Here is a 137,373-nt window from a genome sequence, read left to right on the forward strand (position 1 = left end):
TGTTTGGGAATTTCCTCAGATACCTAGCTGTCTAACTAAAAGGAAAAACTGTTTATCTAGATGTATATACAGTATTTTCCTCTGTGTACCCTTCAGTTTAGGATCACATACTACACTTAATTATCAGCTTGCTTTGTGCTTCTTTTGTCTGGGAAAGTTCCTCTGCTTTTGCTTTTCATAGCATTGACGTTTTTGGAGAATAGGGATCAGTTTTTATTTTATAATGTCTTTTAATTGGAGTTTCTCTGGTGTCCTCATGATCACAGTTGGGGTTGTTTTTGGTTGGGTTTGTTTGTTTTGTTTTGTTTGTTTTTTGGCTGTTACTGTGTAAGTGATTTATCCTCCTCAGGGTGTCTCTTGGAGGCCCAAACACCTGTTTACCCCTTATTGGTGATGTTAACCTTGATCATTTGGATGAAGTGTACTGTGGTCTCTCCACTGTATGTTCTTTTTTTCTTTTCCAACTAATGGAATTTTGTAGGGGGGACTCTTTAAGTATAAATACCTTGTGAGTATTTGATTTTTCATCACCACCTCCACCAACCCCCATTTAGCATTCAGTGAAGCTTCTTGCTTGAATCTCTAGTGGTTGCATAAAGAATGGTTTTTGTTTTTAACTCCATCATTCTTTCTGTATTTACTAGGTCTACTGTATGGAAGAGCCTTTCATTATCCTCCATTTATTCATTTATTATCAGTATATGATCAACTATAATTATTTTAATTGAATTATCCCAAATTTGTCCAGAAGCTGGCTCCTTTTGTGTACTTTTGGTGTGTGCTGACCATTTTGAGAGAGCACATATTTAACCTTTCAGAACAAAGTATATGTTCCAGGTTCATCTTTTACCTTCCCTAACCCAGCTCTGGAAGTCTTAGTTTAACTTTTCTCCAAAAGGGGACCTGTCTCCATAGGCTGTGTGCTTAATAATACCAGAAGCTTCCATTCATTGCTTGCTTATTCTGTGCCAGATGCTATGCTAGTGTTTCTATGTACAATAGTTCTTTCACAGGACTTCTGAGAAGCTTCCAGATGCCCAGGGTAACCAAGCATGGAAGAAGCAGATCCAAACCTGTATCTCTGAGTCCCAGATCGCTGATCTTAACCACAGTCTCTGAAGATGAGGTATAGATAGAGTAAACCTGCTAGATCCTGTCACCTGTAGTAGTGTCAGATTTTAGGCAGGAAGATGAGTAGAAGGGATCAGAGCAAGAGAGGGAGGTTTTGCTATTAATAGTAGGGGCGGGAGAGTGGGGGACGGGACCAGACACTTAAGTGCTTGCTATGTGTCCCACAACAGGGATATTGTGATTGTTGACCCTGAGGCACCCCAGCATTGCTTTCCTCTTGGCCCTGAATGTGTGGGGAAATTCCCACAATTTTGACTGTACTAAGATCTCTCTTCCAAGATGTCATTTCAGTTGGGCACCTGGTTTATGTTACCTGTGTTTCATTGTGGTTCTTTGGGAAAGTTGAGTAAAGTGGGTGTTTCTGCCTGACTTTCACCGAAACCAAGTTTACTCAAGTTGTTGCCTTTGGTTTGTGATGCCAACATAGCTTGGGCTTATTAACAAGCTGTATGGGGGTGGGGGGACTGTGGGGCTTTATAACAGTGCAGCCATTTCTCAGAGGGTGCTGCAGAGAGTGCATGAGAGCAGTAGCCAACCTAGTCATTATTAGGGTTGTGATAGGAGTCAGTTGATGCTAGATGCTTTCCTGCTTCCGCCAGAACATATCCAGTTATGAAAACAGTTTGTCTTGTTGGTCTTATAGAACACCCTCTGTCAGGGATTTTCAAAGTGGGTTGGGGAGGTTTTGACAAAGGAATGGGTGAGATGTACTAGGATGTGCTGGAGAAGTAGCTTAGCAGTAGCACAGCCTCCAAAATAGATGTCTTAACTGTCATTTAGCTTCATTATTTACTGAGCTTCTAATATATGTGAGGTAATAGGAACATTATTTAGACATATTTATCTCATTTAATTTGCTCCTTAATTATTCAAGGAAATAAGTGGTGATCTGATGTATGGTTGAAGAGTGAGTTTAGAGTTAGGTAGACCTGAATCAAGTCCTGTCCAGGCCGCACGGGCAGTGTGACCTTAGGCAGGAGAATAGTGTGGGTAGAGGTGTGGCCTCTGGGGACAGACCTTGCCTCTGGTGGCTGTGCTGCTTCATTTCTCTAATGGGGATGGCGATGGTATCTGTCTTGTAGAATTGTGTGATTTATGAGTTATGATGTGAAATTGCTTGGCATGCTAATAAGGGCTCAGTAAAACTTGGCTTTGTTGTGTTGTATTTCCCTCCCTTTGTGGATGAGGGAACTGAGCCTAGAGACTTACCCAGAGTAACAGTTCTAACAAACGGCAGGGCCAGACCTCAAATACAGGTTCTCAGTCCTATTCTGTCTGCTCCAGAGTCATGGGCGTGTCTGGTATTTGTGAGCCTGGGTCAGACCCAGGTTTCTCAAGTAGTTTAACCATCCCTGGTGTTCATTTGTGACATTAGAGGTTATGGTATTCTTCGAGGCAAGAACATGATGGCAAGGATTTAGAAATTTCTGCAGTGTGGAAATTTGTTAAGAAACTGGGGATTTTGAGCCTGGAACAGAAGATTTATGGGAAGCTTGAGACTGGTTACCCCTGAGGATGGAACAGGGACAGTGGGTTGAGGCTCTGTAAACCGTTCCACTGCACAGATTTAGCAGGATGGCCCTAGAGTGTTAGTCTTTTTGCACACAGGATGTTCATGCAGAGGTGAGGTGGCCGGTTAGCACTTGAAGAAAAGGAGTGTAAAGGTGGCAGCAAACCAGTCAAATCTGGGGAGACAGCACCTCTCTTTATGCTGTGGGCTTTGATCTATTCTAAATAAATTATAATGCTCTTCTATCCAAAAGATCCAAAATAAGCCTACTTTTTGTGGGAAACATGGTACCTGTTTGGCACTAGCAGGTTTGTGGCACCCTTTTAAGCCAAGCCAGCCTGCTGTGTGGTCTCCCCTCTAGGCTCCCTGTCTCTCCATCTCACAACTTATCCATGTTGGCATATTGATCTTTCCAAAGTGCTACCCTGACCCTGTCTACTCTCCCTCTTTCCACAAGCTTGAGTGACCCCCCCCCCCCATAGCCTCCATGGTGATGACTCTGTCCCCTGTCGCATTGTTCTGCTCCAGTCCTTGTATCCTGTAGGTTCATGCCCAAGTGTCATGTCTCTCAGTGCAGGCTCTTGCCTCACACCTCTCCCATTATTCAGGGCCCTTGGTACAGGCATCACCACCTATACTTCTCCATTCCTGGTCACTGAAGCTAGAGAGGCTCTGTTTTGCCTTCTCGACTATGCAATCTGGGGAGATAGGAGCTGCTTCTGGTGCACACTTGTGGCCTTCATGGTCCCTTTGCAGTCTGTGTGCCGGGCAGATGCAAGTGAGGACACAGTTTGGACAAGCAGTTCAGAGCTGTTTAAGTTAGAGTTTTTCACCATTGAGAGCCCTTCGCATGCTGGCAGGGGAGGCAGTATAGCAGTTAGGGCTCTGGAGTCAGGCCAGCTGGGTTTGAGTCTGGATCCTTTCATTCTGGCTGTTGGACTTTAGACAAATGCTTTAGTTTTGTTTTTGGGGTTTTTTGGTTGGTTGGTTGTTTTTTTTTATCTGTAAAAATGGGAATGCTCATACTTATCCTGGAGGTGCTGTGAGGATCATATATGTGAAGTACTATACTTTGCACAGTCCCTCGCACACATCATAGGTCCTCCTATTCCCTTAGCTTTGCCTGGCTCCTTCATTACATGATGTTAATTTGTGCAATTCTGGACTTTCCCCACCACCATCCAAGACTCCCCCTCTTTGTGTGCCCTTGTTCTCTGCTCATGCTGTTGGCTCTTACTGATGAGCTGGTGATTCCTTTCCAGATGTCCAACATCACAGTCACATACAGAGACGGCCGAGTGGCACAGCTGGAGCAGGTGTACATCCGTGGCAGCAAGATCCGCTTTCTCATTTTGCCTGACATGCTGAAAAATGCGCCCATGTTAAAGAGCATGAAAAATAAAAACCAAGGCTCAGGGGCTGGCCGGGGAAAAGCTGCTATTCTGAAGGCCCAAGGTATGTGCTCCTCATGCACTGGTTTTAACATGTGTGTTTGTCATGTATCTTTTAGGAAAGGGCCCTGTTAATTGCCTGGGCATGGGGATGGACTTTGACTTCAGTCATCTCTACATCCACTGTCACCCTGAAGGCTTGGGGACCCCACCTGTGAAGGTCTGGGGGCCTTGTCTCGCCTTCTCTCTCTTGCTTCACCTGATTAGATTCTTAGGGCTTATTCAAAATCCAAAGTGCCTCCTTAGAGAAAAGGAGACTCCTGTCTTCAGGAATAGATAAGTCTACAATGAATTCTGGGAGGCCCTTTGTTTCCAGAAATTCTGTCCGGAGGCTTACTCTTATCTGGTTTGCTGAGCAGGGTCCCTGTAGTTTGGATTAGCTGACTCCTGAAGCAGTGGGGCAACAGTTCCCAGAGAGGCTGGGGCCCTTTGTTGACCCCCAGTGTACGTGGGGGGAAAGGCTGATGATAGGGATCCATTTTCATGCAAGAAATCAGTTTTAAGCCATCTTTACTGAACTTCTGTTTTCAAATATTCTTGTATTTGAAAATAAATCCTTCCTTCTAGCATATTCCCAGTGACCTTCTTTAGTCTAGCCTTTCTTTTGGGTTAGCCTAGTCCAGAGGTTTTATATTTGGGTCCATGAAAAGCTCTGCCATGATGATTATTTAGAAAGCAACTGTATTCATTACAAACTGTATGTTGGTAGAAAATTTTATAGTGCAGGAAGTCACTGGATTCTCCATCAGTATCTTTTGTTGCTGTGCATATTTTATATATATGAGGTGGCTTTTGAGTTTAAAGATGCAAGAGTAATCCTTTAAAATGTGCTTCAGAAAAGCCAATCAGAGAATCTCCTTTCCCTTCCTAGACAAGTGGCATTTGTGGGCAGGTAGAAACTGGAAGCTCTGGACCTTTGGGTGAAGGAATGGTTTTCAGGAATACTAGCTTTCTTACTAGAACTGCTGTTCTCTCTGCTTTCTCAGGGAAGGGCTGCCCTCATTGTCACTGTGTAACTGCACCATCTTCTCTAACAAAAGGTGTAATCCAGTAGTTGTACACTAGAAGGCACATGGCAGTGAGTTTGCCCAGGCCCATTGGCTTCTGCCTGGGTCATCTGTGCTTCTGAGAATCTCTTGCTATGGTCCTATCAGCATGTCATTGGGTTCTTGGGTGACTTCCCTCCCTCTTAACAGGCACTATAAGTGGGAAAAGGGGTGAGGCTCCAATTAGTAGCCATCAGAATATTTTCACTTGTCTTTCAAAGCTCCTGGTTCTCTCCTAGAACTCTTGGGGTCATAGACAACAGCAGCTTGTTATGCCCTTTGTATGGGGTGTGGTTTTGTTTTGCTATTATGAAACATTTCATATTGTAGGATAGCTCAAAAAAATAATAAACCTGTCACCCAGATTTAACAGGTGTTTAGCATTTGTTTCAGAATTTTAAGTGTGAATTAAATTCATCTGTCATGGTTTATTACCTCACCATAGTCCAGCTCTGGGAATTCATCTTTTCTTTGGTTCTCACACTTGCTCCCCTAACCACCTTAGCTTTCAACACCCTGACTCCTGGCCTCTTGTTGAGAGCAGGGCTGGATTGGAAGGCAGGAGTTTGGTGCCCACTCCAGCTCTGATGCTGGGCGTCAGTCCCCATGCGATGGGGAAATGGCATGGGGTGGGCATGGTGTTGGGCCAGATGGCCTTCCAGACCCTTTCCTGTGCCAGTGTCCAAGAGCTCTGGCTGTTGCGTGGCATGAGCACTCACTGACTTCACTGACCTGACCTTTTCCTTTCTTTCCTTTCAGTGGCTGCAAGAGGAAGAGGACGTGGAATGGGGCGTGGAAACATCTTCCAGAAGCGAAGATAAATTTATCTGTTGAACAGAACTTTGCCATTATTTTTTCCTTTAGATTGTCTGGATTCAAGGGGCTATATGCTTATGTATATGTTCTAGGTTTTCTTTTGACCTCTTTAGATCAGGGGAAATGTTAAACTAAATAAATATGGCGGTGATTGTTTTTGTTTTTGTTTTTATCTTTTTGAAAAAAATGAGGACTGTGTGTTCATTTTGGAGTTTGTGTTCTGTTTGCTTTGGCAGCAAATTAAACTTTGACACCCTGGAAGGTGTCCTGGGAGAATGCCAGTACTTTGAAATCACATAGTTATTGATAAGAGTTTAAGCTGCTGTTCAGGCCAGTTGCTGGTTAAACCCTTGGAAAAACTCTAAGAGCGCACTGCCAGTCTTGGTCTCTAGACACAGTCACTTGCACCTGCTTTGTTCAGGTAACCTTTGTGGAGATGTCATCAGCTCAGCTTGAGCAGCAGTGCGTGGGTGGTCCTGGCCAACGGAAAGGCCCACCATTCTGATCTTTGCAGCCTAGAAGCCCTAGTGGCTCAGCATTTGGCAAATGTAAGCTAACATTAAAAGATAATTCAGGGAGTCCTAGTGGCCAACATCTGTGACTCCTGCACTGGCGTCATAACCAGTTTTGTGGTGGTTTGCAGGGACAGATTCTTATGCATTTATCAAAGCATCTCAGCATACATTAGCACAGCCATAGTTTTTAATGTAGCAAAGGTAGAAAGGACAAGGTATGCAAAGCAGATAGCTGACACAAACAAATTGGAAAAGCAGCCTTGAAATCATATGCTGAAAAGAGGTCTTGTCAGGGGTTCAGTATAGGATGAGCTTCAGCAGAAGCTTGTTAAGAGAAAAGGGATTGATTGCCCTTAGAACATTGCTCATGGGACACACTGTTCGAGTAATAGAAGAAGAAAATCCAGCATAACTGTTGACCAGGCATTGAGTAGGGATTTTCTTATTTTTTTCTTAAGTTTATTTTGTGAGAGAGAGAGAGGTGGGGAGAATCTCAAGCAGGCTTCACACTGTCAGCACAGAGCCCGATGCAGGGCTCAATCCCATGAATCATGAGATCACAGCCGGAGTTGAGAGTTGTCACTTAACCGAGTCAGCCAGGCACCCCTCAAGTAGGGATTTTCTAACCAGCTTTGTCTTATAATCATGGCACCACCATAATGTAACAGACCTTGCATTATTCCTATAATAAAAGAACTCCTCAGGAACAAGATTCAGAGTGCTGATCAGCTACTGCAGGCACATAAAATTTCAGAGACCCATCCCCCAGAGCAGCCCCTGTGCCTCTTGCTCTAGCACCCCTAGCTCCTCTGACACATGTGGATGAAGTATGCTGGTGGTCCTGTAGGCTGTGCTGCCTCAGCGGAGGGGCTCCTGGACTAGGGCCCATCTCAAATGAACTTCATGTGAATGGAGTTTAGAGTTCATTTGTTTTAGATTTGGCCAAAAGTTAATGTATTGTTTCTGGTAAGGAAAGAAACTATGCTGAGTTGCATATGGATGGAGCAGAATTTCTTGAAGTGTTTAGAAGTGGAATTCTAGACCTTGTGATATCCAGTACCCTGCATAAATTCCCTCTTCCCTGCTCATGACCTTGATTTACAGACATTGATTTATTGGCTTATTATTAATGAACCCTACTGAATTATTAATATAGTTAGAACTAGTTTTTTTTAACATTTCAAATTTTATTATTTTAGTTGGCATAACAACTGATTTTTATGGAGGTTTTTTATTGGTCAAATCAATCTTAATTGTAAAATAATTTCTACTGAATATTAACAGTATGCATGCTAAATGTAAAGATTACTTATTTTTATTTTTTAAATTATTTTTTGTTATAGTTTATTGTCAAGTTGGCTTCCATAGAACACCCAGTGAGAGCTGTAGTTCTCAATATCAGCTTAGTGGTCTTGTTAGGAAGATTCTAAGACCCCACCCTTGGAGATGGCTATTCAGTAGTCTGGAGTAGGACCTAGGAATCTGCATATTAAGCAATGCTTTTGCCAGATAAATCTGATTTGGTATATCAGACCACATTTTGATATCCTGGACTAGAATTGTCATTTTAGTACGGTCACTACTTAAATTATACGTTTATAGTCAACAAGACTTTAGTAACACATTATACTTAATTATCACTAATGGATTGCATCCTGGATCTGAAAAGCTGAGTAGATGTGGGTCACCTTGGGGACCGTGCAGAAATACCAATGTTGCATGGTTCCACACAGTAAAAACTACTTGAAACCCTGCCTAGATCCTGAAAAATGAAGGGAGTTCTCAATTACAGGGTTTTTTTGTTTTTGAGACTGAGAATCCCAAGCAGGCTCTGCACTGACAGTGTGGGGTTTAAACCCATGTACTGCAAGATCATGACCTGAGCCAAAATCTAGTCAGACACTTAACCAACTGAGCTACCCAGGTGCCCCTATGGTTTTGTTTTCACAATGAATTTGAAAAACTACATTAACAAAGTAAGTTTGTACAACAGCTTTATATCCTGCATTTTAGGAAGAATATCAGTTATTTTGCATTGAAAGAGCAAATAGTTGTGTGAGGTTTATTATGAAAAACAGCAGCCCTCCCATCCTATCTGCTCTTCCCCATTTTCTCTGCTTCACAGTATCCCCTTTCAAATGTTGGCTGCTAAGTTTGTATTTACCTACATGTCTCAAATATAAATGTGTGCTTGGCTATTTACTGATGTTTCTATTTTAGGCATTTTGACTTCAATCTCCCTCTTGCCCACCATGCATGTACTCCCCATCATCCATCTCCCTGACATAATTCTAGTTAGATGATATTAAGTGTTTACCTTATGATGGAGTATTTAAATCATAGCTGAGCTACGTAGTGAACTAGGTTACCTTCCTGCAGAACTTTCTTTTCCCTAGAATTAATAATTCTCTTGCATTTTTATTAATTATTAGCTTTTATTTTCTGTCCACTTGTTACTAGTTCAACCCCAGAGTTCTCTAAGGGCATTAACATCTTCTATTTTGTCAATTTCTTGACCTGGTCCAATCTGAACTGGTTCCCCCTTGTGCCTAACATAATTGCTCTCATTGTGGGCTCTCCTGTGAATCTCTCGTTTTCTGTGTAACTTCATCCCCTTGGTTTAGTACCTCATTCTGATGAGTGCTTGAAGTAAAAGGGGTGCATGGGAAGTAGTTTGAGAGACTTGCATATCTGAAAGTGTCTTGTTCTCTCATACTTGATCAAGTATGAAATTTTAGTTTGGAATATATTTTCCTTTAGAATTTTGAAGGCATTGTTACTTTTCACCTAACATCTAGTATTGCTGTTAGAGGAACCCGAAGCCATTCTGAGTTCTGATTCTTTGTATATGACTCTTTTTCTCCCTTCTGTCACCAGTGTTTTGAAATTTCACAGTGACAGGCCTTGGTGGAGGTCTGTTTTCATGCACTTGGTAGGCTGTTGTCAAACCCTTTCAGAATGGACTCTTGTCCTTCACTCCTGGTGCTCCTGGGAAACTTTCTTAAATTATTTGTTAATGATTTCTTATTTTTCTGGTTTTCCTTTCTGGAATTCATGTTCTTCAGATATTAGATCTGGACCTATCTCTGTTTTTCTTTTTCTTTCTGTCCTTACCACCTCCTATTTTCTTGTCTTTTGATCTTTATGGAAGATTTCCAAGTTGATTCTCTGTGTTCCTTTTTTTTTTTTTTAAATTAGGACCTCATTCCATGGTTGCAGTATCTTATATCTGAGGACTTTAATATGCTTTGTTGAAGCTTTCATCTCCCTGCATGATGTTTTCTTTCTCCCTTTTCTTTATTTTAAAATGTTTTATCTTTTGAGAAAGTGCAAGCAGGGGAGTGGCATAGAGGGGGGACAGGATTCGGAGCAGGCTCCACACTGATAGGCTGACAGCAGCAAGTCAGATGTGGGGCTCAAACCCACAAACCGCAAGATTGTGACCTCAGCCAGTCAGACGCTCAACCGACTGAGCCATCCAGGTGCCCCTTGCTTTTTAAATTTTTGGTGTCCTTTTTGTTTTGCTTTTAGTCTTTCGTGTTAATGGACTTTCCTTAGCTACCTGGCAATATTGGTAGTCTGCTTATATTTACAGGTGGGATAGTAAGAAGATGTGTTGTGAGGTGAACTGATTGAACTTTTGGTAAATCCCCAGCCACTGTCCATATCTGTAGGGCTTTCCTCTTGGGCTCTGGTCAGGTTCCCTGGAGGAAACTTCCAGGCTCTTGTCAGGAGGCTTTACCTTGAACTGCTGACCTTGTGGGGGTGCAGTGAAGGAAGAGGGCTGGGGAGCTTCAGCACTCTAATATGCCCAGATTCACTTGTCTTCCAGGTGTCTGGAAAGGTTCCTAGTCCAGAAACTTACACCCTCTAGAGGAAAAACTTCCAACTTTTTGCCAAGCTTGGGGAGGGGCAGTCTCAAGATCACATGACACCTGGATATTTAATTAAGCACATTCTCTCTTTAAAAACATGTATTTTCTTTGAAAATACATTACTCTAAAATGGGGTGGGAGGAAGCTTGGCAAGATGAAGAATATACACAACAAAAAATGATGTCAGATAACTAGACCAAGATTTAAGGGATGGATTCTGGTTCTACCTACCTCCACTACTACTCTCCAAGGCCCTGGTTATCAATGCAAGGGAGGGTTTAGATTCAGTTGATCCCCTGATACTATCTCAGCTTCTGTGTTCACCTGGTGGGTATCCCATAAACTTAATAAATAAGCCTGCACTAAATTTTTTCTGCCTCTGGCCAAATGGATATTAGTGCCTGGATTTAGTCTTGTGCCTAAAAATTAAAACTCAAATATCGAAGGAAAGCAATCCCTGAGAGATGGGAAACAAGATGGGTTTACTGCCTTGTGGGAGTTTCTGAGCACTGGAACAGGGAGGGGGAACTGAAGGGACCCTGGCAAACTACCTGGGTTGGGGAGTCTGAGCTAAGAGTTCAGAGACGTCAAGGCAACTCATGTTCATGGGACAGAATACCAGAGAGAAGAAAGCTGTACAGAGAACCCGGGAGATCTGTAGAAGGGCCCTTTAGAGTACTCAGAATACTGATCATGAGAATATAAGGAAAGTAACCAAGACCAGGGAAAGAACCATCAAAAAGGATTATAACAGTGCCAGGCATTACACAAGGCTGAGATTTGTTCCTGTTCCTACCAACCAGATAAAAAATTCACAGAATATTGGGTAGATCATTGTTTGAAAACATACCAAGGATTTTGTACAGGTACAGTAAAGTGACAGACATAGAGATAACTGCCTTTAAAGAAGTTGATTACAGTTCCCAAGAGGAGGGAGAGTGCCATGCCATTCAGGATCACATGAAGAAACCTCAGGGTGGGTCAGGGAGCAGTAGGAGTGAGGGGAGAGCATGACCCAAACCATTTATTGTGGTTTCCATGGGGAAAGAATGGGCAAGGCAAGATAGACAAGTTTGAGTAAGCTTAGAATTGGTTAATTCAAATAAAAGCAGAGGGTTATTGGCTATAGGAACGGTCTCTAGTTGTCCGTAAACTGGCCCTGGTGTGATTTCGGACAGGAAATGCTGGTTTGGTGTGTGATAATTAGGCAAAGGTGGTTGGAGTTAGAGTTGATTAGTAAGTTTGTATATGAAAGGCATGCTCTGCAGGTAAAGTGTTTACTCTCTAGGCAATTTCCAGGATTAGTAAGGCCCCAAGAGTCAAAGCATCATATAAATAAATTTAAAGGCATTAAAAAATGTTTAAACAAAATTAGAGGCACCTGGGTGGCTCAGTTGGTTACGCATCTAACTCTTGGTTTTGGCTCAGGTCGTAATCTCACGGCTTGTGAGTTTCAGGCTCACATCTGGCTGTGTTGACAGCTCAGAGCCTGGAGCCTACTTCAGATACTGTCTCTCTCTTTGCCCCTCCCCTGCTCCCACTCTGTCTCTCTCAAAAAGAAATAATTTTTTAAAAAAGATGTTTTCAGACCTACAAAGGCTGGGAAAAAATTCATCACCAGGAGACCTACTATACAAAATATGTCAAAGGACATCCTTTGGGCATTAGGAAAATTATACCAGATGGAAATCTGTTTCTACACAAAGGAGTGAAGATTGTGTTATGGGGTATATAACATATGTAAAAGTAAAATTCATGACAATATTGGCAAAAAGGCCAAGAGGAGAAGGGAAAGCATACTATTGTAAGATTTTGTATATTAGAAGTGGTATGTTATTTGAAGGTGCACTGCGATAATTTAAAGATATATAGTATAAACTCCAAGCAATTCTGTTTGAAAACAAAACAAACTCAAATGTCCATCAGTTGATGAGTGGATAATAAACAAAATGGTACATCCATACAATGAAATATTATTTAACCATAAAAAGAAATTAATTACTCATACATGCTACAAGATGGATGCATTTTGCAAACATGCTGAGTGAAAGAAGCCAGGCAAAAAAGGCCATGTATGTTTTCATTTATATGAAATATAGTCCATAATAGGCAAATTCATAGAGACAAAGCAGATTAAGGTTTGCCAAAGACTGGGGAAGGGAGAGTAGGGACTGCCTGCTTAATGGTGATGGGGTTTCCTTTTTGAGGTAGTGAAAACATTCTGTAATTAGTGATGATGGTTTCACAGCGTGGAGAATGTACTAAAAGCCGCTGAATTGTATACTTTAAGATGGTGGGGCACCTGACTGGCTCAGTTGGTAGAGCATGTGACTCTTGATGTTGGGGTTGTGAGTTTGAGCCCCAAGTTGGGTGTAAAGATTACTTAAAAATCAAATTTTAAAAAGGTTAAAATGGTGAATTTTATCCCAATTAAAAAAAAGAGGTGGCTGGGTGGCTCAGTCGATTAAGCATCTGACTCTTGTTTTTGGCTCACGTCATGATCTCATGGTTTGTGAGCCTGAGCCCCACTCTCAGCTCAGAGCTTGCTTGAGATTCTCTCTCCCTCTCTCTGTCCCTCTCTCATTCATGTGCATGTGCGCTCGATCTCAAGTAAATAAACTTAAAAAAAGAGTTAAGCCAATAAAGGAGATTTATGATGGATTCATAAATATTCTAAAAGGAGACAGTAAAAGAGAAAGTGGGGAAAAAAGAACAGATGGGGCAAATAGAAAATAAATAGCAAGATGATAGGTCATCAATAATGGCCTATTGAGGGGTCTGAGCCCATGGTCTCTGCTGTGATGTAGAGGAGGCTGGTGGCAGCCACCATGGTGGTTTTGTCTCTGTCCCCCCAAAGAGGCAGCCATGGCGCAGGTGGAGCAAGGTGTGGTTGAGGCCAGGCCAGGTGAACTTGGCCCCCAAGGCTGGTGGCCAGGTATGGTAGGGAAGGAAGAATTAGCAAGGGGAAAAACAAGGATGGAGGACATGCTGATGTGGTGAAGTACCATCAGATGCACCTGCAGGAGCTGTGTGCATTTGGTTGGTGGACTCCTTACGGAAGGAAGAAGATAATAGAACTTAAACCTTGTCTCACAAGGCTTTGGTAGAGCTAAAGAAGAAGACAACCAAGCAAGGGTCATCTGAAATTGAAATTAGCTCACTAATAATCTCAGGACAAAGTTGAAGATCATTACTGAAGCATAAGACCTTTACAAAGATGGTTGGGGTGCCTGGGTGGCTCAGTAGGTTAACCATCTGACTTTTGGTTTCAACTCAGGTCATGATCTCAAGATTTGTGGGTTGAGAATCTAAGCATGGAGGCTGCTTGGGTTCTCTCTCTCACTCTCTCTATGCCCCTTCCCTGCTTGTGTGCGTTTTTTTTCTCTCTCTCTTTCTCTTTCACTCTCTCTCTCCCTCTCTCTCTCAACATAAAGAAATAATCTTAAAAAAAAAAAAAAAAGACATGAAGATGGTTGATATAAAGGCCTGGGCTGAGTATGTTGTGGAATGGGCTGCAAAGGACCTGTATGACTTCCTTACAACAGTTATTTTGGTTGTTATGCCATTGTTTCTAGTAAATGCCATAGTGTCCCAGAAATTGGCCAAGATGATTGAGGCCAGGGAAAAGGACCAAAAGAAGAAACAAAAATGTCAAGAAAATATTGCAAAAGCTAAACAACTAAAAAAGCATTGAAGGAATGAACAGGCTCTACAGCCAGAGGAAAATTGTACAGCTTTGGAAGGACCTACTAAGGTTTCTTTTCTGTTTTTTATGACAGTAATTTGTAGTAAAGTCTGAGCATATGGAGGAATCATGTTAGTTATGACTTTTACTGCAGCAACTTTTAGGCTTTGATGTAAGAGTCTGTTGACAGTTATTGTAAATTGGCATTTATTATGCTATAAATTCTTTATAACTGGCTTAGTCATTTGCTATTTTGCAGCTTATGTACTGTAATGAAAGCATCCTTTGGAGAATAATGACCCTACATTATGAACTCTATTCAAATAATAGCTTATTCAAATAATGGGTCCTGTTCTAGACGAAGGGAATAGGAATGTAAAAATCTTAATTATCCTGATGTGGAAAGCGTGTTTTGACTTTGAAGACTTTTAAGGCATATAGTATATTAATTACATCTTTTATCATTATTGCTTATTTCTTTGAGTTGAATGTGGCTTTCTCAAAGCCAAATATTAACCAATGACTATTTCTGTGTTCTATATTTTTCTCATTTTAGCCTTTGAGATAATTATCAAACATTCTACATTTTTAAAAATCTTATTTTATAAAGAATTTTCATATTGACTACGTAGATTACCACCTACCAGATATAACCATGTTTGTGCTTATGAACACTGCCATTTTCTTTCTTTTTTTTTTTTTTTAGCATTTTTCTTTATTTCTAGGAGAGAGAGAGAGAGAGACAGCGTGAGCAGGGGAGGGTCAGAGAGAGAGGGAGACACAGACTCTGAAATAGGCTCCAGGCTCTGAGCTGGCAGTCAGCACAGAGCCCGACGCGGGGCTCGAACCCATGAACTGCGAGATCATGACCCAAGCGAAAGTCAAAAGTCGGACGCTTAACCGACTAAGCCACCCAGGTGCCCCTAACACTGCCATTTTCTTAAAGGTGTCTTGTTGAGTAGAATAACACTCCCGCTTAAAAACTTGCAGTAAAAATGCCAAACTCTTGTGGTAGCTTAGAATCAGTTTATTCTTTCTTGTGCTAAGTAGAAATGTGAAGTAGTGAAAATGTCTTATCAGGTAACTTGCAGATTATATACATGTCACTTCTGTGTTTTTTATTCTATTCTTTGTCTTAACTTATTTAGTAGTGATGTTCTGTACATACTTTTTGACCCAGTAGGTTCATGGTAAAAATTAAAATTTCAAATTTCTTGTATGGAAGTCTTAAAAAGTAATAGTTAAGTCATATTTCATAAGTGGTAAAAAAGGCTTAACATTTGGAAAAACTTTGTTCATCATACTAGTAATTGGGTGAAAAAAGGTAAATTATGTCAAAATGAGAACGTGTTAAAATTAGCAATAAAGAGCTAAAGGATATTTCCTTCATAAGTTAAGTAGTATAACTGGAACTTTTACTATTATACATGGCTTTTATAAATGCGTAGTCAAAGAATATTTGCTGTCAATATATAACAGCTTTTTAACATTTTCCTCACCTCTGATAATGAATTTTAAATTACAAAAACTGTCCAACAGCTTTAATTTTAAAATAAAACTAGATATTGAAATAAATTTGATACTTTTTTATAAAGAGAAAAAATAATGACCTATCAATAACCAAACTAACCATATCAATAATCACATTAAATATAATTAATAATCACATTTAGTAATCACATTAAATGTAAATGGTATAAACACTCCCATTTATTTATTTTATTTTATTTTTTTTACAAATAGTTTATTGTCAAATTAGTTTCCACATAACACTCAGTGCTCATCCCCACAAGTGTCCTCCTCCATGCCCATCCCCCCCTCCCCCCCACATCCATCAGTCCTCAGTTTTTGTCAGCATTCAAGAGTCTCTCATGGTTTGCCTCTCTCCCTTTCCCCCACCATTTCCGCCCTTCTTCTCCCCCTTGTTCCTCCATCAAGTTCCTCCTAATCCTCCTATACGTGCAAACATATGATATTTGTCCTTCTCTGCCTGACTTATTTCGCTCAGCATAACCCCCTCAAGGTCCATCCATGTTGCTACACATGGCCAGATTTCATTGTTTCTCATTGCCATGTAGTATTCCATGGTATAGATAAACCACATCTTCTTGATCCATTCATCTGCTGATGGACACTTAGGCTCTTTCCATGTTTTAGCTATTGTGGAGAGTGCTGCTATGAACATTGGGGTCCATGTGCTCCTATGCCTCAGCATTTCTGTATCCCTTGGGTAAATTCCTAGCAGTGCTATTGCTGGGTCATAAGGGAGTTCTATTGTTAGTTTCCTGAGGAACCTCCACACTGTTTTCCAGAGGGGCTGTACCATAAACACTCCCATTTAAAAGCAGAGATTGTCAGATTGGATTTAAAATAGCAGGACCCATGGGGTGCCTGGGTGGCTTAGTCGGTTGAGCGTCCGACTTCTGCTTAGGTCATGATCTCGCAGTTCGTGGGTTCAAGCCCCACGTCGGGCTCTGTGCTGACTGCCAGCTCAGAGCCTGGAGCCTGTTTCAGAGTCTGTGTCTCCCTCTCTCTCTGACCCTCCCCTGCTCACGCTGTCTCTCTCTCTCTCTCTCCTAGAAAAAAATAAAGCATTAAAAAATAATAATAATAAAAATAAAATAAAATAAAATAGCAGGACCCAGGACACCTGTGTGGTTCAGGTGAGCATCTGACTCTTGATTTCAGCTCAGGTCATGATCCCAAGGTCATGGGATCGAGCCCTGGGTCAGGCTCTGCACTGAGCATGGAGCCTGCTTAAGATTCTCTCCCTCTCTCTCTCTCTGTCTCTTTCTCTCCCCAGCTCATGCTCTTTCTTTCTCTCAAAAATAAAAGGATATGTATATTAAAAAAACAAAATATTAGACAAGTCAGTTTCAAAGCAAAAAATATTGCCAAGGACAATGGTTATTTCCTAATGATAATAAAGTCAATTAGTCAAGGAGCCATAATAATCTTAAACATTTATGCACCTAATAAAGCTTCAAAATACATGATGCAAAATATTCAACAAGAAACAAACACATACAATTACAGTGAGGGGTTTCAATTCCCCTCTCAATAATTGATAGCTCAAGTAGACAGAAAACCAGCAAGGATATAGTAGTCAACTTGATTTTGATTCACATTTATTTTTTTAATTTTTTTAATGTTTATTTTATTTATTTTGAAAAAGAGAGTATGAGAAGAAGGGGCAAGAGAGAGAAAGGGAGAGAGAATCCCACACTCAGCTCAGAACCTGACTTGAGGCTCAGTCCCATGATGGCAAGACCATGACCCCAGCCAATATCAAGAGTTGGCCACTTAACCCACTGAGTCAGCCAGGCACCCCTGATTAACACTTAATAGAACCACCCAGCAAAAGCAGAATTCTTCTCAAGGGCACATTCTTCTCAAGTGCACACAGAACATTTACCAGAATTCAAAAGGCTTCAAAACCATACTAACTATGTTGTCTGACCACAACAAAATTAAATCAGAAATCATTAACAGAAAGATCCTTGGAAAAATCTCTAACTATTTGGAAACAAAATAACACACAACTGTGGATCAAAGAAGAAACCAAAAAGAGAAATTAGTATTTTGAACTGACTTTTAAATGGAAACACTGAACATACCAGAAATTGTGGGATACCACTAAAACAGAACTTAGTGGCAGCGGGAGGGGTGTGATTGATAGCATTAAACATCTATATTAGAAAAAAAGAGGGCACCTGGTGGCTCAGTTGATTGAATGTTCGACTTCAGCTCAGGTCATGATCTCGTGGTTCGAGAGTTTGAGTCCCACATTGGACTTAATGCTGTCAGTGCAGAGCCTGCTTTGAATCTTCTGTCCCTTCTCTATGCCCCTCCCTGCACTCCCTCTCTCTCTCAAAAAATAATATTAAATATTAAATATTAAATATATTTAAATATATTTAAAAATATATTAAAAAAAGAAAAGAAAATGCCTGCGCTTAAAAAAAAAAAAAGAATCTAAAAAAAGAAGCACCAATAAAATCTAAGGTAAGCAGAAGAAAGGAAATAAAGATCAAAGTGATATCAGTGAAATAGAAAACAGAAAAAAACAGAGAAAAATCGTAACCAAAATGTGATTTTTTAAAAAATTTTTAATGTTTTATTTATTTATTTCTAGAGAGAGAGAGAGAGACACAGCATGAGTAGGGGAGGGTCAGAGAGAGAGGGAGTCACAGACTGAAACAGGCTCCAGGCTCTGAGCTGGCAGTCAGCACAGAGCCGGATGCGGGGCTCGAATCCACGAACCACGAGATCATGACCTAAGCGAAAGTCGGACGCTAAACCGACTAAGCCACCCAGGCACCCCCAAAATGTGAATTTTTAACAAGATCAACAAAATTAATAAACCTCTAGCCAGACTGATCAGGAAAAAAAAAAAAAAAAGACACCAGTTACTAATATCAGGAATGGGAGAGGTGATTCCACAGATATTGAAAGGAAATATTATGAAAAGTTTTATGCCAACAAATTTAACAACTTAGATGAAATGGAAAAGTTCCTTAAAAGATGAAAATACTAATGCTTACTCAAGATGTAACTAACTTGAATAGTCCTATCTCTGTTAAGGAAACTGATAGATATATATATATATATATTTTTTTTTTTACAAATAGTTTATTGTCAAATTAGTTTCTACATAACACTCAGTGCTCATCCCCAAAGTGCCCTCCTTCATGCCCATCCCCCCTCCCCCCCACATCCATCAGTCCTCAGTTTTTGTCAGCATTCAAGAGTCTCTCATGGTTTGCCTCTCTCCCTTTCCCCCACCATTTCCGCCCTTCTTCTCCCCCTTGGTCCTCCGTCAAGTTCCTCCTAATCCTCCTATACGTGCAAACATATGGTATTTGTCCTTCTCTGCCTGACTTATTTCGCTCAGCATAACACCCTCAAGGTCCATCCATGTTGCTACACATGGCCAGATTTCATTGTTTCTCATTGCCATGTAGTATTCCATGGTATAGATAAACCACATCTTCTTGATCCATTCATCTGTTGATGGACACTTAGGCTCTTTCCATGTTTTAGCTATTGTGGAGAGTGCTGCTATGAACATTGGGGTACATGTGCTCCTATGCCTCAGCATTTCTGTATCCCTTGGGTAAATTCCTAGCAGTGCTATTGCTGGGTCATAAGGGAGTTCTATTGTTAGTTTCCTGAGGAACCTCCACACTGTTTTCCAGAGGGGCTGTACCAGTTTACATTCCCACCAACAGTGCAGGAGGGTGCCCGTTTCTCCACATCCTCGCCAGCATCTAGAGTTCTCTGATTTGCTCATTTTAGCCACTCTGACTGGCGTGAGGTGGTATCTCAGTGTGGTTTTGATTTGTATTTCCCTGATGAGGAGGGATGCTGAGCATCGTTTCATGTGTCTGTTGGCCATCTGGATGTCCTCTTTGGAGAAGTGTCTGTTCATGTCTTCTGCCCATTTCTTCACTGGGTTGTTTGTTTTTCGGGCGTGGAGTTTGGTGAGTTCCTTATAGATTCTGGATATTAACCCTTTATCTGATATGTCATTTGCAACTATCTTTTCCCATTCCGTTGGTTGCCTATTAATTTTCTGGGTTGTTTCCTTGGCTGTGCAGAAGCTTTTAATCTTGATGAGGTCCCAACAGTTTATTTTTGCTCTCGATTCCCTTGCTTTTGGGGATGTGTCAAGTAAGAAGTTGCTGCGGTGGAGGTCAAGGAGGTTGTTTCCTGCTTTCTCCTCTAGGGTGTTGATAGTTTCCTGTCTCACGTTCAGGTCCTTTATCCATTTTGAGTTGATTTTTGTGCATGGTGTGAGAAAATGATCTAGTTTCATTCTTCTGCATGTTGCTGTCCAGTTCTCCCAACACCATCTGTTAAAAAGGCTGTCTTTTTTCCATTGGATATTCTTTCCTGCTTTGTCAAAGATCAGTTGGCTGTATACTTTTGGGTCCACTTCTGAGTTCTCAATTCTGTTCCATTGGTCTATGTGTCTGTTTTTGTGCCAATACCATACTGTCTTGAGGATGACAGCTTTGTAGTAGAGGCTGAAGTCTGGGATGGTGATACCTCCCGTTTTGGTTTTATTTTTCAGTATTACTTTGGCTATTCGGGGTCTTTTGTGGTTCCATACAAATTTTTGGATAGTTTGTTCTAGTTTTGAGAAGTATGCTGGTGCAATTTTGATTGGAATTGCATTGAATGTGTAGAGTGCTTTAGGTAGTAATGACATCTTAACTATATTTATTCTTCCTATCCATGAGCATGGAATGTTTTTCCATTTCTTTGTGTCTTCTTCAATTTCCTTCATAAGTTTTCTATAGTTTTCATCATACAGATCTCTTGTATCCTTGGTTAGGTTTATTCCGAGGTATTTTATGGTTTTTTGTGCAATTGTGAATGGGATCAGTTTCTTGATTTCTCTTTCTGTTGCTTCATTATTGGTGTATAAAAATGCAACCGATTTCTGTACGTTGATTTTGTACCCTGCAACTTGGCTGAATTCTTGGATCAGTTCTAGTAGGCTTCTGGTGGAGTCTGTCGGGTTTTCTATGTAGAGTATCATGTCATCTGCGAAGAGTGAAAGTTTGACTTCCTCTTTGCCAATTCTGATGCCTTTGATTTCCTTTTGTTGTCTGATGGCTGATGCTAGGACTTCCAGCACTATGTTAAACAACAGTGGTGAGAGTGGACATCCCTGTCGTGTTCCTGATCTCAGGGGGAAAGCTCTCAGTTTTTCCCCGTTGAGGATGATGTTAGCTGAAGGCTTCTCATAGATGGCTTTGATGATGTTTAAGTAGGTTCCTTCTATCCCAACTTTCTCGAGAGTCTTTATTAAGAAGGGATGCTGTATTTTGTCAAATGCTTTTTCTGCATCTATTGACAGGATCATATGGTTTTTATCTTTTCTTTTATTGATATGATGGATCACATTGATTGATTTGCGAATGTTGAACCAGCCCTGTAACCCAGGAATGAATCCCACTTGATCTTGGTGGATGATTCTTTTGATATGCTGCTGGATTCGATTTGCAAGGATCTTGTTGAGAATTTTTGCATCCGTATTCATCAAGGATATTGGCCTATAGTTCTCTTTTTTTGTTGGATCTCTGTCTGGCTTGGGAATCAGAGTGATGCTGGCTTCATAAAATGAGTCCGGGAGTTTTCCTTCGACTTCTATTTTTTGGAATAGCTTGAGAAGAATTGGGATTAATTCTGTTTTAAATGTCTGGTAGAATTCCCCAGGGAAACCATCAGGTCCAGGGCTCTTATTTGTTGGGAGATTTTTGATCACTGATTCGATTTCTTCACTCGTTATGGGTCTGTTCAGGTTTTCTATTTCTTCCCGTGTGAATTTTGGTAGTGAGTGTGTGTTTAGGAATTTGTCCATTTCTTCTAAGTTGTCCAATTTGTTGGCATATAATTTTTCATAGTATTCCCTGATAATTGCTTGTATTTCTGAGGGGTTGGTTGTAATAAGTCCATTTTCATTCATAATTTTGTCTATTTGGGTGCTCTCTCTTTTCTTTTTGATAAGCCTGGCTAGAGGTTTGTCAATTTTGTTTACTTTTTCAAAAAACCAACTCTTGGTTTCATTGATCTGTTCAATTGTTTCTTTGGTCTCTATGTTGTTTATTTCTGCTCTAATTTTTACTATTTCTCTTCTTCTACTGGGTTTAGGGCGTTCTTGTTGCTCTGCCTCTAGCTCCTTTAGGTGAGCTGTTAGATTTTGGACTTGTGCTTTTTCTAATCTCTTGAAATAGGCCTGGAGAGCAATGTACTTTCCTCTTAGGACTGCCTTGGCCGCATCCCATAGATTTTGAATTGTTGTGTTTTCATAGGAAACTGATATTATAGCTGAAAACCTTCTACAAAAAAACAAACAAACAAACAAACAAACAAACAAAAAAAACCCTTTAGGCCCATGTCCCTTCACTGAAGAATTCTACCAAATATTTAAGGAAGAAATAATATCAATTCTTAAACTCTTCCTAAAAAAGAGGAGAAGGGAATAGCTTCTCAACTCATTCTATGAGTAGTGTACCAGCATTACCCTGATAAGCAAAACCAGGCAGACAATCTATATTATAAGAAAAGAAAACCACACTGAGATAGCATTACCCAAGAGAAAAGGAAATATATGTTCATGCAAAACCTTGCACATGAATATTCATAGCAGCTTTATTTGTTAGAGCTAAAAGCTGGAAACAACCCACATGTCCATTGACAGGTGAATGAATGGTGGTACATGCTCTAATAAAATACTACTCAACAACTTAGAGGAACATGGAAGTCTCTAAATAATTATGCTGAGTGAAAGAAGTCATATAAAAAAGAGTATACCCCATATTCTTCCATATATCTAAAACTGTAGGGGTGCCTGGTTCATTTGGAAGAACATCTGACTCTTGATCTCAGGGTCATGAGTTTGAGCCCCACGTTGTAAAGATTACAAAAGAATAAATAACCTTAAGAAAGAAAACCTCTAGAAAAGACAAACTAATGTAAAGGGAAAGCAAGGAGGTCAGGGTGCCCCCTGCTTAAGGAAGGGGGTGGGCAAGGAGGGGCAGGAGGGATACATTACCAAAGGGCATGAGGAAACTTTTGGAAATGACAGAAATCTTTACTGTCTAGATTGGGGTGGTGGTTTCATGGAAGTCAAAATAAACTATATTGTATACTTTAAGTTGTAACATTTGTTATGTCTACTTTATTATATTTCAATGGTACTACAATGAAGAATTATTTTTTTAAAATGATACAATTTGTTTTTTATTTTTGGAGAGTTTATTTATTTATCTTGAGAGAAGGAGAGTGGAGGAGGGTCAGAGAGAGAGGGAAAGAGAGAATCCCAAACAGGCTCTTCACTCTTAGTACCTTGCCTGACGCAGGGCTTGAACTCACAAACCATGAGATCATGATCCGAGCTGAAATCAAGAGCTGGACAGTTAACCAACTGAAGCACCCCTTCATTTTTTTTTTAATGTTTATTTTAGTTTTGAGAAAGAGAGAGAGAGAGAGAACAGGGAAGGGCAGAGAGAGACGCACACAGAATTCGAAGTAGGCTCCAAGCTCAGAGCTGTCACCACAGAGCCCAGAGAGAGAGAGAGAGAGAGAGAGAGAGAGAAAGGGAAGGGCAGAGAGAGACGCACACAGAATTCGAAGTAGGCTCCAAGCTCAGAGCTGTCACTACAGAGCCCAATATGTGGCTCGAGCCCACAAACCATGAGATTATGACCTGAGCTGAAATTGAACGCCCAACCGACTGAGCCACCCAGGTGCCCCTTAATTTTTAAAAATTGTATCATTTTTGGTGCACCTGGGTGGCTCAGTCAGTTAAATGTCTAACTTTTGATGTTGGCTCAGGCCATGATCTCATGGTTTGTGAGTTCAAGCCCTGTGCAGGTATCTTTTCTACATGCTTCCCTTTGATGCTCTTAATGTCCTGGCAAGGCAGGTTTAGGCTTGAGGAGGCTGATGCCCAGAGAGGTGAAGGCACCTAGAGTTGTCCCAGACTGTCTGATGTGGGTGTGGATCCCACACCCCTGAGTATGGGGCTGGGCTTCATTCGGTCAGATAAGTACTTCCGAACCCACTCCCCATTTGTCCCTTTCAATACTGGAAGAGGGCAAAGCCTGGATCCTCACTGCTACCTTCCCTCCTCCCCAGTTTCACATATGAGGAAACAGGCCCAGGGAGGTCCTGATTGGTCCTGCTTTGGGGGCAATGTGGCTGAGGGTCCCTCCTGCAGCAGGACGTCTGCCATCAGAGCCAGTCAGATACAGTCTTCTGTACCGAATGGTGTCTTTGACAGAGGCTTGCTCAAGAGTTCCCGTGAATCCTCAGCCCCCAGGCTGGCTGTGGGACAGGCAGCATCAGGCAGGGGGTACCATCACAGACAAGGTGGGCCTCCTTGCTCACAACCCAGCTCCTCCAATCTCTAGCTCTTTGACTTTGGACAGATTGCTGAACCTGTCCCTGTTTCAGTTTACTCACTTATAAGTATTAAGAGCATTAAAGGTACGTAAAGCCATTGGAACAATACTTGGCCAACAGAAAGGCTACGGAAGTGCCCTCCAAATAAATGCATGGCTTCAGCTCTAGTCCCAAAGGTATGGGCTCCTGCCATTTCTATCCAGAGAGCCCTGTGGGGAGGCCCCACTGACACTGAAGAGTGCCTGCCCTGTTCCCTCCATGCAGCAGGCACTTTCCAAGCCTTATATCATGCTCTCTCCAGCAGGACAAGGGGAGACTTGGTGTATCTAGTTCCCAAGATGAAGGAACGGACCCTGAGAGGGCACCGTCAGTGGGTGACAGAGCCAGGACCAGGCTGAGCCTATCTGCCTCCACGACTGGGCCTGGGTAAGACCTACCTGCTGTCTCTTAGGTCTGGAACGTGGGCTGGAGTCTGCCTGGAGGGTCCTCTCTGCCCACCAAGCTTTGAGAGGCACAAGCCACCTCCTCTTGGAGTGTGCCTGCCTGTAGAGTGGCCTCACTGGTGGCCATGAGGCCCTGACATGAGGGCTTGTGAAGAGGTTATGGACACCTGCCTGGCAACAAGGCCAACCCTCTTCCCTTGAGCTATTTTATACTCTAGCTCAGCTATTGCATTGCGTGCCTCCGTCTGAGAGGCGGGGAGATTGAGACCAGCTGCCGCCGCCTGAATTCCCCCAGAACTCGCATAGTGACACCCGGCTCAGGTCCTCACATCATCCTGGTAGGAGTCTCTCCCAGCGGCGAATTTCAAGGTTTGTGGGCTGGATTGGGGCCAGTGGTGGGCAGGGAGTGAGGGGGACAGGAGGGCAGGAGAGCCAGAGACCTTGGCACTTCTCCAGCAAGGAGAACACTGCGGCCTGTCTGTGACGGACTTACTAGCCTGCCCAGTGCAAGGCTGGCTTCCCTATCTTTCTCCTCTCTGCCGGCCCCTTTCATCTCCCGCTTTGTCTTGCTCTGGGGAGCCAGAGCCCCGTGTTCCAGAGTAAGAGCACAATGGGCAAGCCATTTAAAACAAGGAAGAATGAGAGGGCCAGGACCCCAGACTGGAGAGTTGAGAGCTGGAAGGAACTATGGACAGGCAGCCCTATTTAACCAAGGCAGGGAGAGAGGAGGCCCTGGCCAGGTCCCAACAGTAAGTCAGGAGCAGAGCTGGGCTGAACCTGGTGTTCTTGACATCCTTCCCACCACCTCCAGATAAGGATTCCTCCAAAAGCAGCCAGACTGGCAGGGGTTCGCCCTTGGGGTGAGCAGGCAGCGGTAGAGAGGGAGCTCCTTTTCCTCCCCACCTCCTGCCTGGTCCTGGAACCCAGCACCACCCCATCCTTGCCCTTCTTGGTCATCCCCTTTCTGGCCCAAGGGGCTGTTGTGTATCTGGCTAGCCTGGAATCCATGCTGACTCATGGTCCCCTGTGTGCCCAACTGTGGAGGAGGGTGAGCTGGTGGGTCTGGGTATGTGGGCCCAGGGAGACTCCCACCTTCTTTTTGGCCGATGAGGCTTTTCTCTGCCTCCAGGTCTCTCCCCATCCTGAGGATCCTCACTGCCCCAGACCTGACCTGGCTCTGCACGGGAGACTTAGGCTGCTGGCTTTCCCACTCAGGGCTTCAGTTTCCCACCCCTCCCAACATGTTTATTTTTTTTTAATGTTTTATTTATTTCTGAGAGAGAGAGAGAGAGACAGCATGAACTAGGGAGGGTAAGAGAGAGAGGGAGATACAGAATCTGAAACAGGCTCCAGGCTCTGAGCTAGACGTCAGCACAGAGCCTGATGCAGGGCTCGAACCCACGAACCGTGAGATCATGACTTGAGCCAAAGTTGGAGGCCCAACTGACTGAGCCACCCAGGTGCCTCTCCCACACCCCCATACATGTTTAAATTCCTTCCTTGTCTTTGCCCTGCCCAATTCCTAGTTGGGCTGTACTCCAGCTCTCCACACAAGGCTGTGAGGGTGACCATGGCTTTAGGTTTCTGATCCGGAGCCTGCCCTGATGGTGCTTGTGGGGAGGGAAGATAGCCCCTTGCTGGAAGCAGACTACCCCTGGGGCAGCCTTAGGAATGCTCCACCCCAAGTCCCCTGCTGCTGGATGCACCCACCTCCAGCTCCTGCATGCTTTCTTGGGGTCCCCCAGAGGGGAGGACTGTGCACGTGGGCCTCCAGGGCCTGGAGGGAACAAGTTATAAGCCCTTTGTCTCTGGTCTAAGGTATCTCCTAACTCCATGGAGTACTGACTAAGTAAGGGAGCCTGGGGGGTGGGTACTAGGGGTGATGAGCAGCACTTATCCTGTGGGAGATGAACCTTGCCTCCTGTCAGCAGTCTTGTCCTCAGCCCAAGGGGCCCTGGTGGGAGGTCAGCATCCTGGGCTCAGGCACAAGATTGCTGTGGGGCTCCATTCTGAGCTTTGCCCCTCTGTGCCCTCCCAGCCTGTTCTTCTCCTAGCCCCACCCAGATGTGAAGGCCAGGTCCCTGGAGGCCTCCCCTAACTCCCCAGCCCACAGATGGCCCTGACCCCCACACCTTGGTGTCTGCCCAGGGAGCAGTACCTGGGGGAAGTCTGTGAAAGCTTGGTCCCTCCCTTCCAGGGGCTCAGTGTCCCTGAGTCTTAGGCCACCCCTTCTCTTCATCCCAGAAGCAGGCTGGCACTCAGTGGCCCAGGTCCATGGTGCAGAAAGGCTGAGGCAGAGGGGGGCATCACTGTTTACTGTGGGAGGTGCTGGGCCCTCCTGCTGAAGGAAGTCTGAGACTCCATCCTGGGCTGACCATCTAACCTCTAGTGAATCCATTTTCCTTCCATCCCCTTAAGCCCAGGCTGAGCATTTACACTGGATTTCTGGGGACCTAGAAGGCCTCCATCACCCCCATCCCATGTGCCACTGGCAGTCAGGTAGCAGCAGCCAGGGTGGTGGCCCGTCACCTTGTGCAGCAGGCCTGGGGCTCTGACCCTGGCCCAGCAGTTGCAGAGCCCCAGGTGCAGGCAGCAGAGGTGGCCCCAGCTGCACTGCCCTCAGGCTCGAGGTCCAGGCCCTCGTAGATGGTGGGGAGTAAGGTGCGCTGGCTCAGCCGCCGGCGCAGGCCGACCAGCAGGGGCTGGGGCAAGGAGGCCACGTCCACGTTGTTGCCCAGGTCTACCCAGGCTAGCGAGGGGAACTTGGTGGCGTCCTTGACAGCCTCAGTGAGCTCGCGGGCACTGGCCCTTGTCAGCCTGTTGCCGTTGAGCAGGAGCTGGGTGAGGCGGGGCAGCGTCCAGAGGCTGGGCAGCAGCAGGCGCAACAGCTCATCACCCAGCCCCGTGAAGCTGAGGTCCAGCACCATGAGCCCAGCTCCCTGGCTTCCCAGGTAGCGCACAATGTGCTGCACATCCCGCGCCGACAGCGGAATCCCCGAAAGGTTTACAGTCTCCCCCGCCAGCTGAGTCGTCTCGAGGCTGCTCTTGAGGCTGTGGAAAAGTAGCAGGCAAAGATGGACTGAGCAAGAGTCCATGGCCAAGGCAGATCCCTAGTGGCTGCAGACAATTACCCGTCGGGGCAGGCCTCAGTGGGGGTGGGGCCCGGGCCCTACGGTCAGGCCAAACTGGGATCAAACTGCTACTTTCTACGTGGGTGGCCATGGGCAATTCTTGGAACCTCTCTGAGCCTCAGTTTCTCCTTTGATGAAAAGAGGGCCTGACTGTTGTAAGGAATAAATATACATATGTTCCATGAGACTTAGGAGGGTCCCCCCCCACCCCTCTCTCCTAGAGAGACCTTGAACATGGCCCACCAGGCAAATGGGCAGTGGGATCACCTTCAGGGTCCTCACCCACCATGGCAGGGAACAATCTCACGGGCTCTGGGCTCATCATGAACCACCAGGCTCAAGGAGGGGGAGTGGGATGGGGGTGCAACAGGGAGCAAACAGGGGAGAGCACCGGCGCTGTGGTTCTGGGTCCCTAGACCTGGATGTCTGCAGCAGGTCCCTAGGCTGAGTCTGGCCACAAAATGGTGATGGAGTGACTGGGAAGGGGACCCCACGGCAGAGTAGTCTATCAGGCTTGGCTTCAGGCTGCCTGGCAAAGGCTTTTCAAAGAGCTGTAGGAAAATGAGGGCAGAATGTGGCCTTGGGCAAGCCATTTTGGCTCTCCCAACCTCAGTTTCCTTCCCTGTAAAATGGGAATCATGCCCCAGAATCTGTCTCCCTCACAGTCTGTTGTGAGGAACCACAGATGCCTGCTGGGGTTATCTTGATCAGAGTGGAGACCAGGCCCTCTGATAGGCCAGGGATCGAGGGGTGAGCAAATGGTAGGAGGCAGGTCACACAGAGGTGCAGTGTGGCTTGGGGAGCATTCCAGAGCTGTGATGCAGACAAGGGCAAGGGGCTCACATGGCAGGGTTTCAGGTACCAGCCTCTTGCTGAGCTGCTTCTCTGGGTCAGCCTAGGAAGGGACCCTAAGGGGCCACAGGGCAGGTCTGTGGCTGGGTTCCCCTTACCGGCTCTGGGTCTTCATCTGGAGCAGGCTGGATCCTCGCTGCCACTTGGAGTGAGGGGTGAGGTGGTAGATGAGCTGTCGGCAGATCTTGTCCGAGGACTTCCACAGCTCATAGTCCTGTAAGGAGGCAGTGGCAGTGTTGTCAGGATGAGGCCGAGCCCTTCCCATGCCCCTCTGGGCCTTCGGGATCCAAGTGTGTGCTCCAGCACATGATTCATCATGGATCACTGAGCTGCCCACTAGCCTCCTCCTCCCACCCCCCACCCTGGCTGTGACCCGGCACAGAGCCAGGGGAGGCTGCCCATTGGGAGCTGGACAGGCTGGTCTGAGGCCCGCGGTGCCCGGCGGGAGGATGCCTAGACAATGGGGCCTTGTTCCCTGTCCTCAGGCCCAAGGCCAGTGTCTCGGGCTATCAGCCGGCTCCCTGCCCACCCTCAGCGCTCCGGGGGGACTCGCCACAGGGGGAGGCAGGACCAGACCCCTGCAGGGAGCGCTGCTCCACTGACGCCACCCCCAGGGAATAGGAACAAGCCAGGTCAGCATGCTCTTCTTCCTCTTGCTCTCCTAAGCTAGACCATGCCCATGGGGCCTGGGTCTGGGCTGCCAGGGCTGGGAGGGTTAATGTGTTACATCACCACCTCCTGGCTCTCTTCTAGTCCTCAGTGGGCCCTCGTAGAGACCTAGCTTGGGGCGGAAAAACAGGGATGCTATGCTTTCCACAAAGCTGGCACTGAACACGCTCCACCACCCAGCACATTCTTTATCCTGTTCCTCTGTTAACAGTGTGTACACACAGTGACAGCAAGCCCTGACAGTCACTATGATAGCTCTAGGCTAGCCTCAGAATCCTTGGTGATGCCTGCATGTAGATGTGGGAGTTCAGAGCTGGCAGGGCCCACAGTGGGCAGTCTTGTTTTGCACAAGGATTCATTAGGCCTAAGGGCTGGGGGCTGGGGGCTGTGTCCGGAGCTCAGGACCTTTAATGCTCGTGGTAGGATGTAGAGTGGGGTTGGGAGCAGATATGGTAGCATGGGAAGAGGGGGGATGGAGGCTGCAGGTGGCAGACACCAATTCAACATGAGGAAGGATTTGCTTGTGGTTCACACTGCTGTGGAAAGCAGTGAGCATTCATCCCCATGTGTATCCATACAGAATGGGGACATGTGGACAGGGGTTCCAGCCTAGGGTGGCTCTCTTCCAGCCCCAGGAATTCAGAGGCTTGGAGTTTGATCCCATCAGTGGATTTGAAAGAACATTCTATGTCCCACCTGGGTCTCTGGTCCTGGCACACAGTGCTGCCACTCAGGAAGCTGGTGTCCCCAACACGCGGCTTTTCAGGTGTAAGAAGGCACAGCTCACCTATGTTCCGGCTGTTTGCCAGCCTAATACACTGAAACTGCCATCAGGTGCCAGAGAGGGACACTGACCTGGTTAAGGCCTCAAAGCAAGCCCAATGAGGACTGAGGCTCCTAGCCCCCAGCCCTGGGCATTCCTGGCCCCTGTCAGCCACACGGCCCAGCCTGAGGTCCATGACTACTGGCCTCACCGTCTTGGGACACTGCAGGTCACGGGCCAGGTTCACGAGCAGGTCATGGGAGATAGGGTCCACCAGATTGAGGAAGGTCACATTCCTATAGAGGATGTCGGTGAGGAGGGTCCCCTCGAGGCCCAGGTCCTGTGAGTGGTGAGGAGAATTGAGTGAGCCAGGAGTTGGGCTCTCGCTTTTCCAGGCCCCCATCCAAGCTAGACCCTCATGTCATTCCCCTCTGTCTCTCTCCCTGAGGCTTGCAGGAGTCTCTTCCCAGGTAGCGATGACCCAACTGTCCAGGGTCATGTGGACCCTTCAGATGAGGAGTGTCAGTGCATCCAGGGCTTCAGGGAGGTGATAAGTAGGTTCCAAAACCCTTAGACTGGTTCCCAGGAGGCGAAACATGGTACTGATACCTGCCTCCTCTGGGGTTGGGCTTGTCTGGAGGGTTCTTTGGGGGATCCTCTGATGACCCCCAAATGCTGCTATCCTCCAGCACTCCCTTTGGGCCCTTTGCCTCTTCTACCTATTTCCAAGCTCTCCTGAGCTGTGGCCACAACTGTTTGCTGACAGGTCCAGATTCCTTTTATGGGGATGGACCTCTCTTTCAGCCAGCTATCCCAGAGGCAGCTTAGATTGGGTGTGTTCTCCTCCTGCCCTGAAGCTGGCTTCACCTCCTATGACCCAGCTCAGTAAAGGACGTCACCATCCCCATCTCCCCAGTGCTTGGGCAGGAGCCCAGAGCCACCCCACCCTCTTCCCTTCCTCCTCTCTGCCTAGCCCTCCCTCCCCACTGCTCAAGGAGGTGCAGGCCTCTCTCCCTAACAGCCTCCTCCTGTGCCTCTTGGCCCATCTAGTCTCACCCTTGGGCTGCCAGAGCCAGATCCAAGGATAGACCCTTAACCCCTTTGGTGGAGACGAAATTCTCTCGAAGTTGTATGACATTAGAGACTCATGCGCAGCCTGGCATTCCCACCCTCCCCAGCCCAGCAGCCTCCTTGTCCAGCCTCCATTCTCCCACCCCTCACAGAGACCTCACCATTGGGCCCCCAGTCTGCCCGTGCCTTCCTGCCTTCAGTCCTGGGGTTTCTCCTCCTGTTACTCCCATAGGCCTGGTGTGGCCCTGAACATCCTATCAGAGCATCCATACTGACAAGCTGATGGGGCAGACAGAGCCAGGAGCGGGCTCCAGACCCCTGGGCCCTCCTCAAGCCAGAGTGACAGGTTCTGTGCATAAGCCCCCTGTGCACAGGATTCTGGGCCACATGGGAATGCCATAACTGCAGAGTCCCTGTGGATTATGGGGCAGGACAGGGCCCTCACTGGGCTAGGAATCCTGATCTCTGAGACAAAAGGGGGCAACTTAGCTAGTTTCCCAGCTTAAAAAAAAATGTCATTGTTGCTTTAGGATCCAGATGCCATTCCAGACAAATATCTGCGCCTCTGGGTGGTCTAGCTGATTCGGTGCTGTTTTGCTGTTTGCATTTTAAACACCATTCAAGTCACAAATGCCAGCTAGGGAGGATCTAGAAGAGAGAGCTAGCTGGTGAGCCTGGGCTGACCCAGACAGGGCCCCAGACTGCAGCCACAGCCAGCCTTCTGCTGGTCTGGACAGCTCCTCTTAAAGGGCCAGCAGCACCTTTCCAGCCCACTGGGCCCAGAGAAAGGAAACCCAGTGCAGCAGGAGTGAGGCTGGGAGAATAGAGGTTCCTGCCTTGACTGTCCCCTAATTTGCTCTGTTGCCCTAGGCTCACCACTGTTCTCCAAGCCTCAGTTTCCCATCTCTAATCATCCACCTGCATGGCTAATTTCAGATTACAGTACAGGGCAGCTGTGGTGGCAGTTGTGGAAACTGAGGATGTGGCCAGAGAGGGAAGTGGTTTGCCCAGTGGTAATGCTGGGACCAGAACCCTTGTCTCCTAGGGCACCCCAGGCTGGCTCAAGGACCTGGTGTGTGTGGGACCAGAGCTGCCCCCCAGCCCAGCTCTCACCCTGTCTAGATGTGGTGTTGTGATGTACAGATGCCAGGTGTATGTACTCACGCCCTAACAGGGTGTGAGCTGCCTGTTAGGATGGGTGATGTGAGTTGTAGCTCTGTCTGGGCTGCCATAGTGTCATGGTGAGGTTGCACCGGCTGACCAGCTGGGCTGTCACTTCCCAGGGTCCTCTCTCCAGGGTCCTTGCAGTGCCCCCCATCCCCACCAGGCCGCACTATGGAGGAGCCGAGAGCTGCCCTCTTCCCATTGCCCCTCAATACAAGATGTCGTCCCCCTCCCACCATCCCTTTGCTACTCCTTATCTAGCGCCACTCCTTTCCTGCTAAGGCATGAATCTGGGTTCTTAGCTCCGGGCTTAGAGGCACCCTCAACACACAACTGAACTCTCAAACCCCAGAAAGGCGGACACAGCCGAGGCCCTCGCCTCCACGGTCACGGCCCCCACCCCACCCCCGGAGCCTCACTGGTCCTCACTCTAGCCGATTGCTTCCCCTCCCTCGCCCTCTCGCCCAGACTGGACTCCCAGCCCCTTCAGCCAGTCGTACCGTCCCCTCGGAACCCTCCCGGCCCGTGCGCCCGTCCGCGGCCAGCCCTGCCTCCCGCGCCCGGAGCCAGCGCCGCAGCACCTCCCGGCCCCTTCCAGGCCCGCAGCCTGCAGCTCCGGCCCTCCCCGGCCTCCGGCCCCTCCCCGGCCTCCAGCCCCGGGCCAGCCCGCTCCTTCTCTCGCCTGGCGCAGGAGGCGCAGCAGCTGCCGGGCACGCTCGGGCCGCCGCTCGCGGAGCGTGGACTGGATCTCGCGGAGCCAGCGCACCCGGCGCTCATAGGGCGCAGGCCCGCACCCCGCCGCCGCCCCGGCTTCCAAGCCAGCCTCGGGTCCGGTCCGCCGGCCCAGCCGCGCCCCCATGGCCGCTGCGCTGCGGGCGGGTAGCGGGAGGGAGTCCCGGTGGTTGGCGCCCCGCCCCCGGCCCCAACCCCCGGCCCCGCCCCGCCCGGCGGGGGCTGCACTGGGTGGGTAGCGCGGGATCCGAGGTTGAGAGCCTCCCGGGCGGGGCCTCAGCGGAGGAGGAGTGCGGGGTTGCTGCTGGGGGCCCCAGAGCTCCCAAACCCTCGGTTTGGGAGGTCTGGCTAGTGGAGGCCCCGGCCCCCGCTAGACCAGGCTCTGGAGCTCTGGAGCTCTGTCGTCTGGGCCTGGATCCGTTGGGGGAGGCACTGAGCAGGGGCCAGACGAGGTGGCGCTTGGCCGGTGGCCTCCATGCTGATTGGAGCAATTGCTTTGGTGGTCCAGAGCACTGGACTCAGAGGGGGCGTGGGGATTCCCTTGCCAGCCTTAGGCAGTGCCATCACCTGCTTTCTGGAATATCTCAGCCATTGGACAATTGTAGTATCTGATCTGTCCACCTTTGTAGACATTCCTGCATTGACAAATATTTACTGCCCTTCTCTGCCTAACTCAGGGCAGGCCTGGGCAGGTTAGGTGGAGCAGGCTCCCTTTGACCCAGGCCTGGGAGGCAAACGGGATGAAGAGTGCTGGTTAACCCCTAAGCCTAACTCTGGCCAGGTTGGCAGCAGGCCAGCTGTACCTGCTCCAGGCTTCATTCTTCCAGCTTGACAGGGGTGGGGAGGCAGTGTGAGGAGGGGGAGCCCTGGTTCCTTTATGGATCAGGTTTGGGTTAGGGACCCACCCAGCTCTAGGGGTCTACTTGAGGGCCTGCTGTCTCCTGCAGGCTCCCCTCCCAGCTCTGGGCCCTCACACTCCCTGGATCAGGGACATTTGGGCACGAGGGCTCTAGACACCCAACTCCCACAGCAAAGAGTGTGTGTCCAGCCTGTGAGGACAGTGGGCCTGGGAACAGATTCAGGAGGGGTGAGCACAGACAGGGTGTGTGTGGGGTGAGGGCTGGCCGTCTGAGGGCACATGGTGAGGGTTGAGTCAGATTCCTCCTTAACTCCTTTGGGTTAAGTATTGCCCCCCCCCCCCCCCCACCAAGAGTGTGTCTGGGGACAGGGTGCTGGGATCTGTGGTCCCCCGAAGCTGAGCCCCTGATACAGGACAGAGGACAGATCAGTAACCTTGTCACTTGACCATCCACTGAACCCCAGCCCCTGTTGTTGACTGCTTGGGCTCCCCCATTGGGACTGGTCCTAGAGCTTTTCTATCCTGGGCCCCCTTCTCCTCTGTCATCTGTCAGCTAGACCTGGCAGCCTCCACTACCCCGCCTCTGTAGCCAGCATTGTCCTGGGGCCACGTTGGCACCATAGGTTTCCTCCCTGGCAAACCTGAATGACCATTTGGCCTGCCTCTCTCCAGGGCCCAGACGCTTTCGCTGACCTGACGTGGTGGTGTTGGGGCCAGAAACTTAAGGAGTAGCCCCATTGCTCCAGGGACCTCTCAGACCCCTTGTCCAGACTGGCAGCCTGGTAAGAACCCCCTCCCTCTCCTCTATATGCTCGAGGCTGGAGCCAGAGCTGGATGTCTCCCAAATACTGACCTTATCCTTCCAGAGGCTGAGCCAGGCCTGGATATTGTCCCCTCAAACGTGAGAAGGCTGAGCCAAGGTGGAGGGGTCTATGGGGCAGTGGGGAGGGAGGGCTGAGTTTGGTTGTCAAGGAGGGGCAACCCAGGCAGTGGCACAGGGGGGTGCCCAGAGTTGGAGTCCTGTGGAAAGCAGAGAACTGCCCCCTAGTCCCACCCCTCATGTCCCACCCCACCCTCTGTGTTCTTGGCTGAGAGATTCCTGGAGGACATTTTCCCAGAAAAAGAGGGAGGTGGTGACTGGGCCTCTGCCTCCTGTGGGGGTGGTTAAGTTGAGTTGGCTCTTAGGGAGTGTTCCTGGCCTAACTTGATTTGGGCAGGAGGCCCCAGAGACAGAGCTCTAGCCTCAGGAGAGGGGGGCATCGTTCCCCCTTACCGGTCTCCATGTATATTTAAGTAAAGGCTGCTGGCCTCTCTCCGTGCAGTTGCCTTGGGCAGTAGGTCTGTGTTTGTGGAGACCCCATTGGGTGGGGGAGTAGGGGGGTGCTAGCATGTTGTCCTCTCAGTGCCTCGGGCTGATATGGAGTTTCAGTGGCTTGTGTGAGCTCCCTGGACAGCCAGTGAGGTGGGAAGTTGGGGAGCCAGAGAGTTGGGTGGGAGGGACACAGCCAACCCCCAGGCCCTGCTGGTGGCATCCTGGGCCCAAGTGGGGCCTGCCAGGAGACAAGTAGCAGTGACAGCCACACCTTTGGCTTCTCCATCTCTTGCCACCCCATGTGGTGGCCTCATTGGAGTGACAAGGAACCAAGGTCCAGTGGGAGGGGGGAAGGGCTGCAGCTATGGCTGGAACTGAGCCTGACCCACCTTTGGGACTCTTCTGTGTCCACTCAGTGGGGTAGTCCAAGCCCAGGTACCAGCAAGGTGCATGGTATCTCAGCAAGTAACCAGGTGACAGCGAGCCTCTTGGCAGCTACTCCAAAGAAAGATGCAGGATGGTTTTGGAACTCAGTAGGAGGAAAGAAGCAGACACTCTATGGAAACAGTTTCTCCTGGAGCTAGTTCTACAGGGCTGTGTTGTAAGCCTGTGCCAGGGCCAGGGATTCCTTTGAGGGGGTCACAGGTATAGGCTCAGGGCTGATGAAAGTTCTATTTATTTATTTATTTATTTATTCATTCATTCATTCATTCATTCATTCATTCATTCATTCATATGTAGAGAGAGTGGGGGAGGGGCAGAGAGAGAGGGAGAGAGGGAGTCCCGAGCACTGAGCCCAGTGTGGGGCTGGAACTCACAAACCAAAGAGATCATGACCTGAGCCAAAATCAAGCATCTGACCCTCAACCGACTGAACCACCCAGGTGATCCTCATCTCAGAACTGATTAGAATCCCCTGGACCTGTCCCTTTTTGAGTGTACAAACTAGGTAACTGTACTGTGTACAAAGTAGGTAGCTGTATTCGTTTTCTGTGGCTGTCATACAAATTACCGCAAATTTTGTGGCTTAAAATAATAAATTTATTCTCTCACATATGGAGAATATGTGAGAAGTCGGAAATCAAGGCATTGGCAGTGCTCTCTCTGAAAGCTCTAGGGAAGAATCTTTCTCTGGTTTTTCCTAGCTTCTGGCAGTTGCTGGCATCCATGGCATTCGTTGCCTTCCAGCTATAGCCCGCCAACCTAGGTCTCCATTGTCACCTGAACTTCTTACCTGTATCTGTGTGTCTTTCTTCATATGGCCTTCTTATAAGAACACTGGTTATCAGATTTAGGGCCCACACTAATGACATCTACAAGGACTCTATTCCCAGATAAAGTCAAATTCAGAGCTCCTGGGTGGACATGAATTTTGGGGAGGGGGCTCTATTGAACTCGCTACAGTAGCTTCTGCAACTAACATGGGGAAAATAGGGTGCCGTCCTACATCTTATTGTACGATTACACACAACAAAGCAAGAATCCAACACACAGCAGTGTTTTTACAAATTGATTTTCTGTGGCTTTATGCGGAATCCACTCAACCGCCCACAGCCTTCATTGGTCAGTTCTGTGCTGACCTTTGGGCTCTGTGGATACTGCGGAGACTAAGACACAGGAAGTCAAACTAATAGCTACCTCACAGATGTGGGGAGCTGGGATGGGGCCGCAGGGCACTCCAGGAGCTGAGGAAGACACTTGACCAGGAGGAGGGGGAGGGCTTCCGGAGGAGGTTGCTTTGAGGTTGGGGTCTGAAGGAAGAGTGCCAGCTTGACGTCTCAGCAGGGAACATGGGGTGAATCTTACAGAGGAAGGGCTGGGGCCCTAGTAAGACAGGAATTTATCTGGAGGGCAAAGGGGGGCCTTTGAAGGGTTTCTAGTGAGAGGGGATGTGCTCAAATTTGCATGCTCAGCACTGGGGCTACCTGAGGGAAACAGTGGAGGGGCTGCGGACCCTGAGGAGGACTTGCCAGGTGAGGGGGGCTGCGGTCAGGTGCAGCCAGGAGGTGATGTGGAGGTGAGGCCACTGGACTGGGGGACCAGTGAGGATAGGGAAGAGGCTCTGGGGCTAGGCTGGCTAAGCTAATGTGGTTGGTGGAGGTATGGGGAGGGTTGTTACTTAGTTCAGGTTTAGGCAGGAATGTTGACCTGAGGCATCTAAGACATCAGCCCTTAAAATGTTGCAAGCAGGACTCAGAGAACAACGGAGTTCAGCCTGAAGTGGTGCAGTTGGCCCAGGAATGAGATGGTAGGGGGTGGGGGCTCTGAGAAGCCAGGATGGAGGGCTGGCAGGGCATGCGGGTGGAAAGCACTGGGTGGTTTTGGCATCAGGGAAACCACAGATCCACTCCCCCATGGGGGGTTGGGAGTAGGGGGTGGGGGCTGGAGAGGCTTGTGGACAGGCTGGCTCTAGCCAGCAACTCCCCTGGAGAGAGACAAGACCAGGCCATACCCTGGGGTGGGGGCTAGGGCGTGGACGACTCAGCCTTTCTTCTCCACCCTCCACCCCCTGGAGCTAGCAGACACCGCAGATAATTACAAGGGGATTTGATAAATGCTACCTGCTCAGGGTGCCTTGGGCAGAGAGGGCCGGGCAGGCAGGAGGGGGGTGCATTTGTGACCTCTGAGCCCTGAGCTGCTCATCGGGCAAGGACAGAGGGAGCCCGCGGTCTGGGCGTGGGAACCATGGAGATAACAGGCGCTGACAGTACCCTGTGCACAGCCATCTCAGTGAATCCGCCCAACAATTATTTTAATGATTCCTGCTCTCCAGATAGAAAACCAAGGGCAGGAGGAGGAGACCCTGGGCCCTGAGTGGCAGGAGTCAAATTTGAACCTAGGGACTCTAGAGCGCATACACTTGACTGTGCTGCTATCCTGCTGGTGGGTTTGGGAGTTGGACTCGGTCCACCAGGTGCCAGACTAGCCCTGCAGCCAGACATTCCCAAGCGTTAAGGAGCTGACATCTCTGGAAGCCCACACACTGGTAGTGCTCCAGCCTTCTTCCATACATCAAAGGTAGGTGCTGAAATGATGGGGGTGCTGGGGGTGGTGGTGGTGGTAGCCAGGCTCTGGGAGCACAGGGGCTCTGCCTCTCTGCTACTCCTGGGCAACACCAGCCTCTTCGCCGAACTGGAGTCTTCCTTCTCTCCCGGCAGTGTGGTCAGTGTGGCTCTGGGAGGCTGTGGCCAAGTAGCCACAGGGTCTGGGGTGGGCCCTGCTCCTCTGCTTGGGACCTCAGGCGGTGGGCAGGAAGTGAGGCAAGGCCTCACATGTCAACTCTCAGAACTGCAGAAGGCATTCCAAGAAGGCAAATTGGGGCTTGACATTGGGAAGAACATGCCAACCCATCACAGTCTTGCTGTCTTTAAAAGTAGTGAGGTCCCCGTCAAGGCAGGCATGGAAGCCAACCTTTTTGGAGTGTTGGAGATAGGAGATCAGAGAGCAAACCTTTGAGATTCTGTGATCCTAAAGTTGATTAGAATCCTATGATGTTTGGCATCAAAGTCACTTTTGTTCAGCTGGTTTACGAAAGTGTCCTTGGTGTAGATAACAGGGGACACAAAATGTCTGTTGTAACAGGTTTCCTGGCTCCCCGTGGGCCCTGAGGTCCTGTCCCAGCAGTTCCGGAGGAGAGGTCAGGCACTGCCGCATCTGGACCTGCCTTCCTGGCTCACTCGTGTGAGGCTCCCGACTGCATTTTGGGACGTTGTGTCTCTACCAGCTGTGGCTCATCCTGGGCAGGAGGTCCACCTGGCCCTTCCTGAGGCTCAGGGACATCCCCTTCCAGGACGTGACCGCAGGGTGGGCTGCAGTGAGGGACTACTTGCAGGAAGTGGTTGCAGAGCCTTCTTCATTCATGGGTCACTAAGGGCTTTGGGCAAGTCCCTTCCCCTCTCAGGTTGTGGTTTCCTTTGCCTATCCTTCTTGCTCCACCAATGCTTGTTTTCCCAGACACAGAGCTGGGGCAACCCTGAGTCTGTTGGAACAGGAAGGGCCTTGGAGGCTACTGTGGTTCCTCATTTTTCAGAGGAGGAGATGGGCCAGGTGTCCAGCCTCCCATCTCCTCCTGTCTGACCAAGGCCCCTGGGATACTTTAGGTTGCTGGTGCCTGCATAGCATGTGTGGTTAGGAGATAAAGGGCATCAGGATGTGGGGTGGCACCGCCCCCCCCCCCCCCATGCTGCTTTGGCAACAATCCCTGGCTGGAGGCCAGCCTCACCCAAGGAACTCCTCAAGGAACAAGGACACCGAGAACTCATCTCAGCCAGTCTCCGGCCAGCAACACTCCCTTCTTCCCATGGCCCTTACCCTCTGGTCACCCACCAGGGTCTTAATGAGTGAGCCGCAGTTAATGGGTTACCCAGCCAGGTGACACATTCACCAGCCTCCTGGGGCTCTCAAAGTCCAGATCCACTGGCCTGGCCTTCAGGGTCTGATCTGAGCTCAGCCACTTCCCTTCTTACCCTTGACACCTCAGGGCTCAGGAAAGGCCCAGAGAGGTCAAGAGGCTCCCTTGTGCCCTCACTACTCCCAGAGACACCACCAGTGCCAGCTTCCAGGCTCAAGTGGTTCCCTGTATCTGGCATGCCCTATCTAATCCAATCCTACCTCTGCCTGGATTCTAAGGCTCCTGTCACGGTGTCTGCCTCTCCTCCAGGGTCCTGGGCTCCTCCTCTTCCTTGGCGGACCATACTAAGCCCATCTCCAATCCTGCTGAGGGCTCCTTGAGAAGAGAATCTGGACAGGCCAGGCTTAGATGGGGGAATGAATGAGTGAATGTGTTTAAGCCAAGGCCGTGTTAGTAGTGGCAATTCTGGCAGACACTGGGCCGTAAGTGGATCTCACACACAGGGAGTCTTGGGGCTGCCAGCCATGTGAGGCACCCACTCTGTCTCGTTTAATGGGCCAGAGCAAACAACTCCATCTCCGGCCCGCACTGCCGTGTGTCCTCCATCAACCCTCTTGCTCATGACCCCAGAAATGTAGGGGATGAGGAAAGGCTTCTGTGGGTCATGTGACTCCCTTCAGTCCAGGTGACCAGAGCCCTTAGAGTGACAGCCCCAAGGGTCAGGGAGAGGACATGTTTGGAAAAGCATCCCCTACTCCAGCATCCTGGAGAAGGGCTCCTCGGGCCTGGTGGGGGCTCAGATGTTTATGCTCCCAACCCCAGTGGTGTGGGCATCTGGCTGCACCTCAGCACCGTGTGACCCCTCTCTAGACATTGTAAGTTAGGGGGAGCCCACCTTCTTCCAGGGGCCCCTGGCCTGACCTGCCTCTGCCTGAATCCTAGCCTCATTCAGCCCCACTGAGACCTTCAAAGTTCAGGTCTCTCATTCAGGGTTAAGGATTTCACTGAACTCAAAGAGGCCAGCAGCTGTCCCAGGTCACACAGCCCCAGGGACAGGACTAGGAGCCAGCCCTCCTCCCACCTGGAAGGGTTCCTGTGCCTTTAAAGCCTCCCTCCACTCAGGCAGGGGGAGGGAGGGGAGGAGCTGGGTCATAGCTGGGCACTGGGGACTCAGCTCCGTGCTGGAGAGCAGCAGGAGGACCAGCCGTGGAGCCAGGTGAGGCAGGAGGGGCATCTGGTTGTGCCTCAGTGCTGTGTGACCCCAAAGTACAGCTCTGAGCTGCTGGGCATTGTAGGTTGGGGTGGCTCAGGCTTAGGGCCTCCCAGAGGTGTCTGTCTGGAAGCCTGGGTTCCAGCCCCAGCTCTGCCATGTACTGGCCTCTTCCTCCCCAGCCTTAGTTTATACACCTGCACAATGGGAGTGAGTGGACCTTTAGGGTGAAGGGACGGGGCTTGTGTGAATGGACCCTGAAGAGGGGCTGCACAGGTCTTTGACTGGGTCTATGTTGGGAAGGCCTCTGCTTTTTTTTTTTTTTTTTGGTCTAGTTAGAGGGATTGAAACTACCTGTCAAAGCTGTCTGGCTCACTGTGCCCCAGGTATGTGTGTGAGGGGAGGTGGAGGAGGGCCGGGTGGAATTGCTGGACTGCTCTAAAGAAAGGGACTTATGGAATTAAGCAGGAGGGGTGCAGCATGGAGAAACTGAGGCCCAGGAGGGTCTGGTAGCAGTGGGGGTAGGGGAACCGTAGGGGTAGGATGGGGGCTGAGGCACCGGGTCCTCTGGCCATGCTTGCGCCTCTCTAGGATATGGTTTGTGGCTGTGGTGGGGCCTAGAACCAGCTCAGTTGTGCAAGTGTCATTGCACAACTCTAGGGGGCGCCCACCGCCTTGTGGTCATTGCAGCCATGCCTAGCTATTTCGACAGATATCCGGCATAGTGGTTTTAAAGTACTGGGGAAAGGGGCTTTTTCTAATATTCAACCTTATGCCACCAGAGTGGGCAGCGAGGGAGACAAATCCCGAATTCGGGCCTGGGTAGCAGTAAGCTTCCAGTTCAATGGTGGGCAGGGCTCAGGAAGCCGCTGAGAGCTATGCCTCATGCCTAGGCTCAGAGGTGGGGACGATTCCTCTCTGTGAGCTGGTGGTGTTAGGGCCAGGGGCCTGGGTTCTGGGTCCACCTGCTGGTCCACGTGCCTCCCTCGGGGGCCAGCTGACCTTGCGTAAGTTACTTCAACCTAAGCCTTGGTTTCCTGTCTGTGAATGGGTCTAGAACTGTGCCCCAGTTTCACCCCTGTGGCTCTGAGGCGGTGGTGACACAGCCATCAAGCTGGGCTGGAGGATTAACAAAAAGAAACTCCTGGCTTCCTCATGCTTCCCTCTCTGATGCATCCTGGGAACTTGCTCCACTCAGCCTAGACTCAGAATGTGTGTGTGTGTGTGTGTGTGTGTGTGTGTGTGTGTTGGAAGGGGGTGGGGCTGATCGCAAAGTAAGTATCTCTGGTGGGTGAAGCTTGCACATTGCTGGGGACAGGGAGCTTACCATCTTCTGGGCCTAGGACAGGAGCCATGGGGACTGGAGGGGGCAGTTCATCCCAGTCCCTGCAGCCTTTTCTAGGGTGACATGGTTTCCCCAGACCGACCCTGCTCAGGTCCCTTCTCAGCATGTAGGCTTTGCAGGCTGACCAGAATAAAATGTGACACACTCACCATGTAAGGAAGGTTCTTTGTTCTGTACCTCATACCTTTAGTGAGATACCTTTCCTCCTGACTCGCCTCTCTGGGGCCTGCAGCAGCTGCTAGGTTTCATTTGTGCTCCATCACGGGCAGTTTTCAGCCCCTCAGCTCAGCCTGGGATCCTACTGGGATTGCCTGTGGGGTCTGGGCCATCCTCTGCCCACTCAGACATTCTCCCGACCCTGGTGCTGCCGCCGATACTGCCATGTCTTATGCCTTCCCAGGTGAGGAGGAAGCTGCTAAGCAGGCTCGGGCTAGAGAGCCCCGTGTCTCTCCACTATAGACCCCTGCCAGCTGACTGCCCAGCACCACAAATCCCCTGACATCCTGGCTGGTGCCTAGCCCTCGGGGACAGGTTATGGGCCTTGGTCCCTGGATCCTGTCGTGTCCATCTTCTCAGTCACCCTGGTTTGTAGGTGATGCCCAGGGGAAAACGGTTTAGTCATAGCACCCCCATGCTGGGGCCATGGAGGATTTCATGGGAGTGCGATGTTTGGTGGATTATGTCCCAAGCCTGCTCAAGGGCAGTGGATAACGGGACAAGGCCCATTTTGACTGTGTGACCCAGAGTGCGCAGAATACCCGGTATGGGGCAACAAGGCCTCTATATATCTTTCTGTTTGTCAGCTGTCACAGCCTTGTAGGTTGGTCATAGATTAGGGGTTACAGATAGAGACTGTGGGAGCTCCTGGGCGGCTGACAGCTGGCAAGGAAGCCAGAGGCGGAGCACTGACCTAGGAAGTGGCTGGTCCTTATTCTTGGCAGATGGAGGCCAAAGGGGAATGGAAAGCAGTGTCCAAGATCCCCTGGGCTGGGCACGCATGTGTTCCTGACTTGAGATCTCCTTGTTGGCCTGGTCAGGGACATGCAGCAACTTGGGTGCAGGTAACAAGGGGTCAGGTGCACACTGCCAGCCTGTGTGACTTGGACCAGCTCTGGCACTGTCCAGGCCCTGCCTTTCCAGGCTGCTCAGATGGTTTCTTGGGCCCAAGGTGCTAACATTCCTGGATAGGCAGTGGAACCGGTCTGGACATGGGGCCCCAGGCTGTGTTCCAGGAATCTTGGCATCTGCTTGAGGGTTGTGGCAAAGGCTGTCAGGTCCTGCTTCTGGTCTGGTGCTGGCAGCACCTCTGCTGCTTTGCCTCAGGAACCATTTCTGGGACACTGTGTTTGGCCCTGGAGTTCAGAAACTTTGACAGGGATGGGGTGTAGCCAGCCTGGGGCTTGCTGGAGGGGGTCTTGCCAGGAGACTCTGCCCTTTAGAGAAAACCGAGTCCGAGAGAGCGGGCCCTTTTGCCTCTGTCACCACACACCTCTCTTTCCCTGTTGGGGTCACACCCCTCACCTGCTGCCACTGCCCGGGGGACCCCAGGAGTTATGCCGTCATAGCACCTCCCATCTCCTACCTAGGGCCCTCCCAGGGCTGTGTGAACTTTAGTCACCTGCTGACAGGCCAAGTCACTGCGTCTCCTTGCTGCCTTGACGTCAGCCTCTGGGGCCGTCCTCCCTGTCAGGCCAGACCTTTTAGAAGACAGTCTGTTCTCCACCCTACTTAGACACCTTCAACGGCCCCATGGGGTTGCTGAGTGACTCCCAGCCAGCCTCTGCCCCCTCTGGGACCAGGTGAGCAGGAGAGTTCCTCTGCCTTCTCCTGTCCCTTTCCTGCCTTGGCTCCTCCTTGGAGGTGCCCTCCCCCAGATCCCAGTTCCAGTTCAGACGCACCCTGAGGAGCTCTGCAGGGGCTGCAGGCGTGGCTCTGGGCCACTCCCGGGAATGGGGGGGCTCGACTGAAGCTGTGGCCCAGATTTTCCCAGGCAGACAGATCTGGCCGTGTCCCAGCCCAGAGGTTCTTCTGAGGACCGGGAGCTTTCCTGGGCTCCCACCAGCTCCGGGGCTCAGGTAAGCCCACCAGGGTCATGAGGAGTGGTGTGGGAGTTTGACACCAAGCGCTGTGCCCCACCTACTCTCTGGCCTCGGTTTCCCTTCCTGACACTGATTTGGGTAGGAGCCAGGCCTCTGGGCTTAGACATTATTTTAGTGAGTCTTTGGGAAAAATGTGGGGTATGTGTGGGGGGCTGGGAAACGGAAGCCCAGTCCCCAGCAGGGTGTCTTCCGCAGAGCTAGTGATGTCTGCCTGCAGAGCCTGGGCTGGGTCTCCTTGCTGCCCTGGCCATGGAGGAGGGCGGGGGTCAGTACGGTCCACTCCCCCCACCCCATTCCCTGGCAGTCTGAGCCTTGCTGGGTGCCCCCTGTCCCTCTGGAAGCCCCCTTGGGTCGATGGATGGATAGATGGACAGATGGATGGACAGGGGAGGCTAGAGTACAGACCTTAGGAAGTCATGTCTGGATCACCTGAGGGGAGAAAAGAGGGCCTTGGCATTGGGGGTGGGGGGGAAGGGTGGGGAGTGGATCTCGGCTCATAGCCACAAACCCAGGAGAAATGAGATAATGTCCTCAAGGTGCCCCGTGAGCAAGGACTGGGGGGCCTCCTTGCCAAGTGTGTCTGTGCCCATGCTGGCAAGGGAGTCAATGGCTTCTGTCCTGCCCCACCCACCCCCACCACATATGATGGGAAAGTTCTGTGTCTGAAAACAGACCCCACATATTCCTGGCCCGGCTCCCGAGGCCCCTCGGACCTCCCAGTGTAGCTATCTCTACCGGGAATCCTTAACCCTGGCCCAGCCTCCAGGGTGTGCTCCGGGGGCATAGACAGTCCCCTGGGGCAGTGGGAGGGAGAAGGGCCTGGCTGGCACTTTGGAGAGAGCCTTCTGGTGCTTTTTGGAGGACTGAGGGGCAGGTGATACTGACAGGAGGGAGTGCAGGGAGGAGGCACTGCAGAAGGCCAGCCTTCAAAGGGTGGTGCCTGGATTCAGTCAATGTGGAGAAGAGAGGCTGGCTTGGATCCCACTGGCCGTCTTCTGTGTGGCTGCCCACTGAGCCTGGAAGGGGAAAGCTCTTCCATGCTGGCTTCTGGAGGCCCCCCCCATGTGGGTAGGCTTTCCCCTCCCAGGCTCAGTGTGAGTGAGACTCCACTCCTAGACCATCTCTGGGACACCGTGTCTGGCCCTTGAGCCCAGACCCTCTAAATAGAGACAAGGTGAACCAGAGGCATGCCAGCCCGGGGCTTGCTGGAGGATACCCACCCTTCTGAGGTAACGGAGATTGCCTCTGTCATCATACCTCTCCTTCCTTGTGGGGGGGTCACACCCCTTGCTCGCTGCCACCACCACAGGGCCCCAAAGGCTTACTGCTGTCCCTCTCTGCATGGCCTGGAAAGGAGTCAACAGGGAAACAGTGAGCAGGAGGCCAACCAGCTTCCTTCTGCCGTAGCCTGGCCTCCAGGGCACCACCCTACTAGCTGATGGCAATTATAGCCAACACTCACCTGGCACTTCACACTTTCCAATCCACTTCATCTCTACAATGTTCCCAAGCAGGATGCCACTGTCATTCCCATTGGACAGGTAGTCAGTAACTTGCCCAAGGCCCCACATGAGATGAGGGGCAGGACTGAGATGGGACGAGCTGGCCTGAGAGCCTGCATGTCCCGTCTCCTTGGCCTGGCACACGTGGGCTTCACAGCTTTGTCATAGTACACTTACACCACCAAACCCGGGCCTTGCTCTGTGCAAACCCCCTCTTGGTTGTGCCTGGAGATTTCACACGAATGTGGGAGCGTCTGACAGCCTCCTCTTCGACTCCAGAGTGCATCTGGAGGCAGAGGAACCTCACAGAGCTCCCTGGGGAAGACTGGCTTGGCCTGTTTCAGGTACACTATCTTGGTTTTCAGGAGAGCAAGGAGGCTGCGTGGTTGGGGTGTCTCTCTGGAGCAGATTCTGTGGACACCGGCTCCTGCAGTCTGTGAGGAAGACCGCAGTTATTTCATCAGCTGTTTCAGCCAAGCCCTTTTGGCTTTTGTGGCCACCTCCCCAGGCAAGGTATGGGGCTTCCATCCCCCGGGAAACGTAGGCCCCTGCCCTGTGGCCGCTCATCCGACAGTTTTATAAGACTGTGGGTGTCCTTTTTGAGAATATAATGGAAGCTGAACCCCATGGTCTGTGGCAGGCCACTCTGGGTCCCATGGATGGTGCCTGGATCTGGGCTGAGGTGGGGGTCACAGAAGGAATCAGGCCAAGCTCATCCCTGATGGAGTTCCCTGCTTGGCAGTGGGTACCACTGTGGGACACATGGAATCTGGGGACTCCCAGGAGAGGTTTCTGTTGGAGATGGGGTCTTTACTGGGATGAGGCCTTAAGGATAAACAGGGAGATTTAGGAAGGGGGAGATGGGGCCGGGAGTTTCTGGCAGAGCGGATGGCCGGGTGCTGGACAGCCCTTGAGTTTTCTGGGGGGGTTGGAAGGAGACACAGGAACATATTTCTTTCTTTTAAAAAATGTTTTTAATGTTTATTTATTTTTGAGAGAGAGACAGACACAAGGTGTGAGCGGAGGAGGGGCAGAGAGAGAGGGAGACACAGGCTCCAGGCTCTGAGCTGTCAGCACAGAGCCCCATGCAGGGCTGGAACTCACGAACGGTGAGATCATGACCTGAGCTGAAGTTGGAAGCTTAACCAGCTGAGCCAACCAGGTGCCCCCAGGGACGTGTTTCTGAGGCTTGACTATTGTCTGTGCCCTGTGAGGAGAGGATCAGGATGTGTCCAAGGCCAGGGCAGTGGCAGTCCCCTGACCCTGTTAACCACCACCCCTGCCCCCAACCCCAAACAACAGGTGCCTGCAGAGCCATGAAGAAGCAGAATGTGATGCTGACCCTACTGGCCGTTGGCCTAGTAGTGATTCTCATCATTGTCCTGTGTCTTTGCCTGCTCTTGACCTCCAAGCCACACAGCCACGTCTACCCCAGGGCAGCTGTGGCCACAGATGCCAAGTATTGCTCGGAGATTGGGAGGTGAGCGGGCAGGGCATTGGAATACAGGAGGACCACTGGAAGTGGATCTGGGCAAGATGCTTATCCCTTTGAGACTCAGTTTCCCCATCTGTACACGAGCTACCCCGACAAGGGGTGTCTGATGCACATGGAGCTGCCTGTCCTTTTCTTGGCCCTTCATAGCAGCATCTGGTCAGGGCAGAAGGGGACAGGATGTGGGTTTCCCTGTTCCCCTCTCCTCAGACCTCTGTCCCTTTGGATAAACTGCTCTTTTATGCTATTTTAGACCCCTATTTCACATTATGTACAAAGATCAGTTCCCAAAAGACTTAAACAGAAAAAAACCCGTTTGTAATAAAAAGTAACAATTTTCCATTTTCTTTCTATTATAAAAGTCATGCACATCTGTTTGCTTATAAGTCCATTGGTCTTAGAGTTATATGTAAAAGCCAAAACTGGGTTCCTCTTCCACCCTCCTTTGGGAAGGGTGGCCAGAGAGGGTGGAGTTGGGTGGTAGGGAGCCTGTGTTGGGGGAGCCCGCAGATGCTCACTCCTGACCACATGCTGCGGGTAGGGATGTGCTGAGGGACGGCGGCTCAGCGGTGGATGCTGCCATTGCGGCCCTACTGTGTGTGGGACTCATGAACGCCCACAGCATGGGCATCGGGGGTGGCCTGTTCTTCACCATCTACAACAGCACCACGCGTGAGTGCCCATGGGGAGTGGGGGAGGTAAATGACAGGGGCTGTCCGTCTCAGGCTGGACATGGGCTGGGGGCAAGTGGAGCTGGGTGGCCCCTGGACTCACATGGGGTTAGGGGCTGGTATTGGTCTGGACTGCCCACCTGCTTCTCCTTCCAGGAAAAGTTGAGATCATCAATGCCCGCGAGGTGGCCCCTCGGCTGGCCTCCGATGGCATGTTCAACAGCCCGGAGCAGTCACAGGAAGGTGAGGAACAAGTTCAGATGGGGGTGCAGAGCTGTGGTGAGCTACTGGGAAGGCACGGGCATGGCCCTGTCTGAGGCTGGGGACAGCTCTGCAGTGCTAATGTCCACCCTCCCCGTCCCTTTCTGGCCCCACAACATCCTCCCGAGGGTAGAGATGGAGCTTCTATTGCTGCTCAGCCCTTTTCACCAATGAGCCCCTTGAATCCTCTCTGTATACTTGGGATTCAGGGGAAGAAGCACTGTGTTGATTCTCATTTTACATGTCCAGAGAGGTCATGCAAACCAACTGAGCTCACACAACTGAATGGTGCTGAGGCCCAAATTGAACGTGGGCTGTCAAAGCCCTGCGTTTTTCAAAGGCATCCAAAGGATAGCTCCCCAAAACGCAGTAGAGTCTATCTTTTTTAACAAGGCCTTCATGCAGAGAAGAGGCCCCCATGCAGCTGAGGGGAAGCCTGTGGCTACTAGGGGGTGCTGCTCCAAGGACCCAAAAAGATTGCAGGATAGGAGGCTGGAGGCAGGATGAAGGAGCTGTTGGCCATAGCAGGTCTGACACCCAGCTGCCGGCCTTGCCCCTCAGGCCTGGGCCCTGGGTGAGGCCCTGTGAGCAGCCCTGCTGGAGTCTTCTCCAACAATCAGACTTTGAATTTTTATATCCCCTGGGAAACTCAGAATGTGTAGAAATGAAACCCTTCGGTGTGATTGCTGGAATCTTAAAGACTTAGCACTTTGCGCATGCTTAGAATTCACTTCTTTAACCAGGACTTATTGGACATCTCTTAAAATGTCAGGGGTTGTTCCCCAAGCCTGGGGACAAAACAAAGGCAACAGGTAAAAGCAGTGGCCCAGCCAAGCCAGGTGGTACCAAGTAGAAGTGGGAAGGGCTGGAAGGCATGCAGGTTCACCAAGTGTAGCCTGGTCAGGGAGGGGGTGTCTGAACAAAGACCCAGGGTCTGGAGTGGGTGAGGGTAGCCATGCAGGTGTCTGGGGGAAGAGCAAGTGGCCCACACCGGAAGGTAGGGACAGAGCACTGTAGGAACTTAGTAAGGCCGCAATGAGTGACCCCAGTGTCAGAATGGCTCAGGTGGTGTCAGACCTTATGGGTCATCGTGAAGACCTTGTCTGTTGTCTGAGAGAGATTGCAGTGGCCCCTGGGGTGTTCTGGGGGGTGGATCTGGCCTATGTCTGGCTGAACCCCTTGGGCAGCTGGAGAAGGGGCAGAGAGCAAGCTGCCTGCCCATCAGGTGGCCACTCAAGAGGTCACTCTGATAATCAGGGAGGGATGAGGGTGTTGAGAGGTGGTTGGTACTCAACATACCTAGAAGGTGGAGTCTGTGCATTTGCTGAGAGGTTGGGTGTGACACCAATTCCTGTGCCAGGAGTCCTGGGTAATCCTACGGTCTTCGATCTGCATCTGGAAGGATGGGGTGCCCCTAACAGAGGGCAGCAAGGCTGTCGAGGATTGGGTTTGGGTGACCATCACAAGTTGGGTTTTGAGTGTATTAAGTTTGAGATGCCCATTTCTCATGGGCAGGTACATCCTCAGATCAGGCCATCAGGGGAGCAGTCCAGACGAGAGAGTAAATTTGGAGTTGGCAGCACATAAATGGAATTTGAAGCCCTGATCTGGGAGAGGTCACCAATACAGTAAGTGTAGACAGAAGAGACTCTAACAGGGCCTGGCAGGTGGGATGCAGAGGTGACCCAGGAGGAGTGATGGGCTAGGTAAGGTAAAGTTGAGAGGGGACTCTGGTCTGGCAGTGTGGGGGTTGCTGGTGACCTTGATGAGTAGTGGTATAAGACCTGTTAGCCCAAGGTCGGAGCAGCATTTTTTTTTTTAAGGTGGGAAGAATCATGGTCTGGGTGTCAGAGCTTCTGAGATGTGCAGACATACAGATCATAACAATCTGGCTCTCAGAACCTCATGCCAAACCTCAGGATGGGAGAGGTAGTTCCAGAGCTGCAACCGCCTGGCCTGGGTATAGCCGAAATGACCCTGGTCATCCAGCTGGTCATCCAGCAGTGAAAGCAGGAGGGTGTCCAGGAACGAAGGCCTTTCTGTATCAGCACCTAGCATAGGGCATAGTGGGTCACAGGGGTGGGTGGGAATCAGGGTCCAGGGATCTGTTTCCAGTAGAACTGTGGGCTCCTCTAAGGTCAGCTGGAAGAGACAAAACTCTTCCTGGTCAGATGGGGAAACTGAAGCCTAGTGAGGGTACATAGAGGGCAGGTGGTTGGGCTCAGGTCCTGGGTCTGGGACAGTAGAAGGGAGGAAGGTAGAGGCCTTGCCTTGGAACTGGCTCAGTGTCGAGGGTGGCCTGGGCTTGCCCTGGGGACTTTGGTGGGTTCCGGTGGACCCCTTGAGTCTTGTTGGCTGGGAGGCTCAGACTGAGAGGTGGTAGCGGTCTGGCTTCCCCACAGTCTTGTGCAACTGTGGGCCTCGCACAGGATTTCAAACCTGGTAGCACCTGCAGAGGCAGACATCTAGTCCTGGGACAGCAGGACTGTGGCCTTGTCACATATCCCTGGCCAATCTACACTCTTGCCAGCCAAGTCCAGATGCGACAACTCCATTTCCTTCCTAAACCTCGCTGATCCCAACTGGGGACTGTGCCTAGAGAGAGAACATCCCTCCTGATGTCCCCTGACTGGAGCCACTGTCTCCCTGCCCCTCTGCAGGGGGGCTGTCGGTGGCGGTTCCTGGTGAGATCCGAGGCTATGAACTGGCCCACAAGCGGCACGGGCGGCTACCCTGGGCCCGCCTCTTCCAGCCCAGCATCGAACTGGCCCGCCAGGGCTTCCCTGTGGGGAAGGGCCTGGCGGCAGCCCTGGAGAAAAGCCGGGCTGTCATCGAGCGGCAGCCTGCGCTGTGGTATGTCTGCGGGCGCTGGCCTGCCCTGGGGCACAGGCTGGGCAGATGTGGCCCAAGGTCCCTGCGTGCCATCAATGGCTGGCAGAGGAATGAGGTCTAGAATATAAAAGCCCTTCCCAATGTGTGTGGGATCACATTCTGAGCCTGGTGCCTGGGGTCCCAGCTTGTGAGTCCTGAGTGGCAGGGGACTCTGGGGGGCCTTGGTTGTACAGAGGATGACTCACCTGTGGACAGGTGTTCACTGTTCTTCCTTTGATCTCCTGTGTGGTTGGGTGGGAGTGGCTGGCCGAATCTGCCCTGCCTGACTGCCTCACCGGAGCCCCTCTACCCCAGCGAGGTGTTCTGCCGGGATGGGAAGGTGCTGCGGGAGGGGGACAGAGTGACCATGCCGCGGCTGGCCGACACATACAAGACGCTGGCCTCAGAGGGAGCCCAGGCCTTCTACAACGGGAGCCTCACAGCCCAGATTGTCAAGGATATCCAGGAGGCTGGTGAGTGGACAACCTAAGGGGCCCTGGGCAAGGAACTCAGCAGCAGGAACCCTGAGCCAGAGCCTTAGGTCCTCTGGTCCTGCCTGACCTGGGCACTGGGCCCTCAGTACCTGGAGAGGGAGAGGGGGTCACAGGTATGTCTGCAGTCAGTGTCAGGCCACGTGGATCCACAGATTTTGGTTAGTTCAAACCTGAGAGACCAGTGCAGTTCCTTACGCCCTTCCCGTAATTCATGACATCACACGATGGCTTTCCCCTTTTCCCTGAGACTCAGGAGGGCCAGAGCAAGAGTCTTTTGTTTTCTCCCCCCCACCCCCCAAGCCCGGGGGAAAGGAAGGGGCCCAGCCTTCTTGTCGAGGCCCCCGTCCCTCCCCTGGATCAGGTTGAGAAGGAACCAGCCAGCCCTTCCCTCCTCCCGGTTGTTTTTCTTTTCCACCCCGGTTTATTTTTTGTCTCCCTTGTAGCCACTACCTCTGAAGCCATTTTATGAACCGTCATGTGTCACCTGAGCCTCCATTAAAAACAAAAACAGGCAAAATAAATAAATAAATAAATAAATAAAAGATAAAGTCCTTGGTAGGTAAATAAAGGTCTAGGTTGGAACTGGAGCTGAGGAAGCATTGAAATGCAAATCTGGTGGAACTTACTGGAGGAGGAGGTGGTGTCTGAACTACAGATGAGGTTGGAGAGAGGTAGATCCTTCCTGGCAAGGGAATAGGCTAAGGCCCAGAGAAGATGAGCTTTAGTTATCCCTGAGGGTCACAGTAGATGAGGGCTTGGTGAGAGAGGCTTTGGAGGGGTTGCAAGCAGGGACAAGTTCTTATGAATTTCAGCCAAGGAGCCTGGCGCTGCCTCTCCCTCCCCAGCTGTGGATCACAGAAAAGGTGATTAGCATGTTGGCCTTTACCACTAATGCAGGAAATTATCCTATAAATACCTGGTCTGTCTGGACCCAGTTCCCTGTAAAATTAAAGAGCCTCCTTTCACCCACCTATTACTCACTAGAGGACACGACTGAGCAGGGGGAGATATTTTCCACTTAGAGAAAGCTCTCTGGCCGCCAAGAGGAGAGAAGGCAGACCTGGAGGCCAGTGGGGTGAACAGATAGAGGGCAGACAGCCTGAGCCTGGCAGTGGAGAGGTGGTATCATTAGGGAACACAGAAGGACTGGGGGATGGGGCAGTGGGGAGGGGGAGAAGCAGGGCCCTCAAGGATGGGCAGGGCTTTCAGCTTGACGGTCCTGTGCTCTCCTCAGGTTGGGGGCCCCACCCCTGTGTTTACCCGCTGAGCTGCTGTCTCATTGCAGGGGGCATCCTGACCACCGAGGACCTGAACAACTACCGTGCTGAGCTGATAGAGCACCCACTGAACATCAGCCTCGGGGACGCCCAGCTCTACGTGCCCAGTGCCCCACTCAGTGGGCCGGTGCTGGCTCTTATCCTCAACATCCTCAAGGGTGAGGCCTCCCACTGCAGCCCCGCAGGAGGCGGTGCAGAGTGACCAGGGCTGTGAGGGGCGATGATCAGGGGTTGGAGGAGGAGGAGGGGGAGTGGCTGGGATCTAAAAAGGTGCAGAATAGCCGGGCTGGTCCAGAAGAGGCATCTGGCAACTCCAAGTGGCCATCCCAGGCCCAGGCGTCCCTCATTCCATTCTTACATTCCTCCAAAGTGTCCACTGGTGTTTATTAACATTCCCCTTCTCAAATGGGGCCAAGTGACTTGGGGAGGTGTGAGCCTACCCTGGAGCACCCAGTTGTCTTGGCTGAGGGCCCTGGGACTGCTAACATGCACCCATCTCTGCTCAACCAGGGTATAACTTCTCCCCGGCGAGTGTGGAGACACCGGAACAGAAGGGTCTGACCTACCACCGCATTGTGGAGGCCTTCCGGTTTGCCTATGCCAAGAGGACCCTGCTTGGGGACCCCAAATTCGTCAACGTGATGGAGGTAAGAGGCAGGTGCTGGCCCATGATGGGTGCTGAAGGGCTGCCACGGATGTGCGAGGAGGGCTTCCTGGGACCACCCCAGCCTCACACGTGCTTAATTAATCCATTCTCACCACCAACTTTGGTGGTGGGCCTACAGGATGGCCTGGTGATCCCCGAGTTTGGCCCTCTGCCACATGGAGCTCACAGTGTGACAGATTTGACAATGAGTAATTAGTGCCCCCTATCCCTGTCTGCACTCCCACTTGGGGACTGTACCCTTGTCCTGAAAGGGTTTGGAGTGTTCAGTGCTGAGGTGAGGAACACATGGGGGCATTGCAACACTCAAGGGTAATGAGGAGGATGGCTGATGGGGAGAGGAGCAGCACTCTGGGTGGCAGAGGCCTCAGCCACTGGCTCTCTGGTCACACCGAGGAGCTAATGTTTCCTAGTCCCTGTCCAGATCCTGCACAGCCCGACCCACCTGCCACCAGATGCCCCAGTTCCAGGCTGAACCTCCATTGAGACTCCCATCAATGCCCCGCCCCCCCTACTTGGATCACCCATTCCGCGGTAGACTTGCAGATTCCCTCACGCTGGCCTGTGCCTCTCAGCTGCCTAGCAGCCTCTCTGCTTTCCCGGATCTCTTTTTCCCCCCCAGTGAGCATTTTGTACTACTCCCCACTGCAGCCGGTGACCTGGTGTCTCGTACCCCTGAGGCTGCTGCATCGCACCCCTCTCTGCTGTCCGGCCTGGCTAAGGCCAGCCCCTCTGCTCATGCACCTGCTGACTCCGCAAGTCTCTCCTGCAATGCTGCTCTGCCTCTGGCGTTTCTGCTCTGTCCTTTCCAACAGATCATTCTAGAGCTTAGTCGGGAGAGAATCATACTCTTGTCACTTCGGAAACTTCAGCTGCTGACTCCACTCCTCTGCTTCCACTCAGAGCAAACTTCGCCACTCTGTCCCTCTCTCAAGTCCTCTCCCATCAGGCTGTGCCCTCCTTGCTCCACAACCCCCCGCCACCCCCGCCCAGGACCCCTCACCCTGCCCCCTGAATCCAGCCTCAGTTTCCCCTTTTGGGCCCCTACTGCAGCATCTCACACAGTTCACCACCTCCTTTGTTCAGCTTTTCATTTTGCAAAGTTGTAGACCTTTTACTGCATTTCCTTCCTCTCTCCCTGCCTCCATCTACCTGTCTCTCAATATGCATGTGTTTTTGAGGGTATCAGAAGATCGGTCACTGATAATACACTTTAAGTTGTTGCCTCTAAAACTGAAGACTCCTACCTACTGACACTGAGAGGACCTGACCTGTTAGACACCTGTGTTCCCGATGGTCCCAGGGTTGTTAGGCCCAGAGCCCATCACACTCTTACAATGGACTTGCTGTTTATGTCCATCCGGTCTCTGAATCTACACTAGGCCTGGCTGTTTTGCTGGTTTTTAAAGCCCAAGGCAGTCATCTGGCAGAATCATTCCACATCCTGGATTCGACTATTTTCTTAGGAGTGGATTCAAGCTGAACATTTTCCCTGTGGGATTTTGCTGGAAAATTCTGGAGTCATTTCCTTTGCTCAGTCCCCAAGGGCCTTCCTTGTTGGCTCCTATCTCATCCCGTCTCCTCTTTCTCTGCCTCACCACCATGGGGACCCTGTTCCAGGTCATGGGTTTTTTTTTTTTAGAGAGAACATGAGCTGGGGTGGGGGAGGGAGAGGGAGAGGGAGAGAGAGAGAGAGAGAGGTTGAGAATCTTAAGCAAGCACCACACTTAGCACAGAGCCCAGTGCAGGGCTTGATCCCATGACGCTGGCATCATGACCTGAGCCGTAAATGAAGAGTCAGATGCTCAACCAATGGAGCCACCCTGGTGCCCCCCTTTAAGCAGCTCCCAGAAGCTAATGGCTGCATGTTTATCCTTCAGCCTGATCTTGCCCACAGATAGGTCCACCACCCACCGGAGACAGGCTCTTCAGGGTCCAAAGGGTGCCTGTTTAAAATCAAGCTCCTGGCTGCCTGCTACACTGGCCATCTGCAGTGTTTGCCTCCTCAGCTAATGGGCACTCTGGATTGAAGACACTGGGGCCATTGATTCTCTCCCACCTGGGCTAGCTACCCTCTCTCACATACGTGATGTCATAGCCTCCTAGTTGGGTTCAACCCTTATACCCTCACATAGCTGCCCAAGGGATCCTGTGACTCATCAGTGTGGTCATTCTTCTGTCCCAGGACCAGGTGGCTCAGAGCAAAAGCCAAACTCCTTGTGGGACCTATGAAGACCTACAGGATTAGCCCCTGTTGACATTTTCCACCACCTTGACCCCATTCACCCTCTGCATGTCACTCACAGGCCTGCCTCAGGGCCTTTGCATTTATCACTCAGGCCTCATTCACAGATCTTTTCAGATATCACCTCTTCTGAGAAACCCTCCCTGACCACTTGGTCCCCACCTCATCCCTCCCTATCCCCTTCACCTGGCTTGTTCTTTCCAGCACGTCCCTGCCTGCTTTTGTCTTCCCTGCCAGGAGGGCTGGGACCTGTGTCTGTTCCCTGGTGATCCAAGCACACAGCACAAGCTCCATGAATGAATGAATGAATGAATGAATGATTGATTGATTGCGGCAAGAGTGAGGTCTTGTAGGGTGGACAGATCAATACTAAGAATTTCTGAACTGCAGTACAAACAAAGGCTGGAAAGAGGGGATCAGAGGGCTATGAGATGTTGAGGGTGCAGGAGGCTTGTGGTCAGGGCCATGTTGGGGGCTTCCCAAGAGCTTCTCGCACAAGCCTGTGCCCCCTCCCCACCCCCCCACCTCCTCAGGCCAGCTCTGGGGTCTCGGCAGGTGGTCCGCAACATGAGCTCCGAGTTCTTTGCCGCCCAGCTCCGGGCCCGGATCTCTGATGACACCACTCACCCGTTCCCCTACTATGAGCCTGAGTTCTACACGCCTGATGATGGTGGCACGGCCCACCTGTCCGTGGTCGCAGAGGATGGCAGCGCTGTGTCGGCCACCAGCACCATCAACCTCTAGTAGGGGCGGCTGGGTGACCTGGGTGGACTGGGGGCTGCTTGCATGTCCTAGGAGGGGGCTCCATCAACCCCTTTCATGGCGGGCACTGAGGCCCCACTGTGGTAGAGCACCTGCTCTCAGCCTCACTGGGGGCAAGCTGGAGCTTTGGGGAAGGGGGGGTGCTGTCTGGGGGGGTGGTGCTGGGTTCACCATAGCTGGCTGACTCAGCTGGTCTGCAGCTTCGGTTCTAAGGTACGATCACGGGTCAGTGGGATCCTATTCAATGATGAAATGGACGACTTCAGCTCGCCCAACATCACCAACCAGTTCGGGGTGCCTCCCTCACCAGCCAACTTCATCAAACCAGGTGTGGGGCAGGGGGCTCGGGGTGGGGAGAGGGCTGGTGTCCTGGGCAGGCAGCTGACCAGCATCTCTGTCCACACCCACCCACTTGGTGACCACAGGGAAGCAGCCACTCTCGTCCATGTGTCCGGCGATCATCGTGGGCCGGGATGGCCAGGTCCGCATGGCGGTGGGTGCCTCCGGGGGCACGCAAATCACCACAGCCACTGCGCTGGTAGGTGTCCCCCATTTGTCCCCCCAGCCCCTGCCCCTGGGCCACACTGACACCCTCCCCCTCCACTGCCCCCAGGCCATCATCCATAACCTGTGGTTTGGCTACGATGTGAAGCGGGCAGTAGAGGAGCCCCGACTGCACAACCAGCTTCTGCCTAACACCACGACCCTGGAGAAAGACACTGACCAGGTGGGCCAAGGGTCAAGGAAACAGTCACAAGGTAGGGGTCATAGGGTATCCTGGGAGAGAGGCCTGGATCTCCTGAGTCATCATGGAGTAGACTGCCCCTCTGCCTGGGGCAGATACCTTCACACACACTGCCTGGGCTATCTTGAGCCCCTGTGCAATGTGAGTCAGTCCACCTGCTCAAGTGACCCAGCAGACCCATCTGCCCCCAGCTCCCTCTTCCTGGCCACCTGGGCGGAAATGGCACGAGCTGTGTGTCTCGGTGTGGGGCTGTGTGGGCCACATGGCATCTTGGGCCCTGCTGAGGCCTCTCTATCCCCTCCCACCCCCAGGCGGTAGTTGAAGCCCTGAAGACCCGACACCACCACACTGAGGTCACTTCCAACTTCATCGCTGTGGTGCAGGCTATTGTCCGCACGGCTGGTGGCTGGGCAGCGGCCTCAGATTCCAGGAAAGGCGGGGAGCCTGCTGGCTACTGAGCACTCAGGGTGGGCCAGGTTGACTGGTGGCCTAAAGATGTGATGCCCGCTGGGGCCAAAGTGGGGCTTTGAGGGGATTTGCTTCCCCTGTGAGTGACAAAGCAGTGCAATAAATGTGGGCCGCAGAATCAGGCTCTGGGCAGCCTTGCCAGCCAGGCTCCCATATCCCTGGACCTCAGCATCCTGTGTGTGTGAAATGGAGCTGTCAGGTGGGGAAGGGTGAGGAGGTAGGACTCAGAGGTCTTTACCCCTCAGGTGCTGGAGCTAGCCTCAGAATTTTCATGAGAGCCCAGTGGGAGGGCGGGTGAGGGGCAGAGCAGACCCATACCAAGCATTATCTTTTGGTACCCTGAGCCCCAGGGGCCAGGTCGTTGCTTTTCTGGCCGGGACAGTGGCACTTCCCAGCATCAACCACCAGGAGGTATCACAGCCCCAGAGTTTACTTGGCCAGAGTGCAGCCGGCAGATGCTTGTCAACCCTGCTACCTCTTCAGCCTGGTGGGTGCTCCCGCTCACGAGTGTGGAGGACACATGGAAGTGAGCCTGAGGTCTGAAGAGTGGGATTGGGCAAGAGGCTGGAGCAAAACTTCTTAGTCAGAGCCAGGTTCTGGGGGTTTTCCAAACACAAACCTAGAATAGAGTGAAAACCAAGCTGTGATCAGCTCAGAAAGAGGCCCAGTTCTCAGGCAACAATGAACTGGAAAAGGTCCCCAGATTCCAAGGGTCAGAGTTGGACTGGCGGGCAGCCAGAGAATGCAGCCCAGGAGCGGGTCCTGAAGGGGAACAGTGGGACACAGCTCCCTGCCCCCTCCTCCACCGGCCAGCCCCTCCTGCCCTCCCTCGGGGTCTGTTAACACTCGGTTGTGACGCCTGCCTGATGCCTGACGCCTGATGCCTGACGCCTGACGTGAGGAGCTGTGAAAGGCTGGGGGTGGGGAGGCTGGAGAGGGGTGTCACAATCCGAAGGCCAGATGTCCCCTGACCCGGTGAGCATGAGTGGGGACCCCTGAGAACAGGGGCACAGAGGCCAGAGGAGGCCAGGTCTGGGCTCTCCTTCACGAGGCAGGGAAGCCTGGTGTTTCCAAAGTACCCACAAGGAAATGGGGCTTATGTCTGTAGCCTAGGCCCTGAGCCCCGGAGAGTAGTACTACTGGGGTTCTCCAGGGGACAGAATGGAGGCTGGGCTGCTGGGGTGTGCAAGCCTCCTGAGCCTTCATTTTGGTGCCAGAAGAAAAGCCATAGCCCTTGCAGAAGGGAAGACTGAGGCCTGAGGGGCTCGTCTTGTTCCTGGTGGAGGTGAAGCTCCTTGGGCTCCCACATGTGAACAGAGTGCACCCAGTTCCCCAGACCCCACGGGGCTCAGCTGAGGGCTCCCTGAGGTGCGCTGAGGGACTTGGTTTCCTCTCTCTTTCCTTCCCATCATCTCCTACCCCTCTGCTCCGGACAAGGATATTCAGGACCCTTCTCCGCTAAGCCTCCCCAGCCGCATCTGTAGCCAGGCCTAGCATGGTGCCCATTCCTTTCCTGGGCCTTTGCTCCTGTAGTCCTTGCACCCTGGCCTCAGCCTGACCAGGATGGCTGGGGAGAGGAGGGGGATGTCCCACTCCCGATGCCTCAGACCCACTGTCTCTGCCGCCCCTGCCTCCTAGCGGGTGGGCTGGCCCTGGCCCAGGAATGCACTTCGTTTCCTGGTTGAGCAATGTCGCTGCGGGAGGATAGTGGGGGCAGGAAAAGGCAGCCGCAGCCCTCCCCACCGCACAAGGCAGCTGTGGGAACGGGCCTACTGGAGAGCCTGTCCAAGCTGACCAGAGCCAGCAGGCTCTGTGGCTGCGTGGGCATGGTTTCCCTGCTGTACCAGGAGGTGCAGAGAGGCCTGGGGAGGGCAGTGCTCAGCTGGGAAGGAAGACGGAGAACATACGGGGGGCTGTGGGGGCTTTGTGAGTGGGAGTCCAGCCTGTGGACCCTGCACCCTCTGCCCCTGTTGAGCCTGGTCAAGAGGGGACTCAACGGGTCCCTTTTCCCCAGCGGTCTCCCCTTGGGCACCCTGAGGTCTGTGCAGGGGAGGGCCTAGGCCAGTGTCCCAGGAGAGGAGGCACTGCCAGCACGGATGGACACAGGGAAGGGCAGCGAGACAGATGGGAGGGCAGCCTCACTCTCCGGAGACCCATGTGACATTTCTAGGACAGCAGGCCCAGGGGTGGATGGCCTGGTGGGTAGTGGGTGCCAGGGGCTGGATGCAGGCCCTGACTGCATTCCTCTCACAGGTGTCTCGTAGTCTTGGGTGTTTGATGCAGATTGGGAAGCTGAGCCCCTTCCTAGTCACCCCTGCTCCCTGGCTGGGCTGCGGCTGAGCTGCGACTTGAACCTGGGTCCTGAGTGACATCGCCTTAGGTCCTCCCTCCGTCTCTGGCCCCCTCAGCCCTACCTCTGTGCCCCAAACATCTCCATTGTCTTCAGGACACTTAAGGCAAGCTGTTGCTGGGCAGGGCCACACCAGGAAGGCAGCAGTCAGGGCACTGCTCGGGCCCCCTGGCCTCTCTGAGCCTGATCCGGAGAAGAGAGAACTGGACAGGCCTGAGCCCTGCCCTTCTGGCTTTTCTGGGAACTGGAGAATGGCCGTGGGGGCTCTGGGCATCCTATACCCCAGCTCTCTTGCGGGCAGTAGGCGCCAAGTCTGCAAGCACATGGGTTGGGCTAGCCCTGGGCAGGAGGGTGTTTGTATCATCAAGGCTTGCAGGAGGCAGGCTGTGGGAATGAGGGAGTTAACGGCGGTTGCTTGCTCCTCTCTGGAAGGAAAACTCCCCACAAACGCTCTGGTCCCTGGCCTCCTGCCAGGCCCAAGAAAAGGGACTGAAAACTGGAAGTTCAGGCGTGTGGCCAGCTCTGCCTTTCACAGCAAGCTCTAGAGTCGGGCAGCAGCCCTGCCGTCGCCAGCTGTCCGTCCATACATACACCCACCTGTCCTCTGGGTGCCTCTGTTTGTCTGGAAACCTGTCTGTCTACCCGTCTATAATCTTGTCTCTGTCCAACCTTCTCTTACTATCCTTCGTCCAGCTATCTAGGCTGTCAATCCATGCGTTTGTCTGTCTCTGGCCTCCATCTATTTGTTCATCTGTCCAATCACCTGTGAATCTGTCTGCCCATCTTGTTCATTCATCCGCCCATCTGTCTATCTAGCTGCCTTCTCTCTCCACCCTGGGCCTCAGAGCCATGGCCCAGGGCCGCAGGGCCATGGTCAGCATGGTCCTGCTGGGGTTGGGGCTGGCCCTAGCCATCATCGTGCCTGCCGTGGTCCTCTCTCGCCACCATGCCCGCTGCGGCCCCCAGGCTTTTGCCCAAGCTGCAGTTGCCGCTGACTCCAAGGTCTGCTCGGACATTGGACGGTAAGAGGTGGGTGGGAGCTGGGTGGCTCTCGGTGGCTGGCTCCTGCTGGAGACTTTGTGACCCATGGCAAGAGTGTGGAGAAGGTGCATGTGTGTGTGCACTGGTTGTGGGGGCTACGTGAATTTGGAGTCCAGCAAGGAGGCAGCCCTAGGACCCTTTCATAGAGCAGGAGGCAAGTGTGTGCATGGGATAGAAGGAGGTTTGGGGATATTGACAGAGGTGGCGTGTGAGTCTATTCTAGCTCCAGGGCTCAGGAAGCCCTGAGAGGGCACTGCCACAGTGTCACTGGTCTGGCCCAGGCTGACCCTGAAAACTGGTGCTGGCCCTTCAGAGAAGCCACAATAGTTGTCTAAGGCTGGGGTTTTCTTCCAGAAGTATATGTGAGTCCTGGCTTTCCAGGGTGCCCTCAGTGCTTCCCAGGGCCAGTCTCTCACCCTGGCCCAGGACCTGGGAAACCTGTCCTGGCCAGCACCATGTGCCCTACAGCCTCCCCTCCTGGTGTCAGGGCCTAAGTCCGGCCAGTGACTGTTTGATGTTTGGGGCTGGGGCAAGGTGAGTGGTGGAGAGGGAGCCGGCATTTTCCAATTCTCTTCCAGGAAGCCTAGCCCACGGGAGGCTTCTGCTGCCCACTGGGGTGGAACATAGCAGGACTCCCCTCCTGGCCCTTGGCCCCCAGCCCGGGCCTGCAAGAACCCTGAGCAATCATCCCCTCCCTGCTGGCTGGGTCTGCTTCCCGGAACACCCGCCTCATGGATCACTGTCAGGATCAGAAATGCTTTGTAAACCTCGGGGACAGTCCCAGCACAAGGGGGAGCACGGCCGTGTCCTGGCCCAGGCCATTGCCGGGCAGGTGGTATTCTGGGCTCTCTTTGTTCTGGCTTCACCTTTCCTGCCTTCCTCCTTTTGTCTGTCTGTCTGTGCATCTGTTCATCTGTCTCTGGTCCTCTGGGCTCTTCTCAGAGCTTTCTGTCTCCTCCCTCAGGGCTCCTTCTTGATGAGGGTGGCGGCTCAGTGACAAGTGGGGGACAGGCTGTTTGGTCTCCCCAGGGACCTTCCAGGTGATGGGAGGGGAGTGAGCCTCCCCTCCCCCATGCTCTGGTGAACATGCAGAGGTGTCGTGCCCACCTGAACCATAGCTGTAGATGCTGACGGGCAAGGGCTTCAGGCCCCAGAGACCACTGCTGGGGACATGGCCCCCAGGAGTGGGGGCTGCTGCCACTTTTCTTTGAGGTGGTTTGGGCCCACTGTGTCTCCCCTTGGCTTTATCTGGAGGTTCTCTGTGGCATGTCCTGCTGTGCGTGTGTGAGGGTCATGGCTAGGGTCTTGCTCTTGAGCCCAAGATGTTCCCTGCAAGCGTCCTTGGTGGGGAGGGCGGATGTGGTTTCTCCCCGGTGTTTTCTGTACTTGTCAAACAGCACTCTCAACTTCCTGTTCTTGTTTGAAGAAGCCCCGACTGGGAGGGAGCTTGGAGCTGGCCCCAGATGCTGTGGAACAGGGGTCAAGAGACCCTGGCAGGGCTGGGGCCCTCCTGGCCAAGATGCCCCTTTGAGGGCTCCTGGCCATGCTGCTGCAGGCTTTAAAGGGAGCTGCCTGCCTGAAGCCCACTCTCCTTCCCCGCTGCTGTCCCCAGCTTCCCCACTGTCATCTCCTCTCAGCTGCAGGCCTCCCAGACCCGATCTCCTCCTAGCCTACCGCACCAGGTTTGTTCCTTTGGAGCTGTTCCTTCTGACTTCTGCAGCCAGAGCCCCTGGGGGAGGATTCTTAAGGTTGGCATGAGTAAGGGCCAGCACCATGAGTAATGGATTAATAGACACATGGTGACAGTGAGGTTCCTTTCCCTCTAGTCTGTCATCTTCCAGCCTTGTGCCCCAGTGTGTTAGGCTTGTATGCAAACTGGGTGTTCTGAGGCTCTGAGTAAGTCTTGTCTCTTAGGGAGGCTGCATGAGCTTCGGGGTAGTGTTGGCTTTTTGGCCTTGTGACATGTATCTGCCACTCAGAAATACCTGCCCTCCCACAGGATCCTCGGTGGGAAGATTCATTGCTTCTCCCAGAATCCAGTGGGATTCATTGCTGCACTTGATTTATGAAGAAACTAGGCCTGCACAGAAGGGAGCTGCCTGGTGTCACAGAGTGAGCAGGCCTCTGCAGGGGTGGACACTGTCCTGGGCTGCTGGAGGGGTGGGGTCTTCTCACGGTCCTCCGTCCCCTACCCTGGATCCCAATGTTTGCCTAGCTCCTAGCCAGCCTGTAAAGACCAGAGCTTTACTGATAAAGGAAGTAGTTGTAGAAGAGAGCAGTGGGGTCCAGAGCACTCACCTTTTAGGACACTGGAGTCTGGGCTAGCACTGGGCTGCGGGGGTAGGGACAGGGATGGGTCCCTGAGAGCTGGGTCTTATCAGCTGCTCTGACCCATCCAGGGATCTGTGGGTTGCACTCTCAGCACAAGGGAGAGCAAGGACTCCGGCCAGCTGTTGTAGCCTTTGAGCCTCAGTTTCCCCATCTGTGAAATGGGACTCATGCTGGCACTTCTCCCTCACGGGGGGACATGAAGCTCGCCTGGCCCAGCCCATAAGGAGATGCTCCCTCAATGGCAGCAGTCTGATCACTAACTGTTACGGTGGCTTGGACTGGATGTGGGTTGGCATCTCAGGGTTAGGGGTAGAGCCCAGGGTCCAAGCAGGTGACCCTATTGTGGAGTAGGCTCATAGCTCCTTCCCCTCCCAGCCCCCGTGCCCCTAATGGCTCTCTGGACTCCTGGCCAGCTCACCAGGAAATTAACTGCATATCCTTCCCTCAGAGCTGTGGCTATGGAAAGAACCTGTATGCCTGGGCAGTGTGCACTTGCATGTGTGAATGTGCACATCTGGGGGGATGTGATAGCAGTGATTGTTCTGCCCTCTGGCTCTCTCCTGGCGAGAACTCCCACTCACAGGCTCTGGAACCTGGCTGGCTCAATTGGTAGAGCATGGGAATCCTGATCTCAGAGCCATGAATTAGAGCCCCACATTGGGTATGGAATATACTTAAAAAAATAAAATAAAAAAGAGCCAGGCTCAGGGAGGTTGAGTGTCCAGTATCATGCAGCTGGTGAGTGGGAACTCCGACCCGGGGGGCCTGAGCCCTGGCTGTTATGCCTGTGAACATGGTTGTGTACAGAGGACAAGTCAGTGGGCCTTGTGGGTGCAAGAGTGCTTTCTCTTCCCAAAAGGTCCTTCATCAAATAGGAATGCAGCGCCTGTGATCTTTCAGCCATTGTGCTGGGGTCACAACGGTAACCCAGATGTCCAAAGTCCTTGCCTTTGTGGTAGGTGAGGCAGACAACCAGCAAATCCATGCCTAATGCTAAGGGTTGGAAGTGATTATTGGTCATCTGAACATCCTCTTTTATGAAGTTTCTGTTAAAATCTTTTGCCCATTTTCCTATCAGGTTGCTTTTCAAATGCATTTTCTGTGTTATCAAGACAATCAAGTTAATTTTTCTGTATTTCAAGATATGCAATGAACGTTAAACCACCCTTGCATCTCTGGAAGAACTCCATTTGTTCATGATTTTAATATCATTTTTATTTGATTTGCTAACTTTTTTTTTTTTTTTAAGTTAAATGCCCCACCCAACCTGGGGCTTGAACTTATGACCCAGACAGAGATTAGGAGTGGCATACTCTACCAACTGAGCCAGCCAGGCACCCCTGGTTTGCTAACATTTTGTTTGGATTTTTGTCTTTATGTTCATGAGAGATGCTGGTCTGTACTTTTCTGATAATGTCCTTGTCAGGTTTTGGTATCAAAGTTATAGTGGCCTTATAAAAAGAACTGGGAAGTGTTCTCTTTTTCCACACTCTGAGGGACAAGGTTTTGTTGTTTTTTGCTTGTTTTGTTAATTTTTTAAATGTTTGTTTATTTTTGAGAGAGAGAGATAGAGAGACAGAGCATGAGCAGGGGAGGGACAGAGAGAAAGGGAGACACAGAGTCTGAAGCAGGATCCATGGAGACATGGGGCTCTCCAACTCAAAGACTGAGAGATCATGACATGAGCTGAGGTCAGACGCTTAACCGACTGAGCCACCCAGGCCCCTGTTGTTTTTTGTTTTTAAGATTGATGTTATTTTCTCTCTCTCTCTCTCCGTTTTCAAGTTTCTTTATTTTGAGAGAGAGAGAGAGAGGGAACTAACAGGAGCGGGGCCAGAGAGAGGGAAACAGAGGATCTGAAGTGGGCTCTGTGCTGACAGGAGAGAACCCAATATGGGGCTAGAACTCACAAAACCTAAGATCATGACCTGAGCCAAAGTCGGACGCTCAGCTGAGTCACCCAGGCACCCAAGTTATTTTCTCTTTAAATGCTTGGGAAAATGTACTGGTTAAGGTTTTTGAGCTGGAGTTATCTGTGTATGTGTGTAAAGGTTTTAAACAATGGATTCTAAGGTCATCTGGTTTAAGCAGAGCAGTTTCTGCTCTGGGTTCCGCTCGGTCTGTCTCTCTTCTGACAGCTGCCAGCAAGATGTGCAGGGGCACCTTCAGCCACGTAGCTCTCCACAGCTGAGACCCAGGCCATTGCCAACCATGTGAAGCCACCGCTGGAAGAGCGAGAAAAGAACACGTTTGCTACTTTTAAGGCTGTGGAGTTCAGGAGCCAGGTGGTCATGGGGAGGAAATACTTCATCAAGGTTCAAGTTGATGATGATGAGTTTGTGCACATTTGAGTATTTGAAAGTCTCCCACAGGAAAACAGCCCTTGGCCTTGTCCAACTATCAGACCCAGAAAGCCAGGCATGACGAGCTGGCATATTTCTAGTTCCCATTCTGAACAGCACCTGCCCATGTGGTTCCATCCTCTGTGAATGTGTCTGGGATCATAAACAATGAGACTTCTACACTGGGCAACTTGAGGGTGCAGGGAGATGTCATGCACCTCACCTAACTTTCATTGGGAGAGACAAAGTCAACATAATCAATAAAATTAACTACTTTCAAAGAGGACTTATATTCTCTTTATATATTTTTAAATCTTTACAAATTAAAAATAAATAAACAAATAAATAAATGATTCTATGTCTTTCTTTTAGAGATTTTATTTTTAAGTAATCTCTACACCCAACATGGGGCTCAAACTCATGACCCTGAGATCAAGAGTTCCATGCTCTGTGGACTGAGCTAGTCAGGCACCCCAATAATGGATACTATCTCTTTAATAAATATAAGACTATTAATTTTTTATTTCTTCTTGTATCCATTTTAGTTAATTCTTTCCAAGAGATTTGTCCAGTTTATGCAAATGTCATCTTTATTGGCAGATGGTTGGTTGATACCATTTTCTTTTTACCTTTTAAATGTTTGTTGGATCTGTAGTGAGTTCTCTTTCATTCCTGGTATTGGTGATTAGTGTTTTCTCTCTTTGTTTTTGATCGATCTTTATAGGGGTTTTATCAATTTTAGTGTCTTTTTGAAGAATCAACCTTAGTGTCGTGGATTTTCTTTATTGTACATTTATAACGTTTTTCACTTGTTTCCATTTTTATCTTGATTCTTCTATTTCTGTTGAGTTTGAGTTGCTTTTCAAAAAAACTCATCTTGAGATACACAAATTATAAGATGGGTACATAGGTTATTGATTTTTAAATTCTTTTCTGATACATGCATTTAAAGCTATCATTTTCTCTCAGAGTTTGGCTTAGCTGCATTTCACAAGTTTTTTGCTGTTATTGTGGCTATTTTCCCCCAACTGTTTTTACTTTTATTTTGAAAAAAGTTTAAATCCACAGAAAACTGGAAAGAATGCCCATTTACCCTTCACTTAGGTTCACCGATTGTTGATATTTCACTCTTGTTTTCTTTCTCTCTCTCCAAATATTATCTATCTATATATTTTTTATTAATTTTTTAAATCTTTACTTATTTTTGAGAGAGAGAGACAGAGTGCGAGTGTGGGAGGGGGAGAGAGAGAAAGAAACACAGAATCAAAGCAGGCTTCAGGCTCTGATGTGTCAGCACAGAGCCCGATGTAGGGCTTGGACTCACGAACTGTAAGATTGTGACCTGAGCCCAAGTGGGATGCTCAACCGACTGAACCACCCAGGCAGCCCAATCTATCTATATATTTTTTAAAGTAAGTTGCATTAACCATGGTACTTTATCCCTAACTACTTAAGTATATATCTACTAAGAATAAGGTCATTCTCCTATATAACACTAATACCATTATCACGCTCAAGAAAATTTGACCTTGATAAAAGTAGTTGATACCTCATCCAATTTAAATTTTCCCAATTGATCCAATAATTCTATCATTTCTTTTCTTCCTTCCCTCCTTTCTATCTATCTATCATCTATCTATCTATCTATCTATCTATCTTCTATTTATTTATCTCCTTAGATTCAGTATCCAATCAGTAATTATCATGTTTTTTAGTCTTCTTTAATCTAGAACTTTCCCCTGCTTCTTTATTTTATTTTAATTAATTAATTAATTAATTAATTTAGAGGGAAAGAGAGTATATGAATGGGGGAGAGGGCCAGAGAGAGAGACAGAGAGAGTCTTAAACAGGTTCCACACTCAGCATGGAGCCCGATGCGGGGCTCAGTCCCACAACCCTGGGATCATGACCTGAGCCAAAATCAAGAATTGGTCATTCAACCAAATGAGTCACCCAGGTGCCCCTCCTCTGCCTCTTTAAAAGAAAGGAACAATTGATCTTTTATGACATTAACATTTTTAAAGAAGCCAGTCCAGTTATATCACAGCTTTATTTCACAATCTTGGTTTGTCTGATTATTTCTTTTAAAAATTTTTTTTAATTTTTAAAAAATTTATTATTGAGGGGGGGCAGAGGCAGAGAGAGGGGGGCAGATACAGAGGATCCAAAGTGGGTTCTGTGCTGACAGCAGAGACCCCCGATGTAGGCCTCTAGCTCGTGAATCATGAGATCATGACCCGAGCTGAAGTCAGATGCTTAACCAACTGGGCCACCGAGGCGCCCCTCTGATTATTTCTTCATGATCAGATCCAGGTTAACACAAAGGATCTCCTCTCATTGGTGATGCTAAGTTGGGTCACATCATAAAGGTGGTATCTTCTAGATCTCTCCGTTGTAAGGGGTAGCCTTTTCCCTATTAAATAAGTAACATATAGTTTGATACTTTGAGGCCAGATGAACATCCTTTTATCAAACAACACTGATAAAGTGTTATTATCTATTTTGGTCCTTATCTGAATAATAAATTTGTGTTTGCAAAAAGGTGATTTCTAAGCCTGTCATTTCTTCAACATTCATAAGCTGGCATTCTTCTGTAAAGGGGATCCCCTCTTCCCCAACTTAGGTGTTCTTGAGTATCACTATTGATTCAAGGATGGTCTTTTTTATTTATTTTAAATTTTTTAAAGAAATTTCAATGTTTATTTTTGAGAGAGAGAGCACACGTGTGCACACACACGCATGTGGGGGAGGGTCAGAGAGAGGGAGACACAGAATTCAAAGCAGGCTCATGGCTCTGAGCTGTCAGCACAGAGCCCAACATGAGGCTTGAATCACGAGCAGTGAGATCATGACCTGAGCCGAAGTCGGACACTTAACTGACTGAGCCATCCAGCTGCCCCTCAAGGATTGTCTTAATTCAATATGTTATAATCCATCATTGTTATTCTTCTTGATGCCCAAACTGTTACAGATTTGACCAATGGGAGCCCCTCTAAGCCAGCAACTATATTCTTTACACAAATCCATTAGTCTTAGAAAATTTTCTTGACTTCTAGCCTAAAATGTTCCAGGATCTACTTGTATATTCCCTCAGCCAGATCTGAAATCAGGAATTAGTAGAGTGTGGTAATTCAGAAACCAAGATCTGAGTGCTAGGAGTGTTCACTGACATGGGGAAGCCATTGCTCCTATGTTGTGTCAGTGCCTAGAATCTGAAGAAACGTATAAATGTCATGAGTCTGTGCTGATACCTCCAGTTCAGATCCACCATGATAGGCTTCTTCCCATGTTCCTCTGTCTCATCCTGTGTGTGTCCTCTGTCATGGTAAGAGAAGTTCACATCAAATGTATTTACTTACTCACTCTATCCCCAAATACTCACAAAACAGTCTCCAAGTTACTTCAACAGTATCACTCAAACAACAAATCTAAGTAAAATAAGATCTCTGTGCATGGTGGTGTTGTTGTGTTTCTCTTTAGGATACATCCCACAACAGATGTATGATACAATTAAATTATTTTTCCTATGTGGTTATCATTTCACTATATGTTAGCTTAATTTTTTTTCAGTTCATATTCAATGTTAGGTTTTCCTTTCTCATCCTTTTTTGTTTTAATTTTATTTTTGAATATAAGTCAAAACTATGTAAAAAGATTTCCTCTAAGATCTCATTCACCTCACCTTCATTCTGTTCCAATCCAGTCTTTTAGAGGGAGTCTTTTTTTTATTTGTCTCTGATTTATTTTTCCTGTTTTCAAAAAATTTATGTCTCTCCTTTTCATTTTCTTTTTCTTTTTTTGCTATTATTTCTGATTTCTTTTTGCAAAACAGAAACATAAATCACTTACTTTCTCCTTTTTGCATAGCTTTTAATATCAAGAGGCTTGTGTTTTTGCCCTAATAGTTATTATATTTCTGTTGATACCTTTATTATGTTATGTGTTATATGTAATTATAATATTAGATATGTAAATATGATACTTGTAGTTCTACTTTTTTGGGATATTCTCTATTTTCTCTTCTGATGGTTACACTAGGCTATGGTGCCCAGTAATTTGGTCAGATATTAGTCTAGATGTTGCTCTCAAGGTATTTTATAGATGTGATTAACATTTCATTCAGTTGACTTTAAGTAAAACACATTATCCCGAAACATGGGTGGGCCACGGCCAACCAGTTGAAGACCTGAACTGCAAAAACAGGTTTCTGGGAGAAGAATCTATAACATAAAAATCCTGTCTGAGTTTCCATCCTCCTGACCTGCCCTACAGGTTTTGAACTTGCCGGCCTCTGCAATAACATGCACCAACTCCTCAAAATAAAAATCTTTGTGTTTCTCCTATTGGACTGATACAGTTCCCTACCATGGGTAATACTGAAATTACCTAGACACCTCTTCTTCCCCCTGTTCTTTTTCTCTCCCAAGATAGGATCTGAAGGGATATGGGATATCTTTTTACTCTTAGTTAATACCTATCAGTCTGTCAAACTTAATTCTATTCCTTATATAGCCTCTTTGTTCTCACTCCCATCTTCCTTTCTGTATCCACAGACAGGCCTCACCATCCATAACAGCTTTAGCAGTTTCTACCATTTTTTCAGTTAATTTTCTTTTTTTCCACCAAATGAGTTTTCTGTCCACAGAATCATTAAAAGGAAATTTTTCAATGATTCATTTAACACATCTACACATCCAATTTCATGTGCAATAACACAGGCACATTTACTTTTATCAATGCTGGGGGTCTGTAAACCAAAGAATATATATTTTTTAATGTTTATTTATTTTTGAGAGAGAGAGAGAGAGAGAGAGGGAGGAGGAGAGGGGCTGGAGGGGGCGGGGGTACAGAGGATTCCGAGTGGGCTCTGTGCTGATAGCTGAGAGCCTGATGCGGGGCACAAACTCACCAACCATGAGATCATGACCTGAGCTGAAGCCAGACGCTTAATGGACTGAGCCACCCAGACACCTCCAAAGAGTTTTTTTTTTTTTAAGTTGTCATTTGGCCCATAAGTAAAAGACAACAGTCATGTCCTCAAACAATATCTCCAATTCATTTTTTATGGTTGTACTGTACCTACATTTTCAGAACAATAACTATTATGTTGCTACACTGTTTCCATTATAACCATCATTTTTTAGTTTTAGATCTACATTTAAATATATATTTAATTCTTACTCCTACTCATGTCAAAGTCTTTCCAGTTATTTTGCTTCTGAATTTTGTGTTTTATTAGATTCTTCAGGAAGGGTTCATGGGGAAAATATTCACTGAGTTCTTGCATGTTTATTTTTTTTTTCTTCCAAGTCTTTATTTAGATTAAAGTTAGTTAACATATGATATAATGCTGGTCTCAGGAGTAGAATTTAGGGATTCATCACTTACATATAACTCCTAGTGCTCACAACAAGTGCCCTCCTTAATGTCTATCACTCATTTAGCGCCCCTGTCCCCAAGCAATGCCGTTTGTTCTGTATAGTTTCTCTTATGGTTTGCCTCCCTCTATGTTTTTATCTTATTTTATTTTTCCTTCCCTTCCCCTGTGTTCATCTGTTTTGCTTCTTAAATTCCACATGGTTTTGGTCTTTTTCTTTTTAAAAACAATTTTTTTTAACATCTGTTTATTTTTGAGAGACAGAGACAGCATGAACAGGGGAGGGGCAGAGAAAGAGGGAGACACAGAACCTGAAGCAGGTTCTAAGCTCTGAGCTGTCAGCACAGAGCCTGACGTGGGGCTCGAACTCATGAACTGTGAGATTATGATCTGAGCCAAAGTCAAACGCTTAACCAACAAGCCACCCAGGCACCCGGTTTTTGTCTTTTTCTGATTGACTTATTTCGCTTAGCATAATACACTCTAGTTCTACCTATGTGGTTGCAAATGACACGATTTCATTCTTTTTGATCACCAAGTAATATTCCATTGTGTATATATACCACATCTTCTTTATCCATTCATCAGTTGATGAACATTTGGGCTCTTTCTATAATTTGGCTATTGTTGAGAGCACTGCTATAAACTTTGGGGTGTATGTGCCTCTTTGAATCAGTATTTTTGTAACCTTTGAATAAAGACCTAGTAGTGCAATTGCCAGATCATAGGGTGGTTCTATTTTTAACTTTTTGAGGCACCTCCATACTGCTTTCCAGAGTGGCTGCACCTGCTTGCATTCCCACTAACAGTGTAAGAAAATCCCCTTTCTCCACATCCTAACCAACATCTGCTCTTTCCTGAGTTGTTAATTTTAGCCATTCTGACAGGTGTGAGGTGGTATCTCATTGTGGTTTTGATTTGTATTTCCCTGATGATGAATGATGTTAAGCATTTTTTCATATGTCTGTTGGCCATCTGCGTGTCTTCTTTAGAAAAGTGTCTGTTCATGTCTTATGCTCATTTCTTAACTGGACTATTTATTTTTGGGGGGTTGAGTTTTATAACTTCTTTATAGATTTTGGATACTAAGCCCTTTGTCCAATATGTCTTTTGCAAATACCTTCTCCCATTCCCTAGGTTGCCTTTTATTTTTGTTGATTGTTTCCTTCTTTGTGCAGAAGACTTTTTTCTTGATGAAGTTCCAATAGTTCATTTTTGCTTTTGTTTCCCTTGCCTCTGGGGACATGTCTAGTAAGGAGTTGCTATGACCAAGGTCAAAGAGGTTGCTGCCTATATTCTCCTCTAGGATTTCGCTGGTTTCCTGTCTCAGATTTAGGTCTTTCATCCATTTTGAATTTATTTTTTAATTTTTAATTTTTTAAGTTTATTTATTTTGAGAGAGAGAGAGAGAGAGAGAGAGAGAGCAAGCTGGGTAGGGATAGAGTAAGAGAGGAGAGAGAATTCCAAGCAAGCTCTGCACCATCAGCACAGAGACCAATGTGGGACTTAAACTCACAAGCCATGAAATCATGACCTGAGCCAAAACCAAGAGTCAGACACTTAACCAACTAAGCCAAACAGGCACCCCCATTTTGAATTGATTTTTGTGTATGGTGTAGGAAAGTGGTCCAGTTTCATTCTTCTGCAGGTCTCTGTCTAGTTTTCCCAACACCATTTATTGAAGAGACCATCTTTTTTCCTTTGGATATTCTTTCCTGGTTTGTCAAAGATGAGTTGACCATGTAGTTGTGGGTCCATTTCTGGGCTCTCCATTCTGTTCCATGGATCTGTGTGTGTGTTTGTGCCAGTGCCATACTGTCTTGATGATTACAGCTTTGTAATACAGCTTGAAGTCCAGAATTGTGATGCCTCCCTCTTTGCTTTCCTTTTTCAACATACTTTAGTTTTCAGGGTCTTTTCTTGTTTCATACAAATTTTAGAATTGTTTGTTCTAGCTCTGTGAAAAATGCTGTGTTCTTTTGATAGAGGTTTCATTGAATGTATAGATTGCTTTGGGGTAGTACAGACATTTTAACAATATTTACTCTTCCAACTCATGAGCATGGAATGTTTTTCCATTTCTTTGTGTCTCCTTCCGTTTCTTTCGCAAGTGTTCTATAGTCTTCAGAGTACAGATCTTTTACTTCTTTGGTTAGGTTTATTCCTAAGTATGTTATGGGTTTTGGTGCAATTGTGAATGGGATCAATTCCTTGATATATTTTTCTGCTGCTTTGTTATTGGTGTATAGAAATGCAACAGATTTCTGTATGTTGATTTTATATCCCACAACTTTGCTAAATTCATGTATTAGTTCTAGCAAATTTTGGTGGCATTTTTCGAGTTTTCTACATAGAGTATCATGTCATCTGTGAAGAGTGAAAGTTTGACTTCTTCTTTGCTGATCTGGATGCCTTTTATTTCTTTTTGTTGTCTGATGGCTGAGGCTAGATTTCAGTACTATGTTGAACAGTGATGACAGTGGACATCCCTGTTGTATTCCTGACCTTAGGGGAAAAGCTTTCAGTTTTTCCAGAGGATGATATTAGCTGTGAGTCTTTCATATATGGCCTTTACAATGTTGAGGTATGTTCCATCTATTCATACTTTGTTGAGGGTTTTTATCTAGATTGGATGCTGTATTTTGTCAAATGCTTTTTCTTCATCTGTTGAGAGGATCATGTGGTTCTTATCCTTTCTCTTACTAATGTGGTGTATCACATCAATTGATCTGTGAATATTGAATTACCTCTGCAGCCCAGGAATTGGTCATGGTGAATAATTCTTTTAATGTACTGTTGGAGTCAGTTTGCTAGTATCTTGTTGAGAATTTTTGCATTCATGTTCATCAGGGATACTGGTGTATAATTCTCTTTGGTCCTTGTCATTATAATTGGTCCTTGTCTGGTTTTGGAATCAAGGTAATAAAGTTTTCCTTCCATTTCTATTTTTTAGAATAGTTTCAGAAGAATACGTATTAACTCTTCTTTAAATGTCTGATAGAATTCCCCTGGGAAGTCATCTGGCCCTGGACACTTGTTTGTTGGGAGATTTTTGATTACTAATTCAATTTCTTTGCTGGTTATGAGTCTGTTCAAATTTCTATTTCTTCCTGTTTCAGTTTTGTTGTTTATATGTTTCTAGGAGTTTGTCCATTTCTTTCCAGATTGCCCAATTTGTTGGTGTATAATTGCTCATAATATTCTAATTGTTTGTATGTCTGTGGTGTTGATGGTGATTTCTCCTCTTAAATTCTGTGATTTTATTTATTTGGGTTCTTTCTCTTTTTATCTTGATTAAGTCTGGCTAGGAGTTTATGGATTTTGTTAATTCTTTCAAAGAATCAACTCCCAGTTTCATTGATCTGCTCTACTGTTTCTTTTTATCTCTATATCATTTATTTCTGCTCTAATCTTTATTATTTCCCTTCTTCTGCTGGTTTTAGGCTTTAGGCTTTATTCGCTGTTCTTTTTCCAGTTCCTTTATATGTAAGACTAGGTTGTGTATTTTAGACATTTCTTGCTTCTTGAGGAAGACCTGTATTGCTATATACTTCCCTCTTATGATCATTTTTGCTGCATCCAAAGGTTTTGGAATGTTATGTTTTCATTTTCATTTGCTTCCATGTAGTTTTAAATGTTTTCTTTAATTTCCTGGTTAACCCATTCATTTGTTAGTAGGATGTTCTTTAACCCCCATGTATTTGTGGTCTTTCCAAATTTTTTCTTGTGGTTGACTTCAAGTTTCATAGCATTGTGTGGTCTGAAAATATGCATGGTTTGTATTGGTTGAGGCCTGATTTGTAACCCAGGATGTGATCTATTTTGGAGAATGTTCCATGTGCACTAAAAAAAAATGTGTATTCTGTTGCTTTAGGATGAAATGCTCTAAATATATCTGTTAAGTCCATCTGGTCCCGTGAGCCATTCAAAGCCACTGTTTCCTTGTTGAACTGCTTAGATGATCTGTCTATTGCTGTAAGTGGGGTTTTAATGTTCCCTACTATTATTGTATTATTACCAGTGAGTTTCTTTAGGTTTCTTATTAATTGATTTATATATTTGGCTTCTCTCAAGTTGGGGGCATAAATATTTATGATTGTTAGCTCTTTTTGTTGGATAGGCCCCTTCATTGTGATATAGTGCCCATTTCATCTTTTATTACAGTCTTTGTTTTAAAATCTAGCTCGTTTGATATAAGTAGGCGACTCTAGCTTTCTTTTGATGTCCATTAGCCAAATAAATAGTTCTCCATCCTCTCACTTTCAATCTGGAGATGTCTTTGGGTCTAAAATGAATCTTTTGTAAGCACCATATCAATTGGACTTGTGTATTTTTTTTTTAATCCATTCTGATACCCTATGTTCTTGATTGGAACATTTAGTCCATTTACATTCAGAGTAATTGCTGATATATATGAATTTAGTGCCATTGTATTACTTATAAAGTCATGATTCCTGTAGTTTGTCTCTGTTTCCTTCTAGTCCTTGCTGATTTTGGTCTCTCTTACTACTTAAAGTGTCCCCTTTAGTATTTCTTGCAGGGCTAGCTTAGTGGTCATGAACTCCTTTAGTTTTTGCTTGTCTTGGAAACTCTTTACTCTCCTTCTATTCTGAATAACAACCTTACTGGATAAAGAATTCTTGGCTACATATTTCTCCCATTTAGCACATTTAATATATCATGCCATTCTCTTCTGGCCTGCCAAGTTTCTGTGTACAGGTCTGCTGCAAATCTTATGTATCTACCCTTTTAGGTTAAGGGCCTTTTGTCTCTAGCTGCTTTCAGAATTTTCTTTGTCAAGTTTCACTATGATATGTCTTGGTGTTAGCATGTTTTGTTGATTTTGAGAGGAGTTCTCTGTGCCTCATGGACTTGAATGCCTGTTTCCTTCCCCAGATTAGGGAAGTTCTCAGCTATAATTTGTTCAAATAAACCTTCTGTCGTTTTTTTCCTGCTTTTCTTCTGGGACTTTTGTGATAAGGATATTATTGGACTTTATGGAATCGCTGAATTCCCTAAGTCTGTATTTGTGATCTAATAGTTTTCTTTCCCTCTTCTTTTCAGCTTTGTTATTTGCCATAATTTAATCTTCTATATCACATATCCATTCCTCTGCTTCTTCCATCTTCATTGTGAGGATCCACTAAGTTTTGCATCTCAGTTATAGCACTTTTTAATTTTGACCTGACTAGTTTTTAGGTCTTTTATCTCTGCAGCAAGGGTTTCTTTGGTGTCTTCTATGCTTTCAAGCCCAGATAGTATTCTAATGATTATAGTTCTAAATTCTTGTTCAGATATATTGCTTATATCTGTTTTGAGTACATCCCTGGCTGTGGTTTCTTTTTGATCTTTCTTTTGGGGAGAATTCTTCCTTCTTGTCATTTTGTCTAGTTTTCTGTCTTTTGCGTATTATGAAAGCTTGTTATTTTTCCTGCTCCTGAGAGTAATGCTTTATTAAGAAGAGATCATACACTGTCCAGGAACTGCCATGTCAGGAAGTGTTTATGGCATATGCTGTGTGCACTCTGCTACTGTAACTTGTCTGCTCTTTTCTCCAGGTCAGTCCTCTGCAGAGTTCCTCCTTGGTTGCAGTGGGGAGTGTTTCAATCTTTGCCCAGATGTGCTTTGATTTGTTTGTTAAAATAAGCCTGACTTAAAGAAAAAGACTGTTCAAAACAGGGAAAGGAAAAGGAACAAGAAAAACCAAACAAGCAAAAAACTATATGCCTGATTCCAAAGGAAAAAAATAAAAGAAAAAGAAAGAAAAAGCCTGTCCTATTTCCATCAGAACTGAAGCTGATGCTTTGCGCACTCTATGATCAGTAGACTTGGTGCATGTGTGGGGCTGGTGTTGGTTCTCTCCGCGAGAGGCCCACTGCGCTGGCTCAGTCAGACCTGCCCTAGTGAAGGTACCCCTGCAGGGCGCATCAGGGTGGGGTTTGGTGTAAGCAGCTCCAGCCTCCACTGGGGGTGCTCTGTTGCTTGCTGGTGGGTGAGGGAAGATGGCGTCACTCCACTCTCTTATTCCCGGGTAGAGAAGCTGGCACCCACGCTGTTCAGGTAGCCCTCACAGACAAGTGAACAATCTCCCCTGAACAATCTGGCTTCTGTCAGATCCTTGCCCTCGACCCTTTTGTGCCCGGGCCCTCGACACACTTGGTGCCACAGCTCTTCTGTGTTTTATCTCTGGTGCATGGGTAGGCACCAAAACTCCAAATCTTAAAGGACTCTGCATGGCTTGGACCTGCTCCCCTCTTGTGGAGGAGAGCCTAACCATGTGGTGTCTGGTGCCATTTTGTCCCAGAAAAGCAGTTGCACAGCTGTGCAGGTGCTCGGAGTTTATGGTGAAGCATAGTGAAAAGCTGAGACCCTGCTACCTGTCCTTCTGTTCCTTGCTGATGAATGGCCTCTCAAAGGCATCAGTCAGCTCTTTTGTCTTTGGAGAGGCAATGTACACTCTTCCAAATGCACTCCAGGAAGGGGAATGTTCTCTTCCGGTGTAACGCAGAGGATCCCGCTACCATGCTGTCCACTCCTCCGCAGGAGTACCGCTGCCTTCCCGAATCTATTCCATTGAATGGCACAGACTTCTAAATGCTCAGATTTTGAGCTCCACGGTTTGCAAAAACCTCCAATAGTCAGTTCCTCTTGATTCCCCAGTCAGTGGTCTCAGGGAAGTGTTTTTCTTGTGTAGGCCTAATGTGCTGTTCTCTCTTCCCTTCTCTCCTCTCCAAAAAAGGGGTTCCCTACTGATCTCAACACCATGTCTTTTCTCTCCCCCAGTTCACATCTCAGCACCTCGTACCTGCCACATTCCCTCCCTCTAATTGTGCAGGTTGTTCTCTTAATCCTCAGATTGATTTCATAGGTTTTCAAAATGATTTGGTGTTAATCTAGCTGTGTTTGAGGGATGAGGCAAGCCTGAGGTCCCCCTACTACTCTGCCATCTTAACTCTCTCCCCCTTGCATGTTTATAACAAAGAGTTTGTGGCCTTTGTAGGTGATGGTCAGTTTAGCTGTATATAAAATCTTTGGATCACATTTTCTTTCCTTGAATGTTTGATTACAATGTTTCACTGTCCCTGGAACAAAGCATTTGTGTTGAAAAGTCTGATGACAGTCTTATTTTCTTTCTCTTATAGAAGAGTCTTTTTTATCTAGATGCCCAAATAATTAATTGTTAGTAAAGACCAATAGGTTTATTAGAATATATCTCAGTGTTGGGTATTCTGAATTGATTTTCTCACACAGTGGAGTGCACTTTTTAATACAGAGTAAATTTTGTGAGTATTTTTTTCTTTTTAAATTATGAAAGTTATCTTGAATTATAGTATTTATTACTTATTCTGTCCCATAGATTTGGTTTTCTGTTTTGGGACTCCTATTATGTGTGTGTTTGGTCTTCTTTGCCTGTCTTTTGTATTTTAAAATCTCTTTTTCATTTCTTTATGGTTTAAAAATTTCCCCCCTCGGGGCGCCTGGGTGGTTCAGTCTGGTTAAGCGTTTGACTTCGGCTCAGGTCATGATCTTACAGGTTCATGGGCTCGAACCCTGCATTGGGCTCTGTGCTGACAGCTAGCTCAGAGCCTGGAGCCTGTTTCGGATTCTGTACCTCCCTCTCTCTCTGACCCTCCCCTGCTCATGCTGTCTCTCTCTCTCTCTCAGAAATAAATAAAACATTAAAAAAATTTTTTTAATAAAAATTTCCTCCCTTTTCATCTTCTCTTTCTTTTTTAAAAATGTTTATTTATTTTTGAGAGAGAGAGAACATGAGCAGGGGAAAGGCAGAGAGAGAAGGAGAGAGAAAGAATTTCAAGCAGGCTCCATGCTGTCAGGGCAGAGCCTGACATGGGGCTTGAACCTACAAACTGTGAGATCATGACCTGAGCTGAAATCAAATGTGAGTCACTCAACCAACTGAACCACCCAGGTGCCCCATCTTAAAATAAAAAAAAAAATTAAAAAATAATGTTTATTTATTTTGAGAGAGAGAGAGAGAAAATGAGTGAGAGGGGGAGGGGCAGAGAGATAAGAGAGAATCTCAAGCAGCTAGCATGCTGTCAGCACAGAGCCCAACACGGGGCTCAATCCCACGAACTGTGAGATCATGACCTGAGCTGAAATCTCGTCAGATCTTTAACCAACTGAGCCACCCAGGAGCCCCTCATCTTCTCTCTCTTTTAAGGAACCTCTGTAGGCATTTGCTCTGTGTTTGTGTTTAGTCTTCATTTCAGGGAGTATTTTCTTTTATGGTAATTAGTCTTTCCTGAGTTCTATAATTTTGTTTTTAAGTCGTTTTTTCTAGTTTCTTCATTTGCAGTTTTTCTAATTCTGATGTATGCTGTCCCTTCATTGCTTCTATAATTCTTTTAATTTATTTTGGCACATTTTGAAATGTTAAGTTGCCATTTACATCTGCTTTGTAGGCTCGTCTTTTTAGCATGCCTCCATGGATCATTATTCTGCTCCTTATTATCTTTTCTGAAGTGTGACTTCAACATGTTTTATTGTTCATGGTCAAACAAGATGAACTTTCCTGTACTTTTAGGCTGGAAGGCAGGTCAAAATAGCTTTTATCATTTCATGGCTCTTGAATTCCTTCTGCTATTTTCACAAAATGATTGGAAAATGGTCTCCTACTTATTGGTAATTGTTTTCTCTTTCTTTTGCCTCTGTGGTTCCTGTCCTGTTCAATTTGCTTCTATGACAGTAGCCTCTCAGGATGGGGCTCTCTGCTCTGGAGGAGGGTGTTGGTTTATTCATTTTGAGAGTTCTAGGACCCAGAACTCTTAGGCACCATGTCTTCTCTTGGCTACCTTTCACTCACCCATAAGCAAGAGACTGCCTAACACAATCTGTAACACTCATCTGAATGAAGGTTCACAGGTTGATCTCTTCCCTATGAGACCCTGTGGGTGATGTGGGAGTTCTTCAGACCCATGGCCTCCCTTCCACTTCCTCCCACACCCTTGCTGATAACCCAGGTTCTGATGTATAGTATTTTCATTGCACTTGGTCTGAGACACTTTCTAATCTCCATTGTAATGTCTTCTTTGTTCTGTGAACTGTTTGGTAGTGTTTTTCTTGGTTTCCAAATATGTGGGGATTTTCTAAGTCATTTGTATGATTTCAGTTCTTTGAAACTTATGAGACTTGCTTTAAGGTCGAGAAAATGATCTGTTTATATAAATACTCTATGTGTTCTTGAACTGCATGATTTTTGAGTACAGCACTTTGTATATGTCAGTTCAGTCATTTTATTATAGTGGTGTCATTCAAATCATCTACAGCCTTACAGATTTTTATCCTGCTTATTCTATAAGTTTCTGACCTGCCTTCTAGCCTAAAAGTTTCTACCATGTATATTTGTCTATTTCTTTTTGTTCTGCAAGTTTTGCTTTGTGTTTTTAAGCTGGTAAGTGTACACGCATTCAGATTCTTATGTCTTCTGGTTGAATTGAGCTTTTATAATAATAACGTATCCCTATTATCTCTAATAATATGTCTCCTTAAAATCTACTTTGTCTGAAATGAATATAGTTATAACTGTTAGCATTTGCATGATGTTTTTTGTTGTTTTATCCAATCCGTTGCTAATCTACGATTAGCATTGAGCTCCTAATTCCATGTACTACAGTTGCTAGTTCTCTGGTGAAATTCTTAATCTTGTTTTTTATATCCTTGAATGTAGTTATTTGAAGTCTGTGGTCTGACAGTTTCATATCTGGAGATCCTATGGGTCTTTCTTCATTGTTTGTGCTTTCTCTTGGGCTTTGTTTATGCTGTCTTACTGCCTTGTTGGCTTGGCGATTTTAAATTTAGCGTTTGGGGAGTGCATTAAAAATCATCAAAAAAATTTTTTAGAAATAATCTGAGGCCTAGGATACCAACATTCTGGAATCACCTTAATCCAATTTGATTAACAGTAATCACTGTTGAAGCTTGGGCCACTGGGTTCATCAAGGCTGCCCTATTTCTCATATTACTTCTAGAGCAAGGACCCATCTCCAGTGTGGTTCACCAGCATACCACAGCAGCACTAGGGTGTCAAAAGCATTGCGTGGCTGCTTGGCCACTTCTTTCGGGACCAGCAAGCATTTTTCCCTCTAGGCTCCTCTTTTCTTTAGGCTTGTCTTTCTTCCCAGCTTGTGATGCTTTTAAGCAGATGTTTTCTATTTGTCTGGTTTTTCTAGTGGTCTATGGGAAGTCTGGTCTGATTTATTTAGTTTCCTATTATGGGGATGTCTGAGTTGCATTTTGACAGCTAATTTTGTTAAAAGTGTAAGGGGCGGGGGAGGCACATGCAGGGAGACCAAGCAGGAGACAGTTGCAATAACTTGGGTAAGAGATGCTGGTAGCTTGGATCTGGGGATGAAAGACAGTGAACAATCACGAAGGACTCTAGCATTCATGGCCTGCACAAAGGTGTGAATGGTTGTGTCCTTTCTAAGATAGTGAAGGGTAGGAAGGGAGCCATTTGAGGGGGCAGAGGTGGTAGGGAAATGCAGTTTAGGTCATGTTCAGAGTGAAATGCCTCACATAAAAACTTAAGAAACAAACAAAACAAAACAAAAAGGGTGAAATGCCTCTTAGACACCCAGAGGAGATATCTTGTGGATGGCTGGGGATGTGCCTGGAGTTCAGGGGAGAGGTCTGAGCTGCAGATAAATTTAGGGATCATCAGGGTGGAGGTTGTATTTTCAGCTCTGAGCCCAGATCAGCTCTTCTGGGAGGAGATGTAGTACACAAGGATGGAGGACTGAGCCCAAGACCTGCAACGACATGAGATCAGGGAGGTGGGGGTGGAAATCAGAGCATGGTGGTGGTGATGGTGGTGGTGGGAAGGTGTCTTCTGGAAGCTGAGTACAGAAAGCACTTCCAGAGACAAGAAACAATGGGTCAGGTGAGATGAGGCCTCTGTAATGGTAATTAAAAAAAAAAAAAAAGGTTTTATAGTTTGTTTTTTGTTTTTGTTTATGGTGCTTTATTCTTATTAAGCCTTTGTGTTTCTCTGTGTCCAGATGTGACTGTCTATATTGTGTCATGCTGTGGGCCTGTGCCCCTTTTTCCCATTCCAAGATTGCATGTATTCACGTGACAGCCATGTGTGGCTACACATGGGCCCAGAGAAAGGACATGTGGCTTAGAGAAGGGTGTGAGCCCCATGTGGAGTGGTCAGGCCTGAGCTGAAGGTGGGTGCTGGGTCAGAGATCCAATGTGGCAGGAGAGGGGAACCAGGTCCACTCCCTCTTTGGGCCTTGGTTTCCCCATCTGTAAGTGCTTGCTTTCTTGAAGTGCTGGGGGGGATTCCTGAGTGTTCAGGAAGAGGCAGCCCCCAGTGAACTATACAGAGCTGTGCCCTAAGGACAAGGTCATTTCCTTGACATAGGCCATTCTGACCAGCACCTTGGAGCTTAAGGGCCCACCCCTTGGTGCCCACAGACATATGGGGAGACTAAGGCCAGAGAGCATTCCCACAGACTCTGGGACCCCAGGAGAGGCTGGGGAACCCATTAGCCCAAGCCCCTGGTGGCAGGGCAAGATCCTGGGGTCACCTGAAAAAGTCCAGTCTTAAGGGGTCTGGGGCCCATGTGCCTCCAGTGAGATGGGGAGTGGGGGCTGCCCAGGCTGGGCTCCTGGTCTGTTGGGAGGGACTGGGGGTCTGGCTCAGGCAAATGAACCAGGGCTGCTGGGAGGGCCTAGGGAATAATGATAGCAAAAGCACCTTGCAAACTGAGAAGTTCCTTACATATGTCAAGGGGCAGTGTAAATGGTATGACAATTTACAGTCTGCAGAGGACTGTGGATCGACGAGCTGGACTTGAGGAGGCAGCCCAGTGTGGCTTCTGGCATAACCCAGGGTTTGGTGGCAGCTGTCACCATTCCCTAGTAAATGCCAATCTAGGAAGCCCATCTTGGGAGGCTGGAGCAGGGGAGCCAGGCCTCTTATTCTATGCTGTGTCCCCTAGAGCCATCCTGCAGCAGCGTGGCTCACCTGTGGATGCCGCCATTGCAGCTCTGGTCTGCACTGGAGTCGTCAACCCTCAGAGCATGGGTCTGGGCGGAGGGGTCATCTTTACCATCTATAACGCCACCACAGGTGAGTCCAAATGGGGAACCCACGGGGAGGATGGGCTTGTCCACTGGCACTAACAGTGAGGTGCTTATAAACACCTGTCCTGTGCCCCCCATGCCCCTTCTTGGGTCCTCTTGGTGCCCCCACCATTCTCCCCAACTTGTCTTTGTGAAGCCTTCACGGCCCATCTCAAATCTTAGCGCTGTCAGGGAGGAAGAATTTCCTCTGCCCTTCAAGGTCCTTTTAGCTAGATTAAGATTTAAATTGACCTGAGAGAAATTAACATGACAAAATCAAATTTATTTCTGGGGAATCCACACAGACATGGAAATTCCAAAGACAAGCAAAAAGAGCTGAGGAGGAGGGGTAAGGGTCTGGGACTTCAAAGGGAAGGAATGCAATTCACAGGAAGATAAAGAAGAGTTTGCTAAACAAATGTGTGTGGGGAGGGGGGAGGCCCTGGGAAACAATGGGACACAGAGGACTTTGACCTAGGCCTTGCAAGATCCCTCCCCACCTACCCTACCTAGTTCCTATCCTAATATAGTTGTCTGTAGGGATAACTGTCTTCCTGGAGCGGGTCCTCTGTGTAAATTCCTTCAGGCAGTAGTGGAGAGGATGGGGGTGGTAAAATGCTTTTCCAGATTCTGCTGGATTTTAATTGCTTCTCACTCACAAATAGTCTTCGTGCCAAAGTGGCCCTTCTTTGGGAAGCCTACTCTTGGCCCCTACAGTACAGAGGCCAGTTCATGGTATAAAGAGAGAAACTGAGAGCTAGAGCAGGGCCAGGGCGACAGGAGAAGAGGGAAGGACTATGGTGTGGGATGAGGCCTGGCAGCCACAGGAGTGCCCCTGAGCACTCACATGCCCTGCCCCAACTCCAGGTAAGGTGGAAGTCATCAATGCCAGGGAGACGGTGCCCGCCAACCACGTCCCCCATCTGCTGGACCAGTGTGAGCAGGCCCAGCCACTGGGCACAGGTGAGGCCCTAGGAGGGGCCACAGGCTCCCACCCCCACCAGGCCACAGGGGCTGACTAAAACACTCCACTGAAAGGGCCTCTTGGATGGGCTATGACACCCTGGTGCCAAGAGATAGCAGCTAGCAAACGGGGAGCCCTCATGGAGGTCCTGACCTGCTGGAGTTGGGGGAATCTTCCTGAGAGAGGTGTTCTCTGAGTAGGGAGTGGTGATCCAAGCAGAGGTGATCCAAGCCTGGCAAAGGCTTGGAGGGTTCAGTGGAGATGGGGTAGGGGGGCAGGGTGGGCGCTCCTGGAGCCAGTTTGTGCTGTGCCCTGAGGGAAGGCAGTGGGGACCATGGGGGTTTGAGCAGAGAGGGACATGGTCAGGTGTGGGCTCCAGAAAGCTTATTCTGCCTGCCACGCCAAGGGGGCCAAGCTGGTGGGGCAAGGGTGGGGGTGGCAGAGAACCCTTGGGACAGGCTATGGGGCTGAGGCCAAGGTGGGGGCAGCCTGGGAGCAGGGACATGATGCCTCTTGTCTTGTAGGGGCCCAGTGGATCGGAGTGCCCGGGGAGCTCCGTGGCTATGCTGAGGCCCACCGCCGCCATGGCCGCCTGCCCTGGGCACAGCTGTTCTGGCCCACCATCTCCCTGCTCCGAGGGGACTACCGCATGCCCTCCGTCCTCAGTCAGTTCCTGCAGAGTGACTTCCTACGGCCTTCCCTGTACATGACGTCCCTGAGGTGAGCCCTCCCTTCCCCAGGGAGCCCCAGGGTTCCTCCTCAACTCCTGGCTTCAGGCTCTGGCCTGTCTTTGCCTGACTCCTACCCCAGCTCTACCTCAGCCCTTCCTCAAACTGGAGGGTTGACCCTATGGGGGTGTTGGGGGCCTGAAGTCCAGGAAGGCCAGTACTTTGCTGTCTCAGACTTTCAGGCTCCATGTGGCAAAACCTGATGAAAGTGGCTCAGGCCATATCCACGTGATGGGACTCCAGGGTGTGGATTTGGGCTCTGCCACTGTCCTCTGGCCCTGCCCTCTTTCTCACTCCCTCTGGGCTGACAGGAGGGCTTAGACCATCCCCCCCTTGCCCACCCTGCCGGTCCACTGACCATTTCTTCCCAGGGGTGTCCCAGGCCTGACTAAGGGGGCATACACTCCCTGGGCCAGGGTGGTGGGTGAGGTGAGAGGCTCCAGCCCTACCCAGTCTTAGAGAAACCATCTCCCCTGATGTCTACACCAGCCCCTCAGGACCCCAGACTAAGACTGCCTCCCTGTAGGGCCTCAGGGAACTCACAAGAGCCCCCACAGGAGTATGGCTACCTTCTGGGACCTGGTCCCACCGTGAGGTTGCCCCCAATTTCCCAGGCAGCTTTTTTTCAATGGAACAGAACCCCTGAAGGCTCAGGACCCATTCCCATGGCCCGCAATGGCCACCACCTTGGAAATCGTGGCCACAGAAGGTGCAGAGGTCTTCTACACAGGGACGCTGGGCCAGATGCTGCTGGAGGACATTGCCAATCAAGGTCAGCTGCACTGAGCTTCCAGCACCCACAGCTCTGCCTGAGAAAGAGCTGGCTTGGGTGCTAGGAGTGAGGGCAGGCCCTACCCTAATCCTTGCTGGAGTGCGGACTGCTCCCAGGACTTGGAAGGGCCATGTATCCATGCCTGCCCACTGCTGGGCTCAAGGACCCTGTGGTCAGAGTCCTTGAGAAGCAGAGTCCCCATAAATTAGGGCCAACAGAGGGGAGTTAGTAGTGGCCACAGTGAGCTCCTGGGGCTGGAGCTGTCCACCACCCTCACAGTCTGCCATCCTGCCTCTTTCACCTTCCCCTCTTCTCCCCTCCAACCTGCCTGCCTCCGGCCTCTGTCCACCCATCTCTTGCCTGGTTTAGGGCCCAGCCCTGATGCTGCTGCCCACAGAGCTTCCATCACTCCTAGGGCATTCTCTAGAAGACTAGGGGATGTGAGGAGCCCCACCATGTAACCTGGGATCTGTGGCTATCTCTCTGCCTCAGTTTTCCCATCTGTACATGGAGCCTTTTCTGTCTCATCTCAGGCAGCCAGCTGACCCTGCAGGACCTGGCAGCATTCCAGGCAGAGATAGTAGATGCCTTGGCAGTGCCCCTGGGGGACTATACCCTGTACTCACCGCCACCACCCGCTGGGGGTGCGATCCTCAGCTTCATCCTCAACGTGCTCAAAGGTAAGACTCTCAGCCCTCCCAGCCAGAGTCCTGTCCCACCAGGAACTGCAAGCCCAGCTGTAGCTCTGGGCAGCCTTCTTTCTCCAGCTCACCCCCCTCCTCAGACACCAAAGATGGGGCCGTGGAAATGGGGCAAGATTTTGTGTTCTAGAGCTGGCCTCTGGAGCAGTCCACACTTGGGGCTTTGCCGAAGGGTCTGACGCCATCCAGTGAGTCCTCCCCTGCAGGTGACCCGGGCCCAGGGCCCAGGAGCAGGTGGGCTGTGCAGGTGGTGAGCTGTCCCGCCAGTGTGCACATCCAGAGCTGAGCCTGGCCTGCGGGATGGTGAACGGGGCTCCTCGCGGTGCCCAGGGTTGGAGCTGCCCGGGGCTGTCTGTATCAGTTCCCCTGGCTGCCATAACAGATTAACCACAAACTTGTAGCTTAAAGCAACAGAAATCTACTCTCTCATAGATCTGGAGGCCAGACGTCCAAAATCAAGGTGTCAGCTGATCATGACTCCCCTGGGAACTCTGGGAGACAATCTGTTCTTTGTCTCCTCCAGCTTTTGGTGGCTGCCAGCGCTCCCAGGCTGCGGCCACATCATCCCAGTCTCTGCCTCCCGCTCACAGGGCCTCCTCCTCTTCTCTGTGTCTGTTTTTTAAGATTACATTTAATTGTGTGATTACATTTAGAGCTCACCCGGATAATCCAGGATAATGCTCTTCTAGAGATCCTTAACGTATTCACACATTTTGCCATATAAGGTAAAATTCACTCTTTTGCCGTATAAGGTACGGTTCACAGGTTCTGGGGATCAGGACACAGACAAATCTTTTTTGAGGGGGGCCAACATTCCACCCACTACATGAGGTCATCCGTATCTGTACCCCTCCCCTCCCCAGGGTTCAACTTCTCCTCTGAGTCAGTGGCCAGACCCGAGGGGAGCATAAATGTGTACCATCACCTTGTGGAGACACTCAAGTTTGCGGGGGGACAGAGGTGGCGACTGTGGGACCCTCGCAGCCACCTGGATATCCAGGTGAGGTGGCCCGTGGCTGGTGGAGAGCCCCCTTCCCAGCCCCAGGACTCAGTACTAAGGGAAGGTCAAGCTGTGTTCCCGGACCTGTGTTCCTGGAGTCTGGCTGGGTGAGGTTGGAGGGAGATGTATGCAGTTTTAGCACAGGAGAGCCTGACAGTGGCCCAGGGCAGGGAGGGTGAGCACGTCTACGGACTAGACGGGGCCTTGGAGTGGCAGGTGTTAGAGCGGCAGTGATGGATGGCTCCATATCTCAGAAGGCCCGGAGGATGGGCAGGGTCTGGCGGCAGCCTGGGCTTGAGGAAGGTGCACTGAAGTGGGCCTCCCAAGGAGACCCTCTTCTTTGTGGGTCCCACCTGGCACCTCACTGTCCCTACCACCTGCCTGGCCACCCTAGAACGCCTCCCGGGACCTGCTGGGAGAGGCTTTGGCCCAGCACATCCGCCAGCAGATCGACGCTCGGGGTGACCACCATCTCAGCCACTACAACCTGGCCGGGGCCTGGGGCCATGGGATGGGCACAGCACACGTGTCTGTGCTGGGGGAGGATGGCAGCGCTGTGGCAGCCACCAGCACCATCAACACGCCGTATGTGCCTGCGTGGCCCTGCTCCTTTGCTCTAGCTTGTTTTTCAAGCCCCCTAGTCTCCTCTTGCTTGTGTCCATGGGGCAGTACCTTGCTTTACCCTTTGCTTCTTCTCTGTCAGAGGGGGGCCATATACCTCTGTTGTCTCTGGCTGAAAGGCTGCAGAGGGGTGGCTGTGAGCCAGGACCTGCTTGGGAATGAGCTTTACCCAGAAGGATGCCCTAACTGGGGGGCACAGGTGGATCTTTGGGGGGCAGTGCCAGGGAGAGAATGGCAGCTCCAGCATGCTAGAAGGCTGCAACTAGAACGAAGGACTCCTGGAAAGCAGTGCTCAGACACCCTGCTGGGACACTGGCGCCTGCAGCTGAGCCCAGGCTCTGCCTCTGTCTGCAGCTTTGGAGCAATGCTGTACTCACCACGCACGGGCATCCTCCTCAACAATGAGCTTCTGGACCTATGCTGGAGGCGCGCACCAGACTCCAGTGTCACCCCTCCACCCGGTGAGCCCGAGGACCCCTCTGGCGAGAAAAAGGAAGGCGGGCAGGCCGGGTGCTGCAAGGTGGCCCCTGGGCCAGCTCCGCTGTCCCGCCCAGCCCTGGTTCGCACAGCGGTGGATGGAGACAGAAATGGGTGGGGGGTGACCTGGAGGGTGCTGGCTGGAAGTGAGGCTGCAGGTGACACCCATCTGGCCTCCAGTTCCAGGCGAGCGACCTCCATCATCCATGGTCCCCTCCATCTTGATCAATGCAGCTCAGGGGTCAAAGCTGGTGATCGGCGGGGCTGGTGGGGAGCTAATCATCCCTGCTGTGGCTCAGGTGAGTCAGGGAGCTCCTGGCTGGAACATTCCTGCCTCTCAGGGGCAGGGGGGTTGGTGTAGGGTGGCTGATGTCCTCCCTTCCTGGGTTCTTCTTCCCTTCCCCAGGTCATCATAAACAAGCTGTGGCTTGGCTTTGACCTGAGGACTGCCATTGAAGCCCCTATCCTGCATGTCAACAGCAAGGGCCATGTGGAATATGAGCCCAACTTCAGCCAGGTAAGGCCACTGACCCTGTCACCGCTAGGACAGATGCCTCAGTGCATGCTGCTCAAAGCCCCTGGTAGGATCTCAGTCACTGAGTGCCTTAGAACAGGTACATTTCCCCTTCTAGGGCCATTATGAGTTCAGGTGCTCAGTCAGGGAGGCACCAGGCGCATCTTGTGGCCCCCAAGTCAGAAAACAAGGTGTTGTCCATACTTCTCCCAGGCCAAGTTTCTCTGCACCTTGGTCCCTGCTCTGTTCTGTTCTCTCTAGAAGCTAGTTTTCCTGGCTGTGGCCTCTCAGACTCTCCCTCATGTGGTGATCTGTTTCCTTGTGTGATTTGCAGCTTTTATGTGTGAATTTATTTATAAGAGTATCATTCCCATGACAATCTGCATAGGGATTTCCTTCCGGGGCGCGGGGGTTGCTCTGGTGCTGGTTCTTATGGACGTTTCTTGTTTTCCCCCATACAAGCAGGCACCCGAGCTAAATTCTGTTTTTCAACTCCCTGCCCCCACTTGCTGCCCCCACCTTCCTCAGGGTTTCGCTGGGCTGGCAGACTCCCCTACCCTCACTAAGATCTCATTTAAAAGTCTGGCAGCTTTTCAAGGCTCCAAGCTTTGTGCCTGGGGTCAGTTTAGCCAGCTGGGGTTTAAGGTCCTCAAAGCTGTCTTTTCTGCTGTGAGCTGCTCTTGGTGTCCAGACTGCTTCCCATGGCCCTTAAAGCACTGAGGACCATAGACTGAGGAACATTTACTACATGGGAATATGTAGTCCCTGAGAACCTTGATCTTTGGGGCTGGAGGCTAAGGACTCTCAGAGCCTGAGGAGATCCCTCCCTGCATAGGGTCCTCTCCATGGCAGATGGACAGTGAGTGTGCCCTCAGGGCTCATCTTCCTGGGCCCTTCTCTTTGACCCTTAACTGAGGTTTTCACTCTGCAAACATCAGTTCTCGGAGGACCTTATGCTCTGAGATCTCAGAGAATCCAGCAACCCATTAGGCCAAAGATCCTCCTCTCCCTTGGAGAGTTAAGAGTGTTGGCTATACACCCAGGGCCTTCTATGGAGAAAATCCTAGACCCTGGGTGGAGACCTTGAGTCTCTGAGGGTTGTCATAGCCAATGCCAGGGTCTAAAGGCCAGAAAGGTCCTCCTTCCTCAGGGCCTTGGAGTTTGGCCACTAGATGCTAAGGAACAGTCCCTGATGACCACAGGTCCTGTTGTGGCCTCAGCTGTGAGGACCTCAGCCTTCAAATTGAAGGACGTTGGGCAGTTGGTGAATCAGGCAGAGAATCAAAACCCAAGAACATGGTGCCCTGGAGACCTTGCCCTACCAATGTGACATCGGGTTGGAGGCCCTGGTCTTGGGGGCTGCAGAGCATCGAAGTCTTTGTATACAGAAGTCACTGGCACCTAAGGCCCTTGTGGGCTAAGGTCCTTAGCCTGTTGGTCCAAAATGTTAAGTGGAAACATGGGGCCTGAGTAGCACAGGCCTCTATACTCCAGGATCTGTGTCAAGGTTACAGACTGGTCAATGTGTAAGAGCCGTAACCCTAAGGCAAGGTACTCAGTTCTTAGAAACGTACACCTGCCTGGGACCCTGACACTTGCAGATTCCATAGACTCACTGTCTCAGACCCGAGCCACATGCTCTGAGCATCTTATCCCCCAGGACCACTGGTGCCTTTAGTCTGGGGGTCAATGTCCATAGGCTCATGGGTATTCAGAGAAAATGGTATCTGAGGATTTGAGTCTTCCTCCAGCAGATTCCTCAACCATTGGGTCCCTAAGAAGTTTACCATGTTCTCTGCAGCCAGGATCTCTGGTCTTCTCCTGTCAGTGTGGAGATGGAAGGCCCTATGTAGCCTGACTCCTGGCGCCAAGATCTTTCCTCTTCCATGTCCCCAGGAGGGGAGCCAGAAGTTGAGTTGGGCAGTTCCTATGTGCAGGGGAGCTGGGACTCCAAAGGACCCAAGGTCTGCCTTCAAGAAGGCTTTCAAGGTCCTCAAAATTAGAGGTCTCTCAGCCTAAGTCCCCAGCAGCCATTTCTCTGCCAAAACCACTGGATTCCTCAGATGTTGTACCCAGGCCCCTGGTATCCTCAGATCCAGGACAAAAGTGATCTTCTATCTCTAGCTCCTTCTGACCTGGGTGACATCCTTCCCACCATGCTCCCCAGAGACTGGCTTCTCCACTGGGACCTTTTGTGGGAGTGCCACAGACTCCACGCCCTACAGATGAGGCTGCATCTGGTGCCCTCCCATCCTCACTGCCACTGATGCCCAGTCTTGCCTTCTCAGCTGGGGCTGCCAGAGCTCTACCTGGGTCCCTGCCCCCTCTGCAGGGAGTGCTAAGCTGCCTTCACCTGTGCACTGGCCTTCTCTCCTCTCCAGGAGGTGCAGAAGGGGCTCCAGGACAGGGGCCACAACCAGACCAAGAGGCTCTTTTTTCTGAACGTGGTCCAGGCCGTGTCCCAGGATGGGGCCTGCGTGTACGCCGCAGCAGACCCGAGGAAAGGTGGGGAGGCCTCAGGCTACTGAGGAGGCTGCTTCTGGCAGCTGCAATCCGGCCCACCATCAGTGTGTGCCCAGGCTGGCCCTGGCTGTGGAAACAAGCACCCAAGCAGGATCTGGACGCTTCAGCAGAGGGTCAGCCTGGGGCTGCAGAGGTGGGGACAGGCTGGAAGATGGACGACTGTGGGGACTGATCCCTCTCCCAGAGCCCTTTGTGGCCCTGCCCTGACCCCCCAAGCTTTCCCTAGACCTCTCACTCAGGAACATGGCCCACCCTCCCCGCCAGCCCCACTCCCCATCCGTATACCCTCTAAGTCCAAGATTAAAGAGAAGGGTGGACCTTGGCCTGATTTGGGGTGTAGGTATGGGAGGGGACCCTTAGCATACACACAACTCTTACAGTCCTCCACGACACACCACCATGGAGGTGTGGAAACAGAGGCCTAGAGACTGCCTGGCCTTGCCCAGGCCATCGCCACTGGGCTTCTGTGCCTGCCTGGGGCCTGCCTATTGGTGGGAAGGCAGGGTTGTGGCCTGGGGGTGCCTGCCTCCCACTCTTGCCAGGCCTTCGGACCATCTCTGGATCTTGTCCTCTGTGCCAGGAAAAGGTTGAATGAAGTAGAACCTGGGACCCCACCCCAGCCCCCAGCCCCATCCATGGCTCACGTAATCACCCTCGGCACTGATGACATTTTGGGTGAAATAGTCTTTGTCGGGGGGCTGTCCCTACATTGTAGTATGTTGAGCAGCATCCTTGGCTTTTGCTCACTAGATGCAGCAGCACCCACTACTACCAGCGCCAGCCAAATCTTCCCTAGTCGAGAACTGGACCTATTAGCCCTCCACAGCTGAGAAGGGCTTTGCCAGCTGCTAGGTGGGCTGCCCTTCCTGGAGGTGCCTCACTGGACTGACCTGCGAGTCATACCCCACACTGGTTCCTGGGAGCACTGAGTGTTACCCAAATGTCCTGCAGGGGCATACCTCCACCTGGCCTGGAAGTTTCTGAGGATTGGCTCCGCCACTGAGCCACGGCCTCCCACTCTGCTCTGGAGTTTGGCCAAGCAGAGCAGAAGTGAGTACTGTTTCCATGGCTGCTGAGATCAAATACCACAAAGTGCCTTCAAATTACAGAAATCTACGCTCCAGCAGGCCAGGAATCTGACATCAGTATGACGGGCCTGAAAGCAAGGGGAAGGCAGGGCCGAGTTCCCTCTGGGGACTCTCGGGAGACTCCTTCCTGGCTCTGCCCACTGCTGGTAGCTGCTGGGGTCCCTTGGTGGCTACCCTCCCTCTGTAGTAACACAGACTTCTCCTCTGTATGTGTGAAATCTCTCTCAGCTTTGGGCAGGCCCAAGTGGAGAAGGCAACCCCGGGAAGTGTGTGAGGACACCTGTGGACATACAGGGCCCATCTGGAGAATTCAGGGTGCTCTCTGTCTCAAGATCAAGATCTGTCCTTAACTCAGTCACAAAGGCACTTCTGCCGTATAAGGTGCCAGGGGTCGGGATGGGAACTCTTAGTTGACCACACGTGGGGAGAGGGGGCTGGATGGGGCGAGTCTCTGATCTGAGCTAGACTGGGAGGGCAGAGGGAAGTATTCTGAAAGACTCCAAGAGAAAGGACTGGGGACAAAGATGCGTCACTTTGAGGTGGGGGACAGGCCTGCCATCATCACTGTGATCCATGGTGGACCTCGGGGCCATTCACCACTGCTCCCGGGCAGCCTGGGGGGCCACATCTTCTCCTAGAGTCTGACTTTGGGAGGGAGTGGGAAGAAGTCTTTAGGGAAGGGCAGGAATGGTTCAGGAGTCAGGGGTGCAGAAAAAGTGGGCTTAGACAAGCAGGGGTGGGGGCGTTTCTGACTTGGCTCCAGAGGCTGGCCTTGGCCACTGTCCTCATGGCTCTAGCACATCACTCACTGAACTTCATGGCCAGAAGGGATGACAGAGCTCTTCTTTACACTGCTTTTGAGGCTTAACAAAAGTCCCAGGCCTAGCTGTCATGGGCCCAATGGGTCTTTCCCTGAGGCTCAGTTACCACACATGAGCTGACGGACCCCCATCCCAGGGCTGTCTCAGGTTTCTGGATCATCAGACCCCATACCCACCCACCACCCAGGGTCACAGGCACCTCGGACTCAACACACCAAACTGGAAGCCGGCTCTGAGTCTACCTCTCCCCTTCCAGTCACCCAGTTTCCTCTCTCCCTCTGCGTGGCTCAGCCCTGCCTGCGTCTCCTTATCCTTCTCTACCTCCTCACTGCTGCCGCTGCCTTGATCTGCTCCCCATTCATGACAACGATGGGCCTTGGAAGATGCATACATGATCTTGCCACGAGGCAGCATGGAGTCCTCCCTGGTTCTTGGTGCTCCTGGAGGAAGCCCGTTCTTCGCCCTCCCTGCTCCTCCCACCCTCAGGAACTTGCCCAGCCCTTGCCCACATCCCACCCACCAGCAATGCCAGTTAGCCTCCCCCTTCCCAGCCCAGCCAGGGACTGTTACGGCTGGCTCTTCACTCATCTTGTTACACAGAGGAAATCAAAACCAGGGTTGTTGGGGTCCCTGGGCGGCTCAGTCGGTTAAGCGTCGGACTCTTGATTTCGGCTTAGGTCATGATCTCACAGTTTCGTGGGTACGAGCCCTACATCAGGTTCTGCTCTGACAGCACAAAGCCTGCTTGGGATTCTCTCTCTCTCTCTGCACCTCCCCTGCTCACACTTTCTCTCAAAAGTAAATAAATAAACTTAAAAAAAAAATAGGGCTGCTGCAGTATCTTCAAAATAATATTGGCAGAGTATAGCTCAGCCCCTCTAGAATACAGCTAATGGAGGATCAAAGGAAAATTCATTGCCTTAAAAGTTGCATTCAGAATAAGAATTAAAACGAATAAAGTATCTAAGTGAAATTTAATGCAGGGACAATCAGAACAATCAGGAAATCCTCAGTAGCAACTGAAGGAGAGATTGATAAATTGAAAATCAGAAAAACAGGTCAGAAATGTTATTCAACAGCCTACAGTATAAATAAAGGAAGTGTGAATAGACAAAAGAAGAAATGACAATGGGGAAATTAGCTAAGATATAGAGGAAGTTAAAAGTATAAAAGATCTAGGTGCCTGGGTGGGTCAGTCAGCTAGGTATCCAAAGAGGTCATGATCTCACAGTTTGTGAGTTTGAGCCCCGTGTTGGGCTCTGTGCTGACAGCTCAGAGCCTGAAGCCTGCTTCAGATTCCGTGTCTCCCTCTCTCTGCCCCTCCCCTGCTCACACTCTATCTTTCTCTCTCAAAAATAAATAAACATTAAAAAAATTTTTTAAGTATAAAAGATCACTCACTTTCATCCAAATAAAGTTGGTAACTTTGATAAAATAATTACTTTCTAGGACAATGTAAGTAAGTTGCTATATGTGGGACATACTCATACTGAAAACATTGTTGCTTATCTGAGATTCAGATTTAATTGGACCTCCTATATTTTTATCTGCTAAATCTGGCAACCTTAAATATAAATCACAAACAGATCCAAGAAAGGGCAAAGATCTAGATGTGTCAACGATCATTGAAAAAATTAAGAACACTGCAGGAACCCTAGCCTACCTCAAACACCCTTCTAGAAAGTTCCTCAGGTGAAGAGTGTCCTGCCACTAAGGCCAGAGACCCATCATGCCAGTTAAGTGCCCACGATGAAGAGCAAGAAGGAAAATGTCCACATTCACTATATGAGGCCAGCAAAGCACTGACCCCAAACCTGGCAAAGCAAGCCACAGGTCAATTGAGTTTATGAAACTCAACCCCAAGTTCCTAAAGAAAATATAAGCAAGGAGAATCTAGCAACACATTAAAGCAATAACATGTCCTGCCTACCCCAGTGGAGCTGACACAAGCACCACCAGGAAGTTCTCTCTTGGTTTGCTTGTGACTCTTACCTCTTATCTCTTACCCGAGGAAAAAAGTCACAGGCTTATCTCCATAGAGACTGAAGGAACATTTGACAAAATTCAACACCCATTCTTTTTTTTTTTTTTTTAATTTTTTAAATGTTTTATTTATTTCTGAGAGAGAGAGACAGCGTGAACAGGGAAGGGGCAGAGACAGAGGGAGACACAGAATCTGAAGCAGGCTCCAGGCTCTGAGCTGTCAGCACAGAGCCTGATGTGGGGCTCAAACCCACGAACCGTGAGATCATGACCTGAGCCGAAGTTGGATGCTTAACTGACTGAGCCACCCAGGCACCCCTCAACACCCATTCTTGATTAAAAAAAGACAAAGGGTTGGGGCGCCTGGGTGGCTTAGTCGGTTGAGCGTCCAACTTTCGCTTAGGTCATGATCTTGCGGTTCGTGGGTTCGAGCCCCGCGTCGGGCTCTGTGCTGACTGCCAGCTCAGAGCCTGGAGCCTATTTCAGAGTCTGTATCTCCCTCTCTCTCTGACCCTCCCCTGCTCACTCTCTCTCTCTCTCTCCTAGAAATAAATAAAAATATTAAAAAAAAATAAAATAGAAATAAAAAAAGACAAAGGGCTCTTGGGTGGTTCAGTTGGTTAAGCATCCAGCTTCAGCTCAGGTCAGGATCTTGTGGTTTGTGAGTTCGAGCCCCACATTGGGCTCTGTGCTGACAGCTTGGAGCCTGCTTGGGATTCTGTGTCTCCCTCTCTGCCCCTCCTCTGCTCATGCTCTGTCTCTCTCTCTCTCAAAACTCAATAAACTTTAATAATAAATTTAAAAAATCAAGTAAACAAATCTAATTTTAAAACAAATTATAAACATACAGCTGTTAAACTGCAACTGTTAAACATAGCTGTTATGAATAAAGCTAAGAAATCAATCAACCACAATTCAAACTTCACAAAGAGATGTAAATAAATGTGGAAATCATGTCTCTAGCAGAAAAGGAACATTTCAAAGCAGTAAGAAAAAGGTTATTAGCAACACCTATTTGAACAAGTGGGTAGCCATCTAGGCAAATAATGAAGTGGGATCCCTGCCTTTTTATTTACGTCTAAATTAATTCCAGTCAGATCAAGATTTAAGAGTGAAACCATAAAAATACATTTAAAACAACAGTAACAGGAGCGCCTGAGTGGCTCAGTCAGTTGGGCATCCGACTTTGGTTCAAGTCATGATCTTGTGGTTTGTAAGTTTGAGTCCTGCATTGGGTTCTGTGCTGACAGCTCAGAGCCTGGAGGCTGCTTCAGATTCTGTGTCTCCCTCTCGCTCTCTGCCCCTCTCCCACTTGTGCTCTGTCTCTCCCTGTCTCAAAAATAAATAAACTATAAAAAAATAAAAATAAAACAACAACAAATAAACAAACAAAACCCCACAGGGGCGCCTGGGTGGCTCAGCCGGCTAGGTGTCTGACTTGGGCTCAGGTCATGATCTTGCAGTTTGTGAGTTCAAGGTTCATGTCAGGCTCTGTGCTGACAGCTCAGAGCCTCGAGCTTGTTTCAGATTCTGTGTCTCCCTCTCTCCCTGTCCTTCCCCTGCTCATGCTCTGTCTGTCTCTCTCTCTCTCTGAAGAATAGATAAACATTAAAAAAAATTATTTTAAACACAAAAAATACAGGGAAATTTTGTTTATATTCTTGGAGTGGGGAAAGCCTTTTCAGGCATGGCATAAGATCAAGAAGTTGTGAAAGAAGAAAAAAACAAAACGGATACATTTGAACACATAAAAAGTAAAAATTTTGATGTGGAAAACATCTTAAAAGACCAATGGACATTTGCAACATCATGGATGGATCCAAAGAGTATAATGCCAAGCAAAATAAGTCAGAGAAAGACAAATGTCATATGATTTCTCCCATATGAGGAATTTAAGAAACAAAACAAACGAACAAAGAAAAAAAGAGACAAACCAAAAAATAGACTAATTCTAGAGAACAAAAGGATGGTTAGCAGAGGGGAGGTGGGGGGGATGGGGGAAATAGATGATGGGGAGGAGGGAGCGCTCTTATCATAATGAGCACAGGGTGATGTTTACAACTATTGCATCACTGTATTGTACACTTGAAACTAATATAACATTGTATGTTAACTACACTGGAATTAAAGAAAAATCTTAAAAATAAATAATAGAAATAAATTTAAAAAGATTAGTGAAAAAGTTGGGAAAAATAGTTTCAGTGCATAAAATATAAGGGACTGGTTTCTTTAATATTTAAATACTTAAATACTTAGTATCAAAGATGAAGTATCCATTAGAGTGATGTGCATTAGAGCACAGAAAGAGAACTGCAAATGGCTGCTTTAACATAGAAAAAGTTGCTCAACCTCACTCATGAGTAAGTGTGGCCAATAAAAGCAGTGAGACCCCCACAGGGACAGAGTAAAGCCAGAAGGCTTCCTCTGTGAATTCTTCCAAACACTGAAGGAAGGAAAAACATCAGTCTTACACAAACTCTTCCAGAGAACAGAAAAGAGGAAACATTGCTCAAGGCTTTAAATGAGGCCAGCATATGGGTGCCTGGGTGGCTCAGGTCATGATCTCACAGTCCATGAGTTTGAGCCCCATGTTGGGCTCTGTGCTGACAGCTCAGAGCCTGGAGCCTGCTTTGGATTCTGTGTCTCTCCCTCTCTATGCCCCTCCCCTGCTTGCACTCTGTCTCTCTCTGTCTTTCAAAAATAAAATAAAAACATAAAAAAAATTCTTTTTAATGAGGCCAGCATCATCTTGAGAACAAAAAGTGACAAAGAAATTTCAAGGAGTGAAAAGTAGGGGGTGATTTCATTCATGAACAGAAATGCAAAAGTCCTAAATGAAAGACAAGGAAACCAAATCACTCCCAAATTGGGTTTATTCTGGGAGTCCAAGATTGGTTGAATATGAGAAAATCAAACAATGCAATTCATTGTGCTAATACCCTAACAGAATAAAGAGAGAGAGAGAGAGAGAGAAGAATTGACCATCTCAATACATGCAGAAAAGAGTTTGATAAAATTTCGCAACTTGTATTCACAATAAGAACTCTTAGCAGCTATAAATTGAAAGAAACTTCCTTAACCTGATAAGTCACAGCTGCAGAACCTTACAGTAAACCTCATACTTCATGGAAAAACACACAAAAGGCCTTCTTTTCGAGATGGAGACCAATCCCTTTTGAGACCAAGACAAGCCTGGCCAGCTTACATCATTTCCTTTCATCAGTGTAAGGCAAGTTTTCACCAGTGTAATAAGGTGAGGGAAAAAAAAAATAAAAGGCATAAGGATTGGAAAGGAGAGCACAAAGCTATCCCTACTCTACAGATGAACCATTAGAAATATGTGAATTTGGGGTGCCTGGGTGGCTCAGTTTGTTAAGTGTGTGACTTCGGCTCAGGTCATGATCTCATGGTTTGTGGGTTCGAGCCCCGCATTGGACTCTGTGGTGACAGCTCAAAACCTGGAGCCTGCTTTGGATTCCGTGTCTCCCTCTCTCTCTGCCCCTCCCCCTGGTCATGGTCTATCTCTCTCTCTCCAAAAATAAATAAACATTAAAAAAATGAAAAAAAGAAATAGGTGAATTTAACACAATCGCTGGAATCAAGGAAAATACACAAAAACCAATGGTATTTCAGCCACAAACAGAAAACATCTTTTTTTTTAAATAATTTTTTTAATGTTTACTTATTTTTGAGAGAGAGAAAGACAAAGTGTGAGCAACAGAGCAGCAGAGAGTGAGACATAGAAACCGAAGCAGGCTCTAGGCTCTGAGCTTTCAGCACAGAGGCCATCGTGGGGCTTCTAACTCATGAGCCACGAGATCACAACCTGAGCCAAAGTCGGATGCTTAACCACTTAACTGACTGAGCCACCCAGGTGCCTCAGAAACATTTTTTGGTACAGAAGTCATAAAAGCGTAAACAAAATCAAAGCCTGAAAATGAAACTAACATGGGTATGCAAGGCCTCTACAATGAACATTATAAAATATAATTGAATTTAAAAAACCTAAATAGGGGCTCCTGGGTGGCTCAGTTGGTTGAGCATCCGACTTCAGCTCAGATCATGACTTTGGCTCAGATCATTGTGCTTGCTGCTTTGGCCCACATTGTGCTTGCTGCTGTCAGCCTGTCAGCGCAGAGCCTGGTTCAGATCCTCTGTACCACCCCACCTCCCACCCTTCCCCTGCTCTCACTCTCTCTCTCAAAAAATAAACATTTAAAAAGACCTAAATAAATGGAGAATTATACTATGCTCATGGACTAGAAGGTTTAATATTGTGAAGATGCCTCTTCCTCCCACATTCATCTATAGTCAGTGCAACCTTAATAAGAATCCTAACAAAATTTTTTTGTGGAAATTGGCAAGCTGATTCTAAAATTCATATGGAAACATCAAGAACCAAGACTAGCCCAGGCAATTTTTTAAAAATGTTTATTTATTTTTGAGAGAGATAGAGAGACCAAGTGTGAACAGGGAAAGGGCAGAGAGAGAGAGGGAGACACAGAATCTGAAGCAGGCTCTGGGCTCTGAGCTGTCAGCCCAGAGCCCAGTGCGAGGCTGGAACTAATGAGCTGCGAGATCATGACCTGAGCCGAAGTTGGACGCTTAACCAACTGAGCCACCCAGGTGCCCCAGCCCAGGCAATTTTGAAGAATAACATATATGGAGAACTCACATTACCAGATACCAAGAATCAGCTAAGCAATTAAGTAATTATATAATTGGTAAGTAAGGCAATTTGATATTGGTGCAAAGATATACTGGGCAATAGAACAGAACAGAGAGTTATCTAACTTCTGATAGAGGGGTCACAGCAGTGCTGAGGGGAAGGGATGCTCTTTCAACACATGGTACTGTGTCAACTGGATATCCTCATGAAGAATGTGTATCCTGCCTCACACCATGCACAATCTATTCCAGATGGGCTTGCAGGTCTGATTATGAAGTATGAAGCAATAATGCTTTTATAGGAAAACATAGGACATCTTTGTGACTTTGGAGTAGTCAAGCGTTCTTAAACAGGACATAGAACGTACTGACTATAAAAAGAAAAGCTTTGATAAATTGGACTATATTAAAGTTAAGAACTTCTGTTCAACAACAGACATCCTTAAAATAGTGTAAGGCATTAAAACAACAACTCACATAGTAGGAGTATATTTACAGTGTTTATATCTGACAACAAACTCTTATCCAGAATAAAGAATTCTTACAAATCAATTCGAGAAATCCAGGTAACCCGACAGAAAATGGGCAAAGGACTTGAACAGGCACCTCACAAAAGAGGTGCTCAAGATGGCCAAGGAACATATGAAAAGGTGTATTCCTTCACTAGTGTCAGAAAAACTTGAAGTAAGTCCACAGTATGCCCATCAGAGTCGCCAAAATGAAAAAGACTGAAAATACCAAGTGTTGGCAAGATGGAACTATCATAAGCTGCCAGTGAGAATGTCAATTGGTAAAATCACTTTGGAAAACGGGTATTATCTGCTGAAGCTACCGCACACATACCTCATGCCCAGCAATGTTGCTCCTGGGAACACACCCAACATAAATTCATATATTTTCGTGTATTCTTGCATCGAAAGACACATACGGGAATGTTCACAGCACTAGCCATTATAGCTCCAAATTGGAAACCAATCCAATGTGCCTCAGTAGAAAAATGGATAAACAAATTCATTTGATGGAGTAATACTCAGGGGGAAAAAAAGTCAAGTACAGCCTCATGTCTCAACATGATTGAATCTTATAAACACACAAAAGAAGCAGACATAAGACAAGATCTGCTCTATGATTACATTTCCAACTATGTCAAGTACAAAACCACTCAAAACTAGTCTCTGGTGTGATAAATCACTGGCTAACTTGGGGAGGAGGGGGAGGGCCGTGCCTGATAGAGAAAATGATGGGGGTCAGGGGTTGGTACTGTGGAATTTCTTGACCTGAGTGGTGGTTAACTGGGCATGGTCACTTTGGATTAATTGATTGAGCTGCACGCTGAGATGTCTTGCCTACAACTTCAACTTTATTTATCAGGTTTCCATCAGAGAGCCTGCAGCTATGGGAGCTGGCCACGGGGTCTCTGTAAGGCTGTCGTTTTCCATCTGATGTGGGAGCTGAGGTCCACGTGGCTGGGTGTCTGGAGGGAAGGCTGGTGTGGAGTGGATGAGACTACCCAGAGCTAGCTGGAACCTCATGAGTTGACTGGAACCCACATGGACTGGCTGAAACCCAAGACCCTTCTTGTTGCCAAGGGTGACAAAGATTTCCTGCAGAAGCTGGACCCCTTTGTCAGACATCTGGCCCAGGAGTTGGGGAAGCTGAAGGTGGCCTGAGGACAAGTGAAACAGCTGCACCCATGACCTCTCCTGGAGCCGACAAGCTGAGTCAGCAGACAAGCCCTGATGAATCTCAGCTACGAACAAGATTGCTGATTCATTTCCCCACTCCAGATCTTTCATGGAAATCTCTCGTGCGGTCTACCCTGCCTGGAAATATTCATGAAAGGGAATTCTGGGAATGTTGTCCAGGGAAAGCTGAATGGGTGTGAAGAGTGAAAAACACGAAGGCTCCTAATGCTGATGAGGGTGTAGGGGACCAGACTCTGTCAGTAGGCTGGTGGTGAGCGTCAATTAGCACAACTCCAAGGAGGAAAACGCACATACTGCTTAACCAGCCAATCCTCTGGTGTGAATTTCTCCTGTGAGTCAACCTGAACTTATTTACAAGGCACAACAGTGTTTGTAGAAGCAAAGGCCTGAGCACAGCTGAATGCCCACCAACTGGGGACTCGTTAAGTAAACTGTTCTGTTTGAATTTTTATTTTTAACTGTAAAATACATAAATACATAACACTGACCACCTTAACCATTTACAGGTGTCCAGTTCAGTGGCATTAAGCACATTCACACTGTTAGGGAGCCATCCCCATCATCCATCTCCAGAACTCTGTCATCTTCCCAAGTTGAAACTCTCCCCATTAAACACTCACCGCCTGCCCCTCCCCCCCCGCCCACTCCACCTTTCCCGGTCCTTAGTAACTTCTGTTCTACTATCTGTCTCTATGAATTTGATGACTCTAGGAACTTCATATGAGTGGAATTGTACAGTACTGTCCTTTTGTGTCTGGCTCATTTCACTGAGTGTTAGGTCTTAAAGCTCATCCATGTTGGGCCATATTTTCTCTACCCATTCATCCTTCAAGGGACACTTGGTTGCTTCCACTTTTTGGCTATTGTGAATAATGCTGCTATCAACATTGCTGTATCTGTTTGAGGTGTTGTTTTTTTAATTTGTTTTTATTTTTTTGTTAAGTTTATTTATTTAGCACAAGCTGGGGAGGGGCAGAGATGGAGAGAGAGAGAATCTGAAGCAGGCTCCACATCATCCACGCAGAGCCTAATGTGGGGCTCAAGTTCATGAACTGTGAGATCATGACCTGGGCCAAAACCAACAGTCAATGCTTAACTGATTGAGCCACCCAGGTGCCCCCTGTTTGAAATTTTTAAAAATCTTGTGTCTATAGTATTTATTTCCAACAGAAATGAGAAACGTAAGGCCATCTTTTTGCACCTCTGCCTCTGGTATATAGAGAAACTAACTGCGGGAACAAATGGACCCAAAACTGTCTTATGGTTTAATCACAAGTTTATTCCTTGTTCTGGTAGCAGTACTGGATGGGTGAGCAGGCCAGTGACAGAAGGAGAAGGTTCCCTGCCACATGCTGGGGACCCAGGTTGGTCCAGGTCCAGAGCCACCTTTGCATCAGAGGGAGCAGCAATGGAAGGATGCCAGTGGAGAGTGTTATGGCTCAAGCCTGGAAGTGTCCGGCCCTTTTCTGTTAGGTTTGCACTAGGTAGAACTCAGTCACATGACCATCCCCACTTGCAAAGGAGACTGGGAAATGTAATTCAGCATGCAGTCCTGCTGAGGCACCTGGGCTCCTCTGTTGCTTGCAGGCATCTACTCAACTTCACCCCCCTAATGGTTTCTGTCCTTTTAAGTTCAGCTAAAATGGGACTCCTCCAGGAAGCACCCCTTGATCTCCCACTCCCATCATGTGCTGCACTGAGCACCCCCCTCCCCCCCAGCAGCCATTTGACTGTGAGCTTTGAGGACAGAAGTGGCCCAGGGCAGGCACTCAGTCACCCCAGGGCTTGTGGAAGGAACCAGCCTGGCCAAGGAGGGGGTCCCTCTCCCCACTGTGCTGCATTTGTCACTTGGGCCTGTGTTCAGACAGAGGAAGGGCAGGGGGAGAAGCAGATACTTCCTCCATCTTTGTCCCGTGGCTCCTGCTAGGGCTCGTGGGCCAACATGGTTCCCACTTTTTGTGAGCACCTAGGCTTGGCTCTGGCACCCTTTCCTTTGTCCCTCAGCCCAGGGGTGTTGCTGTCTCACCAGCTACTTGACTTCCTGGCTCTCCCATTGCTTGTGTTTCTAAGTCCCTGGATTATGCCCCCCGCCCCCTCCTGCTCCAGAGTCCGACCAGTACAAAAGGTAGGGGACTGGCCATTGGGTTCTAATGCCCTGGGATTGTGCTCTGGGGAGCCTACTTCTCTGAGGCAGTGGCCCCTGACTTTAATGTCTCTAAAGGAAGTCCATGTGGGGCTATAGGATCTTTGCCCTCACACAGGCCCAATAGTACCCGGACTCCCTACAGGCCCCTGGGAAAACCCAACAGGTGTTGGGGCTTCCCAGCCTGGCCTGTCCCTGGCACTGGGAATTCCTGATGTCTGGGGCTGGGGCCACAAACAGGGCACTGCTCCTCCTGCTGGGGAAGGGTGGAAGCAGCTCTAGGGCCCAACCTGGAGGGACGAGTGAAGGGTACAGGAATGTAGGAAGGTAGCAAAGCCCGAGGGAGGCCATATTTTACTCTTAGGATGAAGCCCCACCACCATTGCCTGGTGGGAGGAGCCTCACTGTTCTTTAGACCAGACTACACTTCTCTTCCTCTGAGCCTCTGCCTAGGCTGTTCCTCTGCCTGGAATGCCCTTTCACCAATCACATCTCAGGCATTTTGATCTATTTCAGGCATAGTCTGGGAGCTGTGAAGCTGTCCCTGCTCACCCTTGTGTCTCCTCTCACAGGTCCAAGCTGATTTAACCAGGAAACTGACCTGTCGCCTGCAGACTTGTGCCTGGCTGAGCCGGCCCGGCTCGGCACAGGGACACACTGAGGACCCAGGTCTGTGGGAGATCAGCCTTGCCTTGCCTCATCTGCGGAAAGTACCTGCCCGGTGGCCAAGGGGCCAGCTCTCAGCCCCACCCTGCCCTGAGCTGGAAGTCCGGAGAGGTGGGGTAGTCAGAAGTAGAGCCTGGGACAGCAGTAAGTGTCCACCCCATCCCCCTCCTTTAGTCTCTTGGGCACTTCCCCAGGGAGATCCCCAACCCTTCACTCTCATCTCTGTTCCTTTGAATGTACCCCATTGTGCACACGGGCCTCCCCCAGACTGCACCTGCCCCTACCACCCAGCTTTCCCACCTTTGCCCAGGACCCTCAGCCAAGAGCAGGTCTAAGAGTTTGGGGAGGCCCCAGTCTGGGTTCTGGCCCCGGTGCTCAGTGCCAGCTGGACAACCTGTGCTCCTGAGACTGGGGGGTGACTTGAGAGGTCCTCCCAGCAGAGGGAGGTGCAGAGGTGGGCCTGCATGAGCCTTAGCCAAAGCTTTCACAGGCCCACTGGCCCAGCTGAAGGGCAGTGGCTGACTGCCCTCCCCTCTGACTTGATGTAGCCTCTACCCGCCATCTCTGTTCCTACCCTCTGCTGCTCCCATGTGGCCACTCTCAGCACTGCAGGTCGCAGTGAAGGGGACCTCCACTTCCAATCACCTCCCACCAGGGTTCTACATCCCTTAGGCAAATTCCTCCCAGCCCCACCCCTCAGCCTGAGCCAGGGGGCACCAATCTCCAACTCCACCCTCCACTGTGCTTTCCTTGAGATCCATGATGCAAGCCTGACTCTATGCAGCCCAGGCCCTCCCATGGCATCCCCTCAAGCAACCTCACCACAAACAAGGCAGCAGGAGCATGAAGCCTGTGCTCCATAACCAGCTCCTGGGCAAAGTGGGCTCTGGTCGGGAACTACCAGTCACTGCTTTCAGGGCAGTGCTGGGGCAGGTGCCTGTGTGGCTCCATCCCACTTCCTGGGCACCCAGCATGGCAGTCCATGCTGAACCCTTTGCATACACTGTTCTTGGTCCTCAACCCACAAAGTGGTCACTGTTTGCAATCCCACTTTTCAGATGGAGACAGGCTGGGGAGGGACCTACCCCAGGTGGCCTGCCAGTGGACAAAAGACTCAGGGTGCTCTGGGTGCTATTGACCCCACAAGGCAACCATGGAACTCTCTAGCACTGGAACTGAAGCAAACCAGGAGCACCAGGACACAAAAGAGGGTGCACCACACAGGCTTGTTTTCTCCTGATAAAGGCAGGGGTGGTATTTCAAGTGACATTCCAGAACAGCCGGAATTACAAGCCTGGAGCTCAGAGTGACTCTCCACTAGGGTGTCTTGAGGCCTCTCCACACACTGAGCCTCCCCCACTCAGTCTGGGCCAAGCTCAGCAATCAAGGCAGCTGGGTGCTAGGGCTCACATCTTGAGGCACCAGGTCTCAGTATATGAGGGGTCAGGTCAGACACGGGATCTGAGGAACTGGCATTTGAGTGTCAGGTGCCGGAGTGTTGGGGCTCTAGAGACGGCATTAGAATTCAAGGGTATGGAGTCGGGGGCGTAGAGAACCAGGTGCCGGGCTGGGGAACTGCACAGTTAGAGCCGGGTGTCCAGGTTTGAGGGACAGAGCAGGTCACCGGTCCTGGTCCATGGGCATTAGAGGCTCAGGCATCAGTTTGTCCGGGGTCCCAAGTGAATGATGCTAGAGACTTGAGGATCGAAGTACTGAGGTACATGTCCTTAAGATTTGGGGCTTTCTCCTGGGAGGTAGGTCTTGGCTTCGGGTGGTCCACGTGCCTCCTGCTGCTGGCCAAGGGCACTCCCCTCAGGGCTGTGAGCCCCAGCTGGTCCTGCAACAGACACATCATTTAGAGAACTCACAGGGGGCCCGTAGAGTACTAGGAGAGCCAAGGAGGGGCACAGCCTGGGGGGGCTGCTGGTGGAACCCGGGTCTGGGTGGGTGGGGGTCTCACATGTGGCTCTTCCTGCGGCGCAGCAGCACGTAGATGAGTGCGACCAGAGCCACCACGCCCAGGCCTCCGAAGATGATACTCAGCAGCACCGCATAGCTCCGTCCTGGACACAGGACAGACCAGTGAGGGAGGCCCGAGGGGGAGGGGGAAGGGTGTACAGGTGGGGGTCAGGTGGGCAGGGCAGCCTCACCTGGCTGGCATGTTGGGGTGGGCCTGGACCAGGTGCCATCGGCTTGGCAGGTGCTGGTCTCTGCCCCGACCAGGCTGTAGCCGCTATTGCAGTGGAAGTAGACAGTGGAGCCCATCAGGTAGCTGATACCCTCCTTGTGCCCGTTGGGGGGTGGAGCCAGCCAGCCACAGGATCTCACTGGGGTAAGGGACCAGAAACAGACCACAGGTTGAAGCCACTGGCTGCCCTGCCCCCTGGCAGCCTAGGAGGCCTTGTCCCAGAGTCAGGTGCCCATCCCCTTGCCTGCGTCCCCCAGCCGCCCTCACCAGGCTTCAAGCTTTGCACGCGATGCTGGTACCACTGATGGGCCATCCGCGTGGCATTGCCCACACTCAGGCTCCCAGTGGCCATTACGTCAAATCTGCAGAAATGGTTGTCCCCACACAATTCAGCCGCCTCAGTTGCCTGGGTAGGGTCAGGAGTGGTCTCCTCAGGGAACAGGGGCTGAAAGGTGTGGTCATGCTTGGGCTGGTACAGGAAGTTGTTGACCAGGAACCAGGAGTCATAGGTGAGCAGGGAGGAGGCGTTCTCCACAGCCCCTGGAGGCACACGCAGCAGGTCTTGCTGGTGGTCAAGGGTCAGGAGCCCCACTTCCACCACTCTGTCCCTGCCCAGTTCTCTCCAACCCCCAGTGTGTGCCTCATGGTCACTCACAGTCGGCCCCAAAGCGGAACAGCTCTCGGGAACTGGAGCTAGGGGGCAAGACCATCCCATTGCGCAGGGTAAAGTCATCCTTGGGGTCATCATTGAGTGTGCCGAGGAGGCCTCGTGTGTGGGTGAGGAACTTCTCGGGTAGGAGGACAGCCACACTCAGGAATGGACCCTGGACGCTGACCTCCAGGCCAGCCCCTGATGACAGCATGATGGATATGCTTTCCTCGGCAGCTGCTGACAGGAACATACCTGGGCACAGGTGGAGTTGATGTCAGGGTTGCCCACTGAGGGCACCGTGCCAGGACTCCGCAGCCCCAGAATGAGTGGGTCAGCATTCCTGGGCTTCCGGGGAAGGGGAGGGTGTCCCCAGGGTCTGCTGTGCCACTCCCTCACCCCAGGCCCACACCTGTACCCCCACAAACCAATATGAAGGGCCCAGGCTCCAAATGGACCCCTCATGCTGAGGCCCCACCTGTCAGTCCTCGTTCCTTGAGGGAGGCAGCAGGCATGCACACCCCCACCCTTCCTGGGGGTCCCTGCACCCTCAGCAGCAGCAGGGCCCATCTCAGGTCCCCACCGACTCCAACCGCAAATCATTTCGTTAGCTCAGTTTCTTGAGGGAGCACCACCAGGGAAGGTGGTCGGGCAGGTGGCTACTCCTTAGCCCTCTGGGCCAGCCAGTGTCCTTGAAGCAGGCGATTTCGATCATTGCAGCTTCTTGCTCCAAGTCCTACTGTCCTGGCATCTCGGGGTTCTGATCATATGTGTCTGGGGCTCCATATGAAAGCATGAGATCAGACCAGGTCTCCTGGCTAGACCTCGTTACCAGGGGCCTAGAACCTCATCTCCCCACAGACAGCTGTGGGCTGGGGGCAGGTGTCCACTGTGCTGGGCCCCTCACAGTGGGGTGCAGGGGGGTGGGACTGACTGGTGCACCACTATGCTGGGGACAGCATATGGGTCAAATCAGGAGGCCTCCATCTCTGCAGCCATGCTCTGAACCCCAGGGCCAGCGCGAGGTATGGAACCTCCAGCAGGAGGGAAGGGGCAGGAGAGCGGCCCGCTGAAGCTCCCAGGCCATCTCACTCACCCTTCAGGTCCATCCAGCTCTGCTCGGTGAAGCTGAGCACCTCCTGGTTCAGCAGCACCTCCAGGACCCCCGCCCCTCCAGCCAGCCGGACCTCCACCACGTCCGAGTTGCCCTCCTGGACAGCCACAGCAGTCAGCCCTGTGCCTCGGTCCTGGGTACCTGGGGTGGCAGGTGCAGAACACGGTCTGCTCAGCTCCAGCCTCTCTCCTGGGACGTCCTTGAGCCGCCCAGAGCCCACGGGCCTCAGCCTCACCCTCAGGCGTTGTCCCGGGCTCGGCCCGCCCCTGCACCCTCAAGTTGGTCAGCGGCGCCTCCAGCAGCACATACTCGCCACGCCCATTGAACGTGAAGTTGGCGCCATCGAAGGTGATAAAGTGTGGGTCCCCGAAAGCAAAGGCTGGGGAGAGAAGAGGGTCAGGTGGGTCTCCCTGGCCTGGCCCTGCTCGGGGCCCAGCCGCAGCTGGCACCCACCTAGGCGTGGTGGCCGGTAGCTTCGACAGTCACTGGAGGGCCGTCGCCGCATGTAACGGGAGCAGTCGGGCGCCCAGAGACAGCAGTGGTAGAAGCTGATGACATCGTAGAGCCAGTGGGAGAGACCAGGCACACGGGGCGGCGTGCGGAATGGGGGTGCACCCCAGTCGTGGCCACGGTCTGGGGTGCTGCCACCGGTTGAGTCTGCCGTCAGGAGCTGTGTGCCTGCCTCTGTGTAGCAGCACTGCTGGCCAGAGGCGTACCGGGGGCTGGGGGAGAGGACAGGTCAGGGTGGCTGTGGGGACCTTGCCCCCTCAGCCCCGACCCCTGCCCCAGCCTCTCCCAGGGGGGCGGGGCTCACCTGGCTTGCACAGAGCGCACGCAGTGCACGGATCCAGGGTGGTAGGTACATACACTGCCACGCTCAATGTCACAGCCGTAGTCTGTCTACAGAGCAGGATGTTGCTGTCACATGGGCTGGCCTCAGTCTCTGTCATCCCCTCACTGGAAGCCAGCCCCCGAGGGCCCTCAGACCCCAGCCTCACCTCTCAGGGGCCTCTACTTCCCCACACCGCCTCCTGGGTGGATGCCACCTTGTGTGTTCTCCCACCTGGCCCCTCAACGTCTCCCAGGCCCTGACCCAGAGATGGGGCTTACATGGAAGCGGCCAGAGTCGGCCCGGGCCTGAGCCAGCGTGCAGGGGCAGTCAGGCAGCTCCTCCAGGAAGTTGGGCAGTTGGTCCTCCAGCTCCTCCCAGGCCAGGCACTGGGCACGGGCCCAGGCCACAGGGTCCTCCTGGAAGTCTGCCCCCAGGTGCCAGGCCAGCGCGTGCTCATCGCTCCAGAGCGCATGCACATCCCTGCGGGAGCCACGCACATGCTGAGGGCTGCACCTACCCCCCCCACCCCAGCTCCGGCTTCCCTGTGCAGCCCGGGGAGGAGCACCCGCCAGCCCGTCCTCCGCGTGGCCGGCACCCCTTACTTCTCCCCCGCGTAGTATTTGCTGCTGCTGATTCGAAGTGCACCCACTTCCCATCGCTGGTATTTCTGAGGTGCAGGTTTTGGAGTGAAGTTGAAGAAGCCGGAGTTGGGGAGGTTTGTGACCAAGGGGTACAGGTATGACCACTTTGCTGTCCACTCCCCTGAATACGGCTTCCCTGAGAGAGAGAAGACCTTTTTTTAACCCTGGGGCTCCTCCAAAGAGCCATGAGGCAGAGGAGAGGCCAGTTCCCTAGCATACGCGCAGAGTAGACTGATAGATGGACAGATAGATGATTCCCATAGGAAGCCCTGCCCTGCTGCTCTAGCAAGGACCCTGGCTCGAGTGACCGCCATCTCCTCCTCCCCCAGGCCAGGGTCACAGCCCATGCTCCGGGCGGAGCTAGCAGTCCTGGGGCTTGGAGAGGATGGACGGAGCAAGCCTTTTCTGTTTTCAATCAGGCCTTGTATCCAAGGGCTGTCCATACCTCCTTCCTGGAGCTGGGCCCCAAACAGCTAGGGATTCCCAACCTCCCCTCCACCCCCACATGCTTCCCCTGGGTCCCCCTTCTTGCCCGTACTTTTCTTGCTCAAAATCCTTACATGGGATTCCCTTTCTCCCGCCTCTGTAAGCCCCAAACTCCCAACCCTACAGGCCAACAGAGCTCCTCCGTCAGTCCAGCCTTTGGCTTCACCTGTCTCCTCGTAACCCCACAGCTCGATGGTGACAGCCTCGGTGGGCAGAACAGAGGCTTGCCAGGTCAGGGTGAGGTTCCCTGTGGTGTCAGCAGTGCCATAGTATTGCCAGTGCGTCTGGTTCACCAGCTGGCTCTTCTCTGTCTCCGCTACTTTGCTGGGGTGCACTGGGTGGGAGAGGAGGGGTGAGCTAAGGCCTGAGGCCCAGGGGCTGAGAGCTGGGGGTGCCTCCCAAGGGTAAAGCATAGCAGTCCCATTAGAGCGATAACTCTCTCAGACCCTCAAGTCAGGAAAGGACAGACGCCATGGGGAGAGGCTGCCTTCTGTTGCCCAGGCCTCTGCTGGCTTCCCCCTCCCTTGGCCTGCCTGGGGGACCCCTGAAGTCCCCACTCCCTCTGGGCTGGGTCCCCTGTGTGGACACCAGGGAGTGGGGAGAGGAGTTTGAGAACCCGCGCCCCTGTGGTCGGGCGTGCCTCCAGAGGGACTGGTTAAGCCAGAGCAGCAGGGCATAGTTGGCAGGTGAGAGACGTGCATAGATTAGCGCTAGGGAAAGTCCCTGTGGGGGGCCAAGGCCCGGGAAGCTCGGGACTCACCAGCTAGCCAGGTGCCTGAGCGCGGGAAGGAGCGACCATTGTCCAGTGACAGTGTGAAGGGGATGCGGCCAGTCTCATACAGCAAGGGTGACACGCAGTGCACATGTCCTGAGGAGTCCACATGCCCAAGGGTCTGGATGCTCTCTTTAAACCTGTGGGGGGTTGGAGGTGGCAGGAAAGACTGGGCCAGGGTGGGCTGACCCTCTCCAAGGCCTGGGCCCCTGACTTCCTCCCTGGGGGGCCCAGCCAGCCAGCTGTCCCTGGGCCCCCACCATGCACGGAGCCCCTTGGGCCTCCCACCTGCAGATCACACCATCAGTGGGATCCAACCAGCTGAGGTGCTGCACTACAAAGTCCTTGCCGCCCATCATAGAGCCCGAGTAGGGCGAGATTTCCAGGCAGAAGTCCCGAAAGTCTGAGCAGCAGGTGCGCAGGCCGGAGCAGGTCGGGTGGCAGGAGCACAGCCCATCCCGGTCTCCACAGCGGCTGGAGCAGGTCCCCTTGGCACCTGGAGGAGAGGGAGGGGCCTGAGCACCCGGCTGCCCCATGGGCAGGGCTCGCACTTGCATTTATTTTCCTAAAGCGCATTAGAGAGAAGCATTCCCAGGAGAACGGCTGGCCAGGAATTGCACTACCCACCAAGGGAACACAGCAGAAACCCACAGGGCCCGTGGGTGAGGGATTTTTGGTACAAATGATCTAGCAGCTGCCTGAATATTTGCTAGAACAAGATAGGAGATAAGGGGAAATGACCCTAGACAAACATTTTTGCGGTATCAAGAGGAGCCCCCTGGGCAGGAATGACCTTCAGCCACCCAGTCCCCGAAGGAAGACCACATGCTCAGATGGCCAGAGGTGGCTGAGCCCTTGATGTGGACCTGGGACCTGCCTCTGCCTCTACTCACTGAAGGGTCAATGGGACCCAGCCTGGAGAAGGGCAGTCTGGGGTCTGGGGACGTGGATACTAAGAATCCCATTGGGGGCCTAGCAAGGGCTGGTGTCTGGGCTTGGAGGGCTCCATCTCACTTTGCCAGGCAACACTGGCTCACCCACTGTGGCTCTTAAAGGAGCTCTACCCTTAGCGGCGGGGGGGCAAGGGGTGCTCCCTTCCTCTGAGGGGAGAGGAAGGGCATTTCCAGCAGAGGGCCCAGCAGGGCCAGTGTGAAGGAGAGGGTGGTTTGGTGGGGGGCTGTGGACATTAGGCCTCTGGCCTTACCACCATGGGGACCTATGACAGGACCATGTTTTCAAGGACTCCATCCCTCCGTAACGGGACGTGGCTGGGCAGTTTGGAGGGTGGAGACTGAGCTGGGGTGCAGATCCCGAGGCAGGGATCACCCGTCCCACCTGGCCTTTCCCTGCAACCCTACCAAAGGGGGCCAGTCAAGGGCTGGGACTGGACCTGAGCCACCCCGATGACCCCATTTCACCCAGTGCAAGGCCTGGCACTCAAGAGCTTCAATAAACATTTATTGACGGAGGGAGGATGTGATGGCTCAAGGGAGTGGGGGAGGAGGCTGAGTGATGCCAGTAAGTGAGATAAGTGACTGAAGGGTGGTGGCGCTTCCCTGAGATGGGAGATAGGGGTGGAGTGGGGGGCTGGGGAGCCTGCCACTTCCAGCCCAGTCCAGCCTGAGGCCCTTGGAGTAGGAGCCTTCCCCCGGACTTTCTTGGGTTCAGCCACACCCTAATAAGGACCCACAATACTGCCTCTCGCCTGTCAGGGGGCTTAGTGGGGCTGGGGGTTCCTCCCTGTGTAAGCACACTGTCCGCTGGGGCTCAGGCGTGCAGGTCAAGGGCTCTCCTGAGCCCACACCCTCCCCTGGGCCACCTTCCTCCCAGGCAGCCAGCACCTCCCAGCTCCCAGCGGGTTTAGGGTGGGCACAGCTGAGTCTCCATCCCGCCAGCAGCCCCTGGACCCTGGGATCCCCAGAATTTCTCCTCACAACCCCCAGTCCAGTCCCAGATGGCCTGACAGATGGAAGAGGCTGAGCAGAGGGGCGTCCACCCTGGGGACGGCTGCAGCAGGCAGGAAGACAGACAGAGGCACAGAAGGGCAGGGTGGGGGCGTACCTCCTGCAGGCCGAGGGCCTGGGCCGGGGACTGTCGCCAGCAGCAGCAGCAGGGCCCAGAGCAGGACTGGCAGCTTCATGGTGCCGCCTGAGTCTGCAGCCTGAGCGCAGCAGTGGCTGGGAGGCTGCGGGCCGGCTTACTCCTCACTGGCCTGGCCCCGCCCGCCCCGCATTCGGCGCTGTCGCCCCGCCCCGCCCCGCCCCGCCCCGCCCCACCCTGTCCTCTCTCAAAGTCCACAGGTGCCCGCGCGGGCCAGTAAGGCCCAACCTGCCCTGTTAGCACATTCCTGGCCCGCCAGCCCAGGACGCGGGGGAGGGGGTCCGAGCCTCCAGCTATTGGACCTCTCTGGCACTCGGAGATACGGATATCCAGAGCCCGAAACCCAATTTAGACCACCGGATCCCACCCCAGGTCAAGCCTCGCCGGCGGCCAGGGTGGGGCTCCACTGGGGATGGGACTTGGTAGAGTGGGTTAGGCCGGGTGGTCCTTGGAATCTCCGGATTCCAGCACCCCGGGGGCCCTCAGCCCCACACCTCCCATCTCCCATCCTCAGCTTCCCCGCCTGGAGCAGGTAGTCCCAATTCCTCCCCACAGCCTGACAAGTAACTTCTTGCTGATCACTGGCTTGTGTGGGTGTTGAAAGAGGGAGGGGAGGAGGGGATCCCCTTCTGAGGGAGAGAGGAAGGCCCCGTGGGAGGGAGCCCCCCCCCAGGGCAGGTTAACAGTGGGGTTAGGGGCTGAGACCAAAAGACCCTCGTCTGGAATCTCTGGAGTGGGGCTCGCCTGTGAAACAGGGCTCCCAACAAGGCAGGGAGACTGGGAGAAGAGCCACCCAGCCCCACCCACCCCTGGCAGTCACTCAGAGAATTTGCATAATCTTCTCATTGTTCTCCCTTCTCACTGTGCAGGGGAGGAAACTGAGGTCCAGATGTGTTTACATCTGTTTAGGTGGGATCACTGGGAGAGGCAGTGTGGGGCCAGGCCCCAGGCAGCTTCCTGGAGGAAGGCCTGGGACTCACTTGGACCCTGCCACCTGCGCTGGGTGTCCAGATGACAGATGATTCCCTCCCTAGAGGCAACTTCTCAAGGTGTCCAGAGGGGATACATCCCCAGACCTCGAAGGGAACTGAAGCTGGCGGGGCGGGATGGAGGTGGGGGTGGGGATGGGGGGCTATGAGCTTAGGGCCATCCAGCCGTAACCCTCCTCAGCTCCTAGGGTCCGGTCTGCCTCCCTTCCCTGGGTCCCTCCCCCTTCTCATCTGGCCTGCAGTTTCTCTGGAAAGGCGGCTCCTATAGGCGTCAGGGAAGCCAGTTAGGAGCTACATCTCCCAACTTGGTTGCTGGGCACTCAGGGCACCCCTCTAGGTGGGTGCTGATCACGGTGCTGGGGCTCATCCCAGGCCCTGGGGCAAGGGTGCTCCCTATGGCACATGTCAGGTGAAGGAAGAGGATAGGAATGACTCCAGGATGGGTCCCAGGTGTCCTGTAGGCCTGAGAGCCAGGAAGCCCTGGGAGACTGCTGTGTTGTTCCCAGCACTTTCTCTTTCTGGGCACTCCTGGTCTGAGGAGAAGGTAGGAATTTGGGGAGCAGGGTCATCAACTGAGTAACTGCTGTCCCTGCCCTTGCCTGGCAAAGAGCCTGGATTTAGGGACGTTTTGGTGAGGACCTCTCCAAGGCTGCAGTGCCGCTGGGTCCCTGTGATGGCTCTCCCAGGCTTGAACCGGGGACGCTGGCAGTGCCCAGCCCATGAGGGGCATAGGGCCGCAAGGAGCATCCCCATCTCCAAACTGGACAGCTTTTCAGGAAGACCCTGGGGGCAGGGCCAGCCCAGAGCTGAGGGGGGTGACAGCTGGGTGCTCCCCAAGGCACTGAGGGGTTTGACGGTGTGAAGGGCAGGTTCGGGCCCCTGCAACTTGTGCCTCCCCAAAATAGATGTACTCAGAACCTTGAGAAAGCAGAGCCGGCATCGTGGGCTTGTATAATGCTCTGCGGTCACCTTTAAAAAACTAATTTTTGAACAAGGAGCTCCGATTACATGTTGCACTGACCCTACAACGGACATGGCCAGTTCTATCGGAGGGCAAGTGTGCTGGGACGTAACTTCCCTGCCGGGCCCAACCTCCTCCTTCCTGACATTGACCTTGCCTCCCAAGGGCCTCTGCACCGGGCCCCCATCACAAGACAGTTCCTCAGCACAGCCTGGCACCACCTCCTCCTTGCAGCCTCCTCAACGTACCCCTGCCCACATTCCACAGGGGCACCCTCCACACCGAGACCCCCTCGAGGCCTGGCTCCAGGCCCACCCAGAGGGTCTGTCTTACTTGGCCTGTGTTCACCTCTCTATACGGACTCACCGCCTGCTCCCAGCCCCTGCCTGTTCTGGGATGCCCAAAGGCTGGGCCCTGACCTATGGGAGAAGGGCCCAGGAACCCTGGACAGCAAGCCCCAGGGCTGAACAAAGAGGCAAAGACAACTCTTCGATCTTTATTAGAAAAGAAACCAGAAAAAGGGAGTGGGGCGAGCCCAACCCTAAATGACCCCTCCACTATGACACAGGCAGAGCCCAGCTCGTCTGGGCATCAAGGTGTGGACATGGCCACCTAGGCTGGGCGTGGACATGGTTATACAAAGTCAGTGTCTCATAGAAAAGGATGCCAGCCCCGCTGTGCGAACTGCGGCTGTCTTCACACGGCCAAGCGCAGCCTCTTCTGGGAGCCCATGTGGTGGGGACAGACCATGACCCAGGCGGGGTGGGGTTGGGGGGGAGGATACCACAAGGGAGGGAGGCTGGGCAGACTGGGGTCTGTGTGGGGAATGGTGCGCTGCGTGGGCCCCGCACGGCTGAGGGGCTCCAGGCAGGGGAGGGTGCCCCCGCCCTTTAGATGTCCATGTAGTCGTCATCCTCGTCTGTCTCACTCTCCAGTGAGGACTCCTGGCTTGATGTCTCCAGGACCTCCAGGGCCGGCTGGCATAGGCTCTCCTTCCTCACATTGGCAGCCGACTGGGCAGACAGGATGGCTGACTGCACACAGAAGGGGCAGGGCACTGGTCAGGGGAGGCCGGGGCCCGGGCCCAGGTCCTCCTATAGCCCAGTTCCCACCCACGACCCCCACTCAGTATCCCCGTGGTCACCTTCAGCTTCTGCTTGGTCTCCTCCGAGATGCTGCCTTTGGGTGAGAGCAGGGTTGGGGTGGGCGGCGTGACGGTGATCTCCGGGGGGAACTTGGTTGCAGCCGAGGGGATGACCAGCTTTGGCATGCTGGGCAGGAGGCGCGACTTGGCCCTGCCAGGCTCTGCCTTGCTGGGGGGGGCCTCGGATGGCTGGGCACTGGCACCGCTGGGCACCTTGGGGCTGGTGACTGTGGGGTGGATAGTGGGAGCTGAGCCTTGCTCGTGGCCTCCTGGGCCTGCCTGCCCCTCCTTGGCTTGGGCCTCAGTTTCCCCTCTGGAAAACAGAGGCACCAAGCACGCCTCCTCCTGCTGCATCAGACTGAGGGTCCTTTCTCTTGGCCTTCTGGTCTGTGCTGGCTGGCAGGCTCCAGGTCTCCTGTGTCTGCCTCCCCAACTGCCCAGGTCTCCGGGTCTGGGCTGTGGGGCCTGGAGCCTGGGACTCCTGCTGCCGCCCCCGGTGTCTCCCCCCCACTGCCTCCCCAAAGAGCATAGTGCACTCTGGGAGTCCAGGGCCTGGGATACAGGCATGTCCCTGGAAACTTCCCGGGGATTCTGCAGGCCCTCCAGACGCCGTACACACATTAACATTCACACCTGCAACAATCCTAGGATGCATGTTCTGGTGTCCACGCCATAGGGAGGATACCGTGGCTGTCGCTAGTGGCTGAGCGCCAGCGGGTTCACTTCCACGCCTGCCCCAGGGCTGTATCTCCCCTGAGGCTGGAGGCAGCGGTCCTGGGCTGAAGGCCTCCGGGAAGCTGCCAGGGCTAGGGGCCACCGGGTCGCCCTGGCTGGTCTCCACATTCCTCCAAAGTCCCATGGCTTTAAAAGCCCATGCTTGGCTCCCTGTGGCTGGCACCAGGCCCTACAGTCCTGAGCAGGGTCAGTGAGATCCCCGACCCTGAGGAGTCCCCAAGGGGGCTGGCTGGCTGGGAAAGGGCTCTACCCATAGGGAGGACTATGACATGGACAACTGGCTGGCTGGACTGGCCACCCCTCTGCCTGCCTCAGGCTCCTCCCCTCACATGCCACCCCCTCCCTTAGCCCTGTCTGGGGGGCTCCTCTCTGGGACTCAGCAGCCTCAGCTTGGGCTGGCAGCTGGCCCTTGCCAGTCTCTGTGGAGCCAGAGGCAGAACAAGAGGATCTCCGCTCTGGGCCTGCCTGCCCAGCTGCCTCTCTGCCCCACTTTGCCATGACCAGGTCCTCCCTGGACCCCGCTCTGCCAGCCGGTCACCCTGTGACGCCCTCCACCCTTCCAGCTGAACCCATCCTGGCTGCTCCCAGCTCGTCTTACCCTGGCTGCAGGTGGGCTCGGCGCCTGTCCGGGGCGCGGCCTCTGTAGGCCAGCAGTGCGACTCTGCCATGGGGCCCTCAGGGACTGTCTTCACCTGCTCACTGCGCAGTGGCTCCTGGGGCGGGAAGCCCGTGCCCTCTGCCCCTCCAGCCAGCTCTTCTCCCTCTGTGGGGACAAAGGAGGGCTGCAGGTTACAATCCTCACCCGGCCTGTGGGACAGGGCCCCTCTCTTCTACACCTTGGGACAGGGGACCTGGGTCACCCCCACCAGCAGGCCAGCAGGGGCTTCTATGGAACAACTGCGTGGGTGGGGCCAGGCTGGTACCGGCAGGTACGCTGGTGAGGTCGGCTCACCACCGGGACCGCTTTGTGCCTGACATAGTCCCCCCAGCCCCATCAAACACCATCATGGGACCCTGAGGTGGGTTCATGGGCTCTCCCCACTAGTTTATGGGAGTGGCCCTCAGAAACATGGTCAGGGTCCCAAACCAGCTAAGCGCAAAGCAGACTGAGTGGTGTGCTGGCACCATGCCCTCCTGCCAGGCCACACCTTCCCTGGCACGAGGCAGGGGCCGGGAACTGGGCTAGGCTGAGCCAAAGCCTGATGGGCCTGAGGGGTATAGGCTGAGCCTATGGCCACCAGCCAGGCCCCAGGCCGTTAGTCAGCACTGGGCCATGAGCGCCCAGCCCCCCAGGCCCTGCCTCCTGCGCACTGCAGCTCTTCCTGCGTCCTGCCTTCTCATGCTCCCTTCCTCACCTCACTCCCTTCTTTCTTTATATTTGGGCGTAGATGGCCATTGCCCCGCAACCCTTCTATTCTCCCACTTTCCCACTGAGCCCTTCCTTCCCCTTCTCCAGCAGGCAAACCCCCTCCCCCCCACCTCCACCTCAGCCTTGACCAGGCAGGGGTGACAGCTCCTGGGACAGGGACAAAGACTGGGCCACTGAGCAGCCCCAGCCTCCCCAGTGTTGGCTTCTACCTCCTTGAGGGCAGAGCATTCCCTGGCTACCTAAGCCATGAGTCACTCCCGCCCTTCCTCAGGTCTCACAGCCTGGCCGACATGGTCACAGCATCTTTGTTCCAGGGTCCAGCCCCTTACACTATGGCAGGCAGGGGCGAGCACCTCGGAAGGCTCCCTGAGCCAGGCAGCAGGAAGAGCAGAAGGAACCCCATGCTGCCCGCGCAGAACTCGGTTTGCTATGGCTGGGCACGCCGTACTCACGAAGCAGGCTTGGTGGGTGTCAGGCCCAGGACTTTCTATAGGTGCCAGTGCTCTGCCTGCCTGTGCCCAGCCTCTGCTCGTGGGGCAGTTCCCTGAGGGCTTGACTGAGGGGCCTGAAGGGGCTGCTTAGGTGGGCTGTGGGCTTCTTTGCTGACCGGTATGTATAGGACAGGGGCATGATAGGGGAGCAGGGTGCAGGGAGGGCCCGGGGCTGATGGGACAGATGGAGTCTGCCTCCAGAGGGGTCAGGGGCCAGGCTGCCTTTCTCCTATCCCAGGGGGACTGTCCACCCTTTCCAGGCCTTTCCTCTTGATGGGCCACCATGAGGTGAAGGGACCCTGGGCCAGGAGCATCTAGCAGAGCGTCAAGCACATAGGGCTTGACATAGGGCTCTGTAGGCCAAGCAGCCCACCCCTCCCCTCCCAGGAGGTCCTGTGAAGAGGGCTACAGGTGGGCCTGAGGGGGAGAGGACTGGCCTGGGGGACCAGCCTTAAGAGAAGGGCCATCTGGGTCCCCCTGGCCTCCCTGGCCTCAGGGTCCCTACCTGTGGGAAACATATGGCCAGGCTGGAATCCTGTGCCATCGGGCCACTCTCCCTGCTCTCCGGGGCAGACTCATGGCCTGGGCACTGGGTCCCCAAGGACCAGTCCTGGAAGCGGCAGCCTGGCTCAGACTCTTCCTGGCTTCTTGGGATGGCATGAGGCTAGCATTACCACTCAGCCCGCTGGCTGGTGGCACCCTGCTCAGGCAGGCGCGTTCTGTCCCCGGCTGGTCCCATGGCCTGGGGTGCCCTTTCCACTCTTCCTCCTTCATCTACTTCCCTGCTCCTGAAGGTGTGGCCCCTCAGGAAAAAGGACCCTCGCTTACCTGGAGACCAGGCACTATTTTAGCACAAACCAGGTCCTTGCCTGTAGGGGGCAAATATCCAAGGAACAGAGAGCACAGGCTGACAAGGAGGTGGGGGGCGGGCAGCAAGAGGCAGGGTCAGGGCCCCTCTGTGGCCTGGGGACAGATCCACCACGAGGCTGGTGGCCCTGGTCAGCATGGCCTGGGTAGGTGGGCAAGACTCAGCTAGTGACCAGGAAAGCTTGAGATCACTCCTGCCCATCTGCAGGCCGCGGCAGGTGGGACAAGTCAGGACTGGACCCTGCCAGCCACGGATGGCCGCCTTCCCCCGGCTGGACTCGGAAGGCCTGTGTGAGGGGCACCTTGGGGCTGTCCACCTCGGGGACAGTGCTGGTCAAGGACTCCTGAGGCCACCTTTCCCGTGCTCTCGCACCTTGGGGACATGCCCTGAAAGGGTCCATACTCAAGCCTGCTCTCCTAGGTGGCTTGCAACCTCCTGTGTAGCTGTCTCTGGCTTCGGTTCCACCCCGTACACCCTCTAGTTCCTGGGTGCCTTCGCAGGGAAGTCCTACCCTTCCTGTCCATCCAAACCTTTGCCTGGCTCCAGGCTGCCTGCTGGTCACCAGGGAAGGCAGATGCAGGTCACACTGCCAGGTCACTCTGTCACCCTGCTGGGCGGCTCTTTCCTGGTGCTTTCCTTGTTCTGGGGGTTGTGGGAGATGGGCTCTGGGGCGATGTGCCCATCCCAGCATGGCCCTGACACCACCCCGGGGGTTCTGGGGATCATCAGGGGCACCCACCCCAACACAGCCAGCCACGCACTATCTGCTTGCACACCCTGAGGCGGCCCTGAGAGGCCGGCAGGTGTGAAAGTGCAGAGGGTTGGTTAGGGAGCGTGCTGAGCACTCAGCCCATCAGGAGGCTACTCTACTCACTGCCAGGTCCATGCAGCAAATATTCTCAACCTGGGGCTGCCCCCAACCCCCACGCCCTGTAAGAGTTCCATGCTAGCAAAAGGCTGTTTAGTTTAGTTTGGGGGAAGGAAATAAAAAAGGATCAATTCTCCAGGATGAAGAAGACACATCGGGAAACATACACTCTTCTGTCAATCTGACACAGGGGAAAAAAAGCGCAAATTGTAGTCTGGGGCCTGCTTGGGGCTGGGGCGTGGTGAGCAGAAGAGGGAACAAAGGCAGCCAGGCTCCCTGTGGCCTGACTATTACACCCCAAGGACCTTCCCACCCTGCACCCAGTTGTGTGTGGCTAACACCAGTGATGGTCACTCACTTCGGTTAGGTTATGAAGCACACTGCAGCTTCCTTTGAGTGCTCGCTCTCTCAGACCCTAAACTCTGGGGGAAAGCTAGCAGCCATGACATGGGGACACTCAGCAGCCTATGGAGAGGCCCACAGTGGAGGAACTGAGGCCTCCAGTCAACAGCCGGTGAGAACCTGAGACATGCCAGCAACTCTAGTAAATTCTGACCAGCTGACAGCTCTGATCCTCAGAAAAGACCATGGGGCAAGGGTCAGGTGGACAGCAAGACAGCCTAAGGTCGGGGGGACACCTTGGGGAAGCCACATCTTTGTGGGAGGGAGTGATCTCCGTGGGCTGTGGACTCTGTCACTGCCCTTTGGAACCACCCCAGACCGCACTGCGGCTGTGCTTGCTGCCTGCCAAGCACTGTGCTGAACCCGCATCGCCTCCATCGGGCACAGTGGGTGCTGGAAACTGAGACACAGCGAGGTACACAGAGGGGAGCAGGAACAGCCAAGGTCACCTGGTGGTGGACCCACCACTGACAGCTCTTAAACTGCTCTTGGTCCTGCAGCCTTCAGAGGCTCCCATCATAGCAAATGGCTGCGGGAGCTGACCTAAAGGGAAGTGAGTCTTCCTCTCACGAGGCCACGACCAGCGTAATTGTAACCAACTGGGTAAGGATCCCTACACTTCCATGATTCTCAAAGCAAACTGGGGACGAGCACCAGGTGACAACATCAGCGCATAATGCCAGAACTGTAATAAAAAGTGAAAGGAGGGACAGCTGCCACCCTCGGTCTGTCTCCACTCGGGCACACCAGCCACAGTAGAAGCTCTCAGGTCTGATATTCAAATGAGTCAGAAAATGACACAGCCAAGGCTGCTTGGCCGAAGGGCTGCATGGGAGACTGTGTCTGAGAAGACTGATAAGCCTGAAGGAGTAAAGGCTCAGTGCAGGCCCTCAGCAAGGGTTAAGGCTAGTCCCAGGAGCAGGGGTGGGGGGAGAGCCTGACATCTTGCCCGTTGATCTTTGAGATGCCACCTCAGTGCCCCCTCCCTGGAAGGCTGGTCTGTCTGCCGTCCTGGTCTGCCAGCTGCCCCTGCCAGTAGGCTGTCATTCCTAAGGGTTCTAGAAGGAACCAGGGCTCATTCTGGCGGACAGAGCCCAAGGCCCCAGTCCCTTATAACTCACAAGCCCACCCATCAGCCTTGTCCAGCTCCTTGCTGGCTGCTTCCATCTGTCTTGCCCCCAGGGGCCTAGGCAGGAATGCTCCCCACCAGAGAAAGTACGCAGGGACAGCTCACAAGCCTGCAGATTTCTGATAAGCCTAGGTCAAGACCCCTCCCCTCTCCTGAATCCCTATGTATTTATTCATCAAGTTTACATGTAAACATATCACATATCATATCAGTGCTGGCTCCCTCCCTCCTAGCCACACACCCCTATAAGGGGACTGCCATCATCACCTCCCTTTTGGATGGAAGGAAGATTAAGAAAGTGGTGGTCATACCATTTGGTCACACCCTCTGCCCTCCAGGGCCCTCAAGGTGTGCTTCTCAAGGATGAGTAGGCTGGAGGTCACCTTGGCCTCCTCCACCTCCACTCTCCATGCAAGGAGCAGGACTTGCTGCTGGCTGGTCGCAGGGGCCTGGGCCCAGCTCTGGCCTTGCTGCCTAGGAGATGGGATGGGACTTACCTGGGCCCAGGGAGGTCATGCTGGGGGTGGCCTCTGCCCTGTGGGGCCGGGGGGGCCCAGGGTCCTTGGATGGGTCTGGAGTGGAGGCCGACGCTGAGGGAGGGCAGGGGATGATAGCTGTGGTGGCAGTTGGCACCGGGCGAGGCTTGTTGTGGGTATCACTGGGCCGCTGGAGAGCGTCAGTGGGCACAAGGTCAGGAGCCGTGGGGGCCACAGCCCCAGGGAAGAAGTTCTCTCGGCTGTCCTTGGGGTGCTTTGGGGTGGTGGGTGTGTCCCCTGCAGCCTGTGAGGACAAAGGGGAGGTGAGGATGGTGGGCTGGGCAGCCCAGAGCCTATGCCAGGACATCTGCCTGGGCCTGGGACCACCAACACGCCCTCACAATGCCATCCCTGGGCCCTCGATGCTACCAAGGGCCCTGGCAGCCCTCCAGACGTCTGTAATGCTAGGAAACTGCTGGCAACCCATAGCCCTTCCCTGGGAGGATGTCTGGGTCCTGCTGGTAGGGACTGAGCGGAGGCCCTCGGGTTGGCCAGGACCCCCAGCAGACCTCCCCCTCCCATTCCTGGGTGCCACCTTGGGAGGACATGACCGTAGGCAGGGGGTCATTGTGCCTGATGTGGGGACTGCAGTAATGGAAAGTCAGTCCTGGAGGGCGATTTCCCAAAGGCCGTTGGCGGGATCATCGCGAGGGAGCTGGGGTGACACCAAGAGTCAGCTCCCCAAGTTCAAGACCGCAGCCCCTAAGCCACGGTGCCGGACTGTCCAGCTTTGGCTGCCCTAGAAGCTTTCACCTAGGCCTTCCATTCTCAGGGGAGCAGGGCCCGCTGGTGCCTCTCCATCTTCGTCCACACAGTCTTTCTGCCACCACGGCCCTTCTACTTTGCACCCAAAGCCCACGCTGCTCCCAGGACAGTGTGAAGACTGCAGGGAGGGCATGCTGTAGTGTGAGCCACCCTCCTGGCCCCCCGTAGACCCCTAGACCAGGGCTGCAAACGTGGGAGGTCTCACGCCTGTTGGGAGCACCTGGGAGCTGGGGGGTCAGCTGGCTCCCTGCCATAACACTGCTTTTTTTGACATTTGTTCTGCTTGAAAGGGCTGGTCCCTAGTTTCATGGAGCACAGGACAGCCTCTGTGACTCTGCTGTGTGATGTGTGTCTGGGATGAACCTGGACCTCCTGGCGGGCTGTGGAGGGTGGGGAGAGGACAGGAAGGTGTGCTGTGTCTGTCCTTGCAGGAGCCAGCCCAGCCCCGGCGATAGCACGGGGCCTCTAATTCTGTCCAGAGCACTCTCCAGGTGTGCGCTGGGCTCTCATGGCAGCTGGGACTGGCCTCCAGCCAATGGATCCTGGGGTGAGGGGCAGGGGCAGCAGGCTCACGGCTAGGGCGGCTCCTACCCCAGCCCTGGCCAGAGGCGGGCCCAGGCCCCAGCTGCGTGCCAGTCTTCTTTGGTCTCCAATCTCCTCATCTAAGGGACTCCTACCAGCTCAGGACAGGGAACGCAGGGGTTTGGAGGTTTTCTGTGTGGTTCTATCATTTTAAGCAGCTTAAGGCTGTATCACAAACTGCCCTCTTCTGTCTGGAGTGGTCACTGCACACCTGCCTTCATCTGAGTCAGCAGAGGAGGCAGGGGGGCACCCCTGGGCCTAAGCCCTGCACTGGGGCCCTGGGCAGTTACTCCTGTCCATTAGCAGAAGCTGGGGTGAGGGCCATGCAGGTCACAGGAACTACATTGGCTGTGATGTGAACTGTGGTTGCTTTGGCAATAAGGGGGTGGTGGGGCCTGCTGGTGGGGTGGGGCTTGCCTCCCCTGGGTTTCTGGCCCTCAGCTGGGGGACTAGGCCCACGTGTGTGACCCACAGACTGCCTGGTCAAGACTGAACTTCTGGACTTCCTCAGACCAAGAGCCCAGGCAGGAAGGGTAGCACGCTGCCCCATTTCACCGAGAGGAAGCTCTGGACATGGAGGGCACCCACCAGCCTGCTGCTGGGTGACCTGGGACTTGGATGCCCGCTGCCCTGAGCTCCTACCTTGGGACTCCCTGTGATGGACTTCCCTGGGGGAAATGCCAAGAGAGGGCTGTATGTGGGCAAGGATGGGAGGGCAAGCTCTGCTCACTTGTGCTGCTGGGGAAGGGGCAGTTGGGCCACCCCTGGGGGAAAAAGAGGCCACACCTATTCAAATGGCAAGTACCTGCCCTTTGGTCCAACAGTCACTCCTGCAGAAACGCCCATGTGTGGTGCAGGAAGGTGCCCCTCTCACACTGCTGAGCAGGAGCACTAGAGTGGACCCCCAGCTTTAGGCAGGGTCCCCTCTTTCTCTGCCAGCCAGACTCCGCCTACGGGCTTTCTCTTGAGCTGGACCTCTCTCAGGGAGACCTTCTCCCTCACCCCCTCCTTAATAACCCCTGCTCCTCACAAGCTGTGGCCTCTGAGCCCTAGACCAATGGTTTTGGGGGCACCTACACCCAGGGCCCCTGCCTGGACTCCTCTTCTAGGGGAAGATCTGCTCCCTCACCCCGCTTCCCTGTCATCAAGTCATGCTGGCCCATCTGACATCTCAGATCCACCTGTTGCTCGCTGGGCCCCTGCACCAACCCAGCCTCCCCACTCAATAGCAGGGAGTCTTTCCCACACCTGGTACCCACCTGTGCCCTCCCTCGCTGAATAAACCCCAGGACTTCCATGTGCTCTGCTCCTAACCCATTCCTATCCCAGCCTCACATCACTTCTTCCACCTTCATCCCAAACAAAGTTGCCTTTCCAGGTGATGTCAGGTAGGTAAGGACCATCTTCCCCATCTACAGAAAAGGCAGCTGAGGTGAGGGGACCCCTGAGGTCACACACTCAGAGTTGGTGTCTGGGCCTGCCAAGGCCCCACCTACCATACAATGCTGCCCCAGCTGGGCTGGTGGTCGGGGCTCCTTGCGGGCCTGAGGCTCACACGCCTCTTATCCATCTCCCCTAGGCCCATGTTAAGCCCAGAAACAGTCCCTCCTGAGGTGTCCCTGCTTCTCGGCCTGCAGCCTGGGGCCTCGGCAGGGGCTGGCCCTGTGTAAGGAGGCTGCCACAGGCTGGGTCTGCTTACCTGTCTCTGGGCAGCAGCCCCGAGGTGGACCTGACAGAACTTCACAGCCTGCTCCAGTGCAGCCTCCTCGTCCACCTGAGCAAGGAGATGCTTGAAGTCAAAGGGCCAGGCCATGGTGGCCTTGTCCCAGCCCCTGGACTATGAGGACCAACTCCTCTGAAGAGCTCCTGGCACTCCAGCCTTACTCGGGGAGCACGGGCAGGAGCACACGTCTATCTCCTGGCTCCGTCTTCCAGGGCCACTGCTGTGGGCCATGCTCGTCCTGTCAAGTTCATGTCTGGAACCAGGTTCCAGGGGCTGGGGCGGGCAGACTCTGAGCCAAAACCTGCTCTACAAGCGAGCACAATGCAGGGCCTTTTGGAGTCTGAGGTCTGGGTGGAAAGCAAAGTCCAAATGACCCAGAGACCAACAGCCCAAGGTGCAGAGGGGTTAGGGAGGCACAGAGGCCCACCCTGGTGGAGCCATGGGCAGGGAAGGAGGGAGAAGGGCTGGAGTGTCAGGAGCACCCAGGTAGGCTGGGGAAGGGCTAGCTCTGACCAGCAGGGAGTGCTGGGCTGGGTTCTTCCTAAAGTGTCAACAACAGAAACAAATAAAGGTTAATCCTGGATGCTGGGGAGGGGATGATAAAACAGGCACTCTCAAAAGTGGCACCACAGACACTTTGGGGAGAAATCGCTTATCAGGACAGGACGGGCAACCAGACTGAAGCAGCCATTGCAATTTTGGGTCTCTTCCTGTGGAAATCAGTTTTTTGAGAGAGAGCAAGTGGGGAAGGAGCAGAGAGAAAGGCAGACAGAGGATCCAAAGTGGGGGAGCCCCGATATGGGGCTCAAACTCATGAACCTTGAGATCATGACCTGAGCTGAAGTCGGACGCCTAACCGACTGAGGCACCCAGGCACCCCTGGAAGTCATTTTAAATAGAGAAACAGCTATATGTCTAATGCATTAAAAGCAAACAAACAAACAAAAAAATGGAAAGCAAAGTAAGAAAGGTGTCAGAGCTCCTCACATACTCAGGGTACCACAGCCACCTTCAGGTGACAGCCATAAAGGTCTCTGAGGAAGTGCCCCAGAGCCCGGCAATGCAGGGGGGTGAGGGTCGGGGTCCCCTCTCCCTGCATTGGATTTGATAAGATTTCTACAAGTGGTTTTGTTTCATCTACAGTTGAAAATAGAGTTTTTCCAAGATCACCATTTTTCCTTTTCAATACTTTCCCCAACTTTCTTGAGACACAGTTGATAAAATGGCCCCATACTTAAAGCGTCCAACATGATGACTGGACATGGTCCTTGTTTTTCTGACTCTAAATCTATGGCCTGCTCATGGGAGCAAACCTCAAATGCAGGGAAGTGAACAGCAGGGGCAGGGTGGGAAAGACACCCAATGAGCAGCCCGGAGGTTCCTTGAACCCTGGACAGGCTGGGAAGGACCTTCCGTAAGCAGCACCAGGCCTGGCCCGCAGCCACCCACCTGCTTGATGAGCATGTAGGTCTCAGACATGATCCTCTCGATGCGGCCCAGGTCATAGGCCACGCCCTTTTGACCCTGCTGCCACACTCGGTAGGCATCCAGCAGGAGCGTCTTGCCCGACTCTGTGTCCTCCAGGAGCTTCCTCTTTCGGCTGGGCCGTGTGGGTGGCTCCTCGGGGTGACTGCTTGCTCTGGCCCCAGTGGCGACGGCAGGGGTGGCGGCTGGGGCCGGCTGGGCCGGTGTGAGCGGGCTGGGCTGCTGGCGGGTGCTGATGCTCAGCTCCTCCAGGGACAGCTCGGTGGGCCGGCTCTCAGGACCCCGGTCCCTGGGGGGTCGGCCTGGCTGTGGGGGTGGCGCCCGTTCGGAGTCTGAGCACCGAGTGGTGGCCTCACCCGTGTCCATGGGCTCGACAGGCCCTGCCCGGGGGCTCTCCTTGTCCTTCCGCTCCCCAGACTGGTCTGCGCTGTCTCCTGCCTCCATGGCCATGGGCCGGTGGTTGAGGGGGCCCACTTTGCCCCCTGGCTCGGCCGCTGGCCCTGAGCCATCAGCCAGAGGGGGCTTCTTGGAGTGGGGGAGAGTCTCTTGACTGTCTTCGGGACTGGCCTTGTGGGGGACGTCGGTGGTCATCCTGCCTCCAGGGAGGCCACAGGCCTTGGGCCCTGGGCGTTCTGACCCCTATGAGAAAACCAAAGGTGAAAGACTGTGTCTTTGGGGCTTCTACCAGAACAAGACACGCTGGGTTGTCAGGTGCCCACCCCAGGCCACCCTGGCTCTCGCTGTCTGTTAGCTAGACCAGGCTGGGCCTACAGACCTGCCAGGGGAAGTCCCTTCCCGCTCTGCTCCTCCGGCCTTGAGATGGACTAATGGGCCTTTGTAGGTACTGCCCCAGAAGAAGAGGCCTGGCCTGGGCTGGCCTTCCTCAAATGTGGGCCTCGGGGCAGTCCTGGGCATCTTATGGGGAGGTCATCCACCCAGGGCCGCCAAAAGTGCTTGTTGCCGAGCTGAATACTCCTGTTCTGGGCTCCCACTTGCCCCTAATGCACAGCAGCCAGGGTGCAGTCTCAGGGGGCGCCGCTCCAGGCCCCTCTACCATAGCCCAGCCAGTCCTGCTGGGAAGGGGGCACCGCAGCAGCACCGTCCTGGCTCAGGTCCCAGTGGCCACTGCTGCTAGGCTGATGACCTACCCTCCTAGGCCTCAGGGTGCTCAGCTAGGAGAGAGGGTAAGAGCTGTGCCTGCTTTGGAGGGTGAAAAGAGACCAGGTGTGACTGGTGCTCTCTGAGACCTCGCTTAGCCCACCAAGAGCCCACCGTCTGCTTCAATATCGCGGCTGCTGTGACCCCAAGTTTGGCCCACTGGGTGGGGTACACCGCTCAGATAGCAGCCTCAGGGACTGTCGCTATTGTCTTCCTTGACCACGAGTCCACATCTACCAAGCGGGTCAGCACCTCACTAAATGTCTGCCAATTCCCCACTGTGCTGACCTTCTGCACTTGGAGAGGCAGTGTTCTCTACTTCACAGGTGGGGACACAAGGACCTTCCTAGTGGCTGGTAAGTGGAGGGACTGGGCCACTGCCTGGGAGAGGACAGGGGCCACAGGCATACCTCTGCAAGCTCGCTCAGCGTGTCCTCCAGCACCTTCACAGTGAGGATGAAGGCCCGCTGTGCCAGGACCTGGCGGTCAGCATCTCGCAGATACTTCCTGCAGGCACACGGGGATGGCCAGAGAAGACAGCAGAGCCTCAGAGCCACATGGCACTAGATAATGGCCCATGCCCTTTCCTACCCCGAGAATACCTGCTGGTCCCTCGGCCTCCCTCCTGCCCGGGTCCTGAGCCTCCTCCCTCTACAGCAGGAACAGACTGCCCTGGGCCCTCATAGGGTGGGCAGGGCCAGGCTGAGTGAGATCTGGGGGCCTTCTCTTTGTAAAGACTGTGTCCAGTGTGCCCCAGGACCCAGCTGAGGGCCCCACCCCAGCACCGGGAGTGAATGAGACAAGACAAGGTGAGGCGATGCAGGCATGGGCAGCTGCTGGCCCAGTTGGGCCAGGCCATGTCCTGGGATCCCCCACAACCCCTGCAAGTGCAGCTGAAGCAGATGTCCCTCAGTCCTATCTGTACCACCCTTTCTGGCAAAGGGATCCCAGGTTCCCCTGTTGCCTGGCCTGTTATTGCTGTCCTTCACCTGGAGGACCCTGGCTATCATTTGGACACCTGTCTTCTCTACAACCTGATAGTATCCTGAGAGCCCCAAGCTGAAGGGAAGCAGGAGGAAGGGAAGGGTGGCTTGTGCATAGCCCATATTCACCCCAGGGTGCACAGGACAGGGGTGCTGTCTAGACACTGGGACAGAAAGCCTCCTGAAAAAAAGGGCTGGTCCAGGCGCCACAGCCAGTGGAGAAATGCCCTGGGCGGACGAGGGGCTCCAGCCTGCATGTGCACTCATGCTCTGACCCACAGCAGCATCGGCTGCCTCCCATGGGGCCGACCGCACGCCGGGCCGGGCAGCTGCACTCACTTGCCCTGGTCCGGGGTCCGCTGCAGCATGGAGGACACCTTCAGCAGGGTGCTGTGGTCCCGGAGCTGGGCCAGCACCTTGAGCAGCAGCACAATGGAGCGGTTCATGTGCCAGGCAAAGCTGCCCGGCCGGTCGATCTCGTCCACGGGGATCCGCCAGATGCCCTGTGAGATTGACAGAGGTGGGTGCGTGAGGTGGGCTGCTGCAGCCGGAGCCTGCTGTGGTACCACAGGAGACTGCCCAGTCCAGGGTGCCTCGGACCCCTCTTGCTATCCCCAGGGGGATGGGAGCGTGGCCACTCCCATCTACTTTCTGCCACGGATGGTGGCAAAGGATACGTGCACTGTTCTGCACTCTCCTCTTCTGAAGGGTTGCATGGTATGTGTTTGCTTGTTCTGTTCCCTACGGTAAGCACACAGGTGGCACCTGGTTAAATGCAACCAGCGGGAGGAATCCAGTGCCTCTGCACCTCTGCATAGGTGCTGACTCAGCCACGAGACCAACTCCTAGAGCTGAACTGATGGGTCAAAAGGTGCCACAATATGAACTGGCTGTTGCTGGCCAGACAGGCTCAAGCCTGAGCTGGGGCCACGCACATTCCCTCCAGTGGTGCCAAGAGAATTGAGGGTGGGGCTGAAAACGACCTGTTGCTTACAGAATGCCCAGGTTTCCTTGAACCTGCCCTGTCCAGTGCACGCTCTGGCCAGGACCCCCTTCCTCCACTTCGCAGCCATCCAACCTCTCTGTCTGAAGGCTGAGCTGGAGTAGGGCCTGCTCTATGGAATCCTGTGCTTGGCCCACCCCTGCACCTGGCACCTTGTTCATTGGCAGCTCTGGGTCTGGTGCCCTGTGGCACCCCCACAACCAGCATGGTCCAGTCCAGGCGTGGTGAAGGAAAGGATGACCAAGGGAGCAAATTACTAGTGAAGAGAAGCTCATACCTTCTGAGCAGGCCTGAGGCTGCAGGGCCTGGGCATTAAGATTTGTCTCTAGGGCAGGACTTTGGGAGCAGGCAGGCTCACAGATGGCTTCCTGTAGCCAACACCCTAGAGAAAGTCCTGCCCAGAGTGGACCAGGGCTGTGAGCAACACTGCCTCCTGCACCTGGGGCCCACAGCAGGGTACCCAGGGGGTGCCCCTTCCAGGGCTCTATTCCCGTGGGTGCTCAGTGACGAAGTCCCAGGAGGGAACCAGGGCACCCCTAGCCCTAAGTCACTCAAGGAGCCTAAAACCAGCAGCTTCAAGCCCCCACAGTCCTCACACTGGGCCACTGGGCTCACACTGGACACAGAGAACTGTTCCTCCCACCCTCTGAGCAGGCCGGGGGCACTGTGTGAAGGTTGGCAACCACTCTTTATCCCAGGCAGTACCAAATAAGGTACCAACTGCCTCCCAGCCTAGACAAAACCAGATGGATGAGGCTACCCACATCTAGGGCACTGCCACCAATGCTGTATCTTCCCACTGGGCACAGGTGGCTTCTGCATCAGCTCAGGAAAAGCTGCCACTTGAGAGGCCAAGGGACAGCTTTGAGCAGCTGTCTGGCCAGTGTGGCCCTGACACCCTACCCCCAGATGTATGGCAGTGGCTGGAAGGTGCCATCTCTGTTGTCCAGCAGGCCCAACGGTGTAGACTAAAGAGGCTGCTTCTTTCTCCCAAGGCACTGCAGACATTACCGTGCTCTGCCTCATGGACCGACATGGCTATGCTAGGGAGGGCAGAGCTCAGAGATGAGCGACTCCCTCAGGGTCACACAGCACGAGGGGAGCCCCAGAGTTGACGCCTCACCACCACCAAAGCTCTGAGGACAGGCTGGACAAGCCAACCAGCCCACAGGGAAGCCTCCACCACCTGCTCTGGCCCTTCACCACTGGCCCCCAGCTCCTTCCTGCACCTAACAGGAGAGGGGGAAAGTCGGAGGCATAGCCTGACCACATGCCAAGACACTGCAGGCATGTGCCGGGGCTGGCCCAGGGCCACAGGCCAAGTCGGACATCTGGGTGTGACCCCATTGCTCTCGGATCTCACTCTTCCTTAGGGCAGAGGGGCGTGCTCTGCTCTGCACCCTCAACCACAAGGGTCCAGAATGACCCTGGATTTCACTGAATGCTTCCCTCTTCCCTGGCAAAACCTCTGAAGACTCAAAGAACAATTGGAGGTCACTCCTCCCAGTGCACCTTGATCCGGGGTCAGAAGGTATCTCCTAGTTGCCTGATGAGCAGCTGGGGATGGAAGGTCCCCTGCTCTCCCTGGAGGAGCAACTGGGGAGGATGGATGGAAGACTCATTTGTTCCTCCAAATTGTGTTTGGGGGTGGCTGTGTGAGGAGAGAGGTGCTGACTTTTCTGGACCCTTCCCTAGTAAGTGGTCCTGTTCCTCTTGTGTCACCCCTACCAGGGACTTGGGGTGAGCCTGGTTGTGAGATGGGCAGAAGCAAGGGTCATGGGGACCTCAGAAATGATGCTAATGCCTCAGGAGGTTCCAGGCACTTGGGGTGCTTGGGCCCAATGCCTGGACCCCACAACATACCCAGTAGGCACCACCAGCCTCAGACTACATATTTGGGGAACTTACCACCTCTGGAGGTGGCCCGTTTCATCTCTGGTAAAATGTTAGAAACGGTCTCTTCACACTGTGCTAGATCCCTGGGGTGTCCCCACACCCCTGCCCTTCCCTGGCATCCAAGCCTGCACCTTGTGCCCCTAACATTCTTGCCCCAGCTCGGGCCGCCTCTTACCTCTTCCTTCTACTCTGGCTCCCAATTCGTCCACCCGGCCTGGGCCAGGACATGTTAGGAAAGGGGTAGTGTGGTCACATCCCCCCTTGCTTATAGCCTTGACAAGACTGCTCCCTTACCTACCTCAGCAGAGACCTGGGCCTCACTGGCTGTTGCCCCCTCCCTGGACTCCGTACACATGCCACGCCCCCTCAAAAGTTTCACACTGCTCTCCTTTTCGAGTGCCCTCTCACTTCCTCTGCCCAGCCAGTTTTTCTGTGTCCTCCCAAGCCTGGCTGTGATATCACCTCCTCTCCGAAGCCCTCCTGAGCCTCTGCTAGGACCACAGTGGGGGGCAGCCCCTCAGATGGTCAGGGGGTGGTGGGCCTATGGCTAGGGCCCTAATGTGTCCTTAGGAATGTGTACTAAGTGGGGGCAGGCATGCTTCAGCTCCAGGTCCCCAGGGGTCCGACACAAAGCTGGCAGAACCCAGGGGCCCAGCTCATCCATCTCCCCACCAGTCTCTCACCCTGGAGATTTCCAAGATAGTTGGGAAACAACTCTGCTCACAGGGAAACGAATGCTCTTCACAGCTCTGGGTATGCACACGAGCCCTGCGCTGAAGAGGGGAGCAAGGCACACCTTCCTGCCAAAGGGCAATGATGGCGAGACAGCAGCACTCTCCCTGAGGACTGACAGGACTCTGGGCTGCTTGGAGCCATATCCAGCTGGGCTCCTGGCGGGGGCGGGCGGGGGGGGGAGTGAGGGCTTGCTCTTCTCTGTCCCTTAAAAAAGAGGGGGCTGAGAAGGCGATGTCAGAGGGAAAACACATTTGGTCCTCTGCAGGGTGGGCCAGGTGGCCACAGCAGACTTGGCAGGTGGTGGGGGGTGTGGGTAGGGCCTCTACAGAGCGGGGATCCCAAATTCCTGCTCTTGCTCCCAAGTTCCAGAATTAGAGACACAGGGCATTTGCCTGTTTAGTGTTTCTCTTGGAGAAGGGATGGGATGTGCCAAAATGAGCCAATGAGCATGCTGAAAAAACCACTCTGGAGGACCCACCAAGCCAACCCTGAAGTGGGCCCGCCTGGGACTGAGGGGTGGCCTGGCACTGTGAGCCCCACAGACAAGCAGATGAAGGCGGGGGCTGTCACATGCTCGCCAAGGCAAGGCAAATGTCTCAGATGAGACACTTGCTGGATGCACACCGATGGGGGGGGTCTGCCCACCACCTGCTCCCTGTCATGCCACGGCACCACTGACCTGCCCATCTCACCATCTGGGACTGCCCTCCCCACCCCTGCCATTCCTCCCGCACCCCGTTCCTGATTCCCAGGATGCTACTCTCAGCCGGGAACTGACGAAGCCGGTCATATCCGAGTTACACAATCATGGACATTTTCAGGCACACTCAGCTGGCCGAAACTGCTTATTGTGTAGGTGGGAACCCGACGCCAATCGAGGGGCAGCAAGCCCCCAACCACACTGCTGGATGGTAGCCAAGCCCGGAGTGCACGTGGGTTCCCTCCTCACGTCTGGGGCCAGTGGGCTGCCTTCCACCATAGTCACTCTGCAGCCATTAGGCACATCTGTGGGGATCACTCTGGGAAGAGACGCAGGGTTCCTTGGCCTGGAAGCCAGACTCCCAAACGGCTTTCGGCCCATCTCTGAGGAGGGACAGAGGGATGGGGCTCTGGATGCAACCCCTGAGGATAGGTCTACATTGTACCACACACTTCAGGGCATGGTTTGGATTCTATTTTACATGAGGGCTCTCTATTAATCGAATCCTTCCCAGATATGTGCACGCAGCCATAACATACTGCCACCCGTTCCAGAAAGGATGGAAGACCGAACAAATCAGGCAGAGTCCACAGAAAATCAGAAGGGAACTACAGACACCATAAGCCCCGGGGAGGTGCCTGCAGACATGCAGCTAGCCTCCAGAGACAGCTGGTCCGAGGGCGTGGAGCCACCAGGCAGAGCCTTAAGCTGGCAGGGTGGCAAGCAAGCCAACGACTCTGCCTTCTGGCTGAGCAGGCAGTGCCGGGCTTCTGTTTGCAGCCAGAGCCCCCAAGACAAGCAGAACACTTCCGCCCCCCTTACAGAGGGGAAGACGACAAAGCACACCCCCAGTACTGCCCCTCCAGAAACGATAGCCCTGCCGTGCTGTGCCTGGGGAGGGCTATGAAGCCCCTCGGAGAACTGGAGAGCTCCCAGGGAGGGGAGGCACTGGGCGAGGGATGTCTGCGCGCTGGCAGAAGGGGCACAGCCAGGCTCCACCTGTGGCAGCAGAGGCCACACGCCCAGGCCTTGGGAAGGGTGCTGGAGATGCACCACCTGAGAGGGAGGAAGAGGGGCCTGATAAGAAGGGGTGGGCACCAGTGCCCGAGAAGAGGGGAGGCCGGATTGCAGATGAGCGAAGGCAGGAGTGGGAGCCAGGGGCAGCAGGGACCCCATGAGGAGGATCTGGAATGGGGCTCACCTCTGAGGAAGGAAGGCAACACTGGTACCAGGCAGGACCTGGGGGGCACGACTCAGGGCCTTTCCTGCTTCTCCCCTGTGCCCTCCCCAGCTGCCCTCCTGTCCTGCAGTTCTGGCTGCACTCCAGAAGACTCCCCTCTGCCAGAGTGCAGGCACACCCCCAACTCCTGGCTGGGACGGTGTGTGCCTGGAGAGCTGTGGGCAGCTGAGGGCGCATAGCAGCAGCCTCGGAGCACTCAGAAACACCGGGGCTGTGCTCAAAGCTCCACCCATGCGCATCTCCTCAGAATGCCTCAGCCGACCCCCAACCCGTCCAAGTGGTTCCGGGCTCCTGGCTGGCAGATGAGGTCACTAAGACAGACTGTAACTACCTGAATAATTCATGGAGCCCCAGACTCTGGGCTGAGTGCTTGAGACAAGTTACCAAACCCTCCCTGTACCCTGGAGACTGGGGCATCTTCCTGCTGCTCTTAAGGTAACAGAGCTTCCAAGATGAGCCCCGCACTGGGCCAAGCCTGGAGGTTCCTGGAGGGTAGGGCTAGCTGGCATGGTTGGTGGTCCTTGGAGACTTTCCCAGGGGAGCTGAGAGCTGGGTTGGCGGAAGGGGTGGGGCACTGCCGGGCCATCCTGCGCTCTTGCCCATGAACACACTGTCCACTTATAAAGGGGGGTGGAAAGCAGGCGAGGCTGGTGCCTGGGCAGGAAGGCCATGAGGCCTTGGCTTCTGGTCATCAAAACCTTGGCAGGTGGCACCTCAGGGATGGACAGCAGATGCCCCTGCTGGCATGGAGCATTGCTCCTGGCTGCCAGGCTAAGGTCATGCTCAGTCCCAAGGCTCATGCTGTCTCCAGCACACTGGAGTCTGGGGGAAGCTTCTCCCCAGAGGGGCAAGGGACTCCTCTCTCCCCAGATTCCCGATCAGCTGGCCAGCCCACACCTCCCTAACTGCCTCAGTGTGGGACAGAAGGCCTTGTCCATCCATACTCCTGGACCCCTGGCTCCAGGAACACCCATAGGGCTGCCAGTACAGCCTCTTCACCTGGCTCAGGGCCAATGCTGAGCTTTGGCCAATGGTGGCCCAAAACCACAGGTCCAGACACAGTTCTGATTCTCACAGTAGCCCCAACTGGGCTGTGCAGGGCCACTGCTCAGGCCGTTCTCAGTGGTACACCCCAAGGTCATTCTGGGGCTCCCAGATGCACCTGCCACCTTCATGGACCCAACCTTTCAGTAATGGCTCCCCCTGGGGATTCCTCCACTCCAAGGGCACAGGCAAAGCCCCCGCCCCCCCCAGGAAAACAATGGCCTGGAGATGCCAAAGCAGAGGAGGCAGGTGGCAGGTGTGGCCCAGTTGGGCACTGTTCCATCTGAGCCATGCTCAGACCCAGGGCAAGGGTCTTGTCATGGAGTGGATGAGGCTCAGGTCATGGAGACTGGATGGGGACTCTTTCATCCCAAACCCACACTGCCGGGGACTGCTCGAGTGTGTTATCGACCCACCCCTCATTCTCCAGAGGGGGAAACTGAGTTCAGACAACCTGCCCAAAGCTACCCAAGTGACCTGGTGTGGGATGAGACGCAGGAACCAGACTCTCCTTCAGGTCCTCTCTGAATGCTTATGGAGGTACAAAAGATTATCAATGTGATCTGTGATTTACAGACTAGAAAGAGAAACACAGAACTAAGCAGTAACACCAAATCACTTCAGTTTTGAGCCAGGGCCTCTGAAGACCTGAGAATGCCCCTGTGAGAGGGCAGACTGGGACTGGAGTGCCCGCTGGCAGAGGAATGGGGAGTGAGCGTCTTGCACCAGTACTTCTGAATGTCTCAGAGACTTCATTATCTAGTCCCTTGAGCCTCTGTTCAGGGCATGGTCTCAGCCTGTCTTCCACAACTTGGCTGGGCTCCTCTCGCTGTCCCCTGCCGCCCTACCCACAGGACTCAGATGTCCCTTCCCCACTCTGCTATTACTGGGGTCATGCCCAGCTGGGGCACCCAGTGAGGCTCAAGCAGGAGGACAGAGGAGAAAGTAACCACCCCTGGGAGCACCCAGAAAGGCCACAAAGGAGCCGGGCTTGGGTGGGCTGAGGGAGGAACTAAAAAGGGAAAAGCAGTCAGGTGCCAAGAGCACTGTAGGAGATCTAGGGGTGCTCAGTCTGCTGAGTGGGTGGGCAGCTGGGCAGGTGGTGTCTGCCACCCACAGTGGGGCCTCTCCAGCTCACCCAATGCTGCTTCAAATCCAGAGGGGCCCAAGTCTGCCTGGGGCCTTCTCAGTCCTCCCCTACCGGACCAGGAGCTGCTAACAGAGTGGTTAGTAGGGCTGACCTCTCTCTTGAAGTCAGTAGCCAGCCCCAAGGACCTGAAGCCTAGCCTGCCCGGTCATGGCCTCCCAGATGCTGAGCTGTCCAGGGGTGGACAGGAGCAGCTGTCACTGGTACATCGGCCCCCTGAACAGAGCCTGGCCTCCTGGGGGAAGGAAAGCTCTCCCATATGAAAGTCAAGCTAGGCAGACAGGGATGTGGGCTCATGGGGCCTGCCCAAGGAGCCTCCAGAAAAGGAA

The 137,373-nt window shown here is 51.7% G+C and overlaps 7 protein-coding genes and 1 pseudogene across 15 annotated transcripts in view; 5 read left to right on the forward strand and 3 right to left on the reverse strand.

The window, feature by feature from the left end:
* Positions 1-3,846: 3,846 nt before the first annotated feature.
* SNRPD3 (small nuclear ribonucleoprotein D3 polypeptide) lies at positions 3,847-6,110 on the forward strand. Its single transcript, XM_039223842.1, has 2 exons — positions 3,847-4,096; positions 5,898-6,110. Exons 1-2 carry the CDS (start codon positions 3,862-3,864, stop codon positions 5,957-5,959), a joined length of 297 nt encoding a protein of 98 aa, XP_039079773.1. The 5' UTR covers positions 3,847-3,861; the 3' UTR covers positions 5,960-6,110.
* A 7,697-nt stretch (positions 6,111-13,807) lies between these two features.
* LOC120225647 (small integral membrane protein 15-like) lies at positions 13,808-14,038 on the forward strand. Its single transcript, XM_039223830.1, has one exon. The coding sequence runs from the start codon at positions 13,808-13,810 to the stop codon at positions 14,036-14,038; it is 231 nt and encodes a 76-aa protein (XP_039079761.1).
* A 12,652-nt stretch (positions 14,039-26,690) lies between these two features.
* LRRC75B (leucine rich repeat containing 75B) lies at positions 26,691-32,910 on the reverse strand. Its single transcript, XM_039223825.1, has 4 exons — positions 32,723-32,910; positions 30,017-30,145; positions 28,472-28,587; positions 26,691-27,441 (listed from the first exon to the last, which is right to left on the reverse strand). The coding sequence occupies exons 1-4, from the start codon at positions 32,897-32,899 to the stop codon at positions 26,916-26,918; spliced, it is 948 nt and encodes a 315-aa protein (XP_039079756.1). The 5' UTR covers positions 32,900-32,910; the 3' UTR covers positions 26,691-26,915.
* Positions 32,911-37,115: 4,205 nt separating this feature from the next.
* Positions 37,116-57,563, forward strand: GGT1 (gamma-glutamyltransferase 1). 6 transcript variants are annotated; one of them, XM_039223836.1, is made up of 15 exons: positions 37,116-37,191; positions 37,717-37,961; positions 45,816-45,963; positions 46,753-46,930; positions 47,484-47,614; positions 47,770-47,856; positions 50,535-50,727; positions 51,061-51,218; positions 52,525-52,674; positions 53,027-53,163; positions 55,981-56,168; positions 56,388-56,515; positions 56,613-56,725; positions 56,801-56,914; positions 57,244-57,563. In XM_039223836.1, exons 4-15 carry the CDS (start codon positions 46,767-46,769, stop codon positions 57,388-57,390), a joined length of 1,710 nt encoding a protein of 569 aa, XP_039079767.1. In that variant the 5' UTR covers positions 37,116-37,191; positions 37,717-37,961; positions 45,816-45,963; positions 46,753-46,766; the 3' UTR covers positions 57,391-57,563. The 6 variants fall into 6 exon arrangements, with proteins under 6 accessions (XP_039079767.1, XP_039079763.1, XP_039079766.1 ...); XM_039223832.1 differs by having other exon boundaries at positions 56,613-56,914; XM_039223833.1 differs by having other exon boundaries at positions 37,173-37,191; positions 37,784-37,961; positions 56,613-56,914.
* Positions 57,564-57,676: 113 nt separating this feature from the next.
* On the forward strand, positions 57,677-91,518 carry GGT5 (gamma-glutamyltransferase 5). Its single transcript, XM_039223838.1, has 13 exons — positions 57,677-60,772; positions 82,811-82,941; positions 83,802-83,897; positions 84,423-84,618; positions 85,241-85,398; positions 85,932-86,078; positions 86,963-87,099; positions 87,494-87,684; positions 88,075-88,181; positions 88,290-88,318; positions 88,356-88,496; positions 88,604-88,714; positions 91,093-91,518. Exons 1-13 carry the CDS (start codon positions 60,600-60,602, stop codon positions 91,237-91,239), a joined length of 1,764 nt encoding a protein of 587 aa, XP_039079769.1. The 5' UTR covers positions 57,677-60,599; the 3' UTR covers positions 91,240-91,518.
* Positions 61,306-65,745, forward strand: LOC120225658 (annotated as a pseudogene).
* A 14,007-nt stretch (positions 91,519-105,525) lies between the features above and the next one.
* On the reverse strand, positions 105,526-113,133 carry SUSD2 (sushi domain containing 2). 2 transcript variants are annotated; one of them, XM_039223840.1, is made up of 15 exons: positions 113,053-113,133; positions 111,280-111,487; positions 110,980-111,131; positions 110,386-110,553; positions 109,695-109,869; positions 109,371-109,572; positions 109,075-109,160; positions 108,714-108,982; positions 108,496-108,639; positions 108,243-108,401; positions 107,153-107,401; positions 106,765-107,037; positions 106,460-106,636; positions 106,270-106,372; positions 105,526-106,146 (listed from the first exon to the last, which is right to left on the reverse strand). In XM_039223840.1, the coding sequence occupies exons 1-15, from the start codon at positions 113,129-113,131 to the stop codon at positions 106,122-106,124; spliced, it is 2,469 nt and encodes an 822-aa protein (XP_039079771.1). In that variant the 5' UTR covers positions 113,132-113,133; the 3' UTR covers positions 105,526-106,121. The 2 variants fall into 2 exon arrangements, with proteins under 2 accessions (XP_039079771.1, XP_039079772.1); XM_039223841.1 differs by lacking the exon at positions 106,765-107,037.
* A 2,390-nt stretch (positions 113,134-115,523) lies between these two features.
* Positions 115,524-137,373, reverse strand: part of CABIN1 (calcineurin binding protein 1) — a 153,224-nt gene continuing 131,374 nt past the window's right edge. For all 3 annotated transcript variants that reach the window (XM_039223826.1, XM_039223829.1, XM_039223827.1), the window contains exons 30-37: positions 129,619-129,782; positions 128,707-128,803; positions 127,103-127,777; positions 125,630-125,704; positions 122,545-122,827; positions 117,519-117,683; positions 116,186-116,412; positions 115,524-116,075 (exon numbers count right to left, since the gene is read on the reverse strand). In XM_039223826.1, coding sequence (XP_039079757.1) covers positions 115,932-116,075; positions 116,186-116,412; positions 117,519-117,683; positions 122,545-122,827; positions 125,630-125,704; positions 127,103-127,777; positions 128,707-128,803; positions 129,619-129,782 — 1,830 coding nt within the window. In that variant the 3' untranslated portion in view covers positions 115,524-115,931. The remainder of the gene's footprint in view (positions 116,076-116,185; positions 116,413-117,518; positions 117,684-122,544; positions 122,828-125,629; positions 125,705-127,102; positions 127,778-128,706; positions 128,804-129,618; positions 129,783-137,373) is intronic.

The sequence above is a fragment of the Hyaena hyaena genome, unplaced genomic scaffold (assembly GCF_003009895.1).
Source record: "Hyaena hyaena isolate Hyena2069 unplaced genomic scaffold, ASM300989v1 scaffold_1462, whole genome shotgun sequence".
NCBI lineage: Eukaryota > Metazoa > Chordata > Mammalia > Carnivora > Hyaenidae > Hyaena > Hyaena hyaena.

What these genes read in the sequence shown, in the direction of transcription:
- LOC120225647 (XM_039223830.1), top strand. Translation starts at nt 13,808, where the DNA reads ATGAAGATGGTTGATATAAAGGCCTGGGCTGAGTATGTTGTGGAATGG.
- GGT1 (XM_039223832.1), top strand. Translation starts at nt 46,767, where the DNA reads ATGAAGAAGCAGAATGTGATGCTGACCCTACTGGCCGTTGGCCTAGTA. An exon ending in CATCTACAACAGCACCACGC is followed by an intron (nt 47,615 to 47,769) that starts GTGAGTGCCCAT and finishes TTCTCCTTCCAG; the next exon opens with GAAAAGTTGAGATCATCAAT. An exon ending in TATCCTCAACATCCTCAAGG is followed by an intron (nt 52,675 to 53,026) that starts GTGAGGCCTCCC and finishes CTGCTCAACCAG; the next exon opens with GGTATAACTTCTCCCCGGCG.
- SNRPD3 (XM_039223842.1), top strand. Translation starts at nt 3,862, where the DNA reads ATGCTGTTGGCTCTTACTGATGAGCTGGTGATTCCTTTCCAGATGTCC. An exon ending in TGCTATTCTGAAGGCCCAAG is followed by an intron (nt 4,097 to 5,897) that starts GTATGTGCTCCT and finishes CTTTCCTTTCAG; the next exon opens with TGGCTGCAAGAGGAAGAGGA.
- LRRC75B (XM_039223825.1), bottom strand. Translation starts at nt 32,899, where the DNA reads ATGGGGGCGCGGCTGGGCCGGCGGACCGGACCCGAGGCTGGCTTGGAA. An exon ending in TGCTGCGCCTCCTGCGCCAG is followed by an intron (nt 30,146 to 32,722) that starts GCGAGAGAAGGA and finishes CACCACTCACAG; the next exon opens with GACCTGGGCCTCGAGGGGAC. An exon ending in CAGATGAAGACCCAGAGCCG is followed by an intron (nt 27,442 to 28,471) that starts GTAAGGGGAACC and finishes ACTTTTCCACAG; the next exon opens with CCTCAAGAGCAGCCTCGAGA.
- SUSD2 (XM_039223840.1), bottom strand. Translation starts at nt 113,131, where the DNA reads ATGAAGCTGCCAGTCCTGCTCTGGGCCCTGCTGCTGCTGCTGGCGACA. An exon ending in CGTGCAAAGCTTGAAGCCTG is followed by an intron (nt 106,637 to 106,764) that starts GTGAGGGCGGCT and finishes CCCTTACCCCAG; the next exon opens with TGAGATCCTGTGGCTGGCTG. An exon ending in CACCCCAACATGCCAGCCAG is followed by an intron (nt 106,373 to 106,459) that starts GTGAGGCTGCCC and finishes TCCTGTGTCCAG; the next exon opens with GACGGAGCTATGCGGTGCTG.
- GGT5 (XM_039223838.1), top strand. Translation starts at nt 60,600, where the DNA reads ATGGCCCAGGGCCGCAGGGCCATGGTCAGCATGGTCCTGCTGGGGTTG. An exon ending in CATCTATAACGCCACCACAG is followed by an intron (nt 82,942 to 83,801) that starts GTGAGTCCAAAT and finishes CCCCAACTCCAG; the next exon opens with GTAAGGTGGAAGTCATCAAT. An exon ending in CATCCTCAACGTGCTCAAAG is followed by an intron (nt 86,079 to 86,962) that starts GTAAGACTCTCA and finishes TCCCCTCCCCAG; the next exon opens with GGTTCAACTTCTCCTCTGAG.